Source organism: Amphiprion ocellaris, chromosome 11 (assembly GCF_022539595.1).
Source record: "Amphiprion ocellaris isolate individual 3 ecotype Okinawa chromosome 11, ASM2253959v1, whole genome shotgun sequence".
Classification (NCBI taxonomy): Eukaryota; Metazoa; Chordata; class Actinopteri; family Pomacentridae; genus Amphiprion; species Amphiprion ocellaris.
In genome coordinates this window covers 32,866,003-32,987,898 of record NC_072776.1, presented here as the reverse complement: position 1 = coordinate 32,987,898, position 121,896 = coordinate 32,866,003, and the positions used below count along the sequence as shown (strand labels likewise).

General features: G+C 37.1%; 3 protein-coding genes across 5 annotated transcripts; 2 read left to right on the top strand and 1 right to left on the bottom strand.

The window, feature by feature from the left end:
* The first annotated feature begins 1,771 nt into the window (after positions 1–1,771).
* wars2 (tryptophanyl tRNA synthetase 2, mitochondrial) lies at positions 1,772–43,478 on the top strand. 2 transcript variants are annotated; one of them, XM_055015541.1, is made up of 6 exons: positions 1,772–1,889; positions 26,126–26,386; positions 31,149–31,229; positions 34,079–34,161; positions 36,776–36,894; positions 42,231–43,478. In XM_055015541.1, exons 1-6 carry the CDS (start codon positions 1,785–1,787, stop codon positions 42,677–42,679), a joined length of 1,098 nt encoding a protein of 365 aa, XP_054871516.1. In that variant the 5' UTR covers positions 1,772–1,784; the 3' UTR covers positions 42,680–43,478. The 2 variants fall into 2 exon arrangements, with proteins under 2 accessions (XP_054871516.1, XP_054871517.1); XM_055015542.1 differs by lacking the exons at positions 1,772–1,889; positions 26,126–26,386 and adding an exon at positions 27,899–28,396.
* Positions 4,436–7,384, bottom strand: LOC111570574 (tripartite motif-containing protein 16-like). Its single transcript, XM_035949593.2, has one exon. The coding sequence runs from the start codon at positions 7,295–7,297 to the stop codon at positions 5,534–5,536; it is 1,764 nt and encodes a 587-aa protein (XP_035805486.2). The 5' UTR covers positions 7,298–7,384; the 3' UTR covers positions 4,436–5,533.
* A 9,589-nt stretch (positions 43,479–53,067) lies between the features above and the next one.
* tbx15 (T-box transcription factor 15) lies at positions 53,068–108,296 on the top strand. 2 transcript variants are annotated; one of them, XM_023288838.3, is made up of 8 exons: positions 53,068–53,585; positions 62,697–62,904; positions 66,433–66,534; positions 79,088–79,259; positions 89,171–89,338; positions 90,855–90,919; positions 101,999–102,096; positions 106,649–108,296. In XM_023288838.3, the coding sequence occupies exons 1-8, from the start codon at positions 53,399–53,401 to the stop codon at positions 107,482–107,484; spliced, it is 1,836 nt and encodes a 611-aa protein (XP_023144606.1). In that variant the 5' UTR covers positions 53,068–53,398; the 3' UTR covers positions 107,485–108,296. The 2 variants fall into 2 exon arrangements, with proteins under 2 accessions (XP_023144606.1, XP_023144607.1); XM_023288839.3 differs by lacking the exon at positions 53,068–53,585 and adding an exon at positions 62,545–62,568.
* The last annotated feature ends 13,600 nt before the right edge of the window (positions 108,297–121,896 follow it).

Genomic DNA, 121,896 nt, shown 5'->3' with positions numbered 1-121,896 from the left:
TTATTTTGCCAGTTTTTATCTGTAATCTTGGAGCATTTTAAAAAAACTTATTCATTTATTTTATGAGAATCAAAGACAAAAAAGAAAGAAAGCCAAAAAAAGCAGAAAAGTGGAAAAAACAGATGTTCCCTCTTGGAATTTTTAAAACATAATGGGTATTTTTTTAAACTGCTTTAACCTGTAATTTTGCAGGAATAAAATCTTTGTCAGCCTCATGTTGCAGAGAACATTTCCTGATGTACACTGAGACCTGAAGACTGGACTATTAATGGTTTTCACATCCACTCGTCTCCACAGAGCTGCAGGAGTTCATCGTCCAACCAGGACTCAGAGTTTCAGAGTGGAGCCCAAAACGTGTCAATATGGATGGAAAATGAATCCACACCTTTAAAATTCATCAGCAGTTGGGATTTTAGTGGAAGTTCAAAGCTCCTTCTCCATTTCTAATTAAAAATAATAATAAAATCTGCCTTCTGGTGGTTGTTCGGGGTCCTAATCTCTCAAACTTATCCTGTTTTGCATAAAAAGCAGAAGAATGTGGCCTTTTTCCTTTCAGAATAAAAGCAGCAGCAGCAGCTCTTGTGGGTGGTCAGGAAACAGGAGCAGCAGTCGGACTCCGGATCTCCACCAGAACATCGGCTCTCCCAGTCCAGCCTCAGCGCCTCGGGAAATAAGAATGAATATGGAATGATGGTCTGAAGTTTGTGCTGCAAACGCAACCAGATGCAAAAAGGTGGACGGGAGGGAAAGAGACAGAAAATCCAAAATCAGGAGCAGATGTTGTGAGATGCCCTGAGAACATGAAGTAAGCAGAGTGGAGCAGCATCTCGTCCACACAGAAGGTGTGAGCAGACACAGCCATTAGCATGATGAGCACATGTCTGACACATTCTAGTAACATGTGGAGCTGAGAGGATCTCATCACGTTTCTGAACACAGCAGCTGCTTCTCACATCACACCTGAAGCTGCTCAGCTCTTCATCAGCTACTGTTCATGTGTGTTATTTACCATCATATCTCCATTTTATTAGTGTTTAACATTCATTCTACGTTATAAAGCAGAAAAGCAGCACCTCATGTTAATGTTGTATCAGTTATTTGTGAGGTAGAAGCTTCTTTTTTTATTAATAAGCAAGAAATTGTCTAATCATCCAACGTTGGTTGTGTGACGGTTTGTTCATCTGTAGTATTTAATATTTATTTTTGCCTTGTTAAATATATTTTTTACTACACATTGACTGATACCAGCTCAGGTTGCTGCATAAAGCTGTCAGTTTATGTAAATATGGATATTATTGGACATTTTAAAATATGTTTATTTTATTATCTTACAATTCTTTTCCTCAGTGTTGTTGTTCTACTCCTACTACATATTTTCTTCTACTACTACTAATACTACTCCATATTTTCGTCTTCTACTACTACTAATACTACTCCATATTTTCTTCTTCTACTACTACTAATACTACTACATATTTTCTTCTTCTACTACTACTAATACTACTACATATTTTCTTCTACTACTACTGCCACTACTACATATTTCTTCTTCGTAGTCTACTAGTAATACTACTACATTTTCTTTTCCTCTTTCTACTTCTACTACTACTAATAAAACTTACTATTATTATTTTTTTCAGAATTATTACAATCACTGACTAAAACTTTCATTCTTCCTTCTCAAACCTTTTCCTACATTTCGGTTCCGTCATTATTGACGCGCTAAACCGCCGCTCCGCTTTTTGTCCCTTCGCAGCCGCCGTAGCGTGAGGTCACGATCCAAGATGGCGCTTCCCGTGCGGACCAGCTTCAGACATGTCCGGAGATTCATTCAGAAGTTTACCATCTCTAGAAGGTCTCTGAGTTCTGCTGTCCGTCCAGACATGAAGGTAGGAGGACAAAGCGTCTAGTTCTGGTTTCCGCTTCGTGTTTCAGTCGTTTATTTTATTTGTTTTAACGCTGTTTGGACGCAGTTTAATGGAAACTTCAGCTGTTTGTCTCTTAATAAAACACACAGGAGGTCATTTACCTCACTAATCTGTTAATTAACTCAAGTAGAAGCATGTCTGGAGCTATTATTGGTGTTAATTTTCTCATATGTCTATAAATGCAGCCTTTAGGTGTCCTCTGTGAGCGTCTCAATGGAGCTAAATGACAAACAAACATTTTAAAACTAATGTTGCTTTATGCACACAAAAAAACTGTACAGATGTTTGATACAGCAGGTTAAAGTCTTCTTTTGTGGTTTAAATAATGTAATATTTACAGTTCCAGCTGCTAACATGTCTTTAATAGCAGCCTCACGCTTGTGTTGGGTCTTATTCTCAACTATTATGTACTAGTTTTATTTGTAAATCAACTTTAAAAACAAAAAATGCTTCAACAACAGACAAGACAAAAAGAGGAAAATCAGCAAATCAATATAACAGCAGAACAGCAAAAAGTGGAGATTTAGAGTTTTGTAAAGATACATGTCAAATTCTGAATTTTTAAAACAAATAAATAAGGAAACAACCACCAGTACACTACTGTAAATCACTAGACTGATAAATTGGCCACTTTTATCCCATATTATCTTACTGTAGCTCTGTAAATTGATGTAATGAAAAATAATAATAAAATAACAATGTATTTTATTTGTTTGTACCAATAAACACTCAGGAACAGATTACAAAACTTCAAACCTGAAAGCACAAAGTTTGAGCACGAAGAACTGGTTCAGTTCTAAGTTATAATGAGGATCTAAACTACAGTTCTACAGTTTCATCCAAAGCGACGTACATCTGAGAGTATATCAATGTGCTTTGAGTTATGATTTCAACCAGACACAGTTCTTTTCTTTTAGGGACGACTCTGATGCCAATTATTGGTGATCATGAAAGATTAATAAGCAATATTTGGACCTGATATACATAAAATATGATGTTTTACCAGCATGCCACATCAGAGAACCTGTCATTCATAACTGGAGTTCTTCATTAATGAGGTTGACTGTAACTGAATATGTAAAATAGAAACACTAGTGAATAAATCAGGACACTCTGTTTATGTGGGATCCACTGACTAAAGTATTTCCAGTTTCACTGAGAATCTGTCAAAAAATTACTCCAAACATTTCCAAAGTGATTCAAGATTCTCCTTAATGATTCAAAACTTCTCCAAAGTTACTCACAAAATCTTCAAAATGGTTTTAAAAAATCATTCAAAATGATTCCAAATGTTCCCAAAGTGACTCAGAATTCTGCAAATTCCAAAAAAAGAAAAAAATATATAAACAGGAGTGATTAAATAAGGACACTTTCATCTGTTTCTGTGGGATTGACTGACAAAAATGTTTCCAAAATGACTTAAATTTCTCTGAAACTCTTCCAAAACAACTCAGATTTTTTTTTTTCAAAATGATTAAGGAATTGTTGCAAATTGCTTAAAATCTGATGATGATGACATGAAATGTTTCCAAAGTGATTCAAGATTCACCATCATTATTAAAAACTTCTCCAAAGTGACTCAAAAAATCATCAAAATGGTTATAAAAAACATCCAAAATGATTCAGGATGTTTACAAATTTGGTAAAGTAGAAATAAGAGTGAATAAATCTGGACGTTCTCCTCTGATTTTGCGGAACTGACTGACAAAAAAGTCTACAATGACTTAAAACAAGACAAAATGACTTAAAATTCTCTAGAATTCTCAAAAACTCAAAAGTTACTCTAATTTTTTTTTCAAAATGGTTAAAGAATCATCCAAAATGACTCAAAATTTGATCAAAAGAACTTGAAATGTTTCCAAAATGATGAACAATTCTCTACTAAAATTCTGTAAAACAGAAACAGGAGAGATTAAATCAGGACGCGCTGCTCTGTTTATGTGGGACCAACTGAAGAAAACTTTTCAAAATGACTCAGAACTTTTCAAAAACGACTAATTTTTTTTTTTTTTTTTTTAAATGTTGAAAAAAAAGTTATCCAATTGGGAAAAAAAATTGTCAAAACATTTCCAAACTTATTAAAAAAATCTTCAAAATGGTTAAAAAGTCATCTAAAATGACTCAAAATGTTCCTAAAGTTACTCAGAATTGTCCAAATTTTGTAAAGTACAAATAGAAGTGATTAAATCAGGACCTTTTCCTCTGTTCATGTGAGATCGACTGACAAAAATGTTTTCAAAAAGATTTAAAACTTTCAAAAATGTTTCCTTAGCAACTAAGGGTTAAAGAATTGTAAAAAAAAAAAAAAAAAATGATGTAAAATCTGACAAAAATGACTCTAAACATTTCCAGTGATTCAAAGTTCCATCTGCTCTTCTTGTATTAATCTGTCTCTGTTTTATCACGTTTATTTCCCACTCAGGTCCAGATCTTAAATCTTTATTAATTACTGTTTTCCAGACTGTTTCAGGTTAATCAGGTTAAAATGAGACACTTTCTGATACAACTGAAGGAACATTAACCCCTTTAATACAGTTTACAGGAGAAAAAATAACAATATCAAATATAGAATAATCATTGCAACGTATAATTAAAGCATCAAGGACGGAATCCAGGCGCTATTAATTAATTGTTGTTTATCTGCAGATTAACATGAAACTGAATCACAAGTTTGTCGACAGTTTAGAAGCAAAACAAAACACACCAACTAAATTTTAAAAATCACCAAGTCAGATTATTAAATGACTGCTAACTGCAATAAAATATCATTAGTTTCAACCAGAAAATCCACAATAAAATACAGATCCAACACATTCTGTACAAATATCCCTGTGGAAGAGAAATGAAGCACACATTTAAATAAAAAGCTGGTTTTTCTATCTCCTCAGCTGCTTCCATAAATGCATCACTAACATTAGATTGAAGAAACATGAATTCAAATCAGATTTAGAAGGACATTAAAAGTCATTCACTGTTACATTTTCCTTCAACACTTAAGTTGTAAAATAGTTTCTGAGAAGGTAAAATGTGAAAACATGGAAATATTCACAATAAAAAGCAAAGAATAAAATGTGAATTTAGTGAGTTCATGTGTCAGGCTGATATAGATGCATGTTTTCTGTTTGTTGATGTTCAAAAGCTGCAACACTCAGCGGTTCACTGTTGTTTACTTTTAGATGATAAATTCACACAAACATTAAACATAGACTCAAATCCATTCAGACAAACTGCTTGTTTATCAACAATAATCTCAGCTGTCACAGGAAATATCAAACAGAACTGATGAAACTATGGATTACAGGACTTCAGTTCATCATTCAAATGTCTGAAAATACTAAAACAAACAAATATTTGAATCCCCCACAGTTCAACAATTCAACAGTTTGAATCCAAAACCCACAAAACATTCAGTTTCTTGTCAGATATGAAAAATAAAATCAATGTTTCAGAAGCTGAAGGCAGATTTAAAAATGAATGAAACATTAGAGAATCAATCAGTTCCATCATCATGTGACTAATTAATGCTGCAACTACAGAAGTAAACTGTAGGTCGTGAACTTAGATCAGGGCTGAACATGAGCCAACCCTCAGATGCTGGAGTTACTCTATTTGAGTTTAAGGAACTCTGCAGTGGTTCCAGTATAAAGATAAACTCCAGCATGTAGAGGTTCAGTGAATGTGGTCTGGACTCTGTGGAGGAGAGTCATGGTTTTAGAGACGCTGTAGAAGGACAGAAGACCTGCTCTGTGATCCAGATAGACTCCGATTGTGGAGGACTGACGACCAGAGACGGGAGTGGAGATGTTGTTGTAACTAAATTCATAACCGTCGATGTCACAATGTAAAGCCCAAGAGTTATCACTTTGTCCAAATCCACATTCATCGAACCCTCCTGCTCTGCAGATGCTCTTGTATGCGACCGCTACATAAACTCCTTCTCCTTCTTCTTCTTCTCCTTCTCCTTCTTCTTCTCCTTCTTCTTCTCCTTCTCCTTCTTCTTCTTCTTCTTCTTCTTCTTCTTCTCCTTCTCCTCCTCTCCACTTCACCTCCCAGTAACAACGTCCAGTCAGACTCTCTTTACTCAGGACCTGAAGACATTCAGTGAACCTGTCCGGATGATCAGGATAAGACTGTGGTTGAACCATAAATGTTGCTTTTCTGTTCCCCTCAGATAATTCCAGACGTCTGTTTGCTGTGTTTGGATCCAGAGTGATTTCTCTTGAATATTTTAAGAACTCATCTCTGGTCTTTGGTTCTGGTTGTGGCAGTAGAACATCCACTTCAGTGATTGTCAGTGAGATGTTTGTCCATGTGTCCCTCAGAATGTCCTGTATTTTATCTCTGAGCTCCTTCACAGCTGCTGTCACGTCCTCAAAGTGTCTCAGAGGACGGATGATGATGCTGGATGAGTGTGTGGACTCACTGAGTGCTGACACTGAGGGGTAGTTGTGGAGGAACTGGCTGTGATCTGGTGTATCTGAGAGCTGCTTCAGCTCAGCGTCTTTCCTCTTCAGATCTCTGATCTCCTGCTCCAGCTTCTCCTGAAGCTCTTTGACTCGACTCTCTTCGGTCTTCTGCTGGGATCTGATCTGCTGCTCCACATCTCGACCTCTTTTCTGGAGGAGACGGATCATGTGGGTGAACATCTCCTCACTGTCCTCCACTGCTTTATCAGCAGAGACTCTGATGGCCTCCAGCTCCTGTTGAAGCATCTTCACGTCTTTCTGTCTGTCCTGGATTCTCTGCTGGATGTTTAGTCGACTCACCTTCAGCTTCTTCTGCTTCTTCTTCCTTTCTGCTGCTGCTGAGATGCTTTCATGTCCTTTATGTTCATCCATGGTGCAGAGATAACAGATCACCTCTTGATCAGTGCGACAGAAAATCTTCATCATCTTACCATGAGGAGAGCAGATGTTCTCCTGGAGGTTCTTGGAGGGTTCCACCAGCTGGTGTTTCTTTAATTTAGATGAATCATAGTGAGATTGGAGGTGATTTTCACAGTAAGAAATCAGGCAGCCAAGACAGGACTTGACAGATTTCCTCTTCCTCCCAGTGCAGACATCACAGGCCACATCTTCAGGTCCAGCATAGCAGTGATCAGCAGCAGCAGCTTGGAGTCTGGTCTTCTTCACCTTCTCCACTAAACCTGCCAACGTGACGTTTTCCTGCAGGACAAGCCTGCGCCTGAGAGTCTTCGGACACTGAGGGCAGCTGTAGGTTTTCATCCTATCCTCTGTATCCCAGTGGGCTTCAATACAGTCCCTGCAGTAGCTGTGTCCACAGGAAGTAGAGACCGGATCCTTCAGGAGATCCAGACAGATGGAACAAGAGAGTTCCTGTAAATCCAGCTGATTTCTTTGCTGCGCCATTTCTCCTCTCAGTCTCACAGACGATTTGTGTTTGACTTCCTCGTACCTGAGACTAGTCTGAGCTCTGATCTACAAATCATGTGTTCCTGCAGTGAACGGTTCCTGTCAGCTTCTTCCAGAGTGCAGATCTGAAGGGGAGGAACCAGGAAATGGGTGGACAGAGTGGAGCTGCTGTGGTTGTAGAGCAGGAAGAAGTAGATTTTCAGGTTGAACTTCATTCCAGGAGGAGCAGAGAGACGCTGAGTGTTGAACCTTTTTACAGCAGAACTCATTTCTGATTCAACCCTCAGACGGCAGTTTAATCCTCCTGTTGTCTTCATTTACAGGCACCAAAAAATACTGTTTCCTTGTCTGAAAAAAATCCAAAAATTCTGCAAAAAATTTCCCCAAATTTCTGAAAATGTACAAAACCTTCAGGAAGAAAATTCCAATAACTCCTTAAAAATTTCCCTTAAAAGTTTTATTTTTAAAAAATCCCTCAAATTTGGCAAAATTTTTTTGTAAATATTTTCAAAAAATGAGTAAAAATCTTCCAAAAAAATCCTAAAAATATCTAAAGTGATTCCATATATATCAGTAAAACTTTGAATATTTTCTTTAAGAACATTCACTTAAAAATCAACCAAAATACAATAAAGAAACATTTTTAACATTTTTTTTTTGCACCAAAAAATGTTCAAAGATTTCCAAAAAATGTTGAAAATGTGGACATCAGAAGTTTCACTGTGAAATTTTATTTATTTTTTCACATTTTCAAACTTTAAACTGGGTCAATTTTCTTATGGAAAGAAATCAGGGCTGCACAGTGGTGTAGTGGTTAGCACTTTCACCTTGCAGCTAGAAGGTCCCTGGTTCGCGTCCCGGCTTTCCCGGGATCTTTCTGCATGGAGTTTGCATGTTCTCCCTGTGCATGCGTGGGTTCTCTCCGGGTACTCCGGCTTCCTCCCACAGTCCAAAAATATGCTGAGGTTAATTGATTATTCTAAATTGCCCGTAGGTGTGAATGTGAGAGTGATTGTTTGTCTCTGTATGTAGCCCTGTGACAGACTGGTGACCTGTCTAGGGTGTCCCCTGCCTTCACCTGAGTCAGCTGGGATAGACTCCAGCCCCCCCATGACCCTAGTGAGGATTAAGTGGTGTATAGATAATGGATGGATGGAAAGAAATCAAAACAGCTGTCATTGTTTTCCAGTGTTTTTAACAGAAAATACTGAAAAAATGGCCCCTTATATTTAAGCCAACAATGAATGAAATAAAATAACTGTGCTAAAATTTACAATTATAAAATGACACCATTTATTGAAACCAGAAACAGTAAAAACAGAAGAATTATTGAATTCTTTGACTATCCTCAAACATTTTATTGGCAAAAATAAACAAATCTAAGTGTAAAATTGTGACATTTCACTATAATCACTTTATTCTACATGCCTGATTTAAAAATCCCCTAAAATAAATTGTTAATCAGCTAAAATAAGACTAGAATGGAGCAGTAAACAGTAAATCTGGTGATTATACTGAAGATAATTTAATCAAATCTGAGTTAAAAAAATTGTGATATTTCTCCATAATCACTTTATTCTACAGGTTTCATTTAACAATTTGCCAAAAATAAACAGATTTATGCTGAACAGATTCTCTAAAAAAAAAACCCCAAAATGACGTGTTTGTTGTAAAATTTTGGAAGAATTGTTCAATTTTACGACGATGATCCTTGAACTTAGCGTGTGTGACGTTGAGTTTTATTGACAAAAAAATAAACAAATGTAAGTGTAAAATTAGGATATTTCATTATAAGCTATTTATTCTACATGTTTCATTTAAAATCCCCCAAAATAAAGCGTTAATAAGCTAAAATAAGGCTAGAATTAACAGCTAACAGTGAATCTGGTGATTATACTGAGTTAAATTAACCAAATCTAAGTGTAAAATTGTCATATTTCACTATAATCACTTTATTCTACATGTTTCATTTGAAAATCCCCCTAAAATACCGTGTTAATGAGCTAAAATAAGACTAGAATTAACAGTAAATCTGGCAACAATACTGAAGATAAATTTTGATAATTCACCATAATCACTTTATTGTACATGGTTCATTAAAGAATTTGCCAAAAATAAACACATTTATGCTAAACAGATTCTCTAAATAAACAAAAAAATACGCAGTTGTTGTATAATTTTGAAAGAATTATTGAATTTTTTTTGCCGGTCCTTGAACTTAGCATGTGTGACGTGGAGTTTTATTGGCAAAAATAAACTAAACTAAGTGTAAAATTGTGATATTTCACCATAATCACTTTATTCTACATGTTTCATTTAACAATTTGCCAAAAATAAACAGATTTTTGCTAATCAGACTAAAAAAAACAAACCCAGAATGATGTGTTGTAAAATTTTGAAAGAATTGTTGAATTTTACGACGATCCTCGACCTTAGCATGTGTGACGTGGAGTTTTATTGGCAAAAAATAAACAAATAAAAGTGTAAAATTAGAATATTTCATTATAAGCTATTTATTCTACATGTTTCATTTAAAATCCCCCTAAAATACAATATTAATGAGCTAAAATAAGGCTAGAATTAACAGTAAACAGTGATTCTGGTGACTAAACTGAGGTAAATTAACCAAATCTAAGTGTAAAATTGTGATATTTCATTATAAACTATTTATTCTACATCCATCCATCCATCCATCCATCCATTATCTATACACCTCTTAATCCTCACTAGGGTCATGGGGGGTGGAGTCTATCCCAGCTGACTCAGGTGAAGGCAGGGGACACCCTAGACAGGTCACCAGTCTGTCACAGGGCTACATACAGAGACAAACAATCACTCTCACATTCACACCTACGGGCAATTTAGAATGATCAATTAACCTCAGCATATTTTTGGACTGTGGGAGGAAGCCGGAGTACCCGGAGAAAACCCACGCATGCACAGGGAGAACATGCAAACTCCATGCAGAAAGATCCCGGGAAAGCCGGGACGTGAACCAGGGATCTTCTAGCTGCAAGGCGAAAGTGCTAACCACTACACCACTGTGCAGCCCTTTATTCTACATGTTTCATTTAAAAAATCCCCTAAAATAAAGTGTTAATGAGCTAAAAATAAGGCTAGAATGGAGCAGTAAACAGTAAATCTAGTGATTATACTTAGGATAAATTAACCAAATCTAAGTTATAAATTATGACATTTCACCATAATCACTTTATTCTACACGTTTCATCTAAAAAATCCCCTAAAATATGGTGTTAATGAGCTAAAATGAGACTAGAATTAACAGTTAACGGTAAATCTGGTGATTATAGTGAGGTAAATTAACCAAATCTAAGTGTAAAATTGTGATATTTCACTATTATCACAAAAATATTTAAGAATTCCTCTAAATAAAGCGCTTGCTCCGACCAGATTCTTTACTCTAACCTGAGTTTATTAATTATTTGTCATGATTTATGGATTCTTTTCTGTCGTTAGTTGCATTTAGCAGCTCTAAATCGTGACTAAAACTCTTGTTGTCGTCCGTCTGGAGTTTATCCTCTACTTCCTGTCTGCCGTGTGACGTCACTTCCTCGGTAGCTTTTCCTCAAGTGGAGCTTTTTATTGTAGAAATAAGCGAAATGGCTGCACGGCTGCCCAGGAGAAGTAAATGGGGTGTTAAGAGAAACGATGAGTCCCCTGGTGCTCGTAAGAACAACGGCTTGGACAACAACGCTAAATGCTGCAGTTTAGCGGCTGATGGACGAGCTGTAAGGCAGCAGTCTGTGTTCGGTTAGGAGGACGGTCTCCGGAGAGGCCGGGAAAGCGTTCATTAGCAGCAGGAACAGCAGGAATGAAGTGTCGCTGCTCCTTTCTGCTCCTTTTCCAGCCTCACAATGCAGCCGAGGTGTGATGTGCGTCAAAGCCGCCGCTCTCTCCGAGGCTTTTCTGGAGAAAAGGTGTTTTAAAAGTCCCAGAGCCTCCAAGGACCCAGCCTTGGACAGATGCTTTTAATTTGGAGGGGAAAGTCTATTGATACTTCAGGAGAGAATAGGATGCAGGACTGCAGACATCCATAGAAAAATCTCTGCTGTCCGTTGCTGTTCTTTTAGGAAGGAAAATTTACATTTGTTGAGTTCAAAAGTTGTCCTACTATGACATGTTGTGAATTAGCCCTAAAGAAATACAACAGAATTGGATGTAACAGAAAAATGTGATAAAACCAGCGTCGTCACATATTTTACTAATTAAGCTCATAATTTAGTAACATTTGAGGTCATGTGTGACTTAACTTTAGCCTAAACAATGAATTTTATCATTTCAGTGTCAGTTAGTATTAAAACTCTCATGTTTGCAGCCCTTTACTGCCTTCCAGCCTCTTGGTAATATATACATTCAAAGAAATGAACTGAAAAATGCAAAAAAAAAAAAGATAAAACATCAAAATTCTCTGAAAAACAAGCAAATCTTGACATTTACTTATTAAGCTCATAATTTCATAACATTGAGCTTATGCGAGAAATTATTTTGCCCAAAACAGCAAATTTAGTCATTGCTTTGTTCAGTTAGAATGAAAACAGCCTTTTACTGCCTCATGCGTCTTTGTGTTATAGAAATAAAACTGAATTGAACTGAAAAATGAGCCAACAGTAAGTTAAAATAAAAGGAGTTTAAACATCATAGCTAACATCATTCTTTGAAAAACAACCACATCTTCACATATTTCACTAATTAAGCTCGTAATTTAGTAACATTTGAACCTAAACAGTGAATTTAGTCATTTTAGTGTTTGTGTAGAATTAAAACAGCCTTTTACTGCCTTCCAGCCTCTTGGTAATATATAAATACAACTGAACTGAGCTGAAAAAATGCATAAAAAAAGTGACAGAGCATCATAATTCTCTGAAAAACAGGCAAATCTTGACATATTTTATTAATTCAACTCATTATTTTGTACCATTGTGTGTGAGTTAACTTGAACTTAAACAGTGAGTTTTGTTTCGGATTAAAACGGGCTTTAATGGCCTTCTAGCCTCTTGGTGCTATATAAATAAAATAGAATTTTAATGGAAATAAATTGAAAAATGAGCCCACGGTGAGTAAAAACAGGGTCAGTTCTCTGAAAAACAAGCAAATCGTGACATATTTTACTAATTACGCTCATAATTTCCTAACATTCGGAGCCGTGTGTGAGTTAATTGAAGCCCAAACAGTGATTGTTTTCATTTCAGGCTACTGTTAGTCTAAAAGTCTTGATGTTTGCAGCCCTTTCCTGCCTCCCATCCTCCACTGGCTGTAGATATGGCCGTCCTCTCCTGTGGTCCGTTATTGGCTGGTATCATTCATGTCAACTCGGGGCTCCAGGAAACAGGAAGTGACTTGTAATTTGCCTCTCTGAGTCCGAGCGCAGCGACTCGGGTGTCGCCTAAAACCATTAGAGCGGCTGCCGGGCCACTGGGGAGTCTCAGGCCTGGGCCAGGAAACCGGGCCTCCCCTTTGAGGACGTTCATTAAGCGGCCTATTTATTTTCAACTGTCAGAGACGCCCGTTAATCCTGGCCGCTCTCTGCCGGATAATCAGCTCTGTCGTATTCGTTCTGATTCTGGAAAACAATCCCACATGTTTCAGGAAAACCTCCATCCAGCTAAGTGGAACTACAGAGTCGCTCCCACTGCGCCTTTCCCTGACATTTTTAATTAAAACGTAGCGAGTGTCCGACGATATTCCGCCTCCTGACGCTGAGGAAACGACGGCGGTGGAGGGTTCTCGCCATAATTGCATATTGATAAATTTACGACGTGCGCGCCGGTTATTTTCTGCAGCGTCGTGACTTTTATGTGTTTTTTTCAGGTATTATTAGCTCTCCTGTCAGTCGTTTTGTTTCCTGCAAGTGGAATAAAATGAAACATGTCCGTCGTCAACACAGAGAGCAGGAGGAAGAGTTTCATGAAACTATTCAGAGAAAACAAGGAGCTTAGATTGACTTTTCCAGCTGCTGCATGTGTTTTACAGTTGAAATTACACTCAGTTTGGATGGATGGATGGATGGATGGATGGATGGATGGGTGAATGGATGAACGGATGGATGGATGGATGATGGATGGATGATGGATGGATGGATGGGTGAATGGATGAATGGATGGATAGATGGATGGATGGATGGATGGATTGATGGATGAATGGATGGATGGATGGATAGATAGATGATGGATAGATGGATGGATGGATAGATGAACGGACGGATAGATGGATACTTTATTTACCCCAAGGGAAATTCAAGTTTAGTGAGAAAGTGATACAGATGATTAAAAACTGCTGCACATAAAGTCTATAAAAGTCACAATATTCATGAAAGTGTCAGATTTTAAACACCAGACAGTAAATATCGTCAAACCTGCGCTATTTTATTCAATATTTAGACGTTATTCTGTGTTCAGACATGAAGAAATAAAGGAATTATTGTAATTTGTTTCAGTGCAGTTGCATTTTTGAGAAACAGGGTTCCCCAGAACAGGAGGGAAGTTTTAACGTGTTTAAGCAGGTCATCTTTTTGAAAAATTACTAAAATTACTCCATTTACTGAAGTTAGAAACTGTAAAAACAGGACAAATTGTCAGAGGGTTCTTGCCATCATTGCATACTGATAAATTTACGAGGTGTGCGCTGGTTATTTTTTGCAGCATTTTTTTTGTGTGGTTTTCTTTGCTACTGTTGCCCAGAGTTTTGCACAAAAAAGTTGTGTTTAGATGGACTTTTCCAGCTGCTGCATGTTTTTTAACCTGAATTTACACTCAGTTTAATGAGAAAGTGATAAAAACTACTGCATATAAAGCATGTAAAAGTCATGGAACTTGCAGATTTCAAACAGCAGACAGTAAATATCATCAAACCTGTGTTGTTATATTCAATATTTAGATGTTATTCTATGTCCAGACATGAAGGAAGAAAGGAATTATTGTCATTTATTTCAGTGAAATCACATTTTTCAGAAAACATGGTTTCTTAGAGCAGGAGGGGAGTTTTTAGCATGGATAAACATGTTGTCTTTTTAAAAAAATACTAAAAGTACTCCATTTTTTGAAGCCAGAAACTGTGAAAGTGGAACGAACATGTTTCTGCACATGTTGTCCTGTCATGTAGAACTGCAGATGTGCAAGTTTTCCTTTTTTTTTTTTTTTTTTTACTTTGATCAATTTTAAAGCCAACATGGACAAAAAAATCTGTGAAATATTCAGTGTTGGTCTGTAAAGTTTCACATGGAGGGAACTGTTCAAGCCTTTTAGAAGTTTGTTTTGTTTTTTGAGGTTCTATATTCCTTCCTACTGTAGCTTTAATCGACGTCCTCCACCTACAGCATTTCATCGTTACATCAGAACTGGTTATGTGGAACTAGTTGGACAGCAGAGTGGATGAATACGTCGTCACGGCGCCATCAGACCGGTTTGTTTCCATTCTCTGGTTGTACTCCACCTTGGATTGTGTTACATCCACTAACTTTTTGTCCTTCATTATGGCTCCCAAGCATAAATCAGACTCTTCTGATGCTTGGAAGAAAAGGAAAGCCGTCTCCTTGGAAGTGAAATTACATGTAATAAAACACTGAAGTTATAGAAACAGTGTAACTGTTGAGATTTGACCTCATTCTTAACTTTAGAAAAATCTTCCTCAGGGGAGATTTTATCGATTGTTGAACAGCAGATGTACAAATTTTCCATTTTTTGACTTGGTCGTCCCCTGCAGGCTGCAGAGGTCTGGTCCTGCCTACTGTAGCTTTAATCTGAGGGCAGCTGGAGCCTCGTCTGATTGGGCTGCGTCTATTTAAGGCTTGATCTGATTGGTCAAATGTTTGCATGCTGATTGTGAGTTCATGAAATGTGTTTATTGCATTTCAGGCAGTGTTTTTCAATTGGTTTTCCAATACTATTGCCCTAAGTTTTGCAAATTTTTCCCATTTTTTATGACTATTTTAACATCATTTAGACTGACCTCGTTCTTGACTTTGGAAAAATGTTCCTCGGTGGAGATTTTATCGGTTGTGGAGCTGCAGATGTGCAAGTTTTCCTTTCTTTGACTTTGTCTGACCAACTTTGAAGCCAACATGCATAAAAAATCAGTGAAATATTCAGCGCTGGTCTGTAAAGTGTGACAGATATGGTGTAAATAACATCAGCAGGTAACCTGAAGCCGTCACTGATCGGCTATCAGTAAACCAGAGGAGTCATTAAACGTTTAGTTTCTAACGAGGCAGATTCCAGCTTCCTGCCTCCAGCAGCTCCTCCTGGTCTTCCCCTCCAGGCTGCAGAGGTCTGCTTCCTCCAGAAGCTGCAGCCTGTTAGGGCAGGAGGCCAGCCGGCCGGCCTGCCTGGTTATTTTTGGAGCGCCGTCGGGCCCTGTCTGCGGGGAGTGCTGTTTTTGAAGGGCCTCCAGTCCCATTAATCAGCCGGGGGACCCCACGGCGTGAACGGGCCCCGAGCCCTGGCCCGCCACACTGCAGCGTTCTGTTCCTGGACCGCCGCTCTCCTCACAGTGTGAAGCTCAGAGGAACCTCATCAATCTCACCTGTCCCACACGTCAACCGCAGATTTAATCAAACGCTCCTTCTGGGCCTCTGCTGCTGCACCAGGAAAAAACGCCTCGGCCGGACCGCTCGCACGGTTATTCTCACTCCTTCGGCGCGTCGCTTCCTGTTTTATCCTTTTATTGTCCGTGCATGTTTTCTCTGTGGTCGTGTGCACTTTGTTTCCAGCTGCGATGCGTTCCCACGTGGGGGGATAAAAGAGGCCGAGTCGCCGGGCCCCATTTCCCGCCGATGGCTAGCTGAAGTGCAGCTCTGTTGGTCGCCGGCTCTAACAGGTCCCACAGTGGCCGAAGACAGAGATGGAGAAAGATACGCAGGAATGAGGAGGAACACTGGGCCCAGTGTGTCCTCCGTCCTCAGGCCCAGATCAGGAGCCACAAAGAGCCGATGGTGACTCACAGCGGGGTCGACGGCGGCGGTGGTTTCAGCGACGTGTTGAAGTTGGCGAGGTTCAAAAATAAGAAAAAAAAAAAGAGGCAGCGACTGTCGTGCCGCTGCTCAGCTCCTCGGTGAGAGAGATGTCAGTGGACCACTCCAGGAACCCGAGGCTCTGAGATGATGTATGAGGTCTGAACCGCCCGGAGCTGATCTGAGGACAGAAACGTTCTGTTAGCAAACCAGAACCGTGGCTGTGATTAATAACAAGCAGCCAAACGGTGGACCAGGACCAGCTGTAGACCACTGATCCATGATGATACAGGAGCAGCAGCAATAATAATAATAATAGTAATTACTACACAGAGGAACGCGGTGGAGTTATGTGATGATCAGCGTCTGTCCATCTGTCTATCGGCAACATAACTCATAAACGGACTAATGGATTTGGATGAAATTTTCAGGGAAGGTCAGAAATGACACAAGCATCAACCGATTAGATTTTGGCAGTGATGCAGCTTATAGTCTGGATCCATGGGTTTGTTAAAGATTTCTGTATCATTGCCAGATAGCGGCACGGTGTCACTGTAACCATGACAACAAGTGAACACTACGTCAGCTGATTGCTGATGATCACATGATTATGATCCTACTACAAATCCACACTGTGGACTTATCAGGACTTATCCATCAGAAATGATAAAAGGAACAACTGATTAAATTGCAGGAGTTTTCTGAGTCCCATCAATTCCTGCCGCCCGCTACGTATTTAGGTCACGTGATTCCGTGTCCGTACATAACCTACACATGCATAACACATGCCTGTACTCAGCGCAACGTCATGGAATGAACAGTCTTGGCAGAGTACTGCTCTCTGAGTGTTTTTGTTGTTATTATTATGACAATAATAACAATTATTATGATGATGAATATCATAATTATAATAAAATAGCAATAATAATAGTAATTATTTTGTTAATAATAATAATGGTAGTAATAATAATAACGATGAATCTCACTGATATGGGAATTTGTAATTATTTATATTTCATTTTTTATTCAGTTTTATTCTTTTATTTATTTACATATTTATGTACAACTGCTCCATGATAATAATAATTATTATTATATTGACTGTATTATTATTACAATAATAATAATAATAATAATAATAATAATAATAATAATAATAATAATAATAATAATTAATAAATAGTTATTTTATTACAAATAATAATAATATTGATTCACTAATTTGGGAATTTATTATTATTTAGATATTTTTTTTATTTTCTATTCAGTTTATTAATTCATTTATGTATTGATTATTGCAAATTACAAGTGCTCCATGATAATAATAATTATTATAATGACGTTGTTATTATTATTACTCTTATTATTTGTGTCTCAGTTTAGTAGTTTTGTGTCTCATCTTGGTCATTTTGCATCTTGTGTTTGTTTTGTGTCACGTTTTAGTCATTTGTCTAATTTCTGTCTTGTGTCTTGTTTTGATCTTTTTGTCTCATTGTTGACATTTTGTGTCTCCTTTTCTGGTTTTGCGTCTTATTTGTGTAGGTTTAGTCTCGTTTTTATCACTTTGTGTCTCGTTTTAGTCATTTTTTTTGATAATTCGTGTCATTTGTGTCTTGTTTTTGAGGTTTTGTCTGTCGTTTCAGTTGTTTTATGTCATTTTGTCTTGTTTTCAGCTTGTTGTGTCTCGTTTTTATTGTTCTGCGTCTCATTTTTTCATTTGTGTCTAGTTTGTGTAGTTTTGTGTCATTTTGAGTCACATTTATATTGCTTTTTAGGTCAGTTATGTCTCTTGTTTGCTGTTTTCTGTCTCGTTTTTGTAACATTGCGTCTCATTTGTCTTTCGTGTGTCGTTTTTTTTTATGGTTTTGTGTCTCAGTTGTGCTGTCTTATGCCTCATTTGAGTCATTTTGTGTCTGATTTTTGTTGTATTTTGGTATTTTGTCTAGTTTCTGTGGCAGCCCAAAGAGACAACACGACCACATTTCCATCCCTAAAGCCAGTTAGACAACGTGTCACATTTTCTACACTGAAAAACCTTTTAGTTGAAAGAATGTGAGCAGCAACAGTCGTGTTTCTTTGTCTGGTTCATCAGACTAAAGCTCTGGTGATCAGTGCGATCCGTCTTCCTCTATCGTCTCCAAACTTTTCCGACTCTTTTCAGCCTTTTTGTTTTCCTGCAGACGACTCGTAGCAGACGAGGGAACGCTGCTCGTTCTCTGCTCATATTATCATCGAACCACGCCATCGCTGGAGGTGACGAAAGCTTTCCTCGTCCACGTCTGCCATCTGCTGAAGGCATTACGCTGCATGTGTGTGTGACATTAACGCCAACAGCTAGAAGGTTACATACACTGAAAGGCCATGTTTTCACACTTGCAGCACCTTTCCGGGAACACGTGTTCATTTGTCTGTGTGTGTGGTAACATCCACGGGGACGGCGGTCATGTGAAAACACACACGTATGTTCGCACGTGTTCCCGGTTCCTGCCTACATCAACATCGGCGGAGCTGCGGAGGTGTCTGTCCATGTGAAGCTGACAGCTCACATCAAGGATCAACACCGGAGGAAAGAAAACTATCAGACGGCATCAGGAGCAGAAACACCAGCAGATCCGAGCTGCTTTATTAAACAATAGTCGGCCGGAGCTGGTGGAGTTCAGAATTAAACAATGTCGGGTTTCCCACAACTAACCCTAACCCTCCACGGAAACTTTTCTCTCCAAAATCTTCCAGAGTCCTGCAGCGACTGCATGTTGGGAACTGGAAAGTGCTGAATTTATCATTTAAGTCGGTGCAAGAAGCAATGAAATTAAATCCTTAATAAAGAAGAATGTCTAACAATGACAAATAATACTGACATTAATCCAAAAAAATAGCAGAATTCTGTCTAAAATCTACACATATGCAACCTTTTTGGAAGAATTGTAAGGCACTTAAAGGCTTTAAAAGTTGAATTTTTGGACATTGCGGCCAAAATCATTCAGCTTCTGCTCTAACAGAGGACACCAAAAACCTCAAAGCAGGTTTAAAAGGCATGTTACTGTTAAAAGATCATCAGAATTCCAACTTTTATCAGAGACAGAAGCTGTAAAAACAGAATTGCACAATTTTCCATTTAAATGATGATATTTTGTTTTTTAAGCGAAACAACGTCGTGTTTCCCACAATTCCAGAGAAAATCTAACTCTGGAAACTTTTCTCTCCAAAATCTTCCAGAATCTTGGAACAACTGCATTTTAGAAAATGCCGAAATTCTGAATTCATCATATAAGTCATCACAAGAAACAATGAAGTTACACCCTTAAAGAAGAAATACAACAATGACAAATGCAAAAATAAGTGGACAGTTTCATCTTTGATCTATACATGTTCATGTTCTTTTTGGCAGATTTCTGAGGATTTGCTTTTGGAAGACGTTACAAGTTGAATTTCCAAACATTGTGACCATAATCGTGCAGCTTTTACTGTCACAGTAGACTCCAAAAACCTCAAACCAGATTTGAAAGTTATGTTAACGTTAAAAGATCGACAAAATTCCATCATTTATCCGAGACAGAAGCTGTAAAAACAGAAAGATTTTCAAGTTTCAAAAAAGACTACTTTTCTTTATCCCTTTGATGCCCAGCATTTGTCAAAAGATACCCATATTCCATTGAATATGGAAAATTCAATGGGGTAAAGTTGAATTTTCTCAAACTACAGCCAAAATCATGCACTGTCTACTGTCACAGTGGAAACTAACAACTTGAAAACTCACTAGCAGGTTTGAAAGACATGTTAGCTTTAAAAGATCAGCAAAATTCCACCATTTATCTGAGACAGAAGCTGTAAAAACAAAGAAATAATTGATTAATTTTTCACTAAATTCATCATATGTTGATTTTTACGTAAAACAATGTTGCATTTCCCACAATTCCAGAGAAAATCTCACTCCATGGAAACTTTTCTCTCCAAAATCTTGTCTTTGAATGAGTGAATTTTAGGAAATGAAGTCAGCTCAAGAAAGATTATATTGCTGACGGATATAAATACTTTTTGGTGGATTTCTAAGATTGTTCACTGTCCAAGTTGAATTTTCTTCAACTGTGTCTAAAGTTGTGCACACGGACCAAACACAGCATCTGTTCGCTGTAATCAGCTGATGCAGATTTTCTCCAAATGGCCGTGAATCGTTCCATCACTTCCTGTAACACAACAGGAAACAGCCGGCATTCATCAGCTGTCGACAACAAAACACCAGCAGCAGGATCAGTGGACCAGGTGTAGCTGGAAGGACATTAAGTGTGGAATAAATCCATCGATTAATGGTTCCAGCCTTTATAAGTGGAAAACAAGAAAGGAGATCAAAAAAAGATACATTAAAATGTTCAATAAAAAGTATGAAATACAGGTATTTTCATGTAGAGCCACATTTCAGCCTCATTTTATGATGGTTTCAGGTCTTTATTAAGGCGTTTCTAAAGTTTAAACAGCTCGAAGCTCGTTTGATTTATCTAACTATGGTTTTTAAAAAGCCACAAGGTGTCAGTTCACCTCCAAGGCGTGAACTCTGCAAGTGTTTCTCCAGTGGATGAATGAACTCGCTCAGGTTTAATATAGTTCATAGCTAAGGTTTGCCAGATGATACTGTTTTATTACTGTTGGCGTTGCAGCGCAGTATTCATTACAAACATTAATTGCTTTACAGCGTTTGCTGTCTGCTCTGTCATCAAGCAGACGCTGATTTACTTCCCTGTTTAACCTACTTTCTGCTCCAGCGGCTACAGAGTTTAAAGACGACCAACAGAAACACTGAGGTGTCTGGTGAAGCAGCACGATAACATGGAAAATATCAGACAGCATGAATGAGATGCAAGTAAATTTGAGACACAAAACGATTAAACCTGGACACAAAACGACAGAAAGGAGATACAAAAAAGACAACCAAGACTAAAAAAATGACAAAAACAAGACACAAAATGTCAAAAAGAAGAAAAAACTGACCTGAAGAAACATGAAGCAGCAACAGTGAAACACAAAACAACCAAAACGAGACACAAAGGAGATTGAAGTTACAATAATGAGACATAAAACAAGACATAAAATGACACAAAATGATGAAACCAAAACACAAAAGAAAATTTAGAGAAAAATACTAAATAAATGTGACACAAAATGACAAAAACAAGAATGAAAAGATGATGAGAGAAAAAATGAGATTCAAAACAACACAAATGAGACACCAACAAGATTGAAACTACAGTAATGAGTCAAAACAAGACAAAAATGACACCTAAAAGACAAAAACAAGACACAAAACAGCAAAAAGAAAAAAACTGACCGGAAGAAACATTAATGAGACACAAAACAACAAAAATGAGATGCAAAGTGATAAAATCAAAACACAAAGGAAAAATTTGAGACAAAAAAAACGACAAACGACACACAAAATTACAAAAACATGACAAAAAAGACAAAAATCTAACAAAATGGTGACACCAAAACACAAAAGAATAATAAGACAAAAATCAACACAAACGAGAAGCAAAAGACAATACAAGACACAAAGCAAAACGTTAAATGACAAACGACACAAAAGACAATAATGAGACACAAAACACCACAAACGAGATTAAACAGGACTCAAAGTTACAACAAAAGTGAGACACAAATCGCTAAAAAAAAAACTGCGACACAATGCCAAAAAGACAAAAAAAAGACAAAAATGAAGCACAAAACATAAAAGAACACAAGTGAGACCAAAAACCAAACAAGACACAGAAGAAAAATAAACACAACAAAAACTAAACAAAACTGCAGTTAGTTAATGTTAATATCACTGTAACACTGTCGTCATGCAGGCGTTTATTTACTTCCTGTTTATCATTCAGGCGTTTATTTGCTTCCTGTTTATCGTGAAGGTGTTTATTTACTTCCAGTTTATCATACAGGCGTTTATTTACTTCCTGTTTATCATTCAGGTGTTTATTTACTTGCTGTTTATCATTCAGGCGTTTATTTACTTGCTGTTTATCATTCAGGTGTTTATTTACTTCCTGTTTATCATTCAGGCGTTTATTTACTTCCTGTTTATCATTCAGGTGTTTATTTACTTGCTGTTTATCATTCAGGTGTTTATTTACTTCCTGTTTATCATTCAGGCATTTATTTACTTCCTGTTTATCATGAAGGCGTTTATTTACTTCCTGTTGATCATGAAGGTGTATATTCACTTCCTGTTTATCGTGAAAGCGTTTTATTTACTTCCTGTTTATCCTGCAGGCGTTTATTTACTTCCTGTTTATCGTGCAGGCGTTTATTTACTTCCTGTTTATCATTCAGGCGTTTATTTACTTCCTGTTTCTCATGCAAGTGTTTATTTACTTCCTGTTTATCATTCAGGCGTTTATTTACTTCCTGTTTATTGTGAAGGTGTTTTTTTACTTCCTGTTTATCGTGCAGGCATTTATTTACTTCCTGTTTTCATTCAGGCATTTATTTACTTCCTGTTTATCCTGCAGGCATTATTATGCTTCCTGTTTAGCTTCCTTGTGTCTAAGACTCTGTCCTGGACCAACAGTACCTCTGAGATGCAGCTTTGTAGCACTAACCTCTGATTGGCTGGTTTCTAGTCAGCCGTGACTCTCATTTGACACCTGATTGGCTCAAATGGCTCCATTAGCATGTCTGCGTGGCTAATGGCGTCCCCTGGGGCTGGGGCAGGGGGGGAACACGGGTTTGGCGTGTCGGCTGGAGGTGAGAACACACACGAGCCAGACTTGGGGCCCAGATGGCCCCTGACGCCTCTTAAGAGCCCCTCAGCATCAGTGGAGCTGCAGTCGATTGCCCCAGTGGGTAATGACATCAGCATCCAGCTCCTTCCTGCCCTACATGGAGGCTGCTGGGCTGGACGGCCTCGGAGCAGCCGGATCCCTCCCTCAGGGCCGGACGCCGCCGTTATCTGATCCCTCGGTCGGATCGAGTGTGATGCGTCTCAGCAAGCCGTCAAGATAAACGCCTTCTCAAAGAGGAAACCCTCTGAGAGCTTCGGCTTCTATTGATTAGTTGTGATAACCTTGGAGAGCGTGTGATCGTCGCACAGATTCCAGCCGATAACGCAGAAACCTCAAAGGGTTTGTGGAGGGAAGTTCCCCAAAGTCATCCACTCATTCCCTACGTCCTATCTAGGAACTACTGTAGAGCAAACTATGTAGGATCCTTGGTAAAGTCTCAGAGCGAAAGATAGAGGAAAGATGTATGAAGTAGAAATACATCTTAAGACTTTATAATAGGTCTTAATGTGTGAAAATGTCGTAATGCTATAAAATGCTTCTTAACAAACTGGAAAATACGTGTTAAGACCAGAAAATACATTTTAGAAAACTAGAAAGTATGTCTTAACACTAAAAAATGAGTCTTAATACAAGAAAATACATTTTAATACTAGACAATACGTCTTAACGCCAGAAAATACCTCTTAACACTAGAAAATCTGTCTTAACACTAGAAAATCCGTCTTAAACTAGAAAAAACGTCTAACATTAGAAAATGTGTTTTCACACATCTATGAACATTTGCCTGCTTTTCCAAAGTTTAGCAACCTTCATACAGCCATGTCAATACGTCACTGTACACAGAACCTGTAAAAAGTCATTTTTCACCTTGATGGCTTTTCAACATTGGATTCTGGTCAATTTAATTTGGCTTTTTGACAAAAAATTTGCAAAAAAAAGACTTTGACATGGAAATCAGTTTTCCATGTCAAAGGGAAAACTGATCCTGTATCATTCTCCATATGTTATATTATGGGCTGCTCTGTCCTCTTGGAGTTGGTAGATCCTGAAGGTCTGACGTTCATTTGATCTCCATCCTTCATCACCTTCATGCCTCTGACTTTGAGCATCAGTACGATCCTCATCCTGCCGGGAACTGAATTGGGTAACGTTCATCTCCGAGGCGACCAACACTTCATCTTCCTGCAGCCCAACGTAAACACAGAGTTCCCGTCTGCGTTTCTTGTGTCTTTCTGCTCCGTCGAAGCCCAAATCTACTGTGAAACGTTCTGGTGTAGAAGGAGTTTTCTGTATGCCGGCGTGGTTTCACGTCTCATGGCAGGTGTCGCTCCGTTCGGCCTCTAATTCTATCATGTGGTCCCACAAACGCGCTTAAAGCTTTTGTCATAGTGAAGCCAGAAGCAATGAGGCGTTGTGGAAACTGTAAAACAAAGTCCGTGTTTGAATGTTGGTGATTGTGTGGACGACACGCTGCTATATGTGATGTACTTCGTGGTTCTACTGCAGCCTGTGGAGGTATCGGAGGTCTTGAAGCCGGTTGGATGGATGGGAAGTGATATTGTTGGCCGCTGAGGTGAAGCATTCTTTGCTCTGGATGTGTTTGGGAGAGAACAGAGGTGTTAGCCACGGAGTTAGCATCTCAGCAATACTGGCGTGACTGCCAGTAGCTTAGCACTGACTCTGCAATGACTTCCTTCTCCCTTTTTCACCTTCAGCCGTACCGTCTTTTCCATTAGACAGACAGATAGAGATAGTTTATTGATCCCGTTGGGGAAATTCAAGGTGTCCAGAGCTCACATGTGCTACATTCAGAATAGATAAGAAGATTAATGAACACAATAAGGTGCAATTAACATGCAAATCATGCTGGTTGCTTGTTGATGTAGGTGCCAAAAATGTTCTTTACAAAAAAGGTGCCCAAAATGTTAATATTTACAAAAAATGTGCAAAATTAGTTGGTATTTACAAAGAAAAGGTACAAAACTGACAATACTTACAAAGAAAATGTGCAAAAAATGACTGTATTTAGAATAAAATGTACAAAACTTGTTGGTATTTACAAAATAAATGTGCCAAAATTGTTGGTATTTACAACAAAGGTGCAAATTTTTTTGATATTTACAATGAAAAGATGCAAAGATCCTTGGTATTTACAAGGCAAGGTGCCAAAATTGTTATTTACAAAAAATGTGCAAAATTTTTTGATAAATAAAAGCAAAAATTGTTAGTATTTGCAAAATAGGTATAAATATTTTATCTATTTGCCAAAAAAGGGGCCCAAAGTTGTTGGTATTTACAAACAAAAGTGCAGTTTTTGGGGGTATTTACAAAAAAGGTTCAAAAAATTTACAAATCACTTTGGAAATATCATTTCGGAAAATTATCAAGACATTTTTGTCAAATTTCAACACATTTTGGACAATTCTTTAAATGTTTTGAAAAAAAATCTGAGTGGTTTTGGAAAAATTTAGTAATTTCAGAGAATCTAAAGTTATTTATGTCATATTTTAAGTCACATTGGAAACATTTTTAACCATTTTGAATATTTTTTGAGTCATTTTGGAAAAATTTTGAGTCATTTTAGAGAACTTTGTTATTTTTGTTAAAATACAAGTCATTTTGGACAATTCTTTATTCATTTTTTAAAAATCTGAGTAGCCATTTTGGTCCATTCTAAGTCCCTTTTTTAAAACATTTTGGAGATTTTTTGAGTCCCTTTAGATAATTGTTGATTAATCTTTGTCAGATTATTAGTTTGGACTATTCTTTAACAATTTTGAAAAAAATCTGAGCTACTTTAGAAATGTTTTGAGTGATTTTAGAGAATTTGAAGTGATTTTGTCTAATTTTAAGTCATTTTGGAAACATTTTAGTCCGTCGATCCCACATAAATGGGGAGATCATTCTGATTTAATCTCTCCTGTATCTATTTTACATATTCAGTTATAGTCACCCTCATTAATGAATAAGTCTAGTTCTGAATGACAGGTTCTCTGCTGTCACAAGCTGCTAAAACATAATATTTAATGTAAATCGGTTAGAAACTCCAGTCAGATCGGAGCCAAACGTTCCCTCCTTGTCCTCCAGGAACCTCTGCTTCTCGGTCGTGTCTTCTCGGGGATCCAGCCCACCGGAGTTCCTCACCTGGGGAACTACCTGGGAGCCCTTGGGAACTGGGTGTCCCTCCAGAACCAGTACTCGTCGGTCCTGTACAGCATCGTGGACCTTCACTCCATCACCCAGCCTCAGGACCCCAAGCTGCTGAGGACCAACATCCTGGACATGGTGGCCAGTCTGCTGGCCTGTGGCATCGACCCCCGGAGGGCCGTCCTCTTCCAGCAGTCCCAGGTAGGTGATGCTTTAACACAAAATATGGTCCAACAACAAGTTTTTCTGTCGTTACTAGAAGCTAATTCGACATATACGATGACTAAACGTTTCATTTACACAAACATTCCAGGACTGTAACCAACGATTAGTTTAATTTTTATCTTTTGTGTCTTGTTTTTATCTTTTTTTGGTCTTGTTTGTCATTTTTTGTCCTGTTTTGTGTCTCGTTTTTGTCATTTTGTGTCTCATTTATGTTGTCTCGTTTCTTTGGATCATTTATGTCTCTTGTTTGTTTTGTGTTTTGTTGTTGTCATTTTTTTCCGTTTGTCGATTTGTCTCTCGTTTGTGTCATTTTGTCTTGTTTGTGTCTGATTTTTGTTGTTTTGTGTCTTGTGTTAGTAATTTTTTGACTCATTTGTTTTGTTTTGTGTCTCATTTTTGTCTTTTTGTGTGTCATTTTGTGGTCTTTTTTGTCTTTTTTTCTCATTTCTGTCATTTTATGTCTTCTTGTCATTTTGTGTCTCTTTTGTCATTTTTTTGTTCTGTTTTTGTTGTTTTGTGTATTTTTTGTGTCATTTTCTGTCTCATTTATGTTTTCATGTCTCCTATTGGCTGATTTCTGACTTGTTTATGTAATTTTGTGTCTCACTTGTGTCATTCTGTATCCCTTTTTTGTGTTTTTGTTTCTCATTTTGTTGTTTTTGTCTCATTTTAGCATTTTGAGTCTCGTTTTAGTCGCTTTGTGTCATTTTGTGTCAATTTGTGTCTCATTTTAGTCATTTTATGTCTACAGTGTGATAAATACTTCTTTAAAAGCACTTCTTTAAAATATCAGGCTGGGAAATCTTGACATTTTACTCCAAGTTGCTATTTTGTGAGCTGTTAAATTCATTTTCCCTGGTAGAAAATGAACATTTTCTCACTTTGTAAGGCTCCTAAAGTGCCTCCGTTGTGTGTTTTTAATCTGAACTGGTTTTAACAGATGAACAGATGTGCTGCTGCCTGCTTCTCCTTCATGTCTGCACATTATTTCACAGTCTGCTCGTCTCTACATCGATTTATGAATATACTGAACTGGAGTGTGTTTTTTTTCTCTCTTTTTTAAGTTTGGCAGAGAGAAAATGAGTTTCTTTTGCTGCTGTTTACCTGCGACCGGCTCCTGAAATGTTTATTTGATTGCTGCTGATGCTTATCTCTGTGGAAACACAAACTGGACACGTGGCCACATCAGGAATCAGCTTGTCTAAAGTTTAGGAGTTAATACGAGGAGTTCAGTCAGTGTGTGTTCCTCTATTTTTACTCCCGTTTAGCTTCATGCCACATATCTTGGCAGCGCTTCGACCCCCGTGTCCAACACGTCGGCTCCACATGTACAAATACGACGAACGCCCAAAGAAAACACTCGACTAGTCTTTAAAAAAGAGTCGGTGACGAGTCGACCTCTGAGGATTAGAAGATCTGCTGAATCTCTGGCTTCCTTTCTGATACGCTGAGTTTTATAGAAGCTCTGAGGAGGAAAGATGATTTACTGTGTAGCCTTTAGAGCAGTGTTTCTCAACTGGTGGGTCGCGACCCAAAAGTGGGTCGCGGGGCCGTTTTTGGTGGGTCGCGAGCCTTTTTCTAAAAAGAGAGAAAAATAAAGATAATCCAATTTAGTGGCGAGTCATTGTAGTTCCCCTCCGCACCCGCAGGGGGTCGTCGTGTCAGCAGCGACCGGTGAGGACACTCGTATTACTGTAGAAGAAACTGCATGTTTTCATAGCAACAGCAGCATGGCTAAACGCAAGTACGACAGCGAGGACATTAAATATGGATTTTCCTACATCGAAGACAAAGGAGTCCAAAAGCACGCATCTGAATAAACTTTTCGAGCGGTTTAGCGACTACTTTCCCGATAAACAACCCGAGGACGACTGGGTGCGCGACCCGTTTGGAATAAACATGGAAAGCATCACGTTGCCTAGCAGCGATGAATGTCAGCTGGTGGAGCTATCATGTGACCGCACTCTCAGAAAGAAATTCACAGAGGTAAGCCTTTCCCAGTTCTGGTGCAACGATGTGATGAGAGAGTATCCCTCCATTGCTAGTCGAGCTGTAAAAATCCTCCTACCATTCAGCACCACATACCTCTGTGAATGTGGCTTCTCAGCTCTTGTTCAGCTGAAAACAAAATACCGAAATAAACTGAACATTGAGCATGACCTCAGAGTTGCTTTATCATGCATACAGCCAGATTTTGAGACTCTTGTAAAGGCCAAAAAGCATCCTCAGCTAAGCCATTAGAACTTCATGTAGTTCTGCAGTACTTTTATTGTGACTTGTGACTTTTGTTTATTTGTTAGTGCTTAAAAACACACTTTTCTTTCAATATTGCACACTATTTTTTTCCCCAAATATTGGCTTTCAAATATAGTTAAGCCCTTTGAAAAATGTTTTATTGTGTTTACATTTTGAGATTGATCAGAACATTAAGCATTTCTTCACTTTAATAATTTGTTGAATGCACTTCATCAGTTTTCATGTTTTGGACTCTTTTGCACATATTTCTATACATAGTTTCTCCAGCTACAACAGCAATGTTGCAGACTTGTGCAGTATTATGAGAAGCTACTGGTTTTGTTGAATTGCACTTTTTTTGTAGAAAAAAATGCACTTTTATATATCCTGAGAACTACTTGAGGCTATTGTTCTACTTGTTTCAAAGTCCTCAGTACTTGAATTAGTATTGCTGCTTGATTTTGAGTTGTTGTGAAGTACTTGAGTTCAGGTTTAAAAGTTTTGTCTTCGAACACTCAATCAATAAATTGTTGATTTTTGGAGAAATATTGTTTGGGTCACGACTTGTCATTTCAGTTTTATGGTGGGTCCCAGGCCCAGACCAGTTGAGAACCACTGCTTTAGAGCGTCTCTTGTTGCAGCTCGTTTTTGTTGTTTTCTGTCTTGGTTTAGTCATTTTTTGTCTCATTTCTCTTATTTTATGTCGTCTTGTCATTTAGTATCTTGTTTTTGTCATTTTTGTCTCGTTTTTGTTGTTTTGTTCCTCATTTTAGTTGTTTTTTGTCCGTTTCTTCTCTGTCCTCTGAGGATTAGTGTGTCTGATGACTCACTGGCTTCGTCTGTGATGCTCTGAGTTTTCTAGAAGCACTGAGGAGGGAAATGATTTGTTGTGTAGCTGTACATTCTGATAACTTCCTGTCTCTGTGTTGATGTGATCTGTAACATCAGCGTATCTCTTGTTGTGGTGCGTTTCTGCTGTGCAGCATGGATCAAGGCCTTTAGATATCACTTTTATTGGCCTTCAGACCACATCCATCCCTGTTTCTGCTCTGTCCTCCACATCTGGAGTCACGTCACCGTCCTGCATCCACTCTTTATTTCTGTCCCCGTTAAGGACGGCCTTCATGAACGTTGGAGTTCATTCAGCAGCAGATGCAGAGGAGCTTCACCTGTTTAGTAAAGAGGCGTACAGCAGCAGTTTTCTTCTCTTCCACTTGGAGGCGGTAGGGAGTAACCCTCCTCTTCCTCCTGCTGTCCCACTTTTAATCCGTTCATCTGTGTTCGTTTAATCCTCCTGCTTCGTTTATTTCCTCTCTTTATCTCTCCAGTGCTTCTCTGAGCTTCTTAGCATTTATTTATTTATTTATTTTTAAATAACTGGACTGAAGTTTGTTTGTGTTTGTAGATGAAAATGATGGTTTGTCAGTGTTGTATCAGGATTTTTTATTATTATATTCTCATGGAAACATGTTTGTTAGCTTTCAGGTAGAAACAAAAAAATACCAGGACTGGTCTTGAAGTTATTAAATCTTGGACAAATTATTTGATTTCAAAGCCAACTTTCCTAAGAAGAAATGAAAACAAACTTGTTCTTTTCCCAGTATCTTCTTTCAAATCACTTCTTAAAACACATTTTATATGCTTGTTTTTATGTGATTATTTATTTATGTTTTTTAAATTAAATTTCTAATTTTGTCTATCAATCTATTCTTATCCTCCAATTAATTTTTAAAATTCTATTCATTTTTTGTTCATTTTTTTAACCTTTCGTTGTTTATTTTAATTTTAATTTGTATTTATTTACTATTACTTCTATTAATTTTACCTTTGTATTTATAGTTTAACCCTCTTTTTTCTTTTGTTTGTTTTATTCTCTTTTATCCTTTATTTATTTACTTTTTAAAATATTTATTTTATTTATTTAGTATTGCTTTTATTATTTTTGGCCTTGTGTTTAAGATTTTACCTTCTTTTTTCTTTTATTTGTTTATTTTATTCTTCTTTACCCTTTATTGATATACTTTTTTATGTGTTTGTTTTATTTTTTTACTGTTACCATTATTATTTTTGGCCTTGTCTTTACGATTTTCCCTTTTTTTCTTTTATTTGTTCGTTTTATTCTCTTTTACCCTTTATTTATTTACTTATTTATTTACTATTACTATTATTATTTTGGTTTCTAGCCTTGTCTTTGTGGTTTTACCCTCTTGTTTCTTCAGTTCTACTTGTTCTTTGTCTTTACTCATTTAAGGCATTTTTGGTTCAGAATCAGATTGTACATGACTGATTGTTTACTCAAGAAAATTAATTAACGGACTTGCAGTGGAAATATAATTCTTCATTCTTTTATTATTTATTCTGGTGTTGTAGTGTTTTATTTTGAAAATCTTTTCCCATGTTTACCTCTATTTCAACACTTTTTCCTTGTGTTATGTGCATATATAAGCTGTGGTGCTTCCATAGATGTGTTTTTGCAAACTGGAGTTTTATTTTGAAATTCCAGGTGTCTGAACACGCTGAACTCTCGTGGATCCTCGGCTGTCTGACCAGCATGCCTCGACTCAGACACCTCCCACAGTGGAAGGTGAGGATTTACAATGTCCTGCTGCAGAAACGTTCACGTAAAATCATCAAACAAATAATCAATAACCAGGTTAGAGGCAGAAAACTGCTCCTTTAAGTATCTACTATGAGATCTTTATTACTGTTGATTGTGCAGCAGATTTTTTTAGTAAATAATTCATAATAATAATTTTTACTTCTTTTGCTGTGGTGCAAATGTGATATTATAAAACACACAAGCTTCTATTAAGTTTTTTTTCAACTTTTTTTCCCTATTCTAGTCGTATTTTAGTTTATGGATCTTATTTCAGTAATATATTCTACATAGATCTTATTGCTGCTCTACTTTTTTAGGTGCTGCTTTTCTTTTGTCTTTTTGTTTTTGTTGTTTTTGTGCAACATCTGCCTTTATCATCTCTATCCTCATTTTTATCTCCATCTCATACCTATCTCTATTGCATCTGTATCTCTATCTCAACTCATCTTTATTTCTGTCTATCTCATCTCCATCTCATCTATATCTCCTCTCATCTCTATCTCATCTCTATCTCTGCCTCTGTTTCCATCTCACATCTGTCTAATCTCTATCTCTCACTTCAATCTCATTTCTGTTTTTCTCTCCTGTCTCTATCTCTATCTTTATCTCTTTTTATTGATTCTGTCTCAGCTTTATCTCTATCTCATCTCGCATTTTATCTCATCTGATATAATGTTATCTCATCCATTTAAATGTGGTATAATTATTGATCATTATGTTATAATGAAACATCTTGGTGTCCACTGCAGCTTTATAACGTTACTTATTGATAATTTATTTTTATGTAATAATAAGAAAACAAGCAAATAAAAAAAAATAAAAGTAAATAAATAAATAAATTAAAATATATATATATATATACTTTAAACGAAACTATTTAGCATCTATAAATAAAATTAATTAAGCTTCTAGTCTTTTTCAGTCAGAGTTTATTTTTAATATCTTCATCTGATTTTCTTTCATAAGAGAAGACATTTATTTATTCACTAATAAACATTGAAATAACAGTTTGATTCCTTCTCTGTTGGATGCAAAAACTAAAAAACTTTACAGAACAAATATAAAAGTGGTTTATTAAGTTCCTTCTTTGATAATTCCTGCAGTTTGTGCTGAGCTCAAATCAAGCATCTGCAGTTATAAATCACTGACTGATGTTGGAAACTGCAGATAAAAATAATCTTTCATCCGTATCGTATAGACTGTCATTAAGTCAGCGCTGCCCCACATATGATTTTAATTGACTGATGTAAAATCAGAGTCCAACCCTCAATTTAGTTTCCTTTACTTCCCACATCATCAACTCTGTGCAAAAGGAAACGTATTGATTTCAATCTGAATTTAATTAAATATATATTTTACCAGCTTTAAGCTCCAAGTTTGGTCTCTGTGCTTGAATAATTTTCTCCAAATCTTCTGTTAAAAAACAAATCTGAAGAAATGAGGATTTATTTTGAAATTCTTGTGTTAAATGTCGGCGCTCCTTGTGTTTTAATTATCACCACTTTAGCTTCACTTTCAAATTAAAATTTTTCCTTTTTTCTGTTTCTTCTGACTTATCCAACATGGTCTTATTTTTTAGTTTTTGAAGTCATATATTTGCAGTTGTTTCTTCTTTCTTGTGCAGTTTAAATCCAGAAAACACCTTCTGTTTACCCGACACATGAGCCGATCTGGAGCTCGGTGGAAAATGAATCCACCCGAATCCCCGTCTGTCTGAGAGTCGATGAGTCGTGAAAGTGAAAACGGTTCTTTGTGGGGGAAAGAAAATGTCGACCGGAGTCGGTTTCTTCTTTTGTTTCTGCTTCTCAGGCTTCTGTTAAATCTTTACTTTTCATTTTTCTACTCCAGCATTATTTCAGCTCATTCAGTCGTACTGACATCTTGTTGCTGTTCTACTTTTTAGAGACAAAATTTCTATTTTTATGTCATTTTTATCTTTTCTGAGCAACATTTGGCACAAGAATCTGCTTCAAGATTAATTACATTATATCTTATTTCATTTTATCTTATTTCATCTTATCTTGTTTTATTTCATCTTATTCTATCATATTTTATTTCTTATTGTATTGCATCTTATCTTATTTCATCTCATTCATCTAACCTTATATCATCTTAACTTATTTTGTTTCAACTTTTTATCTTATTGTATATCATCTTATTTCATCTTAATCTTATCTTATATCATCGTGTCGTACCTTTTTTCATCTTGTCTGATTTTATCTTATCTCATTTTATCTCATCTCGTCTTATTTCATCTTCTTTCATCTTATTTCATCTCATCTGATCCATTTAAATGCGATATAATATTAGATTATTTGTTATTATCATGTTATATTTAAAAAATCTTCAATTTCTTATAAATTAAACCAGCACTGCAATTTTGTAATATTTCTTCTTAATCATTTATTTCTTACTTTTAACCAAAATAATCTGCAAATAATAAAAGAAACAAACAAATTAATAACATTTGTAATAATAATAAAAATGTGCATATATATTAATATAATAAATGCTAGAAATAACACAAAAACACTTTAATTCTCACTATTTAGCCTCTATAAACATTAACAACCCTGTAGAAGTGTTATTAATGTATTTATATACACACATTACACACATGCAATAAATGACAATACAGCAAAACAAACTCATGATTTTAATTTAAAATATGTCTAATTACATTCTACTTAGATCAGTATTACATTATTATAGTAGCTAATAACTGCATGAATTAGTGTGTTATCAGCTGTTTATTATACATTTATATACGGATTGTAAATACTGCGTCTTGTTTTCTTTTATTTTCGCTTCCCTTTATGTTTTTTGTCCTGCAGATGAAGAGCAAACAGAAGAATGAGGGCAGCGTCGGCCTCTATACGTATCCCGTCCTGCAGGCTGCAGATATCCTCCTCTACAAGTGAGATTTTACATTTTTTATTATGCCCTTTGGCGATAAATTGTGTGAAAATTGGAATAATAATGACGAGAAATTACTCAGTATGAAACCATCATGGAAAAACTGACATTTTCCCTAAAAGGGCAAAAAAGAGACTTTATTTTTTAGAGATCTGGACAATAAAACCCATAAATTCAGATTTTATTTACAGAAAATTGCAAAGATTAAGCTTCTCAGTTCTTCTGTTCTTATGCAATAACAAAAAAGTGATTTAAAAAATGAAAATACAGGAAAAGCAATGAGGAAGTTGTAAAACTTTCTCCTCTACAAGTGAGATTTTTATGCCAGTCGGATGTCTTGTGTGAAAAAAGAGAAACTTTACCGCTGTGTGCATTAATGCAATAATTATTTCCAGCGTTTCTTGAGCCATGAAGCCATTTATCCTTTGCCCGGGACATTTAGCGGCCTTTAAATCTGTTGTTTTTCGAGCCAGATTTTCTTTTCTGCACTGCTCCCTCCAGGTTTTTCTCATTCTGCTCCCTGCAAATGCTACATAAAGTCCATACATCGGCTTTAGAAGCATTTATTGCTGCTCCTCTTGTTGCTAGAACACATACAAACATGTGCGTCCGTCCTGCGCTCAGAAGCAGATTTATCCTCGTATCCGAAGGTCTGCGTTTAATCTCAGAGAGGCTCTTCAGCCGAGGCGTCGCTCTTCTAAAAGCCACGTTGTTTCAGGTCATAAATGATGACATGAACTGCCTCTGGGTTTAAAAAACACTCATTTTAGTGCTGAAGTTTCTTGTAGTTGTAGTTTCTAGCCTCTGAAGTTTTATTTTGATCACTTCTGGTGCAGATGAACCGTATTTGTGCCGTTTTCTGCAGCACCTGAGACTTCGATCAACTTCTTTAGCAAATAAAAAATGACGTGGGTTAAAAAAAAGGGCAAATGAGCAGATATACCTTTTACATATATAATTTACTGCATGTATTCTGTGTGTACAACGAGATTAAGCAACAATCCTGTCAGTGCATCCGCAAAATCAGACAACATTATTAAAAGTACAGCAAGAAACATGCAAATATGAAACAAAATGGACTAAATATAGAACAAAAATTACATGTACAACTATGAAAACCTTTACAGATGCTTATTTGTTGTACTAAAGGTTGTAAATAAAACAAAATAATAAGGTATTTGGTGTAAACATCACTTTTTTAAATGTGAAAGTGTGTTTTTTTGGTGATATATTGTCTGAAAATTGGAATATTAATGACAATAAATGACTATTATTGGCAGCAAGTAAAAGAAAACATCAAGAGAAAATGGTTAAAAGTAGAAATAGAGGAGTAGATTGATTTAACGTGAGGTTTATAGTATGGAAAATAATGTGAAAAGATGAGTTTTATCATAATAAATAGACTATAAAACCCATAAACTCCCATTTTACTGGAACTTAGATGGTATCAGATACAAGCTCTTCTCTTATCTACTTTTATTTTTATTCCTTTTTTAAATACACAGTTGAATTACAAAAAAAAGCAGTAGTTTAGTTGCACATTTCTGCACATATTTGACAAAAAATAACGCAAAATAGAGCAAAAATTACATTAAAGGTGCAGTTTGCATGTAAATATGTCTAGTTTCAGTAAATAAATACAAAATGCATGAGGAAGTAGATGCAGATTTTTCCAGATTCTGTAAATTTGACGGTGAATAAATTAAATTGAGTTCAAGTGCTACTTTGTCTGTTTTTTAATGGATCCAAAGCATCTGCTGGGTTTAAAATCCAGTTTTTCAGTTAATTTGATGTCACTGAACAAATATTTATTGCAGTAAAATCAATTAAAACGACTTAGAGGGAGAGTTCACCTGTATTAGACAAGAAAAGCAAACAAAAGTGCATTTTTTTTACAATTTAACAGATCATTTTGGGTTTATTTTGACATTTTTATCTGCATTCCAATAGAAATAATTCAGTTTCTACTACTCACAGCTTTTTACGGAGGTAGTTTTCTATTATTGTGAAGAATCTACAACAAAAGCAGACTACTGTGTGTGTGCTGGTGTTTATTTCCAGTAATTCAGACAGTGTTTCTGTAAATAAAAATGCTAAATAACAAAATAAATTCACTCTCAGCTCCTATTAAAGTGAAGTAGAGACACATATTTCTAAACAAAACCAAAACTACATGTGTAAGAGTTCAATAAAATACGGTTTTGTATCATTTCTGTGATGCAGAACTTTATGTTTGGATCCTAAAGCTGACATGTTGGTAGATTTTCGTAGCTGGAAACCATCTGAGGCAGTGCAGTCTTTCCTACATCAGTGGATTCTGAAGTGAGATGAATCCACATTTAGACCTTCATATGTGTCTGTTTGAGTAATTATTAAACCTCCATCTAATTTCCTGTGAACATAAAAAGGGGGTGACGTATCTGAGCAACCGTACCGCTGTCCGGACTTTATTAGAGAGGAAATGGATGAATCTCTTCCCACGGAGTAGCAGTTGAAACGAATCCTCCAGCTGCGACTCCCAGTGGCTCCAATTTGTTTCTTCACTCCTTTGTTGGGTCGTTGGGAAGCTTCACGTCCTGTTTCTGGATTGTTTTTTGTTTTTTTCTCGCCTTCAGGTCGACTCACGTCCCCGTCGGAGAGGACCAGGTCCAGCATCTGGAGCTCGCTCAGGATCTCGCTCGCATCTTCAACCACCGATTCGGAGATTTGTTCCCTGAACCTCGAGCTCTGCTCAGTAAGAAAACACAAACACACTCAGATTCAGCAGGTTTTAGCTGCTTCTAGGGTGTGACTTCTGGAAAATGGTGGTTATTATTTCATAGAAGCTCATCTGATAGACAGATGATGAAAAATAAAGTTAAAATGTGATGTTTTTCTCCACTTTATATGGTTTTAATTAGTTAATCAAAAAAACTAAAGATTATTAGTTGCAGACTTCTAGGACGGAGGAAAAGAGTCCAGAATGACGTCTGATATCTAATTATAGCTGCAAAACTCTGCAGTTTTATGTTTTTAAGGCTTAGATTGTTTCATTTAGTAAAAGTGGGAAAAAGCTCAAGAAAACTTCATCTTGGTGCATTAAAGTCCTTTAAAACACACATTTAAGATGCTTTTTTTTTTAGGTATTAACATCTACTTCAATGAGAATTTACACTTAAGAGTGAATTTATTCTGTGTAATTATAGTGATATTAAATGCTTTTCTCCACTTTATGTGGTTTTAATTTTAAATGTTGAATCAGTTCATCCAGAAATACGTAAGATTATCAGTTGCAGACATTTACAACAATCAGTAAAGGAGCTCATAATGACGTCTGATAGCTAATAATAACTGCAAAACTATGCAGCTTTATATTTTTATGCACAAAATGTCATTTTTATTTAGTAAAAGTGGGAAAAAACCTCAAGAAAACTCAATCTTGGTGCATTAAACTCCTTTAAAACACACATTTCTTGACTTTTTTCAGTATTAGCTGCTGTTCAGATGGCAAATTAAACTTGAAAGGATTTATTCTTGGAATATTTTAGTGATATTGAATGTTTTTCTCCACTTTATATGATTTAAATTTAAATGTTGGATCAGTTATGGCAAAAAACCAAAAGATTCTTTGTTAGAGACTTTTATGACAATGAGGAAAGGAGTCCATAATGACGTCTAATATCTAATTATTGCTGCAAAACTCTGCAGTTTTTATGCATAAATTATCAGTTTCATTGAGTAAAAGTTGGAAAAACATCAAGAAAGCTCGATCTTGACACATTAAACTTCCTTAAAACACACATTTAAGACATTTCTTTCATATTAGCAGCTGTTTAGATAAGAATTTAAACTTAAGAGAGAGTTTATTGTTGATCATTTCAGATTTACTGAATGTTTTAGTGCATCAACTTATTGCACTTTAGCTGTGGAAGCATTTTGCTGCTTCTGGCTCCTAACATGAGGCTCACATCTGAATTTAAAGAATTAAAAACACTTCTATAAACAGGTTGCATTTATTTTCAGCTGACAGACAGATAATCTGCCATTTATAAAGACAGATGTGCCATTTTCTCTGCTTTAAAAGCTAATTAATCCAAAAAACTGAACATGATCAGTTCCAGTTGCCGTCTGATATCCAATAATAGGAGCCGAATCTCTGCAGTTTTATGTTTTTATGAACAAAATTTCATTTCTGTTTAGTAAAAGTGGGAAGAAACATGAAGAAAACTTTATCTTGGTGCATTAAACTCCGTTAAAACACACATTTAAGACATTTCTTTAGTATTAGCAGCTGTTTAAATGAAAATTTACACCTCAGACATAATTTATTCTTGGAAATTATAGTGATACTGAATGTTTTTCTCCACTTTATGTGATTTTAATGTTAAATGTTGGATCAGTTTTATGCATAAATTTAAATTTTTTATATCAGTAGAAGTTGGAAAAACCTCAAGAACACTCAATCTTGGCACATTTAACTCCTTTAAAACACACATTTAAGACTTTTCTTGTATTAGCAGCTGTTAAAATAACAATTTACACTAAAGAGAGAACTTATTCTTGGAAATCACGGTGATTTTAAATGTTTTTCTCTACTTTATATCATTTTAATTATTAATCTTACACACACTTACTCTCACTTATGTGAGAGTTTATTCTTCATAATTACAGATTTAGTGAATGTTTTAGTGCATAAATTTGCTGCATTTTAGCTGCTAGTTGTGCGTTAAAATGGACAAAGTGTAATTAAATCTCCATCTTTATTGAGATTACTTTAATAAAACAAGTAGAATAAAAGCAGCCATTTTCAGCTTGTTTGAGTAACTTTCAGAGAATAAATTCTGTTTTCAAAGGACTTTTGTTGCTGCAGGAGTTTCTCTTTTGGAGGCTTGTTGTCGTTTCTGCAAACATCTGGATGATAATCAAACATCAGCATGAACAGAGGAGCACATTTACAGTTTTTCTGGTTATTTTCCAGCATAAAAGGAAGAACAGAAATAGGTTAAATAAAATCACATTTCAAGCTGCATGTTCTCTATCCGTCTCTAATGCTGGGATACTTAGAACACACTCATGTTTTCTGATTCAGTGACTTTTTATCGTCTGTAGAAAGAAATTAAACGGAGGAAACAACAAATATTAGCTTCCCTTGAGGTTCTATATGGGGTTTTATTGACGTATCGCTTTAGAAAAAGTTTGAGAATGTTCGGTTGAGGTCGTTTTCATAGAAGACTTAATGCACATAATGATAAAATAACACTTTATTAATCCAGCAGTGGGGAAGTTTTCAGGTTTGCAGCAGCAAAGATGCTACAAACATGTTCTTTTATGACAAATTATGAGTCATTTTGGACAAATTTTGAGTTATTTTGCAACAATATTGAGTCCAAATTCCTCCCGATGGAAATAATAATATCGCACGTATTGTTTCATGACATATTATATTATTATATACAGCATATATTCTAGTATGTTAAAAACAACAGAAAGGGTTTTTTTTAAGTGCAAATTATTAATAATATACAGAAGAAGAGATGGAAACACATTTTTTGAATGAATTCCAGCAAACATTTACATGTTTGTTCACCAGACATCCTGAAAAATGACCAAAAATTACAACTTTCTGACTGAAATCAGCTCCTGAAGTTCCATTTTTCTCTCATATATGGAGAAAGTTTTCCTTGTTTTTTTATTTTTAAAGGTTTTAGATGCTGCAGCTTGGATTCTTTTCTGGTGACAGGTGATATACAAACTGATTTATTTCAAGATTTTGCTAAATAAATGTTATTTGTGCGTGCACATCGTATTTACAACCTTAAAAACCTTACAGCTTTTCCTTTTAATAGCGGCAAACAACTTTTTTTGACTTTTTACTACAGCGAAGCATTGAGGAGCTAAAACTGACCAATTTTAAAGACATTATTTTCTCCAAAACCTGATTTAATTTACTTTCTTGTTGTTTTTTGCACATTTTAAAGCCAAAAAGAAACCTCACTACTGTGCCAATCATCTATAATCAGACCCGACAAAGTTTTACTTTATTTTAAAGGTTTTTCAATAGTTTCCAATAACTTTTTTTCTGGCTTTTTACTGCAGCCAAGCATTAAATAGCTAAAACTACCACTTCTTGAAGACATTATTTCCTCCGAAGCCTCATATTATATGTTTGGGTTTTTTTTGTTTTTGCAACATTTTAAAGGTTTGAGTCAAGTTTGTTAGAAAGCCAAAAAGAAACCTCACCATTGTGCCATTCATCTATAATCCAACCCGACAAAGTTTTACTTGTTTATTCTTTTTTATAGTTTCCAAGAACTTTTGTCTGGCTTTTTATTGCAGCGAAGCATTGAGGAGCTGAAACTGACCATTTTTAAAGACATTATTTGCTCTGAAGCCTCATTTATGTTTGTTTTTTGTTGTTTTTGCCACATTTTGAAGGTTTGCTTCAAGTTTGATTGACAATCAGAAAGAAACCTCACCATTGTGCTGTTCCCCTTTAATCTTACCTGAAATCTGTCGTCATTTCTACCGTTTTATTTTGAAACTTTTACTCCACGATGCTCTCGGTTTTGTCACACATGGCCAACATGTTCCTCCCAGTTTGATTCTGCCTGATTATCAGCATCGTAAAAGCACAAGATGGAGTCAGTCATGTGTGCAGAGAAGCTGTGATTAAAGAAATATCTTCTCCTCTTGCATCTGAATAATAAAAAAAACCCAACAGATAATAGATTTGCGAGGACATCGTCATGACGACTCATATTTAATCAGTGGGAGCCTCAGATTGTAGCGTCTCTCCTTATTTCTGGCAGTCAGCATCTTCCCTTTGAAAGCAAATACTTCATTTCATTTAATCTAAAGCGAGGACGTCTCTGGGGTGACGCTCGGGACACATGTGGCCCGAGAATAAGAGGAGGAAGGATGAGGTTAATAAATAAGAAAGCTGCTGTAGTCGACTCGTCATTTCACACTAAGATACGTCTGCTTCTCACTCCACTATCTTCTGATTTCATCGCTTCACAACATGAGCTTCACACGTGAGTGTAGACAATTAAAACCTTCATATGAACAAGTAGACAGACAGCTTCACCCTGTCAGAAGTAAAGATATGCTCAGTTAGTCCAAGAAACTAAACATTAGCAGCTGCAATTATCCAATAATAGGAGCCAAAACTCTGCAGCTTTATGTTTTTATGCACAAAATTTCAGTTTTCATCAAGTAAAAGTGCAAAAAAATACTCAAGAAACTTCATCTTGGCACATTAAATTCCTTTAAAACACACATTTAGGACATTTTTTGCTGTTTTAAATAAGAAATTACACTTAAGAGAGAATTTATTCCTCTTAATTACAGTTTATTGGTGTGTTTAGTTCAAAAACCTGTGGCATCTTGAATTTATATAATTAAAAACATCTCTTTATGACAATAAACTGAGGATCTTTGGTTTTTTTCACCATTTTCGAACATTTTAAAGCCAAAACTAGTTAAATACTTCATCAATCACCAGCTGTTTTGATAATCAGTCACTCAATCAGTATTTTTCTACGTAAAAAAGTGAAAATTCTCTCATTTTAGTTTCGTAAAGGTGAATATTTTCTAGTTCTTTTCCTCTTTCTTGCCAGTAAACTGAATGTTTTTGGGTCATTTTTCACCATTTTCTGACATTTTAAAGCCAGAACTAGTCAAATATTTAATCAATCACCAGATAGTTTGATAATCAATCATTTAATTTGAGTAGTTTTGTTTAAAAAAAAGTAAAAATCTCTGTCAATTTTTTTTTCTCCTCTGTGACGATGAAGTAAATGTTTTTGGGACTTTTTTTTTTTTTTTTTTTTAGCATTTTCTGACATTTTAAAGCCAAAACTAGTAAGATATTAATCACCATCTGTTTTATTAATCAGTTGGTGTATTTTTCTACTTAAAAAGTGGAAATTCTCTGATTCCAGCTTCTTAAATGTGAATATTTTCTGATTCTTTTCCACTTTCTGGACAGTAAACTGAATGTTTTTGGGCTGTGGACCAAACTAGACTAAACCTTGTTGTTCTGAAGCATTTTTCATGTGTTTCTACATCTTTATTTCTCTTCTTCTTCAGGTTCTACAAGAAAAATCAAATCTCTCCGCGAGCCGTCGGCTAAAATGTCCAAATCCGACCCCCAGACGATGGCGACCGTCTTCCTCACCGACTCTCCGGACGACGTCGCCCTGAAGATCCGCCGCTCCGTCACCGACTTCACCTCCGAGGTCACCTTCGACCCGGAGAACCGGCCCGGCGTCTCCAACCTGGTGAGCATCCACGCCGCCATGGCGACCATCTCCGTGGAGGAGGCGGTCTCCCAGGCGACGGGGCTGGACACGGGGGCCTACAAGCAGCTGGTGACGGAGGCGGTGGTCCAGAGGCTGACGCCCATCAGGCTGCAGGTGGAGCGGCTGCGGTCCGACCCGGCTCACCTGGAACACGTTCTGGCTCAGGGGGCCTCCAGGGCCCGAGAACTGGCCGCTCCGGTGCTGGAGGAGGTCAAGCAGAGGGTCGGGTTCTGCTGAAGCCAGACCAGCTGCTGCTGATGGGACTCTTTAAGATGTTAGAGCCATGACAGAAAGACTCCAGGTGACTTTAGTCCTTTTGTTCCATTGAAACGAGAGAAGAAAACTCTCTGATACCGTGGTTCTGTTTTCTGGTTCTGTTTTCTGGTTCCGTCTCTGGTTCCGTCTCTGGTTCTGTTTTCTGGTTCCGTCTCTGGTTCCGTCTCTGGTTCTGTCTCTTGTTCTGTTCTCTGGTTCTGTTTTCTGGTTCTGTCTCTTGTTCTGTTTTCTGGTTCTGTTCTCTGGTTCTGTTTTCTGGTTCCGTCTCTGGTTCCGTCTCTGGTTCTGTTTTCTGGTTCCGTCTCTGGTTCCGTCTCTGGTTCCGTCTTTGGTTCTGTTTTCTGGTTCCGTCTCTGGTTCCGTCTCTGGTTCTGTTTTCTGGTTTTTTCTCTGGTTCCGTCTCTGGTTCCGTCTCTGGTTCCGTCTCTGGTTCTTTCTCTGGTTCCGTCTCTGGTTCTGTTCTCTTGTTCTGTCTCTGGTTCCATCTCTGGTTCCGTCTTTGGTTCTTTCTCTGGTTCCGTCTCTGGTTCCGTCTCTGGTTCTGTTTTCTGGTTCCGTCTCTGGTTCCGTCTCTGGTTCTGTTTTCTGGTTCCGTCTCTGGTTCCATCTCTGGTTCTCAGCATCACGTTTATCACTTCACAGCTTATTTATTTGCATCTGAATGTCTTCAAACACCACATTAACTCTCTAGTTCTGTCTTTTTTATATTATTCACACTCATCACTGTGCCACAAAAATCAATAAAAGTTCTGGAAAGCAACATTTAAAACTGATTTTATTTAAATGTGCTTTAATAATTAAAGCTGCAGACATAAATATTCAGGTTTTACTACTTTGCAGGTTATTAATTTGTCTTTAAAGCCATCAAACACCACAGCCGCTGCATTTTTCTGTCTTTTTGATATGATTTACAGCATAAGTTCACCAAAACTACTGCACCACTAAAATGAATTAGTTAAAATGTCTGGAAAACAACGTTCAGAAATGATCTTATTCAACAGCTTTATCAAATGTACTTAATATTAAACACAACAGGGATAATTATTCAGTTTTTTCCCACTTTGTAGCTCATTCATTCGCCTTGATGATCTTATTCAAGAGGTTTTTCAGGTGTGCTTTCATAATTAATTCTACAGGGAAATATGTGATTTTCTGACTACCTTGCAGCCCATTTATTTGTCTTTGAATTCTGTCAAACGCCACATTTCCTGTCTTTTTCTGTCTTTTTAATGTTCTTTACCACATAACAGGGTCCCTGTGCCTCCAGAATAGAGAAAACTTTTGGAAAACAACTTTCAAAAATGATCTTCATCAAGGAGGTTGTGCTTTGATAATTAAATCTGCAAAGATAATTCTGCATTTTTAAACACTTTGCAGCTTATTTATTCATATTTTTCTGTCTTTTTAATGGTCTTTACAATGTAACAGTTTCCCTAAATGCTGTGCTGACAAAATTAATAGTTAAAAAATGGTTAAAACTTCTCTAAAACAACATTCAGAAATGATGTCCATCAGAGAGGTTTATCACGTGTGCTTTAATAATTAAAGCTGCAGGCAGTTATGCATTTTTTAACACTTTGCACCTTATTTATTCAGCTTTTTCTGTCTTATTCTGCTTTTTTTTATATTCTTTACAATATTACAGTTTGCCAAAATGCTGTGCTGACACAGTTAGTTAAAAAACTGTTAATATTTCTGGAAAACAACATTCAAAAAGGATCTTTTTCAGGAGGTTTATCATGTGTGCTTTAATAATTAAAGCTGCAAGCATAATTATGCTTTTTTTTAACACCTTGCAGCTAATTTATTCAGCTTTTTTTGTGTTTTTAATATTCTTTACGACTTAACAGTTTGTTAGAAGTCTGTGCCACCAAAATGAAATAGTTAAAAAACTGTGAAAATTTCTGGAACACAACTTGTAAAAATGATTTTGTTCAGGAGGTTCATCATGTGTGCTTTGATAATTAAAGCTGCAGGGATAAATGTTCAGTTTTTACCACTTTGCAGGTCATTTATTTGCCATTGAACTCCATTTTACCCATCAAAGACCAAGATATGCTCTTTTTCTGTCTTTATATTATTCTTTGACATATAATGCAGAATATTATGTGTCCAGTTTATTGTTGAGGTGAACATCCAGGTATTTCTAGATGTCCACCATCAGTGTCCAAACCCTGGATGTCCACAGGTTCAGTCTGAGGTGTTGATGATCATCTCCTTCATCTTACTGGTGTTGAGCTGAAGATGGTTTCGCTCACATCAGTCAACGAAGTCAGAGATGACCGTCCTGTACTCCTGATCATCCTCCTCAGATAAACACCAGACGATGGATGCATCATCAGAGAACTTCTGGAGGTGATGGAAATCTGATGTGTTCAGGGTGAAGAGAAGGGAAAGCGACTGTCCCCATGACGACCACATCAGACTCACAGTCCTGAAGCCTCATGTTGGTCTGTAGGTGAGGTAGTGGACGGTCCATCAGCCAGGTGACACGTCTACTGAAGCTCCTTCAAGCTTCACCCTGAGCAGAGAAGACTGGATTGGATGGTGTTGAAAGCGCTGGAGAAGAACATGACCCTCAGTGCTGCTGGTGTTGTCCAGGTGAGTCAGCAGGTAGACGACTGCATCATCCTGTCCGATGTTCGCTTTGTCAGAAAACTGCAGTGGATCCAGATGTGGGCTCATCTGGAGACGGAGGTTCTTCATCCTCTCCATGGTCTTCATCAGGTGAGCAGTGAGGGTTCAGGTCTGAAGCGACTCCTTGAGGTTTGATGTCTTCAGACTCAGGTCTAGATGTCCAGGAGAAGCTGCCAGAGCTGCACCAGGTCTAACCCTGACCCTGGTCTGTAAGGAGTCTGGAGCTCCATCAGGGCTTCTGGACTTTCTTGTCTTGATTTTTAAACCACCAGGTTCTTGTTCCGTCTCCTGGAAACTAGAATGATCTGATCTGGGATCTGAGGAGTTTGGAGGCTTTATGTCGAACTGTTTCTGCAGCGTTGCGTTAAATGTTCTTGGTCTGAAACAGTGTTTATGTGTCTAAAAAGCATCGACATGAACATCTGGAGACAAAGTTTCTCCACAGATTGATGCTTTTTAACCCTCCTGTTGTCTTCATTTACAGCCACCAAGAAATATTGTTTCCTTGTCTGAAAAAATCCAAAAATTCAGCAAAAAATTCTACAAAATTTGCAAAACCTTGAGGAAGAAAATTCCAATAATTCCTTAAAAGTTTCCCTTAAAAATTGTATTTAAAAAAAAAATCCCCCAAATTTTGCAAGAAAATTCTTGTAAATATTTTCAAAAAAAAGAATAAAAATCTCCCAAAAAATCTTTAAAATATCTAAAGTGATTCCATATATATCAGTAAAACTTTTGTTTCCTTTAACAACATTCACAAAACAAATCAACCAAAATCCAGTGAAATTCGCTGGATTTTGGTTGAAATTTTTTTTGTGAATGTTGTTAAAGACACATTTTAAAAACATTTCTTTTTTTCCACCAAAAAATGTTCAAAAATTTCCCACAAAATGTTGAAAATGTGGACATCAGAAGTTTCACTGTGAAAAAAAATATATATTTTCCACATTTTCAAACTTAAGAACGGATCAGTTTGACCTGCAGAGTAACAATCAGATTCCTTCACTGTCAGTGTTTCTGATGCTGATTGAAGCTCATTTATCTGTAATGTTTGTCTTTTTTCAGTGTTTGTTTTTCAGTTTGAGCCTGAACGTCACACAAGTCAGAAAATCTCTGACAGAATTTAGTTTTAGCGTCTCAATAACAGATTTTTTTTAAACTCTGCTGCAGGAAAACTTTCACCTGAAGATGAATCACAAAGAGAATTTCAAGGTAAAAAGTGAATCTGAGCACTGAGGTGATAGAAGCTGCTGGTGGAAAAGTTCAATATTTCACTGTTTGACATCTGAAAATATAATTACAAGACGTGTTTCATTCATATTTCTTTGTTATTTTGGACAAATTTTGACTCATTTTGGACATTTTGAGACAATAAGATATGCTTTTATGAAATACTAATTTTAGTACTAATTATTCAAGTTATAGATATTCAGCTCATCTGAATTCCTCTGGATGGAAATAATATTGCACAGATTCTTTAATGACAAATATTGAGTCATTCTAGACAATTCTTAAAGCATTTTGAACAAGTTTGGGTCATTTTGGTTTGATTTGTGGAATTTTTGTAAAATTTGTTTCATTTTGAAAACATTTTGGGTTATTTATTGTTATTTTGGAATAAGTTTGAGTCATTTTGGACACAGTTCAGTGATTTTGATCTACTTTGTATAATTTTTTGACAAGCTTTGTGTAATTTCTGACTAATTTGTAAGGACTTTGGACAAGTTTTAGTCATTTTTTTCAGTCAATTTCTGTAATTCTTAAATCTAGATTTGTGTAATGTTGGTCATTTTGGACACAAACTCTTGGCTCATTTGTATTTTTTTTTACAAGACTTTTGTCATTTTGAAAACATTTTGAGTTATTTTTAGCTCATTTCTTTCTCATTTTTGACTAATTTGGAGTCATTTTGGACATTTTGATACAAGATAAGCCTTTATTTATTTATTTAGATCGTCCAGATTCATCTCTATATGTAAATAGCAACATTGCACATGCTGATGGTTTTGCACAGATTCTATTATGGTAAATATTTAGTCATTTTGGGCACTTTCAAGTCATTTTGTCCAAATTTTGCATATTTTTTTTTTATAGTTTTGACTCATTTTTGACAAATTTTTGGACAAATTTTAATTATTTTGATCTGATAAGTTTAATTTTCAACACGATTTTCATCACATTTGAACATTTTGTTCACATTTTTCAGTCATTTTGGACAAATCTTTAGTCATCTTAGAATAATTTTGAGTCATTTTGTACATTTTGATACAAAACCATAAGCCTGGTAGTGGAAATATCAATATATCACATATTAGTGGTTTTACACAGAATCTTCCCTGAGTAGAATAAAATAGAAAAATAATAAATAGAAATAAATAGAAAAATACTGTATTTCTTGCATATGTAGAAAGAAACTGCATTCAAAAAAGCAGAAAAATTAGCAAAATTTATTGGAAACAGTCATTTCTCCAACTACAACTACTTAAATATACTTTTTACAGCGTGTGCAGTAGAGAAATCTTTATTTCTTCAATTTTCCAGTATTTCTACAACTTTTAACATGTAAACTAATATTTTTATTGTCTCCACTTATTCCATCTTCAGTCTTTCTTTCCCTGTTCTTTGTTTTCTTAATATTTTTTAACTCTCCTGTTGTCTTCATTTACAGGCACCAAAAACTATTTTTTCCTTGTCCGAAAAAAATTCAGCAAAAAATCCCCAAATTTCTGAAAATTTGCAAAACCTTCTGGAAGAAAATTCCAATAATTCCTTAAACTTTTCCCTTAAAAGTTTTATTTTTTAAAAAATCCCCCAAATTTGGCAAGAAAATTCTTGTAAATATTTTCAAAAAATGAGCAAAAATCTTCCAAAAAAATCCTAAAAATATCTAAAGTGATTCCATATATATCAGTAAAACTTCTAATATTTTCTTTCAGAACTTTCACATAAAAATCAACCAAAATCCAGTGAAATTCGTTGGATTTTGGTTGATTTTTATGTGAAAGTTCTTAAGAAACATTTTTAACATTTCTTTTCTTCCACTAAAAAATGTTCAAAGATTTACCAAAAATGTTGAAAATGTGGAAATCAGAAGTTTCACTGTGAAAATATATTTTTTCCACATTTTCAAACTTTAAATCTCTTCTCACTCCTTCTTTTCTTCCTTTGTGTCTCTCCTCTCTTCCCTCCTCCTACGTTCAGCTCTAATCACACTTTCTCTGATTGAAAATGCATTTCTCTGCTCCTAAAATACTCCAGCAGACACACACACACACACACACACACACACACACACACACACGCACACACACGCACACACACACACACACACACACGCACACACACACACACACACACACACACACACACACACACGCACACACACGCACACACACGCACACACACGCAGCTGGACCGCGCTCCGCTTTTTCCATGTGTGTGTTTACCTGGGAACAGACCGGATCCTCGCTCCGTTTGCTTCCTTCTTTTCCTGTTGGCAGCAGCAGCTGACAGAATATAAACTTGAGAATATATGAAGTACATGGAGGCGGAGCAGCAGGCCGTAAATCACCGCCACCGGCCCGTTATGACAAATCCGTGCTCGTGCTCGGCGCAGTAAGTTGTGTGTTTTTAATGCGAAAGCGACACCGGCGCTGAACCGTTTTACGCGCGGGAGTAAAAACTTTAACGCGAGTCGTAATAAATGTTACTTATTAAAGAAAACCGTGCTAAATGGAAATCGTGTCACATGGAAACAACTGCTGGAGAGAAGATAAAAATAAAAACTGTCATTTTACTGACGCTGAGCTGAGAGGAAAGCAGTAAAAGCTCTTAAACTGCCAGACTTTTCGCTCCTGAACGCGACGCTTTGTGCGTTTTATTGTGACACACTTACCTGCTGACGCCGATAATCACCCGATCCGTAGAGATTCATGCTTTCTGTTGCGCTTTTACGCACCGAGGCGGTTAATTTAGGAAGAAAACTGTCAGTTTATTATATTTATATGGAGCTGTGTGCGTGTTTGGAGCTTTATTTGGCAGCTGCTCGTCTGTTTTTAGGGTTAAAACTTAAATTTAGGGTTTATGTTTTGTGATGGAGGCTCTGCTGTGGCACTGAAATGGAAAATAGACGCTCAAATGTGTTACTATTGATCCCAGAGGTCACTGTTGTCTTCTGTCCTTCTGTAAAGAGTTCTATAATCTTTAACACCTTATTATGGGATCATTTCGGCTCCAGTGGAAAGTGTGTGCACATTATGTATTTAACTGAAGCAGAAAAGTGTAGTTTTACAGCTAGAATTGTGTTTAATTTAAATAGAATTCTAACCCTAAAGCTGCAGAATTCATTTTCTAATCATCTGTGCGACATTCATTTAACAATTATTGAAATTTTAAGCTTCAACATTTAAAAAAAAGCGCATTAAGCCCTTTTTTCACCATCAATGATTGTTTATTTCTTTATTATTATTATTATTATTATTAGTAGTAGTAGTAGTAGTAGTAGTAGTAGTATTTTAACCTGTCTGGAGAGCCTAAACTTTGTTTTTTAAAAATATTCGTTTTTGCAGAATGTTAAATTGTGACGTGTCTTTATAAAATGTCCATATATTCTCTATTTTTTCTTATTTCAGAGTAATTTTTACTCATTTTAAGCCCTTAAGGACTCATTCATGCTACATGTTTTCCAGAACAGTCTCGGCTGCCCACATTTTCAATAATGTAATATAATAATACTATAGTACTAACATTTATATCAGCTGTTAAATCGCTTAAAAATATTTTTAAATTGTTCTGTTTTTACAAGTATGTTATCATAAAATGCTTAAAGTAGAAATATTTGTGTAGAAAAGATTATTTTGAATCTGTAAATATAAAAACCATGCTAGATGGAGACTGTGTGACTTTAAAAAATGGTGGAAAACACGCAGTTTAACATAAATATCGTGTTATTTTTCTCTCTTACGATGTTGTTCAGTGTTCTGTTTGTAACCTCGGAGTATCTGAGTCAAACAAAGCAGCTTCTCTTGTAAACAGTCACATGTGAGGCTGAACTCTGACCTCTAAGTCGTGATCAGGGCACAAACACAGTTTCTTCTCAGATGCGTAATTTCGTTCGGTTATTTTCGGTCAGAGCTCCGGGTGGATTTTACGCGCAGGCCTGAAGCGCACTGACCACTTTTAATGTTCACATCTTCGGTTTATCGGTGTCCACGGCTCCTGCAGTTGCTCCCCGCCCTATATTTAGAGTCCTACGTGGGGAGGCGCAGTCCTTGGCCTGAGGTTGAAGGTGCTGAAACAGTCCGAGGGTCGCTGTCAGTTTGGATGCTTTACTGCGCGCTGCACGCTTCGCCCCCCTCAGGGTCAGCCGGGGTCAAAGGCTTGCTTTTACTAATTGAATATTAACGGCGCGTTTGACCGTTTCCGCCCACCTTCGGTCCGTGATACGTTTCTGGTTTCTGGTTGTATTTGTGCGTAAAGAGTCCATGGAGCGCTCGGTTTGGTTAAAAAATGGTTCAAACCAAATAAACGTGCCAAGAACAGCGCGGAGAACCAGGATGGAAAAAGCAGAAGAATTTAAGAGATTATTTGACAGAAAATGTTTAAAATAAAAACCTGATTAATTCAAAATGTTCCATCAGATTTAGCTAAGGTTGAACTAATCGGTCAGATGTCTGATTTTTACGCACCGGGTCTGAGATGCCATCGTGGCTATAATTGGGATCTAAACAGCAAACAGTTGGTTTTAGTTTTTACTGCTTGTGTTTAACGAGTTTCCTCCCACAGGGATTAAACCTCCACACCCACCCGCACCCACACCCCCCATCCACCCCCTGCACCTCCACACAGGGGCGCACCAACAATATTTACTTGTTTGCTTGGGACGAACTTTACGCACAAACATTTACGCACAAAATCTTTCCAAAAATGTCCCAACCAACACAAACCCGTGGCTTATTAATTGAATCCAAAATAAATGTTGATATTCACATATTTTTAAAACTATTATGTCATTTTTGTACAATATGGATTGTATCGATTGATTGATTGTTGATTATTTAACTTCTGATTGGACACGTTTTCAATCTTTGCGCACCAGTTATTTTCACTTAAAATCTATCTATCTATCTATCTATCTATCTATCTATCTATCTATCTATCTATCTATCTATCTGTCTGTCTGTCTGTCTGTCTGTCTGTCTGTCTGTCTGTCTGTCTGTCTGTCTGTCTGTCTGTCTGTCTGTCTGTCTGTCTGTCTGTCTGTCTGTCTGTCTGTCTGTCTGTCTGTCTGTCTGTCTGTCCTTTTCGCTGAATTATTCCAGTCTGCTCATATTTTCTTCCTTTAACACAACAAATGCGCATAAATAACCTCTAAAATCTTCATTTCCAGCAGCAGTAGTTTAATTTCAGGCCTCCAGAGGCTCCGTCGGGTCAAACCAGCAGCGCTTCTCTTTCTGTTCCTCCTGTCGCTTCGTTTTGCCGCTGACGGACTGGAAATGTGCAAAGTGTTTCCCCCCCTGCGGCAGAAGCTGATCAGCCTGTTTTCTCCGGCCTGTGCGCCTCCAGGCCTGCGGACGCATCACATGCTGCTCAGGGAGACAAATCTGAGAAACCGAGTCTACTTGTTTTGAAACACACCAGAAACCGATCGTTTTCTGTCTATTTTCTTCTTATTAAAGCGAAATTATTGCTAATAATTATTTAATGATTCGTATTAGTGTTTAATTGTAGTGTTTAGTTGCAGAAATGGCCGAGATTTTCTGGCGTCTTTGCATTGATCCAAAATAATTCAGGAGAATTAAATATTTTCTCAAAAATAAATAAACAAAAGACGCCGAATTAGTGTCTGATTTAAAATTGTTGATCAGTTAATCGAAAAAATATAATTACGTTTTATTTCAATCGAAGCTCGTTTTGGTTTATTTTTGGGTTCATGTGTGTTTGGATTTTGGTTTCTGAACATTTTTGGGAAATATAGTGACCAGACAATCCGACAAATGGAGAAAATAAACGGCAGAATGTTGGTGAAAGTTGAATTTTTAATTACAAAAATGACACCAGCTTCTGGATTTTCTCCCTCTGAGCCACTTTATAAACACACACTTTAATTACGGCCGTAATAAAAGCAGATTTTCTCTCTTTCCGAGCTGCGGATCCGCAGAAACAAACACCCAAGAAGCCGAGCAGAGCTCGAGTCTTTCAGCCTCTAATCTCCTCGGAGAGCCGCAGCTCTGCCCACCTGTCCGGCCGCAGCTCCGCTCAGCTGTTCGCTCCTCGGTGAAGCTGTGAATGTGACTTTTCCTGAGATCCCCGCTAATGAAGGAATCAGCGGCTCAGACACTCGGACTAATGTTGGGCTGAATGAGGAGAACCTGAAGCTGGATGGAGAAGCTGCAGGTCTGAGGGTTAGAGATTAAAACCGTGGAGCTGCTCGGGTCAGTGAACGCACCACCGGACCTAAACTGACGCGTTTTTATTGTTTAATGACTGTTCGCAGTGAAATGCGCCTTTAATCCAGATGTCGGTGCCTCCAGACTCATGTGTTTCCACAGGCTTCATTCTGGAGGCTCCTCTTCTGCTCCTCCATTGGTCCGAGCTCTCCGTCTCGCCGTCTCTCCTCACTTGTGATTGGCCGCCGAGGTTTGACAGAAGCAGCGGATCCGCCCCCTGTGCGCCCGAAAAAACTCCTCCAGAAGTGAGTATCAATCAGAGAGAAGTTCGGGGGACAGAAAGAGAAAAAGAAAGACGCGGAGAGGAAGGACGCGGAGACGAAGCTACGGAAAAACTAGAAATCGTCCGGACTTCGGTGGCGCGCAGCCGGGATGGCACAGTCTGCCTCCGGGTGTCTGATGCCGCGTTTCTAGACTCACTTGGATTAACTTTGGACACTCGGTGAGTTTGTTCCTCCGCTGTGAACTCTGACGTGTGTGATTTTTTTTTAGTTTTTTATTGTTTCGCTGCTCCACTGCCTCGGACGGACAGACAGACGGACGGACGGACGGAGGGTTTTTCGCCGCGTCCCCCCTGAGGGCGGATTTGAGAGAAATGAGTGAGAGGAGGCGATCTGCCGCAGCTCTGAGCTCTAGAGCCCACGCTTTTTCCGTGGAAGCCCTGATCGGCTCCAACAAGAAGAGGAAGCTGCGGGACTGGGAGGAGAAGGAGCTGGAGTTGTCCATGGAGAGCCTCGCCACGGACGGAGAGGACGCGGCGCACTGCCTGGATATGGACCCGGGTCAGTCGAACGATCACTGCGCTCCAAGTCCCGAGTCAAAACATGGCTCCACGCTCCGTGGCCCACCCCACGGCTCCGTGTCACCGTGGAGGCTTTTCTTTTGCACAGATTCTGCTGCCTGTCGTAGCTGCAGGTCGGTTTGTGTTCGGGCCTGACAGAAACACATTTTATGGCACAAAATTTGCGTATTTTTTTCGCAAAAAAGCCAATTTTAACCAGAAACACATCAAACAGTCAGAAAATCTTTCATAAAAAGATTTTAGCGCCAAATTGAATCCTTTTCTCTGTCATGGCGGGTTGAGGGTCGCCTTGTTTTGACTCCGGACTGATGGATTACAGTTTCTAATTTTACCAAACATCAAAAACAACATCTGAACACGTTGAAGAGTCGCTGCGTAAAGTTGTTTTGCTGCTTGAACTCTGTCTGGTAACGATGTAAGTTTGGCTTCAGGCCTCCAGAGACCAAACAAACGACTCAATCTAAAGAGTTTTAATCTCAAACTGGAACATTCTTTAAATATTTAGAATCATTTTGTCCTCTGATCAGAAATAACTTCCGGTTAATGCGCAGATTTACATTTAACACCAAACGCCTCCTTCTCGCAGAACATTCAGTGTTTTCCAGGTATGAAGCTGCTCAGAGAAGCTTTAAAGTCAAAGTTAAATATCAGGTGATTAGTTTCAGAAAGTTTAAACCGTTTAAAAACGTAACAAACCAACAGACAGAGAGTAAAATTTGAAAATAAATCCGCTGCAGTAGCGAGAAAAATAAAACACAGGAAGAAAATCCAAAATATTTCCAACAGAAGCAAAGAAAAAAATTTTATTTCCTTTTTAAATGCAGTAAAACAAATTATAGAAATTAATTTTAAAAAAGCTGATCATATTTAGTTGTTTTGTTTTATTTTATTTCTTCAGAATTAAGCAGCGATGAGGCGATTTTCGCAACAATGAAAATTTCAGAGCAGTTTAATTATAAATTAGTTGTATTTTTTAATTTGAAGCTTATTTGCATCAACTGAAGCTTTAAATTCTTTTTACCACATCAACGCAGTATTACTGCAATTTAATATTATTATAAAGCACATTTACTTCATTACACGTTTAATAAAATATTTCGGCTGCATCTTAAACTTCATCTCATCGGTGTTTGGAGGAAAACTGGTGCAGAAACTTGCAGCTTTTACGACATTTCAGTGACTTTTAACCTTCAATTTGACTTCAGACGTTTAGATGCTTCCTGTTTTTAGCGTCTGTGTCTGAAATAAAAATTTGTTTTGCTTTTAAATTCAAGATAATTTAGTCCAAACATGCCAAGAAATGGAATTTCTGAGGGGAATATTTTTTTTAAAAAGCACCTTAATTTTGTAATATTTAATTTTAATTAAAATATATGAATCCTAGTGATGCTGCAGGTGCAATAGAGCAAATTAAACATTTGCAGAAATGTAGAAACAAACAGAAGTGACGTATCCAAACCTGTCCGTGCTGCTCAGACGGTCTGAGGCCGTTTGACCTCCGGGCCGCTGCGCCTTTACGCACAGCTCCTCTGCTCTGACCGTGCGTAAAAGTCACCCAAAAGCAAAACCTTTTTTTAAAAAAACAAAATGAGAATAGTTATGTAAACTCCTGGAGGGTCTGATCAGGGGGTTTAGTCCCAGAACTTCTCCTGGGAAGCTTGTTGTTAAAGTGCAGGAGTGTCTGCGCTGCGGTTAAACGAGGAGCTTAAAGCGAACGTTGATTACAAGCAGCCTGTTTGTGTTTTTTAAAAGGGCAAAGATAATCAACAGAATTTAAAGCGGAGACGTCATTAAACGAGCCTGCAGACATTTTTAATCTGTTTTGGCAGAGTGGGGCAGAAAAAGTCTTTAGGTTCATCCTCTCGTAGGTTTTTTTTTTGTCCCGGCTGCTCGGAGGCTTGAATGAGGACCCAGTTCTCCAGTTCTCCAGCTCTCTGGTCCCGCTCATTAGCAGGCGGCTTCCTGGCAGATTCTGCGCGTCCTGCTCGGGTCCTAAAGCCTCGGACGGCGGTGACCGAGAACAGCGAGCCTCTGTGGTCAGATTCTGTGGTTTAGAGGAATCCTTAACGGAGTGATTTTATTTTTACTCAACTCCAGGCGAAGCTGGAAGCCACACGTTTATTAGCCTCCGAGACAAGGGCAGGACTGAGAAACCGAAGCAGGCCGCATTAACTGGCGGCCTGGAGGAGCTCAGCAGCAGAAAAAAAGTAGTTTAACTGGACCTCACAAAGCTGCTGCAGCCTCACAGCCAACATGTTCATCCATCAGGACCTAAATGCAGGTTAATCCCGATTTGACTTTTACGCACGAATCTCTGAAACCTCCCCAAACATCTGCTCATTAAAACCTACCAGAATGTGTCCAAACTCTGCTCCTCTGTTGGTCTGGAGAGGTTTATTTTTTCTCTCTCTTTTAGTCTGATAACAGAGACGTGAAGCAGGACTGAAGGTTTTACTGCGTCAGTCTCCATCAGCGGGGAAACAGGTGCTGGATGCAGTTACGCACTGATTTCACGGTTGGCACTTTGCTACTGTCCACTTCAGAAACCTGCTGCAGCTTCACTGAACAGAATCACCTTCAGAAAGGACGAGTTCACTCTAAATCCCATTTATAATCACAATATCTGGTTGATTTTCCCTCTAAATGCCGGACATTAAAGCTTAGTGCTTCAATATTCGAATCCAAAGCTGCATTTTTCTAATTCACTGCAGGAAGACAACTGATAAAAACAGGTTTTCCTAATTCCAGCTCCACATATTTGGTATTTTTGTACATATTTTGTCAGATTTGACTGCGCAAATGTTTTAAAACTGTGCAAACACAGTCATGTTTGAGGCAGGAAATGGTTCCGCATCTGCTCCGCAAACAAACATAAAAGAAGCGTTTAGAAAATCTGCAGTAACGTCGCTGACAGACGCAACTACAGGCCGGTTTTTACTCTCTAGATTTAAATTAGTCGCTCAGCCATCCACTGAATCTATTATGAAAAACTGAATTATCTCCACGTGGATTCTTTTATACGTTTTAATTGTCACCCAGTGCATGAATTTAGTGTTTGACTTTACATAAATAAGAAAGATTTCAGCCTGAGTTGATGCAGAAAAAGCAGAAATCGGTGCTTAAAAATCACGAGAATGCAGGAAAGAAAACCTAAATTTGTTTTAATGTGCTCATCTTAGCTTCAAAATGAAAGCTAGTTGCACTTTTTACACAGTTACAGCTGCATGTCAGGCTAATGTTAGTGATTCATGTAGTTATTCACATAAATGTAGAACGTTTTGCGCGTAAAAATACAAATTCGCCTTTTACGCGTAAAAGTTCGCCTTTTACGCGTAAAAGTTCGCCTTTTACGCGCAGTCTGTCCGCGCCACCACTCTGCCACATTTAAAACCTTAGTGCAGTATCTTTTATTTTCTAATATTTAAATGTAAAATGCGATCTTTTGCAGCGTAAATTCAAATTCTCTTCTCTGGAGCTGCACCAGCGTCACAATAACACACTTTCTGTGATCACAAACCTTCTTCAAACTTCCTTTATCTCTCAGTAATTCTTCCTAAATGTATATTTAGTCCAGACTCTCGGCCTCCCTGATGTGACAACATGCGAACCGAGGACAGTTTGATGAACAGCAGTGACTTGATTAGATTCAGACCAATCAGTGGCCAGAGATGAATGTTAGTCTCAGTTTAATGAGGGCTGCATGAGCTGATTGGAAGCCGAGAACCGCAAGATACAGGCCCGAGTGTGTGTGTGTGTGTGTGTGTGTGTGTGTGTGTGTAGTAACCACAGCAGATGTCAGGACAGTGTTCTGCTGATTTGGCACATTTTTGTTCATCAATAAATGTCAGTTTTTATTTCAAATGAAGCAAAAATCTTCCCATAAACTCAAATTTGCGTGACGCTGGACTCAAATAGTTTCCTGATTTGCCACTTTTTAGCCAAATTAGTTGCGTTTAAGCACCAGAATCTGACAAATGTTGGATTCTCCGTGTGTATTTGCGTCCTGGTTGTGCGTCGTTGCTGAGTTGCCTTCAGCCTGAGGAGTCCCGCTCGGCCTGCGCTTCCCTCCTCTGCGTTCAGAGGCCAGATTATCTCATCTAATCGTGCTGCTCTCGCCGTCTGGAATGTATCTGTAACCAGATGAACGCAGCAGATACGGAGCTTTTCTCGCTGCAGTTTCTCAGGACGTTTGCTGCGGAAACATTCGAGCAGCTTTTCGGGTTCGGTGCCAGAAATGTTCACATTTTCTCTCGAATTCATTCAGATCATTAGCTGACCCCAAACCTCCACGGAAACTAGATTTATCCCCGTGTTTAGGTGACTTATTTTAAGCCTGTAAACGACATCAGCTGCACAATTACTGAGCCTTAAATTAGAGAAAAATAAGCACAAGTTCAGAATCTTTTAGTAAGTGGGAAAAGAGCAAACGTGAGGATGTCTGAGGGTTTAATCTGCACTTCTGATTTTAAAAAACTGGAGCTTGTTTGGTGTTTAACCCTCAGAAGGTTCCAGTTTTATAGTTAGATAGGAAGCACAAATGTTGAAGTGGAAAAACTTGTGCAACATGGTGTAAAAAATGCCTGTAAATTATCCAAAAAATTATCACAAAAGACTCAAAATATCAGAAAATTTAGCGCAAAATTTAGCAAACTTTCCAAAAACGGCTCAAAAATTGTCCAAAATGTCTTTGAGATTGCACAAAATGCAAAATTAGAGGATATGCATGAAGATATAAATATAGTATAATAAGATAAATTTGTGCTTAAAGTTCTGGACTGTGACCAAAAACCTGCAGATCCTCTTAATTACAGGCAGTAAGAATCCTTCAGTGTGTGATTTAAGTGTTATATTGGTAAAATTACACCAGTTTTGTGTCAAGATAATTACATTTCCTCATCAATACAGCAGATTTTAGAGAAAAAACATTCAAAAACACGACTTGATTTGCAAAAACTGGTGATGAGGGTTTAATCTGCAGCTCTGATTTCAAAAATGGATGCATTTTTTTGCTGTTTAACCCCAAAAGGTTCCAGTTTTATGGTTAAATAAGAACCACACGTGTGTTAAGTAACATTATTGGATTCTTCTTTCAATTGAATTTGAAAAGCTTATGTAATATGGTACAAAATGTGTTCAAACGTGGCCAGAATTATGCAAAAATGGTCCCAAAAAACTCAAAATGTCTTGAAAATTAGCCCAAAATTGAGCAAAATTTCCAAAAATGCCTCAAAAATTGTCCAAAAAGTCTCTTAATTTGCACCAAATAACAGCAAAACAAATAAAAAGTGCAATGAGTGAGAGAATATTGCTAAAATAAATAAATCTGAGGGTAAATACGTCTTCTTAAGGTCCTCGTAATTAAAGGCAGTAAACAAATAGAATCCTACATGTGATTATTGATAAAATTAGACAGTTTTTGTCATTTTTTACTAAGATAATTAGAGTTTCCTCGTCAGTGCAGCAGATTTTAGAGGACAAACATCCAGAAACACGACTTGTTCTGCAAAATTTGGTGATGAGGGTTTAATCTGCAGCTCTGATTTTATTTATTTTTTAAAGGATGCATTTTTCTCATTTTATAGTTAAATAGAAACTACATGTGTGTTAAGTAGAACTGTTGGATTCCTCTTTCAATTGAAGTGGAGAAGCTTGTGCAATATGGTTTAAAAAATGCCAGGATGTGTTTAAACTTAGCCAGAATTATGCTAAAATGATCCCAAAAGACTTGAAATGTCTCAAAAATGACCCCAAAATTGAGCAAACTTTAAAAAGGTGTCCACTGTGACCTAAACTTGTCCAATATTTGACCCAAAAATTGTCCAGAATGTCTTTTAGTGAGCACCAAATAACAAAATAAATGTAGAGTGAAGCCTACATGTGATTATCCACAAATTTAGACCATGTTTGTGCCATTTTTTGCCAAAATAATTACATTTTCCTCATCAATGCAGCAGATTTTAGAGGAAAAACATGAAAAAAAAGTGATATAGGAAAGAATAGTTAGAAATTAAAGCTGCATCAGCTCATCCAGGTCTGTTTTCATGATCAGAAGCGTCACAACAGGTGCAGATTTGCAGTTTTGCATCCCATAATAACCCCAGCAACGTGTAATGAGGGACTTTATAAAGTTTTAATGGTCTTTCTGCACCAATGTGAGCAGCTAAAAGACAAACACTGAGACAGTAAGTCATTAAAGATGTTCCAAGAAGATGATGGAAGATCATCTGTCTGTGGTCATCACCTGCTCTTCCTCCTCACTCCTCCTCCTCCTCACTCCTCCTCCTCCTCCTCCCTCTTCCTCCCTCCTCTTCCTCCTCCTCCTCCCTCCTCCTCCCTCCTCTTCCTCCTCCCTCCTCTTCCTCCCTCCAGCTCTTCCTCCTCCTCCTCCCTCCTCTTCCTCTGCTTCCTCCCTCCTCTTCCTCCCTCCTCTTCCTCTCTCCTCTTCCTCCTTCCTCTTCCTCCTCACTCCTCTTCCTCCCTCCTCTTCCTCCTCCCTCCTCTTCTTCCTCCCTCCTCTTCCTCCCTCCTCCTCCTCCCTCCAGCTCTTCCTCCCTCCTCCTCCTCCCTCCTCTTCCTCCCTTCCTCTTCCTCCTCCCTCCTCCTCCCTCCTCTTCCTCCTCCCTCCTCTTCCTCCCCCTCTTCCTCCCTCCTCTTCCTCCCCCCCTCTTCCTCCCTCCTCTTCCTCCCTCCTCCTCCTCCCTCCTCTTCCTCCTCCCTCCTCTTCATCTCCTCTTCCTCCTTCCTCTTCCTCCCCTCTCTCCTCCTCCTCCTCCTCCCTCTCTTCCTCCTCCTCTTCATCTCTCTTCCTCCTTCCTACTCTCCTCCTCCTCCCCTCTCCTCCTCTTCCCTCCTCCTCCTCCTCTTCATCTCCTCTTCTCTCCTCTTCCTCCTTCTCTTCCTCTCCCTCCTCCTCCCCCCTCTTCCTCCTCCTCTTCCTCCCACCTCCTCCTCCCTCCTCTTCCTCCTCCCTCCTCTTCATCTCCTCTTCCTCCTTCCTCTTCCTCCTCACTCCTCTTCCTCCCTCCTCTTCCTCCTCCCTCCTCTTCTTCCTCCCCCCTCTTCCTCACTCCTCTTCCTCCCTCCTCTTCCTCCTTCCTCTTCCTCCCTCCTCCTCCTCCCTCCAGCTCTTCCTCCTTCCTCCTCCTCCTCCCTCCTCCTCACTCCTCTTCCTCCTCCCTCCTCCTCCCCCCTCTTCCTCCCTCCTCTTCCTCCCCCCTCTTCCTCCCTCCTCTTCCTCCTCCCTCCTCTTCTTCCTCCCCCCTCTTCCTCACTCCTCTTCCTCCCTCCTCCTCCTCCCTCCTCTTCCTCCCTCCTCTTCCTCCCTCCAGCTCTTCCTATATCTTCTTTGCTGTCTGGGTTCCAGTGGTGCTTTTTCTTCCAGGACTCTGTCCAGTCGTTCAGCATCTCAGTATTTGTAGAACTGTGTTTGTGGCCAGTGAACCTCCTGGTGTTGAAGCCCCAATAAATGATACATTATTAGATTCTTTGGTGTTTGGGTGGAGAATGTTCGGCTAATAAACCGTTTCTGACGGTTTTATCTGCAGCTCGGATGAAAAAAACTGGTGCATTTTTTGGTGTTTGACCCCAGAAGGTTCCAGTTTTATAGTCAGAAAGGAAGCAAACGTGTTGAAGTGGAAAAACTTGTGCAACATGCTGTAAATGTCTTTAAACTCAGACAAAATTATAAAAAAAAATCCAGGAAGACCCAAAATGTTTCAAATGACCCCAAAATTTAGCAAACTTTCCAAAAATAGCCCAAAAACCGTCCAAAATACAGCAAAAAATGCAGAGAATCGGAGAATATAGATAAAAATGACGAAGCTCAAGAAACATTTGTGATAAAAGTGACTTATTTTTTATTTTATCTCATCAATCTGAAGATAAATTTGCCCCTAAAGTTCTGGACTGTGACCAAAACGCTGCACATGTTTTTTTAAAAAAGGCAGTAGGAATCCTTCAATGTGTGATTTAAGTGTTATATTAGTAAAATTACACCAGTTTTGTGTCACAATAGTTACGTTTCCTCATCAGTGCAGCAGATTTTAGAGGAAAAACATCCAAAAACAGGCGATGAGGGTTTAATCTGCAGCTCTGATTTTAAAAACTGATGCATTTTTGTTGGTGTTTAACCCCAAAAGGTTCCAGTTTTATAGTTGATTCTGAGTGAAGCAGAGTGATCCTGTGTTCTTCTTTCAACTGAAGTGAAAAAACGTGGAATATGGTTCAAAAAATGTCTTTAAATTTGGTGGAATTATGCAAAAATGATCCCAAAAGACCAAAAATGTTTTGAAATAACCCCAAAATTGAGCAAACTTTCCAAAAAACAGCTCAAGCATCATCCAAAATGTCTTTTAACTTGCGCCAAATAACAGCAAAAAATGCAGAGTGAGATTTAGGCCCAAAGCTTCCAGTTTGTAGTTAAATCAGAACCACACATTCTGTAGAGAAATGCTGCATTCCTCTCTCAGCTGAAGCGTATCTAAAGTGCAAAAGTGGCTTGGATTTGGTGTTTGTTTCCTTTTCGGGGGTTTGTGAGGCTTAATAATGCAGCAGAGGAGGTCATGGTGCCTCTGGATGCTTCTTCCTGGTCCTGAGGCCTCCTGCTTCAGAATAAAGGGAATGTTTCAGACGTGAAGCGGCCGCTTGGTGTCTGAGCCTCAGACTGGATGGAAATCTCTCGTGTAGGTCTGGAAGAGTGTCAGGATGGAAGAAACGTTCTATCTGCTGCAGCGCTGCGGATGGTCAGTCTGTAAAAGCGGCTCCAGGAGGAGCACTTGAGGGGAACATTTCATTTGCCGAACGTTTCCCGTCGGAGCTCTTCATTGTGTGGCCCCAATTTCAGCTTTAATATTTTCTGCGTCGCGTTTCAAAAGGCGTCACGCAGCATTTCTCCTGGTTCTGACATCGGCCCAGAGTTCCATGACGAGCTGAGCCAGCGAGCCAAGCTGCTCTCCAGGCTGCAGGTGATTTGGACAGAACCGCTGTGCTTTTTTTCCCTCAGCGAGCCAAGTTTCCTGCGTAGAAGCCTAAAGGGCATTAATTCCACTGTTTGATCGCTGCCTTCTCATGATCTCCCTCATTTCCCCCTCAGACTCAGAGGCGAGCCCCGGCTCGGACGGAGAAGGTCTCGCCGAGAGGACGTCGTGTTCCTTCGGCTCCCCTGCCGACCTGGCCCCCGGGCCCTGTGATCCGTCCCCGCCGGCCTCCATGGAGGAGATCCAGGTTGAGCTGCAGTGCGCGGACCTGTGGAAGCGCTTCCACGACATCGGCACTGAGATGATCATCACCAAGGCGGGCAGGTAGGCCGGACACACGCACACAGACTCGAAGTAGCCCGAAAGTTTAGAATGAGGCGGACTCGTGGCTGTGCGTAAAATGCGAACTTGTACCTTTACGCACAAAACGTTTTCTGTTCCTGATTTGGTGACAACAAACCGCTAAGTTTTGCCAGAATAACTTCCTAGCAGGTAAAGTTATGATAACTCAGACTCAACTTGTCCCATATAGGTGCAGATTTATCAAACGTGCAGCTCCAAATGCACCTCTGTTCTGTCTGGAGGGTGTTAATGTGTTGCACATTCAGGCCGCTCCGCTGCGTTCAGGCCTCCATGACGCGGCAGGTTCCTCCTGACGCTGGAGAATAAAGGAGAGCTGCTTCTAATTAATCTCTCTTCAACATGTTCGGCCTTTTCTCGCTCTCTCGGGCCAACAAGTCCAAACCCGGAGCGAGAACAGGAGTTGACCTGCGGATCCTGGAGGAAGGACCTTTTCCCCGCAGACTGATCCGCTCCCTGAGCCCCGCAGCGCCGCACATTCCCACCGACATCTCCCCCCACTCTGAGCAGCTTCAGCCGGCGTGACTGATCCCACCTTTTACGGCAAATAGATCCTCTTTAGAGAACTTTTATTATCGCGTCGAATCTTTAAAGATTTTAGTTACGTTATTTAAAAAAAAGATTTGGACAAAATTTACCGAGTCAGAAGTGTAATAATTATAGCTGCTGTTAGAAACATTAACATTTTTATGACCCAAATGTAACAGCAGAGAAATTGTGTTCACATTATTGTGGATTTTGTTATTAATATCGCGAGAAAATCAGTTTTGTAGTTTCATTTTGCGTTTTTACGCATTTTACGCATCTTTTTAAAAAAGAGTTTACATCCCATATCTCCACGGGATTTTAACACGAGAACATTTATTTTCTTGCAAAATGGTTCAAAACACTAGTTTATGAACAATCTGTTCAGTTAAAGAAGGGTTTATTTCTCCAAGCCTCTTTTCAGAAAAACTCGTCTTTTGCCTGCAGATCTGAAAATAAGTAAGATACTGTAATTTAACTGTGTTTTATTATTTTAACAGATGAATTGTATTTGTTTTTAATTTTTAAATAGTAGATCTATTGGCTATATTTAGTCCAGCTTATTAAATCTGGTATTTCTTTCTCTTTTTCGTGCGTAAAATGAGACCAAAGCTGTTTTTCAGCTCTTCTCCTGACTCCAGCTCTAAAACGTCGCCCGTCTCTCCTTGCAGACTACACTCAGCTGTGTTTTTTCTTTTTATGAATTGGCTTTAAATTAGTAATCGGCTCATAAATAGAGCAACAATCAGTTTGTGCTGAAGCGAGTGGAGACGGACACGTCCGTCGCCGCGCGTATTTCACGGCCTGCTCATAATAAGCCCGTAAATCCCGAAGAGGAGGGAAGCAAGAAAGCAGCCGCTCTTTTCTCATTACGCGGATTTACGACCTTCAAAACGAGGAATTAAGTTGAAACGTGTCCGTCTCCATCTACAGACTGTTTTTAATGGAGGAGCCGCTTCAACCTCCTCTCAGAATGTAACTTTCACGGCGGTTTGCATCAGTTTGAGTCTCAGACTTTACAAGCTGCAGCTAAAATATGAAGAGCTGCTTGTGAAAATCATTTCTATTTAATTAAATATAAACATTTCCACTTTTAGCTCCTTTTTCAGTTTTGCAGCTGCAGAAAAAACCCCTAAAAGCCAAAAGGTCAGAGGTCACAGAATCAGGTTGGATGATTCTGTTTGCTTTCTCTCCACTCAAATAAAGGAAATGAGCTGCACAAAGAGTGTGGATGGAAAATAGTTTTTCATGAATGCAAGAAATAATTTAAATAAGTGATAAAAACCAGCCAAAAATAGCGCAGCAGTAATAAAAGTGTCCAGTATGCAACAAATTGTGCAATATGACTCAAAAATGTCTCTAAACTTGCCCAAAATTGTCTTGAAAACCACAAATTGACCAAAATATCTTAGCTTAAATGGCTTAAAAACTGTCCACTGTGACAAAAACTTGAAATATATCATGAATATTAATGAGTATTGCTTGTTGTTTAAGTGCAAATGTAAGATATATAAACGTGTCTTTATTGAAATGCTGCAAAACTGTTACTAGATCATAAAACGATTGTCCAACATGTCTTTAAACTTACCCAAAATGTCTCAAAGTGTCTTAAAAAAGACCCAAAAACTGACCAAAATATCCTGTAACTGACAAAAACGGCACAGAAACTGTGACAAAAACTTCAAATATATAACGAACATCATTTGTTGTTTAAGTGCAAATGTAAGATGCGTGAACTTATCTGTATTAAAATGCGACAAAACTGGCACTAGATCATAAAAAGATTGTCCAAAATGTCTTTAAATTTGTCCAGAATTACACAAAATGTGCCCAGACAACATGTTCATCATCACAAAAATGTATATATATAATATAATATATAATAATATAATTTTTTTGGTAATTTGACCCAAAAAGTGGCCAAAATGTCTCTAAACTTGCCCCAAATTATACATAAAAACTGCAGAGTGAGAGAAAATGCATAAAAATGCTGAAGTTCAAGAAACATTTGAGATAAAAGCGGCTTTTTTTTTTATTTTATCAATTAAATCTGCAGATAAATTCGTCCTTAAACTGCTGGATTGTGACCAGAGGCTGCAGATCGTCTTAATTAAAGTCAGTAAACGCTCTGAGAGGAAACTTTTAAACTAAATTAGGTGAAAACTGTCGTGATTGGACGAGTTTCAGATGAAGTAGAGACCAGAACTTGTTAATGTGAAACAGTTTGCAAAGAAAATAAAGCAGGAATTGTTGAAATGAATCCTAAAAAACAAGCAGTGACAGGAAAACAAATATCTATAATGGTTTAAATACGTGTTTTTAAAATTAATAGGAGCCTTTAAATACATAATAAAGACAGAAAACGGACTCAGCATGAAGATTTCTGCTTGAGTAGGAAAAAAATCAGCATAAATGAAGTTTTAAAGAGTGATTATATGTCCTGCAGTGTCGTGATTCATTAATCCACTAGTTCTGATTACTTATTGCTCTGTTGTGTCATTTTCCAAAACCAACATGTTCAGAGCACAAAACTAAAGAGCATAATAAACATCTGGAGTGACAGATGTGCATGTAGCTGCATTGTTTTGATGCTGACGATGATCACATTTGTAATATTCTGTGTTTCTTTTAGAATGTAGCACCTTTATGTTAAAAAATTCACTCTTTTTGACACGTAGAGAATAGAACTGTTTGGTTTTTCTACTTTATTTCTCTTCTTTGCAGTCATTGAATTGGAGAAATGTTTATTTTTCCTTCTATGATCAACCTTTTTCCTTTACTTTTAACTAATGCCTGCTTAAAGGGAAAATAATACAGAGTTTGGATTAAATGTGAATTTGGACCTGATTCATTGAGTCGTATTATTGGACGATATAAATGCTGAGTGTTACTGTAAAAATGTCTGGACAGAAACACTTTCACCAGATGGATCAATAATAACAATAACGTTGTTTTTTCCCCCTTCAGGAGGATGTTTCCTGCCATGCGGGTGAAGATCGCTGGTCTGGACCCTCATCAGCAGTATTACATCGCCATGGACATCGTTCCAGTGGACAACAAGCGATACAGGTACCCAAAATCACTCAAAATGTCTTTAAATATCGTGAAAATGAGGTAAAAAAGGACCTAAAATGCCTTCAAACCTGCCAAAAATGACTCAAAGTTGTTCAAAATTTAAAAAAATGTGACCAGTAAGGAAAAGTAAAGTGCAATCTAACTCCAAAATTGTCCAAAGTGTCTTTAAACTTGCCAAAAATGACTCAAAGTGTCTTGAAACTTGACCAGAAAGTGTCCGCATTACCAAAAACTTGGTGAATATAAAACATTTTCTGCAAAATGACCCTAAAATTATCCAATGTGTCTCAACTTGCCCAAAATGACACAAAATATGCCCAAGATGATATAAAAAGTCTTGAAAATGATATAAAAGTGACCAGAATGTCTTTTAATTTGCCCAAAATGACAAAACAATCAACCAAAATAATACAAAACATGTTTAAAATGATGCCAAAACTGGTGCAATGTTTTTATTTGCCCAAAATGATGCAAAAAAAATGACCAAAATATCTTGAAAATCACCCAAAAAGAGACCAAAATGTCTTGAAATTTGCCCAAAATTCCACATTTACCCAAAATGATACAAAATATCATGAAAATGACCCTAAAATTGTCCAAAATGTCTGAACTTGTCCAATGTGTCACAAAATTTGCTGAAAATGAGGCAAAAAAATTGACCAAAACATCTTGAAAATGACCCAAAAGTGATAAAAAATATCTTGAAACTAGGCAAAAATGACACAAAATGGACTCAGAATGATTCAAAACATGTTGAAAATGATGTCAAAAATGGTGCAATGTCTTAATTTGCACAAAATAATGCAAAAACTGACCAAAATATATTGGAAATGACCCAGAAAGAGACCAAAATGTCTTGAAACTTTCCCAAAATGACACAAAATTTGCCCCTAAATGACAAAATCTGCCCAAAAACTGAACAAAGTCCCTTTAAACCTGCCGGAAACGACTCAGTCGTCTGTACTGGAACTTCCTTCCTGAACAAAGCAGCAGAAACCAGTGTGATTGTCTGAATTTATGTCCCTTTCCATTCTCCTCCTGTCCAAATATATCCCACAGTTTAACCGCCACTAAATCAGAAATGATTTCATCCTTTTGCTGTTAACGTCCCCTGATGGTCCGAACGCTGCTTTAGCTGCTTCTACAGTGAGAGTTGAAGTGAAAACTCTGAGTAACTGCATTAATTCAGACACAGAAGAAACCCTGAGAACAGCTTCAGAAAGCCTTTTAATAAACGTACATCTGTACAGCTGCATGTCTGAAGGGTTGGACCTGGAGATCCGTCTTCCTGGATGCTTCTCCTAAACATTCTGAGCCACTTCTCATCCTGCAGCAGATCAGGACTAAACACAGATACTGCAGCGTTGCTTTACTTTGCAGCTAGAGTTGATTAAAAGGCTGCAGGCAGGAAAAGGCCCGTGTGTGATGGATCTCTGGATATGCAATAAGACGACGTTGTGGCCGACAGCCTGCAGCTGGATCCAGAGGAGGAGATTGAAATGTATTCATCATCCTGCTGAGCCAGAGGCTGCCTGCAAATAGGATAACGCTCAACGTTCACGTCTAATGATGGAAAACAGAGTTAAAATGGAAAGAAAATGTGTTTGTGACATGTGCTGGACCTGGAGAAGGTTTTAGAAGTTGCTCTTATCTGCATCTACACGTGATAAAGATTCAAATGAACCAGATTCTGCATCTGAACTAGAGTTTCACCAGGAAGAGCTTCTGCTCTGATGCTTCTGTTTGAGTTTTCTGTGCTGATTTTTGAGATTCATCCTCAGAAGCAGCATTTAAACCAAAACAGGTGTAAAACAGGCAGATTTAGCATTAAAAAAAAGTTGTTATTGTTGCAAAACCCCATACAAACACAGTTTAGTCTGCACATTTTCCTACTGAAAACGTCTAAAAACATTATTTTCCAGCAAACTTCGCTCAAACTGGAGTAAACAGAGCATTTGGTGAACATCATTATAATAAAATGACATGCTGATATGTGGTTCTAAACATTTTTTGATTCCGAGAAATATTAAATTAGACGCAAATGAATAGAATTTCAGTGTTAATGCAAGATATATAAACAAAACTGTAACTATATGATAAAACAGATTGTCCAAAAGTCTGTTAACTTGCTCAGAATTACTCCAGATTTGCACAAAATTATGCACCATGTCATGAAAATGATGCAAAAATTGATCAAAATGCTTTGAAACCAGTCAAAAAGAGGCATGACAAGAGGAAAACGTGTGCAATATGACTCAAAAATGTCTTTAAACTCTCCCAATATTATGCAAAATGTCTTAAAAATAACCTCAAATGCAACAAAAAATTATCCAATATATAATTTTTTTGCAGTATGAGTGAAAAGATGCCCAAAATGTCTTTAAACTTGCCCAAATGACACAAAATATTTTGAAAATGATGCAAACATCAACCAAGAATGCCTTGAAATCTGTTAAAAAAATGTCACAAAATGTTACAAAAAATGTGTCTAATATGGAGAAACCTGTGCAATGTGTCTCCAAAAAGTCCAAAATGTCTTTAAACTTGTACTAAACTTGGAAAAATGTGCTCAAAACTACCGTGTCTTGAAAATGACCCAAAAATGACCAAAATGTCTTTAAAAATGACAGAAATGAGCCAGAAATGACTCAGAAATTGTCTGTCATCATCCAGCATGATGGAAAAATGTCTACTATGGAAAAATGTGTGCAATATGACTCAACAATTTACCGAAATATCTTTTAGATTTCCAAAAATGATTTTAAAAAAGGGCAAATTGATGCAAAACGTTGTTGAAATTCCCTCAAACATTGACTGAAATGTCTTCAGACCTGCAGAAAAATGACTCAAACATTGTCAACTGTGACAAAATCCTGTCCAATGTGAAACATTTTTTGACAAAACTGTCTTTAAACTTGTGCAAAATGACAAAAAAGACCCAGAAATGGCTCAAAAATGTCAGTACATGACAAAAAAAGAGAAAATATAGAAATACATTTTTAATTTTTTTCACTACATTAAAGAAAGCAAAATTTACAGTTTTGTAATAATTTCTGTGATGTAAATTATTGTCGCTGTAAAGTTTATTTTGCATACAAAAATTTTCTAAATACTCAAAATCTTCAACTGTATTTGCACAAATGCTGTTGGAATTCCTGTATATATTATAATAATAATAATAATAATAATAATAATAATAATAATAATAATAATAATAATAATAATAATAATAATAATAATAATATTTTGAGATTTATTTTGAAAGTTTGCATTTTATTAGAGTCGTGCAGCGTCTTAAAGGCAGATTTTAAAGCTGAGGAACATAAAACTTTAGCTTTTTAGGTTTTAACAACAGAAATATTCAATCTGCAAAACCAAACCGTCGGCTTTATTCGACACAGATTCGATGTAAAACTAGATGAAACTACGATCTGACTTCCTGTTTCGTAGGTCTTGTGGCTCTTCGGAGTTTTAGAGGCCAGATGATCTTGTAAAATTAAATGGGATTTTCTTCCTGGCTGGAGAATCCACCGCAGGGCTTTGCAGAGCTGTGGCTGGAGAGTGTCAGTCTTCAGGGAGGCTGGTTCTGGAAACCTGGCCTCCTCCATGGAACCACCGTCCTTAAAACTCCACATATCAGTCGTTTGGTTCCTCACAGAGAAACACTCACTTTAAAATACGATAATAATGGATTAAAAACTCTCTAACATGCATCCAGAACTCGGCGTTTCAACCAAAAGTCTGATCTGAATCGAGCCTTAAAGCCACAAACACAAAATTTAATTCTAACATGACAACTTCCTGCTACTTCGGACCTCAGAACTGTAGAAAGATGCACTTTTCTACCAACAAATGCAAAAAATAACCAAAATCTACAAGTTGAACCCTGTTTTAACTCCAAAAGCCCAAGAAATGAGTCTCTTATTTTGAAAATACAAGGAGAAAACATGATGTAGATGTAAAGATTGAAAAAATTTCATTTTTCCTGTGATACAGAAGGATTTGGACAATAAATTTTCAGAATAAAAGCACGTCAGGGTTAAAGTTTTGCACGTTTTGAGCTTTTACCCTCTACTGAATTCTTATACACCAATTTGTGACTTTTTTCATTTAATTTATGGTGGGAAATGGTGCAAATGTCTTTAATTATGGTAAACAAAAAAGAAAAATCCATGCACATTGAGTAAAAAAAATTAGTCTTTCATGTTTTAGATGTTAAAAACAACAGTTTTCTTGCATCCAACCAGAAAACTACGTACAAAAATACTCAAAAGCATCAGTCTTGCTACACTTGTGAGGACATTAAACTGTAACTAAACCCTCAATTACTTTTAAACTGCAGAAACCTTGGAGCAAAACTACTTAAAACTCTAATTTTGAGTCTAAAACTGACCATAAGTGTAAGAAAATATTCTATCTTTGTGAGGACAGTTGGTTCTTGAGTGTAGAAACAGAAAAACACACCACAGTTTACATCCTGACCTGCTTTTATTCTGAGAAAAATCTTCTATTTCTGAAAAAAAGTGATTTTTTTTCCCCTAATCTTTACATATACAAACATATTTTCTCTTTGTGTTTCAAAATAAGAGACTCTTTTCTTGTGGATTTTTGTTGAGTTTTGTCATAGCAGACTTTAACCTGTAGATTTTGGGGATTTTTTTTGTATTTGTTGGTAGAAAAGTTTGTTTTCTAATTTATTTCAAGTTAGAAAATGGCAGAAATATGTTTATTTATGGTAAAGGAAATGCAAAATTCTGCCACAGTGAATAATAAATAAGTGTTTCATGGTCTAAATGTTAGAAACAACATTTTTCCTGCGTCCAACCAGAAAAACTACATACAAAAATACTCAAACGCATCAGTCTTGCTAGACTTGTGAGGACATTTGACTGGAACTAAACTCTTAATTACCTTTAAACTGCAGGAATCCTGAATCAAAACTCCTTAAAACACTAATATCTAGTCTGAAACTGACCTTATGTGTAATTAAAGACTATATCTTTGTGTGGCCATTTGGTTCTTGATTATAGAAACAGAAAAACACACATTTTTAAGGCATAAAAGGCACAAAACCACCAAAAGTCACCTTTGTTTCTATACTTATGAGGACAACCACTGATTATAAATGATCAATTCAAACCTTATTCAGCTAAAAAGCCTTAAAAATGTAGCTTAACAAGTATTTTTTCACTTGTCTGTGTTTTTTTAAGTGTGTTTGGTTTTAATAAGTATAGAAATAAAAGGACACACATGTCTGGATACTAATACACAATTAAAAACACAACGAAAGAGAAAAAAATGCAGACAAAACCATCCAAAGGCGTCTTTGTCACTATACTTATGAGGACAGCCAGCAATTCTAATCACTTTTAAAAAAAAATCTGATTTTCAACTCACCTTTAAATCAGTTTTAATCTTTATTCTAACCTTTTTCTTAATTCTAACCTTAAAAAATGTAGTTCAAAAAAGTCGGTAGCTTCCTTTATGGTCTTCAGAAGTATAGAAATAAAAGGACACTCACACATAATTAATAACACAAAAAAAGACACAAAAACACCTCGAACCTTAACCTGATTGTTCCCACGACTGAAGTTTTCAACATAATTTGACCTGAAGCTGCTGTAACCTCAGTTTCAGCCATTTTTCTCTCTCATTTAACCATCTTTGTGAGGACATTTGTAGACATTTGTGCTCAATGAGAAGTGAAATACACATTAAAGAAGGCAGTTTTAAAGCGACAAATGACGCAAAAACACACTAGTTTGTTAGTGGAGGGATTAGAGAACACACACACACACACACACGCGCACACACACACACTCTCTACATGTGTGTGGGAAACACAAGTCAGTATTAGACGCTGCAGTTTTCTCAGCTGTAACGTTTCGACATCAGTTGAGAGAAAAACTGAAACCTCTCGTCCTGCTTTTCGCCTCCATCTGTTCGGTCCGAGAGTCACATGAAGCCCGGAGTCTTTATTGACGCTGTTGGTGCCAGATGGCAGATTTATGGAAGATGAAAGCGGCAGCGACTAATCAGATTTCCAGTCCTGTTTTGGGGGCTAAAGTTTCCTCCTCGACACCGAGCGAAACCCTAAACAGGAAATTACACAAACGCCTGGCATCCTTTGGTGGGTGTGAATGCACGAGTGTGTGTGTGTGAGAAGGTTAAAAGTCGTGTGTGTGTCTGTGTGTGTGTTTGGGGTTACATACAGTAAAAACTGGAGGTTAAAGGTTCTTAGTTTGGCTTTTAATTTCAAGAAAAGAGTAGATTCTACAAGTTAAAGTCTGTTTTAACTAGAAAAACCCATAAAAAGAGTCTGTTATTTTGAAAATACATGGAGAAAACATGATTGTGGATGTGAGGATTATAAAGAAGGCTTTTTAAATATTATTTTTCAGAATAGAAGCAGGTCAGGATGTAGATTTTGCACACTTAAACGTTTCCTGCACCAATTATGCACCAATTTTAACTTTTCTGATGGAAAATGGTGGAAATGTGTTTATTTATTATTGAGAAAATGCAAAATGTGGTCATAATGAATATTAGTCACATTTCTAACGTAAAGAAGGTTTTTTTTTTGAAGTTAGTGCAGGAAATTTAAAGAATTTTTCTGCACTTTCATGAATTTTTATGCACCACTTTGTGATTTTTCTGGTGGAAATGGTAGAAATGCATGTATTTATTGTGAAGAAAATGCAAAATTTAGCTACATTGATGAATAAATGGAACTTTTGTGCCATTTCTGTCATAAAGAAGTAATTTTTTCCAAATAATTTGCACATTATCAGCAATTTATTGCATCTTCCAGCAGGACATTTTAAGCATTTCCTGCACTTTGGTGAATTGTGCAGTATGTTTCTCTAGATTGCATTTCATGCAAACTTTCTACAAAAACTCAATCAGGTAGATTATATTTCAGTTTTATCAATAAAAGCAAAGTTTGACCCTAAAAATAAACTAAATAATTTGTACACACTCATTAAATAACTGATAAAATTGACTTATTTAGCCATTTCTGGTAACGTAAACCACCTGTAATGGATGTTTTGCTGTCAAATATCAGTTTAGTGAGCTTTTAGAGTGAATTTAAGCTGCACCTTTATTGTTTTACTTAACTCTCAAATAAATAAATCACTAAATGACAAACAGACACAGTTATAGAGACACTGTGGTTAATACAGTTAGCAGCTGAGAAGTCAAATACTTTAGTTTCAGGAGCTGGTGGAGACCAAAAACGGAGCTAAAACAAAACTTTGGTGCTTAAAAGGTGAACAGGAAAACAACTTTGAGTATAATTAAGCAAATTATTGCAAACAAGATGAACATAGCAACTTAAAGTTAGAACAAGTTAATGCAAATTTGAAAATAATTCACCAATTTTGCAAAAAAAAACAAAAAACAAAAGAACTATATTTCTACACTCGTTTTTGGTGTTTTTCTTCACTTCAAAAGCATAAAATCTGAGCTTCTTTCGTCTCCAAACAGCATAAAACTAGTTACAAACCAGCTGACCTGAAAGATTAATTACAATTTTCCTGATTAAAGACAGTTCTCAAACACTTTCCCATGTCTTTTCTCATAAGTCTTGTTACTTACTGTTTAACTGCAGCTTTATTGTTTTACTTAACGCTTGCTGTTCTCATAGTTTTGTTCTCAGCCACAGCAGGCGGCTGTTTTCTGCAAAAACTGAAAAATGACAAACAGACACAGTTATAGAGACACTGTGGTTAACATAGTTCAGCATTTAGCAGCTGAAGAGTCAAATATTTTAGTTTTCTGAGCTGGTGGAGACCAAAAATGGAGCTAAAACTAAAGATTGGAGCTTGAAAGGTGGACAGGAAAACTGTTTCAGATGTAATTAAGCAAATTATTGCAAACATTACAAGGTCATATCAGCCTAAAATTATAAAAGACTAATAAATAATGCACCAAATGACAAACAGACACAGTTATAGAGACACTGTGGTTAACATAGTTCAACATTTAGCAGCTGAAAAGTCAAATATTTTCCTTTTCTGAGATGAACCAAAAATGGAGCTAAAACTGAAGATTGGAGCTTGAAAGGTGGACAGGAAAACAACTTTTGGTATAATTCAGCCAATAATTGCAAACAAAATTCCCTTATGATCTTAAAATTAGAAAAAGTTAATGGAAATTTGAATAGAATTAGCAAAAAAAACTGTTTCTATATTCACTTTGGGTGGTTTTTGACCTTTATTAAAAAGAGCATGAAGCATGTAATTGGGGATAAAAATGCTGTTTGTTGGTTTGAAACAATAATTATAACTTTTCTGAAGACAACCTGTTTATTCGCTCCAAAGCAGCTTCTTTTGCGAAATGTCAAAAGTTTGCCTCAGATTTGCTTGAAAATTACTTGTTCACAACTTGTTTCTGGTCAGAAAAACTCACTCATAGTTTGGTTGTTCTTTCCTGACATTTGTTTCTTATTTCTAGTTATTATCTTATATGCAGAAACACCACGAGGAACATCGTTGTGTTCTTCCAGTTTTAATAATCGAGTCGTGTCACGAACTTGTTTCCTTTTTTTTTTGCTGAACAGAACAAAACAAAACAATAGATTAATGGAGCAATAAAACAACAAATTGGCTTCACTGGGTCGACTCCCCATGCGGCTGCTGCGTCGGCATCCAAGTCTTCTAGTGAAAGCTGGATTTCTGCAATGACTGAACTCTTCATTGTGTAAAAAAGCAGGACGGAGAGAGAAAGAAATGAAGCTCTGGGTTGTGTGATTGTGGACGGCATTAGGTTGTTAACACAGAACATTTGTTGCCTCTCACATTCCTTCAGCTCCAACCACCAGAAAACCTCAGATTAAATAAGTCGAAGTGGTTTTAACTAGTCCAGCATTCAGGAACCTCTTCAGGAGATTCCCTGTCAGAGATTATCCCTTATTGTTTCTGGTTTCTGATGATTTTTAAAAGGTCATTAGTTGGACTAGTCGAAGGTGGATGAGTTTCACATTGCAATTTATGCACTTTTATTGATGAAAAACCTGAATTTATTGGGGACAATGCTTCATAAGTGTCTAAATCTTAGTTTTAGAAAAACTTTACTGCTGTGAAAGTGACAGAAGTTGTAAAACCACATTTGGCTTGGGTTTTTTAGTCGTTTTTTCAAGTTTAGCCCATAAATAAGTGAAACATCCCATCATCCTCCCATTCTTGTAATGATTTTATGCGCTTTTTTCCCATTATATTGGAAATGGAGAAGATATTCAAGCCTTACCTTCCAGCAAAAACCTGCATTTACCAGTAATGATGGTTCATAAATGTCCAAAATCTCAGTTTTTTTAATTTAGTTTGATTTATTTGTTGTTCCTTTCAAATCTGACCCTAAAATAAGTGAGATATCTCATCCTCCTCCCATTCTTGTAATGATTTTGAGTGTTTTTTCCCCAATATATTGGAAATGGAGGACATATTCAAGCCTTATATTCCTTCCAAAACCTAGACATGTTGCTTCACAAGTGTCCAAAATCTCAGTTTTGGACAAACATTACTGCTCTTAAAGTGACTGAAACATCACCAGAATAATGTTAAGAGGTCGTTTTCCAATAATTTAGGAACGTAGAAGGTATTTGAGCCTGATTTTCCTGTAAAAACCTGCATTTGATGCTTCATAAGTGTCCAAAGTCTCAGAGGGGTTAGTTTTGGACAAACTTCTCTTCTGAAAGTGACAGAAACATCTCCAGAAGCTGTAAAACCACATGTAGTTTGGGTTTTTTGGTTGTTTTTTTAAAGTTTGACCCTAAAATAAGTGAAATATCCCACTCTCCTCCCATTCTTATAATGATTTTAGGTGTTTTTCCCCAGTATGTTTGGAATGTAGAAGTTATTTGAGCCTGATCTTCATGCAAAAGCCTTCATTTATTTCCAGTGATGCCTCATATAATGTCTGAAATCTCAGTTCTGGACAAACTTTACTATTTTTAAAGTTTGTTCTTCAGATGCTGTTTTTTGAAGTTAGGCCCTAAAATGAATGAAATATCCCATCTTCCCACCATTCCTGTAATGATTTTAAGTGTTTCTTTTCCAATAAATTGGGAATGTAGATGATATTCAAGCCTTACCTTCCTGCAGAAACCTGCATTTGATGCTTCACAAGTGTCCAAACTCTCAGTGGACTCAGTTTTGGTACAACTTTACTGCTCTTAAAGTGACAGAAACATCTCCAGAAGCTGCAAAAAACACATTTAGTTTGTTGTTTTTTTTTATTATTTATGCACCTGGATGATTCATGTTTGTCTATTTGTATTTTTTGTGAGTTTCGATGAAGCTGCTCCAACTTTTACACCTCTAGGATCAGAATAGTCCCATAAAGCAGATTGATTCCCACATATACCATCAGAAACCTGCCTTTTCTAGTCGCTCCAACATGGCATCCAGAGGGTGTGTTGGCCAGGAAACGCCTCCTTTATGCTTTTTAACGTCCATATGTGTGTGTGTGTGTGTTGTGTTTTTGTGGCATGCAGAAGGCTGAGTATGTGTTTTTTCTTCCTCGTACATGGATGTGTGCGTGTAAAACGGGGCGGCGAGGCCCTTCGAGGCAATAACAAAAGGACCAAATGAGAGTTTACTCCATGTTTCAGCAGTGAGTGATGACTTTGGCAGAGACGCTGCAGATAAAAGTCTTTCAACTGAGCGCCGGGTCCGAACTAAAGGCAAACAGCTGTGCTTCAGAGCCTGGACCTCACTGCACCACTCTCTTCTTCCTCTGTTGCTCTACCTGACTTTATCTCACCAGTTCCTCTCTGCAGGCATCACTCCTTCCTTTCCTGCATTATTGATTCTGTTTTTGAGAGTTCTGGTTTAGTTTTGTTCTCTAAAGGAGCCTAAAGTCCATTTCTTTCTTTCTTTCTTGTTTTCTCTCCCTGCTGTTTAATGGGTGTAGCCGAACCCAACGCTCACATCATCATCAAATATTATGGCTGCGCTTAATTGAAAGTATGCAGCCGAGCGTGCGACTGCATATGGAATATTTTATGTCGCTCTTGTTAGAAATTTCAAGCGCAATGAAGAAACAACAGATGAGCTTTAGCAGCCAGTGTTGTGGCAACGTGGCCGAGTGTTTGCTGGACTTTTTGGGTTTTTTTCCCAGTGCGGTGAGAAAAAAAAAGAAATCAGAGGCGCTTGAGCCTCGTTTGAAACCCAAATGGGCTTTTTAATAACTCAGTCAACCCTGAAGTGACCCTGAAGAAGTTTTGAAAACAGCGAAGTGATGATGAGGGAGTTTCTGGGGAACGAAAACAAGATTAGTGAGTGAAAGCAGAAGAAGTGAAACGTGCAGAAGAGAGATGTGAGAATGTGGCTGCAGGACGCTTCTTTAGATCAGATTAACTTTTAAAATAATTCAGCTTAGGTGAACATAGTTTTATCACAATATATTGTGAAAATCCTGCAAACTGTTCATCAAACTTTCTGGAAAGACTTAAGCTGCAGATTCTATTTTATTTTTTTCAATTAAGAAATTTTGAATCAAATTATTAATAATATTTAATATATATTAAATATATAATATTTTGTACATTTATATATATATATATATATATATATATATATATATATATATATATATAAATAAATAAAAAAATTCGTTATAACATTTTTTAAAAACTAAATATTTTAAACACACTCACTAAAAAATTCAAAAATGTAGTGTTAAAAAAGTTTTCAGATTTTTTAATGTTTTCAGAAATTTGTATTTTAACAATGAAATAGAAATAATTTCTAGTGGAAACATTTTTTTTTCAATATTTAGAAAATGGAGAAAATGTTTGAATCAGATTTTTTTATATATATATATATATATATATATATATATATATATATATATATATATATATATATATATAAATATATATATAAATAAAAAATTCTTTTAAAATTATATTTTATACACTAAAAAATATTAAAAATGTGATCAAAGGTTTTCAGATTTGTATTTTCATTTTTTTTAATTTTGCAAAATTTGTATTTTAACAGTTAAATAAATTACATATCCTCCTATTTCTGTATTAATAGTTTTTTCCCTCAACATTTTAAAAATGGAAGCAATGTTTGAACCTGATCTTACTGCAAACTTTCTGCAAAGACTCAATCGGGTAGATTTTTTTTTTTTTTTCAATTAATTAAAGGTTGACCCTAAAAATAACTAAATATTTTATACACACTTCCCAAAAAAACACAAAAAATATGATCAAATGTTTTCTGAAAATTCTGTTGCTTTTTAGTTTTGAAAAATTAAAATATCCAATAAATATCCTCCTATTCCTGCAATAATTTGTGGTGCATCTGCCATTAATGTAAAACTGAATAAAATCAAATTGATTCAACATATAAAGAAAACAAATAAAGGGTCTGTCTATCATTATTTAGTGAACGTCTTCACATGTTGTACCTAAATGGAGAAAAACCTTGATGTTTCCACAGTTTAAAGCTCAACTACAGCTTCCTGTTTCAGTGTTTTTGCTGCACCTGATGTCTTGATCCTTCCATTCATTTTCCGTCCTCGTCTCGTCCTCCAGGTACGTTTATCACAGCTCCAAGTGGATGGTTGCAGGAAACGCCGACTCCCCGGTTCCTCCCAGGGTTTACATCCATCCCGACTCTCTGGCCTCAGGAGACACCTGGATGAGGCAGGTGGTCAGCTTCGACAAGCTCAAACTGACCAACAACGAGCTGGACGACCAGGGACACGTAAGAACAACAGTAACACTGTTTATCTTCACCTGCTGCTCACAACGTCACATCCTGCACCACCACCACATGGCAAAGATTTAATGAATGCATGCTTGATTTGTTTATTATTCATTTACCCATGAGTGGGTGAAATGAGTTCATTTCTATAGTGCAGTGCAAAAATCATGAGAAAAATGAACAAGAAATACGCATAAATACTGTTGATATAGTGCAGCTTCTTCTATATGCAGGAGATCTAAATGTGGCACAGATTCCTCTAAATGTGGAAAGTAATGCTATTGTGCAGGATTATTCTGTATGTAGAGTAGAAAATACTGATTTTTGTTTATGTAGGGAGAAAAACTGTCTTTTAAATATGCAAAATATTCATAATGCACAGGTTTCAATGCATCGATGCTGCGAAAAACAAAAAAAATTGTTAAATTACACATTTCAGAGGCATTAAATCATCAGCATAAGTTACTTTACTACCACATATTTTGCATTTAAAACCAAAATATTCATGCATTAAGAATAAAAATGAAGCTAAAACAGTTTTCTGTGTTTGGGTTTCTGCTCTATTTTTTCCCCCATAATATTTTAGGAATGGAGAAAATGTTTGAGTCTGATTTTCCTGCAAACTTTTCATGCAAATTTTCTCTCAAATACTCAAGGAGGCATTTTTGATTTTTCAATAATAAAAAAAAGACAAAACAGCAAACTAAAAATAAATAAAATAATTTATGCACACGTACTAAAAATATATATATTTACAAAAATATTTTAAATGTGGAAAACAATTATATTGTGCAATATTATTCTATATGTAGAGTAGAAAATACAGATTTTGCCCCAATTTTTGTCTATGTAGGTAGAAAAACTACCTTTTAAATATGCAAAATATTCATAACGCACAGGTTTCAATGCACAGATGTTGCAGAAAACAAACAAAAGTGATAAATTGCACATTTCTGAGGCATTAAATGACTTTACTAACTGGTACTTTGCATTTAAAAGCTAAATGTTCACACATTAAAAGTAAAATTAAAGCTGAAATGGCTGTCTGTGTTTGGGTTTCTGTTATAGTTAGTGCTCGTATTTCCCTCTCAGCGGTGCTGCTTCATGCACGGTAAAATTCTGATGTTTCCCACATGACCTAAAGGCAACACGAGACCAGAGGAATCTTTGTGGAGATAAAGCAGCAGAAGAGGTTAAGCGATGACTTCATCAGATCTGTGTTTTAAACCGCTGACATCATGTTCAGTTAAATAACAGCGTTTCTAATGGTGCACGCTGCAGAAAGGATGAGATAAAACACATTTTACTGTCTCCAAATGGGGAATTTATCTTGTAATCTGCATAATACGTCCACAAACATGCATACTGATGGAACTCAGTGACCTATTTTAGGCTGTTTTCACTGCTTTGGGTTTAAATATTCAAGCTGTGCTCCATTGGTTTCATTTCTGCATCTTTACTCCTGTCCATGAATTCACTCTTGGAGAGAAACATTTCTGATGCTTTTGCTTGAAAGTGAAGCTGACAGTTCTTCTTTCTGAAGACGTTCCACTTTATTTAAGTTTGTGGATTATCATGGAAACATATTAAAAGTCTGGACCCCCTTGTTTTTAATAAGTAATCTTAATTTCCGTCGTGGCACTGTGACGGTAATGAAACGTTTTTTATTAGGAGCACTTAATGATTGGATTTGATTTGTAGTTTGGTTCCAGCAGCTAAATCTGAAGTCTGACCACAATCTGCCTGATTTATGGCCTCGCCTCCATCCAGTCAGGACGGAGCTGTCCAGCTACAGCGAGCCTCTTATTGGCTCTTGGCTGCTCCCGATGTGTAATGTGGCTTTCATAGGTGAAATATTTAACTGTAACGTAACAAGTCAAACCGCAGTTTGTTTGATTTACTGCTGTCCGTCATGTACGATCCGTAGGCGGCTGAAGGGAGTCCCTCATTTGCACTTCATACCTCTGTGGAGTTAGAAATGAGTTTCATGGGAACAACACAGTATTAGGTGAAGGTTATTAGGTTTATGTTCAATCCTGCAAACAGAAAACTCAGTAGAAAATGGAAAATGACAATAACAGTTGGTTTTGTGCAGCAACTCTGGGACTTATTCCCATTTCCAGCCAAAAAAAAGTCTGATGAAAATGGTTGGAAATGGAAGTTATTTAGGTCAGGAGTTGGTGGCGACCAAAACAGAGCCAAAAAAAAGAACTTATTGGAGTTCTAATGCATTATTGTACTTTTTGGTCAAATTTAACAACTTCCTCTTGGCTCTCTAGTCGTCTGTTTGTGGAGAAAACATCAGGTTTTTGTATGCAGCCCTGGATCTGCAAATGTGAAATAAATAATCCACACAACAGTATCGCAGCTTGTCCTGTGCACGTTCATGCTCATGCACGGGACGGGACCAGAAGGAGTGCATGCAAAGAGAAAGAGGGGCAGCTAATATCCTAGCTAGCTAAATATCAACAATCTTCCTGTAGAATCCACCTTTAAATTCGGCAGAATGTCTCACTGGTGCATCTGTTTGCTGAAATATTAGCTTGTTTGCATGCCTTTCTGCCCCCTAGTGGCCAGAAATTGATGAGCGCAGCTTTATAAAGAGCAGCAAAACACATTTTAACTCACAGTTGCAGCGTTTTCGGTGCAAATTCCAACTGTGAAGGATTTAAACTGTGAATTAATATGTTCATAATGACAACACTTTGTCTTTTGCATTTAATAGTAATAAAATCTGTGTTCTTGCACATTCATTCTCTTGTACAGGACAGGACAGGACGAAGGACTGATAAAGGAAAGGAACTAGCTAACATGCTAACTACCTAAATGTAACTATCAAGATTCAGAATTACTTCCACCTTTAAATTTAGAAGAACATAGTAGTAGTGTGTAAATACTGTTAGCATCTGTGTCCTGTCATATTAGCTTGTTTTGTTGCTTTTCTGCACCCTAGAGGCCAGAAACACATTTTAGCTCCTCGTTGCAGCGTTTTTATTACAAAATTTCATCCTCACTGGATTTAAAATGTGAGATAACAGCATGTCCATAACAACAACATAGTGCCACTAAATATTTCATCTCAAATGTCATTTAGACTGCATTTAATAGTATTAATAGTCAAAAATAACGGCAACAGTGAGTGAAACCTTACAATTAAAAGCTCAACTTGCAGAGTAAAGTATTTTGTGCTGAATGTGTGAAGCTACTCAGAGCATCAGTTTCATTTTGTGGACTGAAATAAAAACAACTCTAGGAGAGTTTCAGCTCCATATACCAGAACTCTGAGTGCAAACAGGAGAAGATGAGCTGTTTGTTATTAAGACGACACATTTTGTCCTCTGAGCTCTTTTCTGTTGCTACTGAGATGCTACTCGATGATTACAAAACGCCGCCATGACAGTGGAGTTTCCACCTCATGGAGCTGCAGGTTCCTCGCAGCGCTGCAGAGCATCACATCACATCAGCTCAGCGGCGACAAACGCAATAACATCTGGGCGTGAGTGGGTGGAGGGGAGGCTGGTTTCCTCTCCCACTGCTCAGTTTTAGGACTTTGTTTCCATCTCAGAGGAGGAGGGAAAGGAAGTGAATCCTGGAGCTTCCTGTGTGGGAGAAGACAATGCTGCTGCTTCTGCTTCTTCTGCTGCTTCTTCTTCTGCTGCTTCTTCTTCTGCTGCTGCTTCTTCTGCTTCTTCTTCTGCTTCTTCTGCTGCTTCTGCTGCTGCTTCTGCTGCTGCTTCTTCTGCTGCTTCTTCTGCTGCTTCTGCTGCTGCTTCTTCTGCTGCTTCTTCTGCTTCTTCTGCTGCTTCTGCTGCTGCTTCTGCTGCTGCTGCTTCTGCTTCTTCTTCTGCTGCTTCTGCTGCTGCTGCTTCTGCTGCTGCTTCTTCTGCTGCTGCTTCTTCTGCTGCTTCTGCTGCTGCTTCTTCTGCTTCTTCTTCTTCTGCTTCTTCTTCTGCTGCTGCTTCTTCTGCTGCTTCTTCTGCTGCTGCTGCTTCTGCTGCTTCTGCTGCTTCTTCTGCTGCTGCTTCTTCTGCTGCTTCTGCTTCTGCTGCTTCTTCTGCTGCTTCTGCTTCTGCTGCTTCTTCTGCTGCTTCTGCTGCTGCTGCTTGTTCTGCTGCTTCTGCTTCTTCTTCTTCTTCTTCTGCTTCTTCTTCTTCTGACTCGTGGTGTTGTGAAACGATCGATTCATCAGAACCAGACAGCAAACACGTTCACGAATCGTCAGACAGAAGCAGAAAAAGAAAACGACATTTATTACGTGTCATGAGTCAAACGGCGTCTCCATTAGTTTGCAGGTTAAACTGTTGATCACACATAAAACCCTCTTTTTTTTTTAAGAAAAACAGGGCAAGAAATGCAGTTTTACTAGTTCAAAAATCATAAAAGCACTTCTCAGAACAGATGATTATATATTTAATCCCTGCTTGGTATGAAACAAATCTAAAATAAATAAAATAAGCACAGACAGAGATGGAAGGTGCTTGAACTTTGAGGTATTTTCTACTATAATTAACTTGAAAATTAAAATTTCCTTTGCAGATTATTTAAGTTTACATGCAAAACACATTATGGCTCATAAAATATGATTGTAGCATTTTATGTCCATATTTGCCTGATTTTTATTGCTGTTTTTTTCTGAATGATGTCTGAAAATATCAAGAATTTCCTCCAGGATTAATAAAGTTTTATCTTATCTTTGATAAACTGCTGCATTTAAACTCTTAGGATCATTTATTTATACTTTACACACAGATAAAATGAGAAGAGCTGCTCTTGGAGGTATTTTTATTTAGCTGAGAGATTAAAACTGTTAGTTAAAGTCCAATTAAATATCTTTACGCTCATTAAAACTAAGCAGAAACATGTGTGTTTTTTAACAGTTTTTTAACACAATTTCCCATTTTTTGCTGTTTTTTTAATGAAAAAAGTTCAACTTATTCAAGAATCTGCAACAAAGCAAAGACAGTCAGACAGATTTTAAGTAAAACTCTACACAACATTGTGTTTGGAGCAGTTTCAGCCTCTTCAGCTGTTGTTTGGTGTCATTTGTGTGAGTTCACAGAATTAAATCCTCTCCACACAAACAATGATTCAATGATTCGAGCTGCAAATCTGCACTTTAGACACTGTTTTTAATGCTGTTATTGTCTGGCAATAACCACAGGATACACAAAAAAGTTCTACTTATTTAAAAAAATCTGCACAAAGTGCACTTTAGACAGTGTTTTTTACACTGTTTTCATGTCAATATAATCACAAGATACGCAAAAAAAAACTTCCACTTATGAAAGAATCTGCAAAAAAGGAAGTCAGAGAGATTTGAAGGAAAACTGTACAAAACGTCATGTTTAGAACAGTTTCAGGATCTCTGACTTTTATTTTATTTTATTATAATTTATAATTTTATTTTGTGAGCACCAACTGTTTCTCTGTGATTCCAGCTGCAAATGTCCACATTAGACGCTGTTTTACTGTCTGTTTTCTACTGTCATCATCTGGCACAAATCACAAGATATGCAAAAAGTTCCACCAAATCTGCAACAACAGTAAGACAGTCAGAGAAAAGTCAAGGAAAAATATACAGCATCAACATCATGTTTGAAGCAGTTTGAGCCTCTTTGTTTGGTGTCATTTCTACACAGGATTTTATTCTATGAGGCACACAAACAGTTTCTCTGCAATTTGAGCTGCAAATCTGCACTTTAGAAACAATTTTTAACATAATTCCTCACTTTATGCTGTTTTTTTATGCAAAAAAGTTCTACTTACTGTAAAAATCTGTAGCAAAACAAAAAAAATCTGTCAGATTTCAAGTAAAACTCTAGAAAACATCATGTTTTGAGCAGTTTGAGCCTCTCCAGGTGGTGTTTGGTGTCATTTCTACAGAGGATTTCATTCTGTGAAGCAACACAAACTGTTTTTCTGCAAGTTGAGCTGCAAATCTGAACTTTAGATGCTGGTTTTTATGCCAAAAAGTTTCACTCATTAATGAATCTGCAACAAAAGGAAGAACAATCAGAGAGATTTCAAGGGAAACTCTACAAAAATGTCTTTAGATGTCGTAACTAAAAAACAAATTTTTAACATAATTTCACACTTTTTGCTGTTTTTCATGCAAATAAGTTCCACTTTTTAAAAAAATCTGCGACAAAGCAAAGCCAATCAGACAGATTTCAAGTTAAACCGTACAAAAATGTGTTTACAGGTCATAACTAAAATTTTTTTTTTAACAGATTGTGAATATCATTTTCCAGTTTTAAAAGGAAAATTTCCTCTTACAAGAATCTGCACCAAGGAAAACATCATAAAACATCATGTTTGAAGCAGTTTGAGCCTCTTTAACTGTTGTTTGGTGTCATTTCTACAGAGGATTTCATTCTATTAAGCAACACACAGTTTTTCTGCAATTTGAGCTGCAAATCTGAACTTTAGATGCTGGTTTTTATGCCAGAAAGTTCCACTTATTAAAGAATCTGCAACAAAGGACAAACAATCGGAGAGGTTTGAAGTAAAGCTGCACACAGCGTCATGTTCTGAGCCTCTCCAGAGTTGGTTTGCTGTCGTCTCAGCTGCAGCTTTGTAAAGTCTCGCCTCTGAATGTTCCCCTTCGGGCCTCGTGGCTTCAGATCCGCCTCACGCTGTCGCTCTGCTCTCTGGGAAAAGCCAGTAAAAGCTGCGAGGCGGCCGGAGACGAGCCAGAAAAGATCCCTTTTGTTGCTCCTCTTTTGTTCTGTCTGCTGCTAACGGTGCTTTGCATCGTAAGGCATCGATGCTTTGAAGAGTCGTGGTTCTGGTGACCTGCTCTAACAACAACAACATGTCCTTTCACAGGAGTCCAGCCTAATTCACTGCTTTGATTGCTCATTTTTCACGCCTATTAAAGTGTTTCTTAGCAGCGTTTGAAGGCAAATTCGGGCCAAATGTGCTTCAGAAAACAGCCTTTAATGGGATTTGAGACATGTGCTGCGTGCATGTGTCTCCGTGTCTCTGGTGTGGACGTCCAGATGATTTCTGGAAGGCGTTATTACCTCGCCTGGAAATGAAAACATCACTTATTCAGCTAATCGTATCTGAGCGTGAACAAGTGTCAGCTGATGTCCTCTGGCTGCTCCCTGAGCCGTTTGTTGTCGATTCCACCTCGATTCCACCTCAGCTCCGGCTGACGGAGCGACCGAGACGCCTGATGACCCGGAGCAGGACGCCGTCGAGCTGTTGTTCTGCCAGAAGAAGCTGCAAATCTGCACTTCAGACGCTGTTTTTACTCCGTTATCGTCACAAGATACACAGAAAAGTTCCACTTATGAAAGAATCTGCAACAAAGGACAAACAATCTGACAGATTCCAAGGAAAACTTTACAAAAATGTCTTTTTATATTGTATCTAAAAGATTTTTTAACAGTTTTTTAACATCATTTTCCACTTTTTAAAGAAAAAATTCCACTTAAAAGAGAATCTGCAACTCTAGAAAACATCATGTTTAAAGCAGTTTCAAGATCTTTGACTATTGTTTGGTGTCATTTATACAGAGTGGATTTTATTCTGTGAGGCAACACAAAGCTGTTTATCTGTAATTCGAGCTGCAAATGTGCTGTTTTTAACACCAGCAAAAATCACAAGATACGCAGAAAATTTCCACTCATGAAAGAATCTGCGACACAGAAAACATCGTCAGAGAAATGCACTAAAAATGTGTTTCTATGCGAAAACTAGAAGGATTGTACAAAAAAAATAGAAAATAAAGTGTAATTAGAGCAGAAATGCAGACACCTGCAAAGATAAACACTAAAAAAGAATGCTACACACATATCTGTACTACTAAACTAAACTAAAATAAATCATACTAAATGGAGAAATAATGCATTTCTCACAAGTAACCACAATAACGCAACATCAACTGTGAATTATGAATATTTTAAATGCAGTGCAATATCATTTTTTCTACATATACAAGAATCTGTGCAGTATAAATACTTTTCTATCAGTATTTCTACTCATCAAGTATCTGTGCAATATTGTTATTTCCACATGCAGATAAATTTGGACAATCTGAGCAAGTGCTTAGGTATAATTCTGGTTTGTTTGTTGTCATTCTTCTGCAAAAAAAAAGACTCCAAATGTGTCCAAAATGACTCAAATGTGGTCAAAAGTGACTTACACTCATCCAAAAATGCTTCAAATGTGCCTAAAATGACTCAAAATGTGTCCAAAATAGTGCAAAATATTGTTTTCTTCCATCTGGAGGTCTTTATTGGGCAATCTCAGCTACTATTTATGTATATTTTTGGTTTACTTTATTTTTCCACTGATATTTCTTAAATATTTGCACTGTCCCCTTTGCTGCTGTCATGAATTTACTCATTGTAGGATTAATATATCATATGAAAATGTCCAAAATGACTCAAAATTATTTCAAATGAACTAAGAATATGTCAGAAATCGCTCAAAATGTGTCCAAAATGACATAAATCTTGTCAGACATTACACAAATGACTCCAAAATTACTCAAAAATTATTCTAAAATTATTAAAAATTTGTCAAAAATGATCCAGTCTGGTCAAAAATGACACAAATTAGTCCAAAATGACCAAAACTTGTCCAAAAATGCTTAGAAATTGATCTAAAATGACTCAAAATGTCTCCAAAATAATGTTAAATATTGTTTTTTTTCCATCCAAAGGACTTCATTGGACAAACTCAATTAGTAATAATGCATATTTGTTTTTTTTTAATGTTTCTACTGGTATTTCTTGAATGTTTCCAGTTTGTTGCTGTAATGATGCAGGCATATGGTATCATTTCATAACAGCAAAAAGATTTAAGCAATTTTGAAAAAAAAAAGTATTTGCAATGGTTAAACCTTCAAAAACTGTGCTTCCTGCTCTCTTTCACAATAAAATTATGATGGAAAAGGATATTAAAAGAATAAAGCGAATCACAAATGATATTTAAACTTCATTTCTTCCAGGACTAGCCCACATTAATGTCTGTTTTATCTACTTCCTGCTGAGTTTTTTGTGCTGCTGATGCTCTTGTTTTGGTTTTTAAACTTTATTTTTATTGAATGCTAGTGCAGGTGTGTGAAAGAGTGTATTTATGCATGTGTAGTTGTTATTTAGGTGCAAATCTAGTTGTTGTGCTTCATACAATGATGATAAAGCTTTCTGATTCTGAATTAAAAGTAGCAGCTAATTAGCTTTTTTGTTTGTTTGTTTATTTTGCACAGATGCTTCCAGGACACATTTTGAGTCATTTTGTACCAATTTTGCAGCATTTTTGGACAAAATTTGAGTCATTTTAAACATTTCTGATATAGTACAATAAGACTTCATTGATCCCACAGTGGAGAAATTAGCATCATTCCAGCTGCAAAGGAGAAACATTGAAGAAATATCAGTGCAGGTAGAACTACTTCTACTGGAGGTGACTGCAGTTTGAAAAAGACAACTTTTTAATTTTTTTTCTCAGTTAAACCAGTTCAAAAAGCCTCCTGATTGACAGGTGGCGTGTGGGCGGGTCTTGCAGACAGGAAGTCCTCAGCAGCACGTCTTTAGAACAGAGCAGATTATGGCGAGCTGATGGTTTAGATACTGGGAGGTGTTTGCCCCCCGCGGCCTGCTGGGAAATGACCCCTCAGCTGGAGCAGAGCTGACTCTGGGGAGGTTTTCTCACCCTGTCGTTAATCAGGAGCAGACCGAGGCCCCGAGGCCAGTTTGTGGGGCCGACGCCGTCTGACGCCTCTACTGAGAAATAATCCTCCAGCCAACGTTTCCGCTTCGTGTCACGGAGCTCTGACGCTCAAATCAGTGCAGCTAATTGTTGCTGTGGAGGAACTGTTTGCAGGGAAAACGCTTTAGCTGCAAATAAAGAAAATGAAACACTGACTGCACGTTTTTTTTTTCTGTCTACGTCAACAGATCATCCTGCACTCGATGCACAAGTACCAGCCTCGAGTTCACGTCATCAGGAAGGACTTCAGCAGCGAACTGTCTCCGAACAAACCGGTGCCGAGTGGAGACGGAGTCAAAACCTTCAGCTTCCCCGAGACCGTCTTCACCACTGTCACCGCCTACCAGAACCAGCAGGTACCCAGGACAACCAGGAAAACTACGCAACTGTTTCAACTCGCAACTTTTCCTGCAAAAAAACAAGTTTAGAAAAAGATCCCGTCTCTTCTGACTCGATATGTAGACATGCATGCAGTAAAAGAACTAAAATAAATGGGACTAAATAGAGAAATACTGCATTTATCACAGGAAACCAAACTGGTGCAACAGCAGCTGTCAATTCTGAATATTTGGTGCAAACTCAATTTTTCTACATATACAATAATCTGTGCAGTACTAATACTTTATCAGTATTTCTACTCATAAAGAATCTGTACAATATTGTTATTTCCACATGCAGATAAATTTGGACAGTCTGAGCTCATGTTTAGGTATATTTTTGGCTCATTTGTTATTATTTTACTGCCCACAATGACTCCAAATGTGTCCAAAATGACATAAATCAGTCCAAAATGACTTGCGCTTGTCCAAAAATGCTTAAAAATTGATCTAAAATGACTCAAAATGTGACCAAAATAATGCAAAATGTGTCAAGAAACAATATGTGCAGCACTGTTACTGCCCACTTACCCAGAGGAATTTGGACTCAAAATTGACTCAAAATGCTTTCAAATGAACTAAAAATAGGTCCAAAATCACTCAAAATGTCTCCAAAGTGGCATAAATCTTGTCAGAAATTACACAAATGACTCCAAAATGACTCAAAATGATTTTAAAATGATTAAAATGACTCCAAAATAACTAAATGTGTCCACGATGACAAAACTCTTGTCAAAAAAATAACACAAATTAGTCCAAAATGACACAAATCTTGTCAAAAATGACCCAAAATGAGTCCAAAATTAGTCCAATTCTTTCCAAAATGACACAAAGATGACACAAATTAGTCCAGAAAATGCTTAGAAATGTGTCTGAAATTAGTCAAAATCTGTCCATAATAATGCAAAATATTGTTGTTTTTTTCATCCAGATCACTTTATTGGACAATCTCAGCTAGTATTTGTGTATATTTTTGGTTTATTTTTTATTTTTCCACTCAAAATTTTTTGTAAAAATAACTAAACATGAGTCCAAAATAATGCAAAATGTGTCAAGAAACAATATGTGCAGTATTGTTACTTCCTTCCAGAAGTATTTGGACTCAAAGTTGACTCAAAATTATTTCAAATTAACTAAAAATATGTCCAAAGTGACATAAATCATAAAACATTGGGAAGAGATCCCTTCTCTTCTGCCTCTAGCATTTATGGGAAAAGAATCAGAACCAGTTTTAATGCCAAGTAGGTTTTCACACACCAGGAATCTGACTTTTTTTTAGTGCACAGCAGTAAAAACTAACATTCAGATTAATGAACAAGTCAAATAAGTAGCAAGTGAAACAAACAGAAGCACTTATAAGTTGAAAAAAAGTGAGAAAAAAGCTCTCGGTGTGCAGGAATCTGCAAGTTGTGGATGTGTAAAGTTCAACACATTCAGGTACCACAAGTTAATTTTAAGGTGCAATAATGAAACAATATTTCCTTCTTTTCTGCAGATCACCAGGCTAAAGATCGACCGCAACCCGTTTGCTAAAGGATTCAGGGATTCAGGCAGAAACAGGTTTGTTGTCGCAGCATTGTTTTTGTTTTTTTTTAGCTTCATGCAGCTTTATTTGTCAGCTAAACGGCAAAAAGCGTATTTTTTGTAGTCTATTTATTGTTTTTACCTGGAGAATGGTGGTACATTGTGTCAGATTTGCTTCTATAGAGGCTACAAACATAAATCTAGAAAGTTCAGTGAATTATGGAGGTAAAAATAAGGGTGTGGAAGCCACTTAGAGATCTATCCAAGCTGATGGACTCTTAAAGATAGATTCTAATGCAGTACTTCCTGTCAGAGTTTGAATGTTATCAGCCCATTAAATAACGATTCCAGTTCATACGAGTCATTGGAGACCTCCTGTTCCACCTTCAGAGACGTTATCGCCTCGTTTAAAGGCGACGCAGCTCCAGTTTACAAAGAGGAACAAAAAGTTGGAGGGTTTAGTCGGCAGACTGGAGGTTTGAGTCTCCGATCTTTGATTTTAGTCTCGTTTTGGGTTTTATTTCTGGTTGTCTTCAGTCGGTGTTTGATAAAATAAAGAAATGTGGTATTAGATAGCCCTGTGATAGACTGTTACCTGTCCAGGTGTCCTCTGCCTTCACCCTCAGTCAGCTGGGATAGACTCCAGCCCCCCTCTGATCCTAATGAGGATAAAGCGATGATAATTAATGGATGGATGGATGTAATTTAAAAAAACAAGAAAATACTGACAAAATACAAAAAAATAGAACTCAAAATATGGACAAAGCATTGCTAAAAGTATTTTTTTTACATGTTTGTTGGTGGGTAGATGATAAAACAAACTGTAGCATCTGAGAAACTCTAAATCCCTGACCAGGACATTCTGAATTAAGGCAAAATAAGAATTTTAATTATTATTTTTTTGGTTACAAATCTATTTTGGATGAGTTGAGATAAAATTTGACTGATCCTGAAGAAACATGTTTTGCTAGATTTTACTCAGAAAACTAAATTCTATAATATATGCAGGAATATCTGCAGGTCCTAGTAGAAAAGCATTAAGATAAAAGCACGATGCATTACTTAAAATAACAATAAATTAGCTTAAATAAGACTAGAATTAAAAAGTAAGAATTAACGCTGGCAGTGCTAAAGCAGTAAAGTAATATCACACAATAATGAAATATTGCACATTAGAGTTTTGCACATGGAAAAAATGAAAATATTGCACATTAAATTAAACATACTGCTCATAAAACTGAAACTTCACACCTTATTCCAACGCCTGCAAGACTTAAATCACCATTTTCAAAGTTATTTTCTGGTTTTCAGTGATCAGAATGGTTTGCTAGAAGTTGGAAAAAGTCCCTGCCGGCTCATATTTGTGGGAATAATGTGCTCGGATAATGAATTCTGTGAGAAATCCAGCATCCATGCGTCCTCCTGCAATTTTGAGCCTCCACTTAATGTAACCTGCATATTTTTGGCCGGTGGGAAGAAACCGGAGCAGCCAGAGAAAAGCGAGAAGCTTCCTGCTCCGAGGCGACGGTGCTGCTAGCTGCTAACCGCTAACCGCTACACCGGCCCACTGCTCTTTACTGCGTGACCTTTAATATGGAAATAATCCTCCGCAGGTCACACACATGCTGCATGCTGCACATAAAAAACACGCTTTTGTCTCCGTCTGTTGCCAAGAGGAACGCTTCAGATCTGCAGCACAGACGGATTAACCTCTTCAGCGTCATCTCAAAGTAAAAATGTGCAAAAATGTGCAAGAATGCTGGAAATAGAAATGAAGTTTAGCGCCAAAGTCCTGCACAGATGGACACATGACGCTGAGATTACTGCAGCAGAAGTACAGTTATTCCATCCAGAGGAATCTGGACTCAAAGTTGACTCAAAATGATTTCAAATTAACCAGAAATATGTCCAAATTCACTCAAAATGTGTCCAAAATGACATAAAAACTTGTCAGAAACTACACAAATGACTCCAAATGACTCAAAATGTGTCTACAAAGACATACATCTTGTTAAGAATTACACAAATTAGTCGAAAATGACCCAAAATTAGTCCAAGATGACTCCAAAAGTTCAAAAATGACACAACTTAGTCCAAAATGACTGAAGCTTATCCAAAAACGCTTAGAAATGGATCTTAAATTATTCAAAATGTTTCCAAAATAATGCAAAATATATATATTTTTTCCCATCCAGAGGACTTTATTGAACAATCTCAACTAGTATTTATGTGTATTATTGGTTCACTTTTTATTTTTCTACTGATATTTCTTAAATATTTGCACTATCCCCTTTGCTGCTGTAACGAATTTAGTCATTGTAGGATTAATGTATCATATGAAAATGTCCAAAATGACTCACAATTATTGAAAAAATGAGTCCAAAATGTATCCAAAATAGTGCAAAATTTGTCAAGAAACAATATGTGCAGTATTATTATTACCATCCAGAGGAATTTGGACTCAAAATTATTTCAAATGAACTAAAAACGTCTGAAATCACTCAAAATGTGATCTTCAGAAGTGCAGCACAGATGGATTAACGTTTTTAGCATCGTCTCAAAGCAAAAATGTGCAAGAATGCTGGAGATAGAACTGAAGTCCTGCACAGATGGTCACCTCACACTCAGATTACTGCAGCAAAGGTGCAGTTTTCCCTTTTTTTTGGTGAATAAACCTGCAGAAAGTTTCTAGTTCTTCATGTTTTTCCATTATTAACCATCTTAAACCAGCATTAGAACCCCTCCTGGACCAGTTTTTAAACTTTGCAAACTTAAAATCCTCCATTTTTAACCTAAATTACCATCTGAATCTGGGTTCATCGACAGTGAGAGTTCCATATCCCCCTTTTATACCTCAAAAGTTCTATTTTTGAGACAGTTAGTTGCATAAAACCATAAAAATTTCAACACGTACTCAGGACCTGCTTCAGCCTGAAATGTAGTCGTAAAAACCAGAACAATGGCTGCATGTAGCTCAGTTTAGCCCACTTTCAGCTAGACGTCTAGACATCTTCTGACCTGCCAGTCACCATCTCAGTGCTCACAGGGTTATTAACGCTGTCTGAACTGGTTTAAAAAAAAAAAAAATCCATTGTGGAACCGTGTAGCGTCAAACTAAAACAGGATTCTTCGTGACACCAAAACCACACAACATACATTAAGGGGCAGATATTGTTGTCGTCTTTGCTGTGGTCCTTTTGTCAGCTCTGTTGTCACCGACGGGCCTCCTATTGGTGGCAGAATCATAAATCACGCCAGAAAATGTCGGCTGTAATTACACATAAGGTATAATTTATGTAAGTGCGTTTTATTTTGACATGCCGGCGTAGTTCCTGTATGACATCACTTACCCAAACTGAAGGAAAATTCCTCACACTTAAACTACGAGTGTGTAAAAACCGTAAAAGATATCCAAACATGGATTTAGATCAATAATATTCAAAGCCTTCTCAGCCACTTAAGCTTTAAATGACGTTTCTACTGTAAAATTATCCAGAAATACAAGGTTCCAAAGATGGACGGGATTGGGCTAAATTCCTATTCATTTCAATGGAGATTTTTAACATAGTTTCTTTTTTTTCTACAAATTTCGTAAAAACCGTATGATGTCACACCATTCCCTATCAGCCACATGTTTTGATATATAATTTATGTGTTTTCTTCAAGCTTTGCGACAAGTAATGCTGTAATTACACCCAAGGCATATTTTATTTTGAAAAGCCAGCATAGTTCCTATATGACATCACCCACTCTGACTGAAGGAAAATTCAGGATTTCCAAAAGATTCATTAAACTTAAACTGCAACTGCGTACAAACCATAAAAGATACCACACAGATTTAAAGGATTTAAAGGAATAATATTCAAAGTCTTGTGACCTGTTTAAACTTTGAATGAAGTTTCTACTGTTAAATATTTCAAAGCTACAAGGTTCCAAAGAAAGCTAACTTTCCATTCATTTCAATAACACGAACTGCAACTGCATAAAATCCACTAAAGATATAAGAGTTTCAGCAGTTGTCCATCTGATTTCCATTCATTTGAATGGGGAGTTTTAATGCCGTTTTTTTATTAAAATTTTTTTTTTTTAAACGGATTTTGTAAAAAAAAAAAACCTACAATGAATTGCTACCAAAGTCACAGCATACTATTTCCGATCGAGCCGCACATATTGATGTATAATTTCTCAGGGTTTTCTCCTAGAGAAAATCATGTCGTAAGAGCCTTTAATTAGAATAAGCCTGAACAATATTAATAATAATTCATATTAAGTATGTTTTTTCTCCAACTGTGGAAATTTTAGAATTCTTTCTCTTTGTTTTAAATTTTGAAAAAATATTTTTAGGACTTGTTAAAAACATTTTATTAATCATTTTCAGACATTTAATTATTTTTTGAGAATTTATTATAATTTACTTGCAATTTTATTTGTATTTGTGGAGATTTTTCTGACATTTCATTCACATTTGTGCCTTTTTGAGGCATGTTTTTGGACTTTTTTCCCTCCAGAAGTCGCCACTTCAGCAGCAAAAAGGAATCTATAATAAGAGTAAACTCAAAGAATAGTAATATGTGCATTTTATTCTCTCCTACTGTAAAAAGTTTGAGAATTTTTTCTTTTTTTCAACATTTTGAAAATATTTTAATGAAATTTTCAGACATTTAATTCATTTTCAGTAACTTAATACAATTAACTTGCAATTTTATTTGTCTTTGTGGAGATTTTTCTGACATTTTTGAGGCATGTTTTTGGACTTTTTTCCCTCCAGATATTTTCGCTTGGGCAGCAGTTTAGAATCTATAATAGAATAAGCCCAAAGACTAGTAATATTCTTTCTCCTACCGTGGAAGTTTTTGAATTTCTCTTTTTTTCAACATTTTGAAAAGATTTTTATGAATTTTTCAGACATGTAATTCACTTTCAATAACTTAGTATGTTTAACTTACAGTATTATTTGAATTTGTGTAGATTTTTCAGACATTTCATTCATATTTGGGGCATTTTTTAAAAACTTTTTTGACTTTTTTTCCCTCCTGCTCTGATCCAGAAAGCACCACTTGGGGATCTATAATAAAATAAGCCTGAGGAATAGTAATTATTGTGCTTCGACTAGTCATCACAAGCTAATAATCCTGTTAAACATGTCTGATTTTGCACTAAGTTGAGGCTCTAACTTTGACGTCTTGTTTTCCTCGTCACTTTCTTCCCCTCCGTCTGCCTTTTCCTCTCTTCTCTCTCGATTCGCCTCGTTTTTTTCTCTGAATTATCATATAAAACATTAGCGGAGTGGAGGAGGAAGCAGAAGGGGGGAGCTTGAACCGCCAGACGCCTCCAACATGAAAGCAGCCTCCATCATCTGGTCCGCATTATTGGCACACAGATATTTGAGACATCTTTTTTCATTTTTCAAACAATAGGCCGTTTGATTTACGAACTGGCGTTAGAGTTTCATTGCAGAAAAGCTACAGATGAAAAGATAACGGGAAGGGAATGAGATGTTCGGCCGCCGAGGCACAGAAAAATGACTTTATCCTCACGTACGGCTCGACGCTCCTCCTGGGATTCGTTTTTGTTCACGTTGGGACGGAAAACTGCTTCTGTAGCCTTAAAAACCCTTTTCTGACTCCTTCTGAGCTCCTCCATGTTCGTCATGAATATTGTTAGCGAGCTGCAGCTTCGACCTTCGACCTCCACGCCGCTGTTTTTGGCATAATTATGGTGATTTAGGGGTTTAATCGGTCACATGTTGTAGGTTTCTCTGGATTTAGCCGTTTGCTGAATGTACTAAGTAACTGTAGACGCTGGATTTCTTAATTTACAACCTCTTGTGTGCCTCTGATCTTGTTTTTAATCAACAAAAACCTCCATATGTCCATTTAAATCAGATTCTAGCGCATATGTACAAGCACTGTTGCTGAAAACGTTCTACTTCTTGACTTATTTGGATGATAATTGTGTTTTATTTACATTTTTTAAAAGGTAATACAATCCGATGACGTATGATGTAGGAGGATTACAAGGAAAATATAAAACTATAGTTTAAAAAAATAAAATATAGAAGAAATAAAAGACTTAAATGGAGGTTAATGGTGGAATTAGCATGAATTGTGCAGCTAGTTGGGTTATTAAAGGCTAATTTGGTTTGTGACTGGGTCCTGTGCACAAAAAGTGAGTTTTATTTTAGTTGTTTGGTTTGAAAAATGTCAGAAAAATGGTGAACAATGTCGATTAAACTTTACTGTAGTAGATAAGAAAGAAAATACCTGAAAATATTTAATATCAAGAAGGTGGAATCGATTAATTTTGACTGTTTTTTAACTTATAAAAAGAAAATTATCAATTAGTTATTTTCGTTTATAAAATTATTTAAATAGTTGCAACTCTACTACACAGATAATTAGTCATTAGTCATTTTTGCACAGTTTTTTTATGCATATAATGTATTTGACTGCTTTATCAGGTTTGAACATTGGATCTCCTGACTTGGATTACAGAAACATCAAGAAGAAATGGAAAACACAGAAAGTTGAGCACAGAGAACCAGATTGAAATCACAATAGACTAGAAAAGCCTTGTTGCCATGACAACAAAATCCATCTTTTATTACTACGCCAAGGGACGCAGCAGAGTTACGTGATGATTGGCGTACGTGAATCCATCTTGTCGCAACATTTCTCAAAAAGAGACCAACGGATTTGGATGAAATTTTCAGGGAAGGTCAGAAATGACACAAGGACCAAGTGATTAGATTTTGGCAGTGATGCAGCTTATAGTCTGGATCCACTGATTTGTTAAAGATTTCTATATCATTGTGAGATAGCAGCATTGCGTCACTGTAACCATGACAACAAGTGAACACTACGTCAGCTGCCTGCTGATGATCACATGATTGTGATCCTACTACAAATCCACCTCTGAGGACTTATCAGGACTTATCCATCAGAAATGTTATAAGGAACAACTGATTAAATTGTGGGGGTGTTTCTGAGTCCCATCAATTCCCACCATCTGCTACATATTTCGGTCACATGATTCGGTATCCGTACATAACGTACACATGCATAACACACGCCTGTGTTCAGCATAAGGTCGTTTTGTTTGTGGGTACATCTATATTAAATGGACACATTCTATGGTGTTGTGAGTTCTGATCATCAACAACTAATTTTTAAAAAATGCTGCATTTCTGACAATGTCGTGTGGGGGAATGAACAGCCTTGGAGGAGGACTGTGCTCTCTGAGTGCTTTTCTTGTTCCAGTTGTGATTATTATGATGCAGCAGGGGTAAAAAAATCTTCTTTTAAAGGAGCAAAATTGCCAGAAAACCTACTTTAATCAGTTACATATGATGTAATATGTAAGTGCTGTTCACTGTTTTCTTGTCATCTCTTGTGTGAAACTATATTTAAATATAAAAAATTAAGTTTCAGCTGCTTGACAGCCAGTAATAACTTTGCGTTGATGAATCATCAGTTGGTGGTTTGGTTTTTAAAATGTCAGAAAATTGTGGAAAATAAGGCTCAAAGATTGCTTCAATACATAAAAAATAGAAAATCAATCAAATTGGACATTTTTTTCTGTATAAAAGCCCTCAATTATCAAAATTGTAGTAGCTGACGACTAACAGATTTATCTCCTGCACAGTTAAATCAGATGGAATCGCCATTTTCTGCACAATTAAATGATATATTTGGAGACTATATTAGGTTAGAACAATGTGGATCTCTGGACTTGGGTCAAAAAACATCAAAATTAAGCTACAATAATCAAAAAGAAACAGAGAAGACGCATATTATACAGCAGAAATAGACTAGAAAGGCCTTGTTGCCATGACAACAAATCCATCTTCTATTCCAGATGTGATTATTATGATGCCGCAGGAGCCAAAAATGATCTTTTAAAAGAGCAAAACTATCTGAAAATCTACATTAGTCAACTAAATATGATGTAATAGTCACTGTTTTCTTGTCATCTCTTCTGTGAAACTGTATTTTAATATAAAAAGTCAAGTTTTAGCTGCCGGACTAAAAAAATACTTTCTTGAATTGGCCTCAGTGCAGCCAGAAATGTAAAAGCTGGGACAAACGTAAAAGCAGGTGTGACATATTCTGTTATTCCTGCCACGTGTCCTTTAAGGCTTTCTGTTAGTGTCGGATATGAGCGATATAAACAGTCTGCTGCAGAACTGGAGGCTCTTCTCTGTGGGTTTTCTGACTGAGGCCTGTTTTCTGTGGAACGTCACCAACTAAATCCACATTCGGGGGGAAATTCCAAATTAATAGAAAAGGGCAAACCTGCTCTGCTAATTCTCAAATTAAGTACCGGCTCCTTTTTTTTTTACCTTCTTAATATAGAAGTGTAGGAGTTTATGTGGTCTGCTGAGCGGCTCTGTATGTCCCGGCGGAGGGATACAGCTCATTTGTTGGAGCGGCTCTATGAATGAGCGCAGTGATGGCCGATTAGCGCGCCAAGCTAACGAGCCGCCGCGGCCCTAAAACAACAGCAGCAGCGAGCGGGAAGTAAATCAGGCGGGAAGCAGATTCGAGATGAAACGTCGCCTCAGATTTATGTGCTCAGTAAAAAGCTGCTCCTTTTTAATGGCCCCAGTTTCCTCCAAGCAGGAATCCAGTTTCTCAGTCTGAAGCTAAAACGCTAAAACTCAGCGACACACAGGATCACTTCCTGTTCTTCAGCTCCGTTTGTCTTCAGGATATTTTCCCATTTATTCACTGTCTCACAAGTGCAGCGGTCCCATATTTTAGGACTAGACGGCTTTTATTCAGAGAACAGTTCTTCAAAAATTGATGCAAGAACCCAACTAGAATGTTGCTTGTTTCAAAAATGTTCTGAGAAAGTTCTAGTAATGTTTCAGAGGGAAGTTTTCCTTTAGTTCCCAGAATGTTCCTTAACAAAGATAAAGTTCTCTTAGGAAAAATTCTTGCTTTGTTAGCATGTAACATTGTGGGAACATTTTAGACAAAAGTCTCATTGCAACATTCAGAAAACATTTCAGGAACATTTTCAAAGCATCTTTAGTGAACTTTTCCTGCCTTTAAGAAGAACATTCAGGAAACTAAAAGAAAATTTCACATTGAAACATTACTGGAATTTTTTCAGAATAAATTTTTCCTGTGATTAGGTGTAATAATACAGATTTTGACTGCAATGTTCTGAGGATGTTTTGGGGATGTTGCTGTTGAGAACATACTTCTATAAAACGTTCCCTAAACGTTACCAGATATCTGATAACAAAAGATTTTCAATGCAACATTCAGAACAAACATTTTAGAGAACTTTCTCGCATCTTTAAGAGGAACATCCTGTAAATTAAAGGAAAACTTCTTCCTGACACATTACTAGAACTTTTTCAGAACGTTTTTAGAACAAAGGATGTTCCTATACAATGTTCTTGTAACTTACTTACTTACTATTCTGAGGATATTTTGGAGATGTTGCTCTTAAGAACATTATTTTTAGATATTTTTTCCACTTAATCGCCATCTCAAGTGCTCTGGTCACAAATTTTAGGACCAAACTGCTTTTATTCACAGAACAGTTCTTCAAAAATGGCGTAAGAACTCAACTAGAATGTTGTTTTTTTCTAAAAATGTTCTGAGAAAATTCTAGTACTGTTTCAGTGGGAAGTTAGTTTAGTTTCCAGGATGAAGTTCTCTAATCACGGTCTAAAAATGTTCCTGCATTGAGAACGTTCTTTGATAAAACGTCACCACAGTGCTCCAAGAACGTTTTCAGTGCGAGAGCATTTTTAGAAAACTTTATCCTGCCTTTAAGAAGAACATCTCTGGAAACCAAAGTTCTCCAAAGATGCTTTAACAATGTACCTAAAATGGACATCTAAAGACACACTGAGAAAGTTCTAGTAATAATTCAGAGGGAAGTTTTCCTTTATCCACTGAAGAATTTAAATTAAAATGTTTTGGGGGTGTTCCTTTTGAGAACCGTCTTCTATAAAACGTTCCCTTAATGTTACCTGATAGCAAAGGAAGAATGTTTTCAATCCTGCATTTGTAGAGCATCTTTGGAGAACTTTGTCTTTCTCCAAAGACACTCAAACAGTTATTTTCCGAATGTTAAGGGATCGTTTTACAGATGAATGCTCTCAACAGTAACATCCTCAGAACATTGTAGGCAAAAAAAACATTGTATAAAAACATATTTTGGTCTAACAACGTTCTGTGAAAGTTCAAGTACTGTTTCAGCTTGAAGTTTTCCTTTAGTTTTCAGGATGTTCTTTCTTTAAGGTAGAATAAAGCTCTTGAAAGATGTTCTGAAGAAGAACATTAGGGAACATTTTATAAAGGAACATTCTCAACAGCAACATCCCCAAAACATCCGCAGAACTTTGCTGCCACAATGTCTTTTAATTTGTCCGTTAAAACACCCTTTGTTCTAAAAACGGTCTAAGAAAGGTCTAGTAAAGTTTCCACAGAAAGTTTTGTTTTGGTTCCAAGGATGTTTGTTTTAAAGGCAGGATGCAGTTCTCCAAAGACGCTCTAAAAATGTTCTGAAACTTTTTTTTTTTTTTTTAAAGAATGTTGCATGAAGACGTTTTTTTGTATCCTGTAACCCTGTGGAAACGTTTTACATCCCCGAAACATCTTCAGAACATTACAGGAAAAAAAGTTCCGCTTTTGTTAATATGTCGCATTACAAGAACGTTTTCATAGATCTGTAAGCGGAACATTACTGGAAACCAGACAGAAGCCAATGAAGCACATTTTAAAGTTTTATCAGGAAGAATCAGAAAAACACTGAATATCTGAGGATCCAAACTCGATCGATCGACCTCTAATTTAAGTGTCAGACTGCAGTATGGATGGTGGAAAGTTACTAAATTAATAAAATCTAGATTGTGCAAGATAAAAATGAGATTATAATCAAAACAAATGAGACCAGAGGACTCTATTTTTTCCCCATTATGGATCTTTGATCACGATCTGTGGATAGAAAAAGTTCAAACTGAGTCTGATCGTTTAAGGATTACAAAGGAAACAATAAAACTAAACATCATCTGGTCGACACGCATGCAGAGGCCGTTATTGTCCTGTTTTCTGTTTTCAGTGTTTTCTAATCCGTCTGTTTGTGGTTCTGCAGGACTGGTCTGGAGGCCATCATGGAGACTTATGCTTTCTGGAGGCCTCCGGTCAGAACCCTCACATTCGAAGACTTCACCAACATGCAGAAACAGCAGGGTGAGTCCATGATCGGCATCTCCGTTCGGAAAAATCAGCACTTTCATCACTTTTACTGTGGGATCTTTATGTGTGGAAGTAAATATGTAGAATTAGAGTCAGATCGCTCACCTGCAGAGGAGAAACTATGAGATTTATCTTTTTTAAATCAGAGAAAACATGAAAATACAGATAGCATACAAAAAACCTGGAATATGGAATGTTTTGTAGATGGTAAAACTAACTCGTTTGGGAAAATCTTGAGTTGTAACTTATAATTTTGGACAAACTACTGACCAGGACATTCTTAATTTAGCTTTTTAATAATTTTTTAATTAAAGAATGAGATGAAACTTTTTGATAAAAAAATCATTTGCCATATATTACTCAAAAAACTAAGTTACATAACATGAGAACAAATGCAGGTTTTAATAGAAAAGTAATAAGATATAGATACGATCATGAATATAAAAATAAGTAGCTAAAATTAGATTAGATTAGAAAAGTAAGAAGTCAAAGTGGCAATGATGCTGATGTAGTAAAGTAATATTGCACATTAGATTAAAACATTTGGCAACTAAAAATAATATATTACACTTGATTTTGAAGAAGAAAAGCTCTGTTTGCAGGTCGACAGTTCCAGAGATTTTACGTGAAATTCTTGTAATGGCTGCAAGAGGGAATTAAGATAAAAAAAATAAAACTAGATTAAGTTAGTTAAATTAGGTCAAGTTAAAATCAAGATAAGATAAAGGTAAAAATTAACATTAAGATTAAAAAAAAACAAGTTAATGTTAAGATAAGATTAATTTCAGATTGAGGTAAAGATATGATTAAGATGAAGTTACGATAAGATGAGATAAAATAGGATTAAGACAAGATAAAAGTGTTTCTCTTCTGTGTTTACTGCATTTTCAGTCAGTGTTTGGTTAAGTTTGGGTACCAAAACTGTTTGTTTAGGTCACGGGAAGGTCATGATTTGAATTTAAAAGGAGAAGATAACATTAAGATGAGATGAAGATGAGATTTATTGATCCCTCACTGAGGAAAGAACAATAAGGCTAAAAATAAAGCCATAATAAAGGCTCTGTTGACCTTTTGACGTGGATAATCACAGGACAGTGGTTTCATTGTGTTAGCGGACAGGTTTATATGATGGAATTGTTGACATAAGAAGTGATTTTTTTCAGGTTATTTGCAGGATAAAGTGCTAAATGATCTCAGATCTGTTGTGATTGTGATCTCGCTGCTGTCCTGTCCTGACCTGAACTCTGTTTCTGCATATTTTCCTCCGTATCACCGCTGCTCGTCCTTGGTTTGAGCTTGGCCATGTGCTGCAGCTCTGGCAGCTCCTCCTGCGTCTGCTCAACTTTTCACATCGGGAAATAAAAAAATCGTTAAACGAACCCCGTGGCTCTTGGACGGCTCGGCGACACGAGCGTTGGCCGGCCGGCCGGCCGGCCGGCAGGGCCACCTCCCTCCCTCCCTCCCTCCCTCCCTCCCTCTGTCCCGGCTCCAGCGACTCGGACTCGGACTCGGCTGAACCTGGAGGTCAGCATGACGTGACGCCCCGACATGTGTTTGTTATCTGCGGGCGGTGATTGGGATTTAATTAAAGTCCTTGCCAGTGAACCCTGCGTCACCCTGTGAGGACACGGCGGCTACATGTGCAGCTCTTCTGCCCTTCCACTCCACCAGACGCCCTCCTTCCCCTTCAAGCAATCAGCTCGTCTCCCTCGACACCGAAGCACCTTGAGGAAAACATGACATCACCTCGCTATCGCTCCCCTTTTTCCCTTCGTGCACATCCACCTTCCTCCGTTCTCTCCTCTTTCCCTGAGCGGTATTATCGAAGGCATATGGTGCAGAATGGGAACCGCGGCCAGCCGGTCCTGGATTATTTAGTTCTGCCTCCGACGAAAATCTCCAACAGCAACATGAACGCCGGCCAACTTCTCATTAATGGAGAAGTGTGTGATTGATATCCCACAGCTATCATTTCGCTCCCAGAGGCCCCCCGACTCGTGGACGTTATTGTGCCAGCAGAGTTTATAGATATATATTTATATTTTATATGCAGGGCGGCTCTGTTGACCAGACACAGTCCAAACTGGATCCATATTTATCTGCACACACCAGACGTATATTTTACAAGGCGCTCTGGGATGTCGTGTGCAGCAGAGCGAAGCCTGGAGAGGATTTTCAGAAAGTTCAAGTGGCTCAACGAGGCGAAGAAAAATTAGTGGCAGGTGGATTCATGTTGTAGTTGACTACCTGCTTTATTAGTCTGCTGCTGGACTATCAGTGGAAACTAGTCTTTACCCTCCTGTTGTCTCCATTTACGGACACCAAAAATATTGTTTCCTTGTCTGAAAAAAATCCAAAAATTCAGCAAAAAAAATTCCCCAAATTTCTGAAAATTTGCAAAACCTTTAGGAAGAAAATTCCAATAATTCCTTTAAAGTTTCCCTTAAAAGTTTTATTTTTTAAAAAATCCACCAAATTTGGCAAGAAAATTCTTGTAAATATTTTCAAAAAATGAGTAAAATCTTCCAAAAAAATCCTAAAAGTATCTAAAGTGATTCCATATATATCAGTAAAATTTCTAATATTTTCTTTAACATTCACAAAAAAATCAACCAAAATCCAGCAAAATTCTTATTTTTTTTTTTTGCATATTTCCCCCACATTAATGTAAATATCAGACAAAGATAACCAAAGTAAACACAAAATGCAGTTTTTAAATGATGATTTAATGTTTTAGGAGGGAAAAAAAGGTGTCCAAACCTAGCTGGCCCTGTGTGAAAAAGTAATTGCCCCCCTTGTTAAATCATCAGTTAACTGTGGCGAATCACATTTTAATAAGAATTCGAGAAGGGGGCAAATACTTTTTCACGGTGCTCCACAGTTAACTCATTTACAAGCAATGCATTTATGAAACCTTACATTTTTGGGTGTTTTTTTTTTTTTTTGCTGTTATTGCATTTTTACTCTATGGGCTCAATTTTTCCTCCAATATAAAGACCTGAGTCACTATAAAAATAGAACAACTATTGCAAGAAGTAAGAAGAACTCAGAAATGTCAGTTATAATGCCATAAATGACAAGAAAACTAAACTGAGTTACAAAAATTGAATAAATTTATATGTAGAGCATTTTCCAACAGCCCAAAGATGTGACTAGTACCAGGAAAAAATATGATAATACAGAATATAGATTTTTACCATTTACATTATGAATTTATTTCCACATGTATGTATATGAACTAAAACACTACCTGCAGTTCAAGCTAAAAAAATCCCCATATTTTTTGTCATGTGACTGTTAGATGCAGCTGAATTATTAAATGGTTTAACAGTTGCACTGAGGAGTGCAGTTTTTTTTTTTTTTTTGCAGAATCTTGTTATTAGCAAAATTTTTGAACGAACCCTGTAGGGTAAAGTGATTTTGATGAAATATGATGACTTTAAGCTTAGATTTAGTTACTTTTCTGAATGGAACTGCAGATAAATAATTCAAGGACCATCGGGAAGTTGAAAATCTAACAAAGACACATTTACATAGTTGTTTCTGAGATTTTTTTTATTAAAATAAACCAAGCCATTGGAAGTTGCTGGTGGGTTTTGGGGTTCAGGGGGTTAAAGATGAACAATGATCCACATAATGAGACTCAGTTCTGGACTCAAAACATGTTTGGTAATACCTAAAGAGAAGATTAAGATAAAATTAAGTTTAGGTTAAGTTAAATTAAATTAAAATTAAGAAAAGATTAATTTAGTATTACGGTAAAGATACGATTAAGATACAATAAAGTTACGATAAAATGAGATACGATAAAGAAAGGATTAATTTGCCGGTGGGTTTTGGGGTTCAGAGGGTAAAAGATGAACAGTGAGCCATGTTACATAAGAATTTTGGACTGAAAACTTGTTAGTGTCACATACAAGACTGAATGATTCTGACCAAAACATACACTACTGTTCAAAAGTTTGGGGTCACTCAGACAATTTCATGTTTTCCATGAAAACTCCCACTTTTATTCATGTACTAACATAACTGCACAAGGGTTTTCTAATCATCAGTTAGACTTTCAACACCATTAGCTAACACAATGTAGCATTAGAACACAGGAGTGATGGTTGCTGGAAATGTTCCTCTGTACCTCTATGGAGATATTCCATTAAAAATCAGCTGTTTCCAGCTACAATAGTCATTTACCACATTAACTATGTCTACACTGGATTTATCATTCATTTCATGTTATCTTCATGGAAAAACTGCTTTTCTTTCAAAAATAAGGACATTTCTAAGTGACCCCAAACTTTTGAACAGTAGCGTATGCACAGATGACATTTTTATAGTTTGATTTGAGAGGTTTTAGGTCAGAGGTCTACGTTTCTCTTCATCTGTATGTAATCTGTTGCGCTTTTGCATTGATTTTGGCTCAAACTCGACCAGATTTCATCCTGGAACCGGTTTTAAAAAGTTGAGTATTAAACTGTCCTTTCCTAAGATGAAATCTGATTCTTAAAGACTGTTTTTCCCTTATCTTCTTTGTGTTTCTGTCTTCCAGGCGGCAGCACAGGAACTTCTCCCACCACCTCCAGTACAGGAACTCCTTCTCCGTCTGGTGCCGCCCACCTCCTGTCTCCGTCCTGCTCCCCTCCGACCTTCCACTTGGCCCCGAACACCTTCAACGTGGGCTGCAGGGAGAGTCAGCTGTGTAACCTGGGCCTGTCCGAGTACCCGGCCTGCGCTCGCAGCAACATGGCCGCCCTGCAGGGCTACGGCGGATTGGCCGACGGCTCCTACGGCCGCCTCCAGGCCGCGGGGGGCGCCGTGGCCTCCGCCCAGCCGTCCGAATCCTTCCTTCCGCAGAGGACTTCCTCCCTGATCGCTGCCGGCATGCAGGGCGGCTCCCACGCCTCGCTGGCCGGCGGGGGAAGCGGCGGCGGCAGCGGGGGGAAGATGGAGGCGTACGGCGGCCAGCTGGGCTCCTTCCCGGCCTCCCAGCTGCAGTACGTGATGCAGGCGGGCGGCGGCTCCGGCTCCGCCTCGTCTTCCTCCTCCGGATCCTCGCCGTCCTCTGCCCACATGTTCAGCGGCGGCCACCACCACGTGCAGCAGGGCTCCTACAACGCCTTCTCCCTGCACAACCCCTACAACCTGTACGGATACAACTTCCCCGCCTCCCCCCGCCTGGCCGCCAGCCCCGAGAAGCCCCAGGGCGGCCTGCTCTGCTCCTCCACCCCCGCCGGGGCCTTCGCCGAGCGCCAGTACCTGTCCAACGGCAGCATGGACACGATGCACATGATCGGCAACACCAGCGGCAGCCAGCAGGGCGGCGGCGGCGCCTGTGACGGGCGTCAGTACGGCTCCTCCTCCCAGATGTCCATGCACATGGTGTAGGAGCTGAAGACCCGCTAGCAAGGCTCCACGTCCACGCAGCGTCTTCACACTTCCAGGAAAAGGACATCATCTCATGTTTGTCTTTTTACAGCATCACAGCAGGAGTCCAAGCTACTATTCATCTTTGTATCAGTGAAGCTGGACAGCAGCCGACAGCGCCGCTTCGGGAGGAATTGTGAATATTACGGTGCAATAGCAGCAAAAGCCTCGTCGAAGTGACTGATGTTTTTCAGGAACTCAAAGGACCTCCCGCCATCCTGCAACCAAAGAATCTTGACTGTGATGCAGAAGTTTTTTTTTTAACTTCTTGTGCCACATAGAAAATCTCGGTGGTTCTAGCTGGAATGAAAACTGGACAAAAAAAAAAGACTCGCTGCTCCTCAGACGTCTGGTTTCTCCGGATGCAGTGTTTTGGTTTCACTGAGGAACTTGGTCCGACCTCACGCCTCCATCAACCGGTTTCTCCTCACAGACTGGAACGGCTTCACTATTTTTGAGTGGATTAATGTTTTTAAGCAGACATATATATAAATATATAAATATAAATAAAAGATGGCGAATGCAATCAATAACGTAAGCTTAAGAAGTTGTTGTGTGAAAAGTTATAATTAGCGAAACAGAGTAAAATATGTTGTGGTGTGTATTTAAGTGCTGAGCAGTATAGCAGTTTTACAGGCCAATCTGTTATAAAAACGTGTGAAAAAAGGGAAATAGCAAAGGAATTCTTTTTTTTTCTTTCGGAGGCATTTTGAAAAAATGTAAATACAGGTGCCAAGCACATAAAAAACTCAATAAACATTTTAATTCATGTACGTGGATTGGATTTATTCCTCCCTTTACTGGGAGCGTGTTATTGTGTGCTTAAATAGTCTTTTTCTCTCTTTGCTGGCAGCACATTTCAAAATAAAACTGCCATTTAAAGACAATTATTCTGGCTAAATAAGACCATAATGTGTTTGCTCACTCTAGAGAATGAAAAAAGATGTTTTTATTGGTTAAAGTCTCAGATTTTTTTTGTCATGTGGCTTTCGGTCGCAGCTAAATTTCAGTTTTTGCAGAATCTAATCATTGTAAACGCTCTATTTTTGGACATTTTTTAATGAGATCTGCAGGATGAAGTGAGTTTTATTAAATATCCAGTACCTAGGCCTTTTGCTGGCAGCACATTTCAAAGTAAACATGCTATTTTAAAAGTTATTCTCAGAAAAACAGTACCATATTGTGTTTTCTCTAGTTTTTCTTGTGTTTATTTTTGTTTTTTTGCAGAATCTAATTGCAATCAGTTTATTTTTGGAACATTTTTGAATGAGACCTGTAGAGTAAAGTGAATTTGATAAAATATGTACTTAAATAGGACGTTTTCCCTCTTTGCTAGTAGCGCTTTTCAAAATAAATCTGCCATTTTTAGGCAATTGTTCTGGAAGAACGAGATCATAATGTTTGTTCTCGCTCAAGAGAATGATATGAAATTTTTTTTATTGGTAATAGTCTGAATTTTTGGCATGTGGTTGTTGGTCACAGCTTTTTGCAGAATCTAAACATTACAAACACTTTATTTTGGATTTTTTTTGAATGAGACCTGCAGCATAAAGTAGGACAAAGTGTGATTAAGTATCATGGACTTAAATAGTTTTTTTCTCTTTGATAGCAGCACATTTCATAGTAATCTGGACATTTCATTTCTGGAAAACTAAGATCACAGTGAGGTTTTTTCACTCAAGACAATAAGAAAATCTGTTTTATTGGTAAAAGTCCCTGAATTTTTATCACATGACTGTTGGTTGCAGCTGAGCTTTTGGTTTTTGCAGAATGTCATTAGTGCGAAAGTTGTATTTTTGGAGATTTTTAAATGAGACCTGCAAGGAAAAGTGATAAAATATCATAGATTTTAGTTTGTTTTTTTTTTTTTTTTCTGAGACCATAGTGTGTTTTCTCACTTAAGAGGATGAGAAAACATGTTTTCATTGGAATAAGTCCCTGACTTTTCATCATGTGATCGTTGGTCACAGCTGAAGTTTATTTTTTTGCAGAATTTGCTAATTTTTTTTTTTTTTTAAATAACATTTATAGGATAAATAAAATTTGGTTAAACATTTTGCAGCTAGATTGGATGTTTTCCATCATTATTAGCAGCACGTTTTAAAGTAAACTCAGCAATTTGAGACAATCATTATGAAAAAATGAGACTGTACTGTTTCTTCTCACTCATGAGAATGAGAACAGATGTTTTTATTGGTAATAGTCCCTGAATGTCATGATGAGTCACAGGTCAGGTTTTGTTTTTGGCAGAATCTCATCATTGCAAAAACTTTTATTTGTGGGAATTGTTGAATGATATCTGCAGGATCAAGTAGGATAAAGTGACTTAATTAAATATCCAGTTTTCCCTTTTTGCTAGCAGCACATTTCAAAGTACACTTGACATTTTAAGACAATTATTCTGGCAAAATAAGACCTTTTTTTTAAAATCATTCTCTTGAGTTGAAAATAAGTTTTTGTTGGTAAGAGTCCCTGAATTATCATCATGTGACAGACAAGGTCACAGCTGAGGTTTTTATTTTTTTTATTTTTTTTTTTTTACAGAATTTACTTTATTCACTTATTCAGTTATTTATTTTTAATGAAATCAATAGGATAAAGTAATTCTGGTTAAAAATCTTGTACCTAGATTGGATATTTCCACCTGTGCAACACTACATTTGAAAGTAAACTTGTCATTTTAAGACAATTATTCTGGAAAAACAGGACTATACTGTTATTTTCAACCCAAGAGACTGAGAAGATTAGTTTTTATTGGTAAAAGTCTGAATTTTATTTATGTAACATTTGGTCACAGCTGAGGTTTTGGGCTTTTTTTCAGAATTTTCTTCATTTAGTTTTTTCTTTTAAATGACATCTATAGGATAAAGTAAATTTGGTTAAATATCCTGCACCTAGATTGGATGTTCTCCATCTTTACTAGTAGAACACTTGCAGTTTTAAGACAATTATTGTGGGAAAACAACACCATACTGTGTTTTCCAACTCAACACAATGAGAAAAGAAATTTAGACAGATAGATAGATAGATAGATAGATAGATAGATAGATAGATAGATAGATAGATAGATAGATAGATAGACTATAGATAGATAGATAGATAGATAGATAGATAGATAGATAGATAGATAGATAGACTATAGATAGATAGATAGATAGATAGATAGATAGACTATAGATAGATAGACTATAGATAGATAGATAGATAGATAGATAGATAGATAGATAGATAGATAGATAGATAGATAGATAGATAGATAGACTATAGATAGATAGATAGATAGATAGATAGATAGACTATAGATAGATAGACTATAGATAGATAGATAGATAGATAGACAGACAGATAGATAGATAGATAGATAGATAGATAGATAGATAGATAGATAGACAGACAGACAGACAGACAGACAGACAGACAGACAGACAGACAGACAGACAGACAGACAGACAGACAGATAGATAGATAGATAAATAGATGCTTTATCAGTCCTGAGGGAAATTCAAGTCTTCAGCAGCTTACATACAACAGCATAAATGGGAAAAAAAGGCAAGACAGGCAGGTTACTAACATTAACATTAAAGGTTACTATATACTGTGATATTGGTAAAAGTCCCTGACTTTTCATCATGTGATTGTTGGTCACAGCTGAGATTTTTTTTGTTGCTGTTTGTTTGGGTTTTTCTTGTTTTGTTTTTTTTTTGCATAATTTGCTTCATTTTTAGAATTTTAAAAATGAGCTCTATAGGATAAACCTGCACCTAGATTGGATGTTTTCCATCTTTGCTAGCAGCACATTTGAAAGTAAACTTGCCATTTTAAGACCATCCCTGTAGGAAAACAAGACCATAGTGTGTTTTCCAACTCAGGAGATGAGAAAATGAGTTTTTATTGCTAATTGATCGTGCAGAAAGCATCTCCACAAACTCAGGAAACAGAAGTTGTGTACGAGCAAAGCAAATGACGGTGTTTACAGAAGGCAATCAATGAAATAATGATGCCGGATGTCTGTGTTTCGCAGCTATTTACTGATTATCTTTTGGAAATATGTTAAAATGTGTGGGAGTCGGTCGGAGCTACACAGCAACAACAAACGACACCATTATCAATCACACTGCTTTTAAAACACACATCTGCTTCGCTCCACATCACAGACTCCCAACGCTGACGCAATGCATCCATCATAAACCCAAGTGGAAGAAAAAGACCCCCAGAAAAAGAGCAGTTCTCTCCCTGCTGGTTCTGTTTATCACGATGACGGAGGATAAATCTGCGGTGCCAACTGCACTCAGCTGCACATTAACATGGCACCTGTTTAAAGAGACGCAGAAATCCCCTCATAATCATACGAAGAAGGAGAAAAAAACACGCAGCGTTCATTCCGCGGTTCTCCTTCTTGTTAGATTCCAGGGTTTAGCCGGGCTCCAATCAGCATCCATTACACGCATGTCTCTCCCCAATCACTTCCTGTCAGCCATGAAATATCATATCTGAACCATCATCAGAAAACGAAGCGGGGGGAGGGTAGAGACCAGCGACCCGCTATTGGAAACACCTGTTTTTCCAAGCATGACTTCAAATAATGAGCGGGGAAGAAGCGCATGATTTCATAATTTGGCCGAACTCCATCTATCTGGACATTATTTCCATCCATTATTCACGTTGTTTGCCTCCTCGCCGCCAGCTCACCCCGGAGTGTTTTGTGAAGAGCAGCGCTATGACATAATGGTTTTTATTTTTATATATATATATATATATATATATATATATATATATATATATATATATATATATATATATATATATATATATATATATATATATATGTATATATATATGTATATATATATATGTATATATATATATATATATATATATATATATATATATATATATATATATATATATATATATATATATATATATAAAAACTGTACGTGTGTTTTTATCCCGCGGACCATCCGTCGGGTCTCTAAGTGGAACAGAACGGTGTGATTAACGGTGGACCGTTAAACATGGAGATACAGGAAGCTCCTCTGACAGAGATGCTGCTCTGAGCCCAGTCTGACTGACAGCAGGCCCACTGGAGGACATCCCATAATAATCCCCCTGTCTCAGACATTCAGCTGCTCATCGGAACACATTTTAGATGTTTAAGAAGACTCTGGTTGATGTTACAGTATAATGCAGTGTGTTATGTTCCAGTACTGTATAGTATTTAACACCATAATACACTATATTACAGTATCATAGAATATGTTACCATATAATATTTACATGCTACAGTATAACACAGTATGTTACAGTATTATACAGTGTGTTTCAGTATAAGATATTAAGTAGTAGAACAGCATAATGCAGGATACTACAGCGTGATACAGTGTCGCAGTATAACATACTATGTAGTAGAGTAGTAAGTAGTATTATGGGGAAGACAGTGTGTTACTATATAGTATTTGGATTTTACAGTATAATACAATAAGTTACAGTGTAATACAGTATGCATTACTGTAGAAAGTAGTTTAACAGTATAATACAGTGTGTTATACAGTATTTAAATTTTACAGTGTAATACTATGTTACTATAGTATTTAGATGTTACAGTATAGTACAGTATGCAATCGTATAAGATAGTAGTATAACAATATAATACAGTATAATACAGTATTTGTTACAGTGTAATAGTGTGCTACAGTGTAGTATTTAGATGTGTTATGTAGTATTTAAGTGTGTAAGTTCCATGTAAATGTAGTTTGAACAATTTTTAAATGACTGTATTTTGATATTAAACAGATCTGAACTACAGGAAAGAGTTTCTTGTAGTAAAACCTCCTACAAACTTCCTAAAACTAAACTTCACTCAGAGGAACCGTGAGCTGAAAACAGAGGAACGCTGCTCTAATTTCCAGAATGTGACGGTCTGGTTTTGATATGACGGACTGAGTTTATATCTGCAATCAGAAAATTCCTGGTAAACTGTTGCCCTCTTGTGTTTATTCTCCTCTGATGCTGGAGATTGTCTGGCTGGACTCATCCTCACAGTAAATTACTGCTGACAGGAGACGCAGACCCACTTCTCTGAGGTGTTACAGCGAGCCTGACATGTGTATCCAAGCACTAAATCATCGCTCGTTTACAAAAAAAAAAAGAAAAAGGAAAAGAAGAGGCCTTTTGCATACCTTGAGACGCCTCGCACCACCACTGGCTGCTCTGGGGAACATCTTGAAGCTATTTCAGGATTGATAAAGTCACGATGCAGATGTCAAGCTTTAGAAAAGAAACTTACAGACTCCAGCAATGTGGCCAAAGTCTGTCCAGCCACAGAATCCTAATGACTCAGAGTGTAATAAAAAAACAACATACATGTTCTGCAGCGGAGTACAAAGCCTCCACATGTGCTCCGCTGCTCCGTGTCCAATGTTGTGGTTCTACTATTATTCAAATAACGGCTAGGTTCTGCAGAGTCAGCCAGGTTTTTACCGTGATGACTGACGGAACTTTTATTTCTAACACAAATCATCTGCTTGTGGTCTTTTGGATTTAAAAAAAAAGCGGTTTTGTGGACAAAATGACAATAGCAGAATGGTGTTTTTATTAGGAGACACTGTGTTGAGATCACAAAATGATAATTTCCTGGTTATGACACAGTTATTGCAGGAACAACTGGAGATAAATCCCCTAAAAACTCATCTCAAGTTACATATTGTGAAGTTTTTCCATTCAAATAGCCCCTTTAAAAGTAACTCTACTTTTAAAGGGGAGGAGTCAGAATCTAAGATAACAGCCTCAGCACTGCTCTCCCATGGAATTTATCTGGTTTTCATTTTGCACTACCGTGTACATATATTCTTTTCTAGATGTGTAGATATCTATTTATTTTTTCTATAGTTATTTTATTATTCTCTTTTCCTTATTCCTAGAGTGACACCAAAAGCCGAAACCACGTGTAGAAAACTACACACGACAAATTGGCATTTTCCCATGACTTGTGTGGTTACTACAAAATACACGACATACTTTTGAACTTGAAAACATCCAGTAAACACATTTTTAAAAATTATACATAAAACGAGATGCCTAATGAATTCAGCTATCTAAAGTTATTCACTACTTCAAGTTTAGGAATATTCTCCTTTAAAAACGTTTGAAAGTTTTCTTCTTATAATGTTGTGTTAACAAATGTGTTACTCAGCCATTAAACCTGATTCTGAGAATGAAAATAGATCCATTTTAGCAAATCACTGCATCATCAAAATCCTATGTTATAAAGTAAAAATTCTTGTATATTGTTGCTTTAGTTCTTAGTTGAACACCAAACCTAAAACAGACGTCATGTTTGGTTTCTTTACCTTCTATTCCATCGACTCATGTTAAGGATCAGAAATAAAACAGAAATATTCTCACACTTTGAGAAAAGCTCCTCAGCGTGGCTGAAGGTCAACAGGAAACCAGCCTAAATGATTCTTCCTCTTCCTCAGGAGGGACTAAAGATGTTGGAGATATGTGGACCCTGTCAGGCAGGTGGTTCTGATCAAGACTCCGGGTCCAGATGGATCCAGGCTGGTCCCAGGACGTCCCACGGTGCCGGACCTGCTGGGAGCAAAGACGCCCTGCTGGGAAACCTCCTCATGTCTAAATGAGACGGGTCCGGCTCTGAGATCCAGAGGGTGACCCAGATATTAAACCCCACAGAGGGTTGATTAGAGGGTCTGAGAACTGGATGGTGAGAAGGGAAGGTAAGAGGAGCTGTACTGAAACTTAACCTTAGTTAGCTAGTTAGTCGAATAACAAGAAAACTGATTATCAATGAAGCATCAAGTAATTTATCCAGAAAACACTTGTAGTTCTCCGGCTTTTCAGATGCGAGTATTGATGCTTTCTGTAGGAAAAAAAAAATGGTAATTTAACAACTTACACTGTGAGAAACTGATTATCTGGTAGTTTGCTGCTTAAAAGAACATCTCAGGTGTCGTTGTAAAAACTGGATTCTTGAATTTTACCAGTGAACTTTTATTTAGACTAGATTAGATTAGACTTTATTGACAACAATTCACCAAGTTTAAAAAAAAAAATCACTCCTGACCATCTCATGTTTGTCATTTTTAATTAAAATGTGTAAAATTCATGGTCACAGGTGTAAAAACTATTAAACAAGGTGGGGTCGTGTTGGTTTTTGCTGAGCATGGTGGTGGCGGTATCATGCTTGTGGATCAATGTTTAAAGAGCTATAACTGTAGAAATAATGTAGCTGGAGTCCTGAAATTTTAAACGTTCATTGATATGTACATCTGGTCTCCAATGGTACAACCTTGCTTTGATAGAGTAATACAAGCCAGTTATACGATGGTGCAAAATTGGTCAAAAAATGTCTATGTCTGTCTGTTCGGATATATCACCAACCATAAAACTTTCATTTTTCACCCAGAGAGACTGAGTTTTCTACCCTTGTGATTGGCACCAATAGGAGCTTTAAAATGTAGTGTATGGTACCAGTTAGAGGCACTTTATGAGGAAAGAAAACTGTTAAAATGATGTGTTTTGCATTTATGACCAATACTTGAACATGCATTGAGCAGGTATGATGGTGAAACCACTTCCAAACCAAATGAAGTGTATGATGGCAGGGATTTGGAGAGCTGGTTGAACTGTGGCTCCAGATCCAGTAAAACAGGTGCCAAGGTTTGTGGTTTAAATGGTTGCTCATTTAGTAACAAAATGATCTGATCATGTTCCAGCAGCTTATTTAAAAATGAGTCCAAAATGACCCAAATTTGTCCCAAATAATTCAAAATGTCCAAAATTCCACAGAAAAAATTCTAAAAAGATGTAAAATATCTTCAAAATGACACAAATCTTGTCAAAATTTACTCAACATTAGACCAAAATGCCTAAAACTTCTCCAAAACTCCTAGAAATTCCCTAAAATGACTCAAAATGACCTAAACTGATCAAGAACTAGTCAAAAATGACTAAACCATGTCCAAAATGATTCCAGATTTCTCAAAATTGACTCAAAATTATTCTAAATACATTACAGACTTGTCTAAAACTAATTTAAATATGTCCACAATTTAGTAAAAGTTGTCCAAAACAACCTCAGCTTGTCCAAGATGACACAAAATCTTCTTGTCCAAAAACTTGTCCAAAATTATTTAAAAATTAGTCCAAAATGACTAAAACTTGACAAAAATTCCTAAGAAATGGTCTAAAATTATTGAAAATGTTTCTAAAATGACACGTCTTGTCCAAAATTCCTAAGAAATGATCTAAAATCTAAAATGATTTGAAATATCTTCAGAATCACTGGAGAAGTTTACTTGTTGCAGCTGGATACAGATGAGACATGAAGGAAACAGGACAAAAAGGCCAATGTGACTCAAAGCAAAGATGAACACTGTCTTTATGAGGACTTTATTATGGCACCAAAGTGTTCAAGCGTTCCCAGAAAAACATTTAAAAGCTGAACTTTCCAACTAAACGCTGCAGTAGACGACCAGGAAGCTGCACTTTATTCACAGTTTGACTCAAGAAAGTTCAGAGAAACCCAACAGCATCTGATTCACCTGATTGTGTCCGACACCCATCGACTCTGTGACCCGGGTTTGTTCGTACGAAGAGGTCAAACACTGAAGGTCATCTTGTAAAAACACTACGATGCCCAGAAGTGTGCGTCGTCGGAGTTAATGGAAAACTCCATTTTCCATTAACTCTGCTCATTACTTTTGCAGGAAGTTTGTTTAACAGTCAGTGCGACGACTGGGCCGATTCTGAAAACGCAAACCCCCTAACACCCCCACAGCTAAATATTCTAGGAAAACACCCCCCCGTCCGACACACATGCGTCCAATAAATCACCTTTATAATGCTTGTCACGTAAAATGTTACTAGGACTGTGGGCCTGAGAGCGTGTCGGCTGTGTTAAAGCTGGCCTGAGTTCAGCCTCCACCCCCCCCCCCTCCGCCTCCATCAATCTATCTATGGGGCCATGCATGGCTGCCGGTGCGTGTCTGAATGCGGGTTTGGACGCCGGCAGCTGCTGGCTCATGGACCTCACCTGCACCGGCTGGTCCGAGGCCAGGGACAGATTCGCAGAAATTTCACGGTGACATTTCTGCAGCGGCGAGCGTCCGACTCCCTGCTCCGATAAAACAGCATTCTATTGCGAAGCGGCGGCGCTAACAAAGCCGGTTTATTTTATTTTGCACGGCGACTGAAAACAGGAAGTTGAATCGTTGCTTCTTTCCCATGCGGGAATTTGAAAAGGCTGCACATGTTCAGTTGGGTTCAGTTCAGTCTTAAAGAGGGAACAACTGCTTGAAGCCTCGTTTCAAGTCCCTGAAATGCGCAGCTGTGGGAGTGAATGAGCAGCTCCAGAGTTCAGTCACTGGTTTCATGCAACGAGAGCAGATGCAGGAGTTTTGTGGGCATGTTTGAGTCTTATTTATATTGTAAATATAATCTGAGTATTATTCCAGAGGAGAAGATCTTCTGTCTGCAAATCGATGTCAACATCTTCAAACTGCATCACTTCCAAACCTGTTAATCTCTGCAGAAATAGTTATTTTTGGATGGAAACAAGGACTGAAATGAAGCAAAACATGTAACTAATTAAATGACAGAAAACAGACAGACCTCTGTGTTTGTGTAATCTTGATTGTTTTTAAAAGCTGGACCACTAACCTAGCTGTCATGTTAGCGAAGAAGGAAAGGAAGGAAATAACTTCACAATCCTCCGGTCATCTTGGTGACTGCACAGCTAAATCCACGTATTTACATTTGTAGTGTAGCATTTAGGCAAATAAGAGGCTTGTTTAAGCTGCTTTAAAAGGGTTAGTTCACTCAGATTACACTTCTATGTTCAAAATGACTTAAACTCATCAAGAACTAGTCAAAAATAACTAAACCATGTCCAAAATGGTTACAGATTTGTCCAAAAATGACTCAAAAGAATTCCAAATACACTATAAAGTAGTCTAAAATGAACAAAAACGTATCCACAATTTACTAAAAGTTGTCCAAAATAACCTCAGCTTGTCCAACATGACACAAAATCTGTCCAAAATGACCAAAACGTGTCCAAAATCCCTAAGAAAATGATCTAAATTGATTTAAAATGTCTTCAGAATGACACAAATCTTGACAAAACTTGCTAATTCCCTAAAATGGCTCAAAATGTTTCCAAAATTACATCAACTCTCTCCAAAATGACTTAATTTCATCAAGAACTAGTCAAAAATGACAAAACCATTTCCACAATTTAGTAGAAGTTATCTGAAATAACCTCAGCTTGTCCACAATGACATGAATTCTGTCCAAAATGACCAAACGTATCAAAAAAATATTCAAAATTTCGTCCAAAATGACTAAAACATGTCCAAAAATCCTAATAAATTATCTAAAAGGATTTAAAATGTCTTCATAATGACACAAATCTTATCAAAACCTGCTCAACATTAGTCCAAAAATGTCTAAATCTTATCCAGAACTCCTAGAAGTTCCCTAAAAAGTTCATCTTCATCATGATTTTATACTGACTGATGTTATTTTAACACTTGTAGTTGTGTTCTGGAGTCAGGACACCCATTTATATTCTAAGTATTCTTCCAGAGGAGGAGATATTTTGTCTCCAAATCGATCTTGACATCTGCTTCTTTGGTTTTTATTAATCAAACTATTAGCTAATCTCTGCTGACCCATATTGCAGCAACAGTTATTTTTGGATGGAAATAGAAATAAAGCAAAACATGCAACCAATCAAATGATAGAAAACAGACGGACTTCTTTATGTGTGTTTTCATTTTGCACTGCTGCATATTGAATTATTAACTTAATGGAAACTGTCATTTTAGAGACACACGGCTCTGATTGTAGGTTTTCAGGTGAAATGGATGGATGTTCAAATAGAATAAATCTTTATTGTCATTTATAAACAACGAAAGGCAGTTTAGCAGCTCTTTGGGTTTACACGATGCAACAAAAGAGCACAAAATCATGACAAAAAATAAAAACAAACAAGAAAACTCACTCAGAGAGTGCAGTCCTCCTCCAAGGCTGCTCATTCCCCCACATGGCATTGCCAGAAATGCAGCATATTTTTGTAAAAATGCAGCATTTGTTTCTTAGTTATTGATGATCAGAAATCACGGCAACAAAGAATGTTACCATTTAATATAGATCTACCCACAAACACAATGACTTTGCGCTGAGCTCAGGCATGTGTTATGCATGTGTACGTTATGTACGGATACCGAATCATGTGACCTAAATATGTAGCTGGTGGCAGGAATTGATGGGACTCAGAAACACCCCCACAATTTAATCAGTTGTTCCTTGTATCATTTCTGATGGATAAGTCCTGATAACTCCTTATCGGTGGATTTGTAGTAGGATCAAACTCATGTGATCGTCAGCAGGCAGCTGACGTGTTCACTTGTTGTCATGGTTACAGTGACGCCGTGCTGCTGTCTAGCAATGGAAATCCATAACAAATCCATGGATCCAGACTATAAGCTGCATCACTGCCTGAATCTAATCACTTGGTCCTTGTGTCATTTCTGACCTTCCCTGAAAATTTCATCCAAATCCATTAATCTGTTTTTGAGTAATGTTGCTAACAGACAAACGTACGCCGATCGTCACGACTCCAAAAACAAAAATTGTACAATGTAAGAATGAGATTGCATTATATATAATCTAAGAGAGGTTATAACACATTACAGATGGAAACTTAGCTGATATCTGAAGCTTTCACTGGTGGCCAAAAGACTTACCTCTATGACGTCCACTTGGTTACTGTTGACTCTTTTTCCCTCACTGTGGGCTAATTTTTACTCACTGTGGGCTAATTTTTACTCACTGTGGGCTAATTTTTACTCAGTGTGGGCTCATTTCTTCTCACCGTAGGCTCATTTTTACTCACTGTGGGCTCATTTCTCCTCACTATAGACTCATTTTTACTCACTGTGGGCTCATTTTTCATTACTGTGGGCTCATTTCTCCTCACTATAGACTCATTTTTACTCAATGTGAGCTAATTTTTCATTACTGTGGGCTCATTTTTACTCACTGTGGGCTCATTTTTCATCACTGTTGGTTAATTTTTATTCACTATGCTCTCATTTTTTTCTCACTTTTACTCACTGTGACCTCATTTTTACTCACTATCAGTCATTTTGACTTGATTCTTTGTTTTTACAGTTTCGGTCTCATTTTGGTTGTATTTTTTTTTTAAAATTACATGCTTTTCAATTTTTTGGGAGGTTTGGAGAGTCAAAGGTGATTTAAGGACCATAAAGGTTTCAGCAGACTGAAGATCTTCAGCAGTAAAGATGTCAGACGAGGAGCTGACGTGAGTCCTTCCAGCGTCTGCATCTTCATCCATCTGCTCAACTACCGTTTGTCTTAAACTTCACTGGTCGTCTTTTAATATCCGGAGTGAACACCGTCTTCTGTGACCTCCTCTGGTCTTCTGCTTGTGAATCAATCTGTGTGGAAGAGTTCAGATGTTTGTGAAGTCTAATCCTTCACACCTGCTGCATGAAGGAAGTTAAATTTACAGCCATGAATGAAGACGCAGTGGAAGAAAGAAGGTTTTCACTGAAGCTCAGTGATGTTTCCACTGTAGTTGATGAATGACTTCAGTTTGTTATCAGTTAAGTTTTAATCCTTGGCAGTTTATTGATTTCATTCACTACAGCATTATTAAAAATAAAGTTATGAAGTCTTCTGCAGCTCCTGTGTTTAGTGTTTTAAAGAACATAAATTCAAGGAAATGTTTTAGTCTCTGCAGTTACAGAAATGTTGTGGTTTTGTTGTCTGCAGAGCTAAAGTCACGTATTTCTATGTGTAGTGGAGCATTTCTTAGCCAATTAAGAAGCTTGTTTAGTTTTTTTAAAGGTTAGTTCACTAAAATTACAGAGTTTCACTCTACTGGTTTCTAATTTTGGTTTTAAGTGTTGGAGTTTTGAAATGTTTGTCTCAGAGATTTCTGCTGAAATTATATCACACTGTAAAACCACACAATAGACCAAAAAACCCCAAAAGCCAACAAATAAACAAACAAAATAATGATCAAATTAAATGAAGTAAACTAAAATAATAATCAGCCATAGGGGGAAGGTCCGTGTATTTATCTGGTAATTGGATTTTCTGTTCTGAAACGGGTATTGAAAAACAAAAAATTAGTGGTTATTTGATTTTCGTTTTAAAATACAAAAATTAAAAGTGAAATACAAGGCATTTTTCCTTTTCATGATCAAAAAGGGATATACGAAATTTTAAAAATGCTTTGATTTTCATTTTATATTTAGAATAACAAAAAAATAAAATCAGTAAGAGACAGAAACGAAAAAAGGTCAGTTTTTTTCATTTTCT

Bases quoted from the DNA above. Each gene is read 5' to 3' on its own strand.
- tbx15 (XM_023288838.3), top strand. From the start codon at position 53,399: ATGAGTGAGAGGAGGCGATCTGCCGCAGCTCTGAGCTCTAGAGCCCAC. The intron at 62,905-66,432 runs GTAGGCCGGACA...TTCCCCCTTCAG, and splicing joins ATCATCACCAAGGCGGGCAG to GAGGATGTTTCCTGCCATGC. The intron at 79,260-89,170 runs GTAAGAACAACA...CTACGTCAACAG, and splicing joins AGCTGGACGACCAGGGACAC to ATCATCCTGCACTCGATGCA.
- wars2 (XM_055015541.1), top strand. From the start codon at position 1,785: ATGGCGCTTCCCGTGCGGACCAGCTTCAGACATGTCCGGAGATTCATT. The intron at 1,890-26,125 runs GTAGGAGGACAA...CTTGTCCTCCAG, and splicing joins CTGTCCGTCCAGACATGAAG to GAACCTCTGCTTCTCGGTCG. The intron at 34,162-36,775 runs GTGAGATTTTAC...TCTCGCCTTCAG, and splicing joins GCAGATATCCTCCTCTACAA to GTCGACTCACGTCCCCGTCG.
- LOC111570574 (XM_035949593.2), bottom strand. From the start codon at position 7,297: ATGGCGCAGCAAAGAAATCAGCTGGATTTACAGGAACTCTCTTGTTCC.